The sequence below is a fragment of the Mesocricetus auratus genome, unplaced genomic scaffold, assembly GCF_017639785.1.
Source record: "Mesocricetus auratus isolate SY011 unplaced genomic scaffold, BCM_Maur_2.0 Super-Scaffold_100008, whole genome shotgun sequence".
Taxonomy (NCBI): domain Eukaryota; kingdom Metazoa; phylum Chordata; class Mammalia; order Rodentia; family Cricetidae; genus Mesocricetus; species Mesocricetus auratus.
Window position 1 is genome coordinate 36,675,046 of NW_024429192.1, and position 114,568 is coordinate 36,789,613.

The window sequence follows — 114,568 nt, forward strand, 5'->3', positions numbered from 1 at the left end:
GAAGCTGTCTCCTGTACCAATTCGTTCAAGGGTACCACCCACTTTCTCTTCTAAGAGGTTCAGTGTGGCTGGATTTATGTTGAGGTCTTTGATCCATTTGGACTTAAGTTTTGTGCATGGTGATAAACATGGATCGATCTGCATTCTTCTACATGCCAGCCTCCAGTTATGCCAGCACCATTTGTTGAAGATGCTTTCTTTGTTCCATTGTATATTTTTAGCTTCTTTGTCAAAGATCAGATGTTCGTACGTGTGTGGGTTAATATCCGGGTTTTCAATTCGATTCCATTGGTCTACCTGTCTATTTTTGTGCCAATCCCAAGCTGTTTTCAGGACTATAGCTCTATAATAGAGCTTGAGGTCAGGGATGGTGATGCCTCCGGACGTTGCCTTGTTGAACAGGGTTGTTTTGGCTATCCTGGGTCTTTTGTTTTTCCATACAAAATTGATTATTGTTCTTTCAAGGTCTGTGAAGAATTGTGCTGGGATTTTAATGGGGATTGCATTGAATCTGTAGATTGCTTTTGGCAGGATTGCCATTTTTACTACATTGATCCTACCTATCCAAGAGCATGGGAGATCTTTCCATTTTCTGAGGGCTTCTTTAATTTCTTTTTTAAAAGATTCAAAGTTCTTGTGATACAGGTCTTTCACTTGTTTGGTTAGCGTTACCCCAAGGTATGTTATGTTGTTTGTGGCAATTGTAAAGGGTGATGTTTCTCTGATTTCTTTTTCAGCCCTTTTATCATCTGTATATAGTAGGGCTACTGATTTTCTTGAGTTGATCTTGTAGCCTACCACTTTGCTGAAGGTGTTAATCAGCTGTAAGAATTCCCTGGTAGAGTTCTTTGGGTCAATGATGTAAACTATCATATCATCTGCAAACAGTGAAAGTTTGACCTCTTCCTTCCCAATTTGTATCCCCTTGATACCCCTTTGTTGTCGTATGGCAATAGCTAGAACTTCAAGTACCATTTTGAAAAGGTATGGAGAGAGTGGACAGCCTTGTTTTATTCCTGATTTTAGAGGAATTGCGTTGAGTTTCTGTCCATTTAGTTTGATGTTGGCTGTTGGTTTACTGTATATAGCTTTATTATGTTTAAGTATGTCCCTGTTATCCCACATCTCTCCCAGACCTTTATCATGAAGGGGTGTTGGATTTTGTCAAAAGCTTTTTCAGCATCTAGTGAGATGATCATGTGATTTTTGTTTTTCAGCTTGTTTATATGGTGGATTACGTTGATGGATTTTCATATGTTGAACCATCCCTGCATCCCTGGGATGAAACCTACTTGATCGTGGTGAATGATTGTTTTGATGTGTTCTTGGATCTGATTTGCCAGTATTTTATTGAGTATTTTTGCATCAATGTTCATGAGGGATATTGGTCTGAAGTTCTCTTTCTTAGTTGTATCTTTGTGTGGCTTGGGGAATCAAGGTTATTGAAGCCTCATAGAAAGAGTTTGGCAAAGACCCTTCTGTTCTATTGTGTGGAATACTTTGAGAAGAATTGGTATAAGCTGTTCTTTGAATCTGGTAGAATTCTGCACTGAGGCCATCTGGACCTGGACTTTTTTTGGTTGGGAGACTTTTGATGACTGCTTCTATTTCCATAGGGGTTATAGGTCTATTTAAATTGCTTATCTGTTCTTAGGAGGAGGCATTTGAAGTCGAGACTTCAACATGAACTTGACATACTGCAAGATACCTGGTCTGCTAAGCAGGCAGCTTCTAGGGGAAGCATGAGTTGAGTGATCTTTAGTTAGAAAACTTTTTACTTCTGTCCTTCTTAACAGAAAATCTTGAAAATTACCATAAACACTCATTAATACAGGCAAGGTGTGGGCAGGTAGAATGAGCCTCTGGGTGTAGTAAGTATGACAGCCATTTAAATAGGAGGAGGTTAGGAAGTCCTCATGTGAGGAGACACTGGAATAAATGTGTCAAAGGCTTTCATAGGACAGTTAAATTTAAAGAGACGGAGCACCTTTGTAAGAGTCACACACAGTGGACACCAGAAAAGATGGAAGGAACTCAATATAAGGTGAGGTTTCAGAACTCAACAGAACTAGAAGAGAACCATATACCTCAGGGCTCAGACAGAGAAACAGAAACATAGGGAAATGAGACAGAGCCGATGACAAAGTAGTAGTGATCGACATTTGGTGTTCATTTGTCTGACTTCTGCTTTGGGGCAATAATTATATATAATTAATATATATGTTAATAGTTAACACAAATTATAGCACAATTAGCAATACAAACTATAAAGCTGTGAGATGTTTATCTTTCCAACTATTGTTTTTATTGCAGAAGCCTGTCACCTTCAAAGTTGAAAAGAAACCTCATCGATTTTAAATAATCTTCTCTCGACTGGCTACATTCATTCCTGCACTTGTCTTCTCCAATTCCATCAGCGAAGGGTTAAATCCTTCTACTTGCCTACACTCTTGGCTCTACCTGGCATGAAAGCAGATGACTGTAACTCCAGCAAGGAAGTGGAGGCAAGAGGATCAGAAGTCTAAGGTAATCTTAGTTACAAAGGAAGTTCAAGAAAAGCCAGGCTGTGCAACACTCTCTCAAAAACAGACAATCACCAAAACAAAAACAGTCTTCCCACTGGACTACAGACTGGTAGCAAGGGGTAGCCATGGTTACTTGATCATCAGCTCTCTGACTTGCCCTGGATACAGAAGGATAACAACACTGCATGTACAATCCCCACTTACCCTCCAGATAGTAAGCAATAGCATCAACAGCCATTAGATTTCCTGGAAAGACACTCATACTGTTTCAGGATATAAAAGGAGCCAGTCTAAAACTACTACAAATATAAGCAAATGGACTTTCAACAATTTCTATCCAAAAACGGTTGTGTTCTTGATGCTACTCACAATATCCAGTGCCCTGCCCTTCCTTTCCCACCCAGAGGCAGCCTGAAGGCGTCTGCCCTGTGTCTTCCAGTCAGGCTTTTAGACTTTTACTACATTTATAGTACAAACAACTTGCATAGCTTCAGGGTTAGTTTATGAAAACTCTGTAGAACCAATCATTCCTAAGCCTCTTTCTCTTCCACCCTTCCTTAGGAGACTTCTCCATACACAGATACCTATCCCTCATTTAAGGATTTCTTCTCTATGCAGGGTTCCAAAGATACTCTTCAAGCTGCTGTTTGTTTGATATATACACACACACATATTAGAAAGAGCTGAGTCTTTACAGGCAGTGTCCCTTGGTTTTAGCTACTTCATTTCACATTAGAGTTTTGCTAACATCTCATGTAAAAATTTTATTCACCATCTTGTCTCGATGTTTGGTCCTTTTAATGCTAGTTACTTGATAAACCAGCTCCTTAAAGGTGTAATTAAGCTCAGTACTTAACCAGCCACTAAATGAAGTTTCTGTTTCCCAGACTCTCTGGCCATAGGATTGTAGGCTGGCACTCCCCAGATCTATGTCTAAAATCCATATATGAGAGAGTACATGCCATGTTTCTCTTTTTGTGACTGGGTTACCTCACTCAGGATGGTTTCTTCTAGTGTCATCCATTTGCCTGCGAATCTCATGATTCCATTATTTTTTTCTGCTGAATAGTACTCCATTGTGTAGATGTACCACATTTTCTCTATCCACTCTTCGGGTGAGGGACATCTAGGTTGCTTCCAAGTTCTGGCTATTACAAATAAAGCTGCTATGAACATAGTGGAACAGACATCTTTGTTGTATGAATGGGCATCTTTTGGATATATGCCTAAGAGTGGAGTTGCTGGATCTTGAACTCAAGAAAGCCAGTAACAGAGAGGGAGGACTGATGATCAAAGGGATTAAGACTGGGCTGGTTTACCCCCAGAAACAGCTGACCAGACAAAGGTTAACTCTTAAATCCCAGGCATCAGCCTGGGAATCCAGCATGGGACTGATCAATACCCCCTGAATTTGGGTGTCAGTGAGGAGGCCTAGGGAACCTATTGAGCCTTGGGCAGCAGATCAGTACCCATCCCAAGTATACACACGGACTTTGGACTCCCATAGAACAATGTGAGGTGCACTCTCACCCTGAACTCTTGGGGAAGGGTCTAGGCCCTGCCCTATATGAAATGACAGACTATGGACACCCCCATGGAGGGCCTCACCCTCCCTGGGGGAATGAGGGGATAACGGGGGGGGGGGGATGGGGGAGGGCACGGGAGGAGGGGAGGGAATGGGAGAGGGACCTGGAACTGACTTGTGAAGCAACCTCGTTTCTTATCTAAATTTAAACTGGAAAAAAAAAAGATCATAACAGGGAAACCCACACAGACAGGTGACCTGAGCTTGTGGGAGCTCACAGACTCTGGACTGACAGCTAGGGTACCAGCATGGACAGACCTGGCTCTCTGCATCTGGGTGACAGAGATGTAGCTTGGTTTGTTTGTGGGTCCCCTAGCGGTGGGACCAGGACCTGTCCCTGGCATATGAGCTGGCTCTTTGGAACCTATGGTGGGATGCCTTGCCCAAGCTTGATGCAAGGGGGAGGAGCTTGGACCTGCTTCAACTTAATATGCCATGCTTTGTTGATTCCCATGGGAGGTCTTACTCCTTCTTAATGGAGTGGGGGGGCACAAAAGGGGTGGGGAGGGAATGAGAGGAGTGTAGGAATGGGAAACTTGGGTTTGTATTTAAAATAAATAAACAAACAAACAACAGATACATGAATAAGAAAAAAATAAAAAATAAAAAAATAAAAAAGGTGTAATTAAGCACTGATGATGTCCCCCCCACCCTCCCCATCCCCCACACCAGGCCCTGCCAGCCACTACTGATGTGAACTCAACTCCTTTAGATTCTACATAGCACCCTGAGTATGTGGTGTTTTCTTCCCCATCTGGCTTCCACTACTCAGAATAGTGTCCTCCAGGTTCATTTATGGTTTTGGTTTTGCTTGCAAATTACTTATTGGTGCTATGTAGAAAGCCTAATAGTTGGTATTCTAGCCACCTTCAAAAAAATTTAGATTGCATTTATACACACCTATATACTCACCTTACAAATATCAAAAGGTGTACCCATTTACAACATTTACATATTTTGATATATTCACAAGTAATTGGGTATCCTTATCTTTTTCATATTAACGGGCATTTTCATAAACTTATTTTATTCTTATGTCCATATGTGTTCATATAATAACATTTTAAGGTTCATTGCAAGAATAAATATTGCTGGTGGCCACGTCAGAGGAGCAGCAGGTGTCAGCTGCGCTTCAGGAGTTCGGCTCACCAGAAAGTAGGGCGCTGACCGAGGAATCTGGGATAGGCAAGGCCCCAAGGGCTTCGGCTCCAGAATGCCTCTGGCTACTGCTGTGCCTTTACATGTTTGCCACTGGTGTTTTTCTCTGACATCTGACATGGAGTGAATGGGTATAGAGATCCCCACTGCCTGTAATGTAGTATGATTATCTCATGGAAATGTCCTATTCTACTGGACATTTTCACCTGTGGGTTGTTTTGAAGATGACTTCCTCTTAAGCTGCACTGTTTACCTTAAGTAATGATTTTATATAGTAACAGTGTTGGTTTGAATAGAATTTTGATGCTTAAGGGTTTTTAGAAAATGCAGTAAGGGATTATGACAGAGGTGAGTTTTGTGGGAAAAATTAATATAGGTAAAGGTAGGCTACAGTGTTGCCCCTACCCCTGACAAAACAGGGGCTGCAGAGAAGAGAAAACAGGAGCAAGGCAGTGTCACAGAGCTAAGACTTACGAGTGTCACTTAAGGAAAGCCCATATAGACTATGGTTTAGGTTAATGGTTAAGGAAAACAATAGATTCCTAGGAGGTAGCTCAATTTCTTTTTGATGTTGGGGAATGTGTTTAAAGGTTTCAAAAGTGTTTCAGCGCTAAAAATGAAGCTTTAAATAATGACTTCATGTAACTAAAAAGAATCAAAGAATTGGGTGGTTACTTAAAATAATTGGACAGGATTCTAAGTTATGAAAAATGAAACTAGTAACCAGTTTTTCTGACAACTACAAAAACTATTGCCTATGTAAATGGTTATGGCTAAAAGGTTCCTGATCTGTGAGAAGTCTAAAAGATGAATATTTGAGTGTGGCCTTCTAAGAAAACGCATAAGGATGTGGTTTAGAAATATAATGGGGTTGACCTGTTCTAGAAAAATGTTTTACAGTGATTATATATAACTGTGTAGCTTTTGGTTATGGAAAAAATCCTCTTTGTAATGCAAAAACATACTCCTCATTGCTTTTAGTTTTCTAAGATTTTATGTTGTGGGCAAGCAATGACACATTGTAAACATACTAAAATAGTTTACTTTATCTTTACATACTTGATATCTAAAAATGCCTGTTCCTTAAAGGTATAATAAAACTAGTAATAATACAATGCTATCCCTAGACTCTGACAACCATCATTCTATGAGTTCAATTTCTTTAGTGTCTATATACTAGAAAAAAATAATTTAGTATTTGTCTTTCTGAACCTAGATTACATCACTTAGAATAGTGTGCTCCAGGTTCATCCATGGTGTCAGAAATGGTAGATTTTCCGTATTTATCATGACTGAATAACATTACAAACACACACACACACACACATGCATGCACCCACCCATTTATGAAGGTTCCCTTTCTCTGCATTCTTATCAAGACACCCTGGTGAGTATAAGGTGGTATCCCACTGTCATTTTGATTTGATTTTTCCTAATGACCAGTGATATGGACACATTTTAGGTATCTGTTTGGAACTTATAAGATATTAGGAGAAAATAATCTATTCAAATCAATTACTCAGATTTATATCTATGTTTTACCAATGTGTTTTCCCTACATTTTAGATATTAGCACCTTATCAGATACATGGTCTACAGGCTTATGCTGTTCAATAGATCCAGCAGTGTGGCTGGTTACATCCATTGGTGCACAGAAATATTTTTAAACTCACTTTTGGAGCAGTTATTTCTTCAGACATGCTACCTGAGCCAACAATCATCAGAAGAACTCAGGCAGGAACTTCATGACCTCCACTCTAAAGCCAAACTGTTTGCTCCCTGGGTAGAGCTGTCACCCTGGTTTCCCTTCCTGGGAATTCCTTTATTTCTTTAGGGAATACCCTGGAGATTCTTTGCTTTTTCATCCTCTTATAATTTCATGAGAAAGATGATGATGGAGATAATATTTGACAGCTTCCTGCTTTGGGATTTCATTCTAACCACACTGTACAGAATTCTAGAATTCTGGAACAGAAATCTTCCCATCATAACTTTAAAAGCATTTCTCTAGAAGCTCTTCCAGATTCTAGTGATGCTGGTAAAATTTGCAAGTATCATTCAAAGTTTGATCCCTTCCAAAGAAGAAAGTAGAGTGGATTTGAGGACCATCAGTTCCATGGATTAGTCTGAGTTCCACCAGAGAGAGACTAAATCAACAGGCTGGTGTGTGTGTGTGTGGTATGTGTGTCCATCCTTATCAATAGCATAATAGTTTATTACAAGGAACTGGCTTACAGTCCCTAAATATCTCAGCCTCTGTAGTTGGCATTCTGGAGACACAGGTTTAGAGAGCCACAGCCTGAGTCTAAGTTGAAAGGCGAGAAGAGGTCCTGTTCCAGCTCAAAGACAGGGAGGGAAGGAAGGAAAAAAGAAAAGGGTAAAATGAAAGAGGGAAGAGGGAAAGAGAATGAATCCCCTCTTAACCGTTTCGTTATAGCCAACCCATCAACACACCATACAAAGCCTTCCAGCTTTGTGAGGATAATCCATTTTTTTAGCATACCAAATAAGATGTTAACCATCCAGCCACACCCAGAATGATGTTTCACTAAACACAGTTATCTGTTCCCTCCACATCCCAGTTAAGTGGACCCATCAAATTAACCACCACTGTGGTGGGCTCCCAGCCATAACTTGGTTTCACATTCCCTGGTTGCCACAGCAGTTTACCCATGTCCTGATTCCTTGAACATGTTTCTCTAAGATCAGTTTTTGGATCAAGATAGTCTGAGTTTAAACTAGAAGAACAATTCTAGTTTCCCCGCACATGTGTGTGTCCCTCTAACTGTCATGGAAAACCCCAGACTTTTGGGTCATCTCATCTGTGGCCACATTTGGGTTTCAATTTATTCATTTCTCTCTTCTGAAGTTGTTTTTCTTTTAGTTTACTCTCAGGAGATTCCTACTTATTTATTTATATTTATTTGATCTCCATGTAAAACAATCATAGACCTCAATTTTCCCAAATATTTTATAATCAGGATCTGGGGAGGTACTTTCTCATGTGAGATATAAATATACATAGTTAAATATAAATTTTGCAAATGAGGGACAACATACAATACTTAAATCAGATTTATCATCAGAGAGAGCAAAGAAACAAGCGTGAGACCGTTTCTGTGAACCATGGCCCTGCCTTTTCCTATCATCTGGCATTGGAGAGACTCTCCGGCACACTTGGAGTAGCTCATGTGCCCCGTGACTTGATGCAATGGTCTTTCCAGTGTGATTCTCTGCAGCTGTAGCCAAGGGAGCCTCCAAATTTGCCTGCTCATGGGAATGCCAGAAGAGGAAACACCCTCTGTGCTTTGGTCCCTTCCCTTTTTTGTGATCACATGAAGAAAAAAAATACTTAGTTGCCAATTTTAAAATATCTAAAGTCATATTTCTAAGGCATTCAAAGACTCTGCAGTTAAGAAGGACTCAAACATTTCAGCAAATTATTTTACTTTTATGCTTCATGATTTGTTTCAACTTTGTAGAAAGAATGGAACTTTTCGTTTACTGTCTTAAATGAAAATACTTCAGGAAGGTTAAGCACAGTCATAAAAACACCCTCTCACATAAAGTTATAGTAGGACCTCAAGTTATGGTGGACAGCAATAAAGAATAAATAAAAATAGAACAGTGAAAGTCACTTTAGTACCTCTGCAAGCTGCAGATGTTAGTGACTACACAGTTCATTAACCAACTCTGAGAATTCAGGTGACTCCTTGGACTGTGTATTATTACTACCTAAAGACACTCATACAAGCACTAGCACTATATAGACCCTCTGGCAACTCTCTTTGTTAAATTCAGGGGTAGAATGTTAAACTTGGATTTGTTAGCATACCTTCTGCTAAGTTCTGCCCATGTATAAACTGGGGTTGTTTCTGCCCTTTAAATGAATGCGAAAATTTGTACCACTGTGTGCCAAATGTGGCTAGGTGACTATATTAGGTATCTAAAAGTTTGCGTGGAAAGAGACTCATTGAATCAGCACCATGGAATATATTTATCTGTTGTCATATGCAATGACTTCCAAGTTCATGTTAGAAGCATCAAAGTTCAGGAATGAAGTCAAAGAAGAACAGCAACAAGGAGTCTAGACTTCTAAAAAAGTGAAATCTAAAATCCTGTTTCAAAATTCAGGGCTGCTATCCTCTATTAATTTGATGTATTTAATCTAACTTTAATAGTAACTTCTTAATTTTTTCCCACATCTAACGCCCATTTAGGAAATTGTATTTGGTTAGTTTTTGGGTTTTTTTCCCCCTTAGGACAACAGATGGGAGTAATCATGGATGAAGCTTCCATTCCTTCTTCTCTTTCCGGCCTAATTCTTTCCAAGCACACATCTGGACCTGGAATGGGTCCTTTTATAGTTTTCTCAAGAGCATGTGATTAATTCATTTCATGTGTTTAATTAAAGGTTTTTTTCAGGCATTGTATATAGCAATGACATATATTTCCAAGATCACAGGTCTAAATTCTAACATTGTGAACTGATCAGATCTCACTCTGAAACAAAGTTCATTAAATCAGATTGGTACTTAAGAGTGAAAGGTGGTAGAGGGGATTTATAACCCAGCATAAAATAACGCCACTAGCAAATCCACACGAAGTGATATACAGCTGCTGAAGTCTAAGAGAATGGCTATCCCAACCTCTTTTTATACGTGGGATAAATAACACAAAGAGAGAAGATAGTATGCACCCAGGATGACACGGCTTGCTAAAAGCTAACCTGGGAAGAGCATGTGTCTCCTAATCTGACTGTTTCTCCTCTTATACTCGTATATTCACAGAATTAAATGCCATTTGCAGTTAAGGAAGGCAAACTATGGCATCAGTCACAACGGAGCTTTGTCCACTCTGCAGAAATTCACGGCCAGTCAACGGCAGCCCAGGTTGATGATAGGAAAGGCCTAAGGTTAGTTTTTGCAATGCAAAATTTCTGTTTCTTCCCTGCTATATTCTTTCCATTTTACCCAATCCCATACCTTATAACGTTTTTGCTTAATGCATAAAATACATAGATTGTCCCAAGAAGCCTGGCCAACAGATTAAAAGCTATTACTGTTTAAGAAAATAATAATAAAAGTAATCATTATAGCAGATAATATTACTGAATACTTTCATTGTACCAACATGTAGTAATTGTATTGTGCCTGTTGGTTTGTTCTTACAATAATCTTTGAGGTGGTGCTACTGGCCTACCAGTGTCAATGTGGAGAAAGATTTAAATCATCCTTGAAAACAGTTACCAGTGTTAAAGCCCAGGGCCACCTAACACAAAAGGCCTCTTCTCTTATGGTACCCTTGGGATCCACTACCCTGTCACACCAGAACATTTAAAATACTCATTGACTATAATCCTCCATAATTTCAGGTTGTTGATGCTTATAAAAAAAAAAACTTCTAAGTGGATACTGAATCTTTGGTTCACAGGAATGGCAGAAAGGAAGAGATGGATGTGTTTAGGGTTGTTGCTTTGCAAGGCTGTCGCTGGTAAAAAGAGACCTATAATTGTTTTCAGGGACACACTCCCTTCTGAGTCAGCAAACACTGAAAGACAGGAGGACACCAGCAGAGCCATTATAAACCAGTGATTCATTGACCTTTGAGACCCAGCTAGGAGATGGCCAACAAAAACAAAGCCCTCCCATGTAAAAGACGAGCGATTTTCTCCATGCCCTATTTGAAGACTATAGGGAACACAGCAGATTTCTCTCCTAATTCTTTTTCTTCTTCTTCTTTCTTTTTATATTTAAATTAGAAACAAGCTTGCTTCACAAGTCAATCCCAGCTCCCTCTCCCTCCCCTCCTCCCCAGGCTCCCATTAACCTCCCCAGGCCCCACCCAGGCCCCACTCAGCTCCCCATGGGGGATTTCAGTGCCAGTCTACAATCTCACTGCCAGAGAGTCTGGGAAACAGGGAGGACTCTAAGAGAGATATGCCCTGCCCTGGATGAAAAATAAGCATCTTTTGCATGTCAATCCCAGTTCCCTCTCCCTCCCTCCTTCCCTGCTCTCCACCAACCTCCTATCCCATCCCCTTTCTGCTCCCCAGGGAGGGTGAGGCCTTCTATAAGGGATCTTCAAAGTCTGTCATATCATTTGGAGCAGGGTCTAGGCCCTCCCCTATGTGCCTTGGCTGAGAGAGTATCCCTCTATGTAGAATGGGCTCCCAAAGTCCATTCATATACTAGGGATAAATACTGATCCACTACCAGAGGCCCCATAGATTGCCGAGACCTCCAAACTGACATCCACGTTCAGGGAGTCTGGAACAGTCCTATGCTGGTTTCTCAGGTATCAGTCTGGGGTCCATGAACAACCCCTTGTTCAGGCCAGCTGTTTCTGTGGCTTTCTCCAGCCTGGTCTTGGTCCCTTTACTCATCAATTCTCCCTCTCTGCAACTGGATCTCTCTTAATTCTTAATATCGAACCTGACCAAATTGCTTTCTTTCTTTTTGGATGAATAAAACAGTATTAAGTAACATTAAGAAATGAAGCACTGTTTTAAGAGATAAAGCACATAAAACCATTTACAATAAAAGAGATTTTTTTTTAGAAATTGACATCCTTGTCTTTTTAATAGAAAAGAAGCTTGTTTGAAACACAAGCTCAGTTAAAAAAAACCTGATAAATAGAATAAAGGCTAAAATATGCTGAATTTAAACTGTAGTAAATAGAATAAAGGCAAAAATAGAATTGCGTAAGAAAAAACTTGTGTAAAATTAAGGCGAAAATCTTGTGCTCCAACTATTTCCAATATGCTTGTCAAAAACAATTATCAAAGCTGAATAAAAACAAAGAAAAGGTGTTTGAAGGCTTCCTGGAGGAATTGGAGAGTGGTGAAGGCAACCAGTGAGAGAGAGGCAAAGACTCCAGAGAAGGGGCCTACTCAAAGATGAACTCTTAGCTCTTCCCCTGAGGGGGATTTGAACCACCACTGTTAAGGAGAGAGTGGGACAAACCAAAGATGCAGGAGGGGATGAAGACATTTGCCATTTCTCAGCTTACTCATGTAGACTTCAGAGTTTTAAGAAAAGCAATAGGGGCTGAGGCTATGGCTCAGTGAGTAGAGAGCCTTTTGTGCAAGCATGAAAAAGTGACTTCAGATTCCCAGGACCTATGTAAAAGCCTGTATAATGGCATGCCCTCCAGTCCTAGCACTGGGTCTTAGGAGGAGACAGGTGGATCCCCGAAGCTTCCTGTCCAGTCTGTCTAGTCCATCAAAGAGTTCTAGGTTCAAAGAGACTAACACAGTCAAAACTAGATAAAAACAGTCAGAGCTACTAGGTTTTGCTGAAGTAACAACCATCCCCAAAATCTAAAGTGTTTGTCTTAGTCAATTTTCTATTGCTATAACTGAATAACACAAAGTAAGTAATTTACGAAATATAGGAGTTCTCTTTATCTCATACTTGTCTCAAAGAATAAGATGAAGAAAAAATGGGGACACCAAACACAGACCCTCTGAACTATTGACAGAACGCACATGCATACACACACACACACACACACACACACACACACACACACACACACAGGTGGGGAAGATCATTATCATGTTTTGGAAATGAAAGTCTGTATTTTTTAATTTACAGTTTTTTGTGTCAATAATGCCATAGGTTGTATTTCTTTGTAAGTTTATATTATTCTTTAGACATGACATTGTACTAATTAAGTAATAGTGTGGATAGTGTTGGAAGTATATTTAAAATAATCATTATTGTGAAATTTTGAAATTTCTGGGAATACTGATTTATTATGCTTGAATATCAAGGAGTAACATGCCAGGAATTTGAAAACATGGAGAAATTTGCTTTTTCTCACTGTGTGTTGTAATTTTAAAATGTATCATTGTTGCATAAAAGTAGTTTTAAAAATTAAAGACAATAGGCGTCTTTAGTTTCCCTGTCCTGACCACATGCTCCCAAATAACCAACACAAAGGCTTAATATTACTTGTAAATACTCAGCCAATAGCTCTGGCTTGTTACTAGCAAACTCTTACACTTAAGTTAACCCATATTTTTATCTATGCTTCACCAAATGTCTTATGACTTGTTACCTCATTTTCTACACATCCTGCTTCTTCAGTGGCTGGCTGGTGTCTTTCCTGACTCCACCCTTCTTTATCCCAGTATCCTCAGTTTGATTGGCCTACTTAGGTTTATCCTGCCTTGCTATAAGTCAATCAGCTTCTTTATTAACCATTGAGAATAATATAAATTCACAGTGTACAGAAGGATTATTCCAAAGCAAAAGTAAAAAGTGATAGAGAAGATACCAGAAGTCAGCCTTTGACTTCTGCCTGTATATTCATTTGTACACACACACCTGCACATGTCTGAAACACACATACACACACACACACACACAGGGGTGGGAACCCCAATGGAAATAGTACTGTAATTGAAATGAACACGAGACAGAGTTTACCCTAACTTCCTAGTCTCTCTCCCTTGTACACCACTCTCCATATCGTCTCTCAAATATCTCCCAATACTGAAGCCTATCCTAGTTCATTTTAGAACATAGTTTAAAAAGCACAAATATAGTTATTCTTTTCACAAATATTTGAGACTTTTCTTTTAGGGGCCTAGAGAGTACAGTAACAATGATTTTTTGCTTCAGATGACTGCATGACTACAGGATTTCAAACAATTATTATCTACAAAACCAAGTTTGTTGGAATTTTGCCTTTTAGCAGAAAGTGATCCACTGTTGTTTACAAATGTGGTATTAGAGGATAAAAACGAAAATAACTAAGGCAGGAAGTTTAGTTGATAGAGTATTAGGACAGTGAACCAAACAGAACTTAAGGCAGTTTAAATCCCTGGAAGGAATTCTAACATGACAGAACACTAATCTGATGCTTTTAAGTTGGTTCTTATGACCTATCTCTCTCACACATTAATTCTCTTCCTTATTCTATGCTTTTGGTGCCTGAGACTACCATGGACACTGCAGAGAGCCTTTGGAATACACAGAAGAAAATAACGCACAGAGGTTCCTGTATCAGAGAACTTACTCCCACACTGGAATCCAACTTGTTCATCTCAGGTGGGTCCTAAATAGTGAGACATCACAAGGCTGATTCAAGTAATTAACATGCTGCAATTTATTTTAATATATCAACTTTCCCCAGATGCTTTTTAAAGTCAAATGTTTCACGATCAAACATCACCACCAGTCACCAAGACGCTGCACACAGTTTAGTCCTGATTCTTTAGAAAAAAATTCAGTTTCAGTGGCAGATAGGACACCTATGTACATCTTTCCCTTCTAGTTGTAAGTTCTTTGTAACTGAGAGGACATATGAACTACTGTGGTTCGTTCCAGTGTATAGCCCAGGCTGGGATCCACTCATCTGGGGAATTTCATGTTAACTTTTAAGTACATATTATATCACACTTAATATTGAATGATCTACATGCCCTCTCAGTTACAAGAAATATCCGTGTTTATGGCCAACTATAAATCTCATGGAAGAACACAAATTTTAAGTTAAATAACTAGACCATGAATCTGGCCATTTCAGATAGCCTCAAGGAAAAAGGAAGCTGTTCGTTTAATGTTTATTTCATCTATGCTTCAAACTTCAATATAATTTTATCTATGATTCAGTCTTGATGTAATCATAAGTGAAGTTAAACAATCACATGTATTAAGCATTGCATTAGTGAAAGTCGCCCCTTAGCCATGACTGTAGGATGAAACACCTACCAATATTGGTTACTTTTCTAATTCTGTGGAAACTTATAGAAGAGTTTGTATGGGCTTCCATTTCAGAAAGTTAGGGTTCATAGTGGCAAAGACAGTATGACAGCAGGCAGCATACATGATGACTGCAGTCAGACACTGAGAGCTAAGGGGTGACATCTTGAACCACAAGCAGGGAGCAGGAGAGAGAAAACCAGGAATGGCATGAGGCTTTGAAACCTCCAAGCCCTCCCCCAGTGATACATTCTTCTCCAACACGGCCACACCTTCTCATCCTGCCCAAACGACACCAACTAAGGACCAAGTCCTCAAATGCTGGAGACAACATGTGAAATCTCATTCAAACCACCATACTGCCTAAAGCAAAATGCTGAACTGGTCTTCTATATTTATTTCCATGTTATGGTACTCACAGGACACTACATATGGCCATGGACAAGACTTAGAAGTCAGGCCACCACCCCAAGCACTGCGAATGGAATATAAAATGTCTTATTAATACCAGATGAGCAAAGGAAAGAACAGGGAGACCTGGGTTTGCCAGTTTTCCTCAGTTATTTTCCTTTTTGATATCCCATAGAACAATGTGAGGTGCACTCTCACCCTGAACTCTTGGGGAAGGGTCTAGGCCCTGCCCTATATGAAATGACAGACTATGGACACCCCCATGGAGGGCCTCACCCTCCCTGGGGGAATGAGGGGATAACGGGGGGGTGGGGGGAGGGCACGGGAGGAGGGGAGAGAATGGAAGAGGGACCTGGAACTGACTTGTGAAGCAACCTCGTTTCTTATCTAAATTTAAACTGGAAAAAAAAGAATATCTTGGGCCCTGATATTTGGAAGTTGACCAGCTAACCTCCAAACTCAAGGGCTAACCATCTTGCTCCAATTGAATTCCAATTGCAATGCTCATATGCTTTTTTTAAGCTAAGGAAGATCCTGCCATTTATTTTTGCTCCTCAGTCTTAAGGGTTCTTCTTTGTTTTTCTTCTGGCCATAGGTTTTGTTTCAGACGGTTTTTTAAACAATTTTTATTTAATATTAATATTTCTTATTTTGCATACCAATCCCAGCTCCCTCTCCTTCCTTCCTTCCAGCCCCCCACTTTGCTTTAGTTTTTCCCCAGCAGAGATTCTTGCAGTTGAATTCACAAGTCCATGCTACGAAAACCCTCCTATATTCTATAGTAACTGCTCAGAAATCAAACCATAAGTTTGCAGTAGGGAAGGAGTCTCTATGAAGCAGAAAATACATGGAGGAATTTCTTATAACCCCATGGGTGGGTGAGTTTGGGGAATTAACCTACTTTCTAATTAGGGAATAATTTATAAAATAAAAAACAAAAACAAAGATGCATCATTCTTCAAGGGTTAATTTTACATGCTTGTTTCCAAACATTAAGAAATGGCAGAACGATGGAAACTGATTGAAAAAAATCCTACAGCAACTCCTCATTGCCAGACACCATGTTATGACCAGAGTTTTGCAAGCAGTATGAGAAAAGGTGTGACCTGCCATAGAAGGCAAGGCTATAAAGCAAGTAAGAGCAGACATAAGTAACCTCACAGGGAAAAAGAAGCAGTTAAGAAGTATTATCACTTCAGCATCTTTGGGAGAGTTGTCCCCTTCATGGAGCCCCTCAGTTACCACACAAAATTATATCCCCTCACCAATAATGCTGCTTGAAGTTAAACGTTTACATATTTAAAAGACCAATTTAGCTCCCAATTCTTGCACATCTGCCCTGTTTTCTTTTTCAGGGACTGAGTGAAGACTGTGGTTTCCTATGTATATTCTGTTTTTAACATGGAAATCAAGTCTATCTTAATTAAACAGAGAAGTGATATCACAGTGCGTTAGTATCTTGTGTACATTGGGAAGGCTGAGACATGAAGTCTCACCAATATGACAGCCTAAACAAGACCTGAACAAGGATGATATGGATATATATGCTAAAATGGAATGGAGAAAGATCAGGAGACTTCAACCCTACAAGAAGAAGTATGGGCAGCTAAAGAATGGTGACAGCGATCAGGCCCTGTATCCTAGCCTGCCTTCCAGTGCCTGGGGACTGCCTGGGGACTGCCAGAGAGCCTCCCCTCCCAGCGGGAGCCACCCACACCAGATATCCTGGTTTTGTCTTCCACCAACGGGACCAGGGGACTAAGACCAGTGTCTCCAGACTGCCAGTGGGAACCTATGCACTGAAGATTCCCTGTCTTCTTCTCAACTGACTGACGGGACCAGTACTAAGACCAGGAAGTGGAGAACTACCAGAGTATTGGACTTGCTTGCACCCACCAAAAGGGAACTCTAGTCACCTAACGACCAGACCAGTAAGGGGCTCTTTCTACACCCACTAGAAGAAGGGATGGAAAACAGACAATACAAAAACACACTCGGCAACAGAAAAACAAATATGACACCACCAGATTCTAGAGACTCCACACCAGCAAGACTCCAACATTGCAATGCAAATAAAGCAGAAAAGAATGACCTTAAAAACAACTTCATGAAAATGATAGAGGCCCTAAAAGAGGATATAGGAAAATAACTCAAAGAAATGGAAGAAAAAACAAATCAAAAAATGCAAGAAATGGAAGAAAAATCAAGCCAAAAAATGCAAGAAATGGAAGAAAAATCAAGCCAAAAAATTCAAAAAATGCAACAAATGGATGAAAAGACAAAGCAAAAATTACAAGAAACAATCCAAACAGTGGAAGGCATGAAAACTGAAATAGAGACACAATCTGAAGGAAGTCTGAAAATAGAAAAGCTGGGCAAATGGTCAGGTACTACAGATGTAAGCATAACCAACAGAATACGAGAGATGGAAGAGAGAATCTAGGAGAAACTGATTCATTGACCAAGGAAAATCTTAAGTCCAACAAATCCCTAGCACAAAACATCAAGGAAATAGGGGATACCATGAAAGACCAAACCTAAGAATAATAGGAATAGAAGAAGGTAAAGAAAACCAACTGAAAGGGGCAGAAAATATATTCAACAAAATCATAGAAGGGAAGTTCCCCAACCTAAAGAAAGACATGCCAATGAAGGTGCAAGAAGCTTACAGAACACCAAATAGAGTGGACCACAAAAAAGTCCCCTCGCCACATAATATTCAGGACCCCAAATATACAGAATAAAGAAAGAATATTAAGTAAGCTAAGGAAAAAGGTCAAGTAATATATAAAGGCAAACCTATCAGAATTACACCTACTTCTCCAAAGAAACTCTGAAAGCCAGAGGTCCTGGATAGATATTCTACCAACACTAAGAAACCATGGATGCCAGCCAAGACTATTATACACAGCAAAGCTTTCAATCACTATAGATGGAGAAAACAAGATACTCCATGACAAAACTAGATTCAAGCAATACATATCCACTAACCCAGCCCTACAGAAAGTTCTAGAAGGAAAACTCCAACCCAAGGAAGATAACTACAACCAGAAAAACATAGGCATTAGATAATCCCACCTTACCAATAGCCAAAAGAAAAAAGGGGTGGAATTCCCCACATAATTCTACCAACAACAACCATTCCAAATCAAAGAAGAATGAGCAATCAACGACCATTAATATCCCTCAATATTAATGGTCTTAAATCGCCCATAAAAAGACACAGGTTAACAGAATGGATTCGAAGACAGAACCCATCCTTCTGCTGCATACAAGAAACCCTCACCCTCAAAGACAGACATTACATCAGAGTTAAAGGTTGGGAAAAGATTTTTCCAATTAAATGGACCCAAGAAACAAGCAGGGATAGCAATCCTAATATCTAACAAATTAGACTTTAAAATAAAATCAATCAAAAGAAATGAAGGAGATCATTACATACTCATCACAGGCAAAATCCACCAAGATGAAGTTTAAATTCTGAATATCTATGCCCCAAATACAAAGGCATCCATGTTCATAAAAGAAACATTACTAAAACGCAAATCACATATAAAGCCCCACACACTCATAGTGAGAGATTTCAATACCCCACTCTCACCACTAGAAAAGAATACCAGACAGAAAGTTAACAAAGAAGCAAAGGGGCTAATAGAAGTTATGACCCAATTGGGATTAACAGGCATCTATAGAACATTCCATCCAAGTAAAAAATCCTTCTCAGCACCACATGGAACCTTCTCAAAAATCGACCACTTACTTTGCAACATATCAAACCTCAACAGATACAAAAATATTGGAATAACTCCATGCATCTTATCAGACCACCGTGTGTTAAAATTAGAATTCAACAACAACACAAATTACAAAAATCCTACAAACCCATGGAAATTGAATAATGCACAATTGCATTATTCCTGGGTCAAAGAAGAAATAAAAAAGAAATTAAAGACTTACTAGAATTCAATGAGAATGAAGGCACAACATACCCAAACCAATGGGACACTTTGAAAGCAGTGCTACAAGGGAAGTTCATAGCACATGAAGAAACTCAAGAACAGTTATACTAGAGAATTAACAGCACAGCTGAAAGCTCTAGAACACAATGAAGCAAACTCACCCAGGAGGAGTAGACGCCAGGAAATAATCAAACTGAGGTCTGAAATCAATAAAGTAGAAACCAGGAAAACAATACAAAGAATCAATGCAACGAAGAGTTGGTTCTTTGAGAAAATCAACAAGACAGACAAACGTTTGTCCAAACTTGCCAAACAGCAGAGTGTGAACATGCAAATTAACAAAATCAGAAATGAAAAGGGGGACATAACAACAGACTCTGAGGAAATTCAGGGAATCATCAGGTCATACTTGGAAAACCTGTACTCCACAAAATTTGAAAATTTAAAGGAAATGGAAAATTTCCTGGACAGATATCACTTGCCAAGATTAAATCAAGAACAGATAAGCAATTTCAATAGACCTATAACACCTATGGAAATAGATGCAGTCATCAAAAGTCTCCCAACGAAAAAAAGTCCATGTCCAGAAGGCCTCAGTACAGAATTCTACCAGAAATTCAAAGAACAGCTTATACCGATTCTTCTCAAAGTTTTCCACACAACAGAAGCAGAAGGGTGTTTGTCAAACTCTTTCTATGAGGCTTCAATAACATTGATACCCAAGCTACACAAAGACACAACTAAGAAAGAGAAATTCAGACTAATATCCCTTATAAAATTGATGCAAAAATACTCAATAAAATACTGGCAAATCGGATCCAAGAACACATCAAAACAATCATTCACCACGATCAAGTAGGTTTCATCCCACGGATGCAGGGATGGTTCAACATACGAAAATCCATCAACATAATCCACCATATAAACAAGCTGAAAAACAAAAATCACATGATCATCTCACTAGATGCTGAAAAAGCCTTTGATAAAATCCAACACCCCTTCATGATAAAGGTCTTGGAAAGATTTTGGATAACATGAACACACCTAAACATAATAAAAGCTATATACAGCAAACCAACAGCCAACATCAAACTAAATGGACAAAAACTCAATGCAATTCCCCTAAGATCAGGAACAAGACAAGGCTGTCCACTCTCTCCATACCTTTTTAATATTGTACTTGAAATTCTAGCTAGAGCAATATGACAACAAAAGGAGATCAAGGGGATACAAATTGGAAAGGAAGAGGTCAAACTTGAACTATTTGCAGATTATATGATAGTTTACATAAGTGATCCAAAAAACTCTACCAGGTAACTCCTACAGCTAATAAACACTTTCAGCAATGTGGCAGGATACAAGATCAACTCAAGGAAATCAGTAGCCCTACTATATACAGACGATGAAGGGTCTGAGAAAGAAATCAGAGAAACATCACCCTTTACAATTGCCACAAACAACAGAAAAAACCTTGGGGTAATGCTAACCAAACAAGTGAAAGACCTGTATTGCAAGAACTTTGAGTCTTTAAAGAAAGAAATTAAAGAAGCCCTCAGAAAATGGAAAGATCTCCCATGCTCTTGGATAGGTAGGATCAATGTTGTAAAAATGGAAATCCTGCCAAAAGCAATCTACAGATTCAATGCAATCCCCATTAAATCCCATCACAATTCTTCACAGACCTTGAAAGAACAATAATCAATTTTGTATGGAAAAACAAAGATCCAGGATAGCCAAAACAACCTTATTCAACAAAGCAACATCTTGAGGCATCACCATCTCCGACTTCAAGCTCTATTATAGAGCTGTAGTCCTGAAAACAGTTTGGTATTGGCACAAAAATAGACAGGTAGACCAATGGAATCAAATTGAACACCCTGATATTAACCCTTACATGTATGAACATCTGATCTTCGACAAAGAAGCTAAAAATAAACAATGGAAAAAAAGAAAGCACCTTCAACAAATGGTGCTGGCATGTAGGAGAATGCAGATAGATCCATGTCTATTGCCATGCACAAAACTTAAGTCCAAATGGATCAAAGGCCTCAACATAAATCCAGCCACACTGAAGCATTTAGAAGAGAAAGTGGGTTGTACCCTTGAACGAATTAGTACAGGAGACTGTTGGGGAAGTCCTGTGTCAGTTTACATGTCACCGCCCTCATGGGCAGATAGCTTTGTGGGGTTCACTCCTACAATTCCCCTTTAAGTCTAGAAGATTTAAATTTGATACAAACTCAAACATATACAACATATATACAGCCTGAGGGCTATCTGCACAGCTAGAAGCTAAAAGACTGTGGGTTTTATGAGGAGCCTGCAGGAGAGGTTTCCTTGAATAACCAATGTTAAGTTACTACATCACCTTCAATTCTGAAACTGTACCCCCTGGGACCGCTGATTTAACTTTAAACCTAGAATACTTCTGCATACTACTGACCTGACATTCTATATCTATGGTATGAAACATATGTGCTAAATGTGAATTAACTTGCTGTTGAAATTTTAAATTCAATTCTACTAATTCAAGTGTATATAAATGTACAACATTTTTAAATACCTATAAGGACAAGCATTATTTGAGAGATTAAGTTACTGTTGAAAACTCAGCCATAAATGACACATATTATCATCCTCTTCAAGGAGTGTAGAGAACATTGTAAAAGAGGAGCCAGAAATAATGCAAAGGCCAGAGTAATAGGTGGCATGTTCTAGAATGATGTATTCTAAACATAACATGGCTGTTGCTCTCTTGAACATACAGCAGCTGCCATTACTTGAATAAGACATGCACAAGATTGAGCCTGCCAATGTCCTTCCATGCAGGGGAGAGTGGCTAACAAGGTGCCAACCCTCCCTAAGGCTTTATACAATGTTTGGTAGGATTGAGAGATGTTTTCTTCAATGATATAGATAACCCCTTATCGTGGATGGAGAGATGGTTCCATAGTTAAGAGCATCGACTGCTCTTCCAGAGGACCTAACTGATTTCCAACAACCACATGGTAGGTAATGATGATATGTGACTCCAGTTCTAGGGGACAGATGCTTTCTTTTGGCCTCATTGGACATCAAGCATGAACATGCTACATAGACATGCATGCAGGCAAATTATACATATGCATACATCAAAAGTAAAAAACTTCAAAAGAAACCATTCTAAGTGAGGTAACCCAGTCACAAAAAGAGTAACATGGCATGTACTCTCTCATATATGGATTTTAGACATAGATCTGGGGAGTGCCAGCTTACAATCCCATGGCCAGAGAGTCTAGGAAACAGAACCTTCATTCAGTGGCTGATGGAAGAAGAGGCAGACTCCCACAGCTAAGCACTGAGCTGATCTCAAGAAAGCCAGTAACAGGGAGGACTGATGACCAAAGGGATTAAGACTGGGCTGGTTTAACCCCCAGAAACAGCTGAACTGACAAGGGTTAGCTCTTGAATCCCAGGCTGATGCCTGGTAATCTAGCATGGGACTGATCAAGACCCCCTGAATGTGGGTGTCAGTGAGGAGGCCTAGGTAATCTATTGAGCCTTGGGCAGTAGATAAGTATTTATCCTGTGTATACAAATGGACTTTGGACTCCCATCCAACAATGTGAGATGCACTCTCACCCTGGACTCTTGTGGGAGGGTCTAGGCCCTGCCCTGGATGAAATGACAGACTATGGAAACCCCCTTGGTGGGCCTCACTCTCCCTGGGGAAATGAGAGGATATTGGGGGGGCTGGGAGAAGGGCACAGGAGGAGGGGAGGGAAACGGAGAGGAACCTGGAACTGAATTGTGAAGCAACCTTGTTTCTAATTTAAATTTAAATGTAAAAATAAATAATAAAAAATTTTAAAAACTTCAAAAAAAGACACTTATCCTCCTGTAAGTAACCCCACTGCAGAACTCACATTTTAAGTATTAAAAAAAGAATTAGAAAAAGTGACATTTTTACTATGATCACAAAAGACTAATGAAAAGAATACATGAATATACACCTTAGCATACTTTGAGAATACACACCACATTAAGGACTTGTGAGGATTGAGTTCTCACAGGAGAGTGTCTCCAGTCTGGTATGTCAGCATTGCCTGTGGTGGAAAATGTGCTAAACTCTTCAGATAGAGGGAATAAGAATGACAGAGAGGCTGTACTTCTGGGGTTCACTTAGTCTAGCCACCTAAGCCAATGGCCATGCTATAATACAACTAATAAAATAGGCTGCATGAAGCAAAATTGGTCCTTGAAGGAAGTCAGTAACTGGGGGAGTGGGGTGTGCTTACAAACTTTTATAAGAGGTAGTAGAGGTTAACGATATGTATGTCACTATCCTTCTATAATGCCTTTTTTGTGGAATGGTAACATCAATCATAGGCCAGGGCAAGAAAGTGGGATTGGGTATGGGAACGAAACACATTACTCACACTTGTATAAACACACACCACTTTTCCGGTTTCCTAAGAAAAATACTTTATAGAAACAAAACTGATTCAGCATGACCTGTGTCTGTTATAAAATGATGACTCCATTTCCTTTCCTTTAGCAGCACAAAGTCTAAACCGTAGAGCAGCCTAATATTCTTCCATAAAAATATTGGTCTCCTTCACCAAAATTCCACACAACCATTCAGGTATGCCATACATGTCTAAACATCACACACAGTCAGATAAAGACTCTGACAGTCTTAGAATTAGATAACATAGGAACCACTCAGTCTTCAAACTGGGAAAAAGGACGTAGGCTGTTAAGAGCTGCATGGGTGAGAAAAGTCATGAGCTTCAAGCTGCCCTGTTGTCTTAGTTTGGCTTTACTATTGTTATGAAGAGACACCATGACCATGGCAACTCTTATGGAAACATTTAATTGATCGGGCTCATTTGTACTTCAGAGGTTCAGTCTATCAGGGTGTGGAGCATGGTGGCATGTGGGCAGACATGGTTCTGGCGAAATAGCCAAATGTCCTACATCTTGCAGGCAACAAGAAGTCAACTGACACATTGGGCAGTATCCTGAGTACATGAAACCTCAACTCCCACCCCCACAGTGACACACTTCCTCCAACAAAACCACACCTCCTAATGTTGCCACTCCATATGAGATAATGGGATTATAGGATTGTGGGGGACAATTACATTCAAACTACTATACCTGCTGCTTCCTAATAGAACTAACCCACTGCAGAAATGCCTGGGGGTACTGTGTTGTCTTGGAAGAGACAAGCTGCTGACAATGAGCTCCCCTTTCCAGCCTTCCGATGAAAAACATACCTGCTACATAGCAGATTCCTTAGCATGGCATAACCAGGCCTTGCTTTGGTTTCTTTAAAAGTTGTTCTGAGTAAGCTTGCTGTTGTAATTGCTAACGTTTTTCCAATAACCCATCTATAATTTTAACATGATGATCAGTGGCATCAAAATCTTCTGGCTTTGAGAACACGAAGCTTAAAACAGATGGTTAGAATGGTAAATGGACTAGATAAGATAACACCAGTAATGAAAGTAATGTAGAGCAAATTGGAGTCAAGCCCCTTTTGTTCCCAACTAAGATCAGTAGCATATTTTTCCCGCAAAGGGAAGTTTAGTCAAATATTATAGCATTTGGAAAACAGGTCATTTAATCAAGTTTATTAAGCATCTTTATGCAGAGAAAATGCCATGAGACTTTGTAATTTTATATATATTGGGGCCCCTGCTTTACAATCCAACTGAAGATCTAAGAGAGAAGAAAACTCAACTCTTCAAAGTTCATAAATGTTCACAACATAGAATAAAGATTTCACTGCAGTCTTGCACAGTCTGAAAAACCTTTAATCAGAAACATAAATTCATCCTTGAAATACAGGGAGAACTCAAAGAAGAGAACTGAAGAACATTCCAGATGAGACTGAGACACATAGCTAGAATAAGATCAAGGGAGGAGAAAAGGTCAAGACATGTCTTAAGGAAAATGAACAGGACAGCTTTGCTGAAGCAGAAAGACAGCTGGGAGAATAACTTGGAACAAGAAGGTAATGGGTTAAGTATGAGAGTACAAAGCCTTGAATGCTAACATTAGAGGGCTGAGAGCCACCTCAGCAGTATTTCATTAGAATTTTCTAATAATATAAATAACAGGAAGGACAGATGGAGTTCCTGTGGAGGACATGGCCACCAACTTGTCTAACACAGCACAAGAGAGACCCCAAGTTCTTCTAACATAGTAATTCTATTGATCATTTTGAAATTTCACACAATGCAACCCTGATCACATTTACCTCCCAGTCCTCCTAGGTCCATGACATGCTCTTGAGACTGCCCCTAAAACAAAAGAAGAGGAAAAAAATACCAAGTCCAATTTGTATTGCCCATATACTCACTAGAGCATGGCCAACTCCCAGTGGGCAGCCCCTTAAAGGAAACTGAGTCCTCCCCCCCACCTGTGCCAGAATCATCAACTATAAATAATATATTAAACACAGACATAAGAAAGCTGTGCTGAGTGCCCTGCACCTGGGCTAGATACAGCCTCGGTGACATTCTCAGACCATAGTTAAAATAGGCTTATAGACACTAAAAGCCAATCCACAGCATCCCCTGATATTTATAACTGGTTGTCTCCTAACCTAGCAGGAAAATAAAGCACTACTAGTTATAATTTTAACTCTGTAGTTTATGTAAAAAGTGTTTTGCCAGTTCTCTTCTAAACCTTACTCATTCATTGTGGCTTCTTCCAAAACATGTCATTTGGGAGAAAATATACACATTGTTTTTAAAAAAAGGCTACTTAAAGTCAAATTTTGTCAAAGCCATTGATATGATCATTAAGAATTACATCAAAGAGCTGGAGAGATGGCTCAACCGTTAAAGGCTAGGCTCACAACAAAAAAGGACTAGTTCCAGGACAGCCTCCAAAGCCACAGAGAAACTCTGTGTGTGGGTGTCTGTCTCTCTTTGTGTTTCTCTCTGTGTCTCTCTGTCTGTGTGTGTGAGTGTCTGTCTCTCATTGTGTGTCTCTGTCTCTCTGTCACTATGTGGGGGTGTCTGTCTCTCTGTATCGCTGTCTGTCTGCTCTGTGTGTGTGTGTGTGTGTGTGTGTCTGTCTATATGTATGTATGTCTGTCTCTCTGTCTGTCCATGTGTATGTCTGTCTGTCTCTTTTTGTGTTTATGAGCTCTCAATGATAACAGACTAAGTCTCGGAAGCTGTGAGCAAGACCTCACTTCAGTGCTTTCTTCTATGAATTATCTCTGTCATGGTAACTCTTCAAAGCAATGGAACTGTAACTAAGACAACATATAAATACATGTGTGTTATTTGCTTCTTGGTGACAATGTCAAATCTACTGCCTTGTTGGTCTAAGCTACACCACGTAAAAGTTGCCATGAACCTCCTCCACAGCTGCTGCTGTTTTTTCTATCCAAGCAGACACATGTTTAGAACCCATTCCAGTCTCACTGCTTCACTCATGTTTTCTAACTCCCAACTTATTCTCACAACATTTCAATTTGCTTGTATTTCATCACTCAATCCAAGTGGCCCTTGATAATATAAAGGAAGACACCAAAGTTTCTAAAATCAATATATAGTTTTCAGTGCTCTCCCTATTTCAACTCACAGGCTACCTTCAACAGCTCGAGTCAGTCCCGCAATCTGATAACTTTTTTCTGTTTTAAGATTCTCAGTCTTTGTGTTTCCCTTGGAGGAACATTCTTATCTGGCAGGTTCCAACTAGTATTTCTAAATTGAGACCTAAAAGTCCCAAGAGCCCTCATGCACAAGTTATCTCCTTAATACGTATGCTGAATGATGGGGAACCCCAAACTGATTTAATGATATTTGATTCTGGTTTCTGTGCCAGGGTTTGGAAGCCAGATAAGGGCCAACAGTTTTTTAATTGGGGAGCAGAGTTTTTAAGCTGTCAGCCTATTTCATGTGTGCATATACACACACATACATACAGAATTCTGATTCTACCCATTTCCTCTTCATATGGGTATAAGAATCCTATAGAGAAGGAGACTGAAATTTTTTGTTATCATCTTAACTAAAAGGATGGTCTAGCTAAATATAAAAAGGTAAAGCTAATATTTATAAGGAATAAAAGGTAATATGGAGAACATCTTACAGTGTAAAGGAAACATCAAGAGAAATTATATCAAATAAGAATGAGCACTAATATGAACAATGCAACATCTCCTGGAATGAAATTGTGCTGCTTTAATCTTTCAATACACATTAAAAGCCAATTTTTACAAAGAATACTTTTTCTTGCCTAAAATAATAGAATTATTTTTAGGAACAAAGCCTTTTGGCATCAATATTATGAAACCCTAGTATATTTTTAAAAGTCCAGTGGGAAACAGGAACTTTAAGTTTCATCTCCGGGCAGGAAATATTTCCACACCTACAGAAATTCCTGAAGTGCCAATCAGAAATCCAACGTTTTCAATCCAAACTCAGTGTATTATCATAAAGTATCCATGTAAGTATCTTGGGGCCATGGATTACGCAGAGTATTAATATGAGAAAAGTAATTCTTGCTTGAGCAGAATAACAAACACTGACCTCTCCATTGTTCAACTTATGCTAACACATAATCTCTTTTTCTTTTCTATACAGTCCCAGGCAGCTAGCTGAGCAGTAAGTGACCCCTGCCCAGAATCTGCAAGTTTACAAATCCATTGCTAAAACTCCTTTACTTATAGCTATGCCAATGAACAAAAAAATAAAATAGATGTAGAGGTAGGTGCATATCAGACCTGAACTGACCTGTCCTGATAAATGTGCATGACCTACCCCCAGATACGTACCTTTTAGCCAGAAATAGTCAGATGGTACAACAGAACTGTACTAGGGAAGATGACTAATAGACACAGAGAGATACATGAATATTTACTTATTAATGTTAGTGACTGTTACAATGCTTTTACATTTTCAAATAAAATTTAAAAAAGAGCCGAGATTTCTCATAATGGTATGAAAGTTAAAGGAGATTGTAAAACACCAGTAGCTGAGCCTAATTCTTTCCAAAGGAATAGCATACTTGAAAAATATATGAGGATTGGATATGACAGATCACTGATGTGAAGTGGGGTTAAGGATGAGATTAAATAGAGTTGAAAGCATGAAATCATACCCCGTGCTGTCAGGCAGCTCTGCTCACAAACTTCGGGTTCCCAGGGGTTCTATATTGAGACATACAACTGAAGTTCACGACATTGCGCCAGTAGGAGAAAAGCTGCCATAGCTGATTCATTTCACAAGCTCAGATTCATGTTGCTTACAATAAACTTCAAAGAGGTGTGCGCCAAAGCCTGCTAACTGTCACATAAACAGGGCTTCATGTAAACACTAGTCTGGAACACAACCAACCTGTAGAGCACCCACGTACATTCAGCATTGCCACACAGCACAGGAGTTCACGCCCAAGCCGTTACCAGTGAGAACTCTGCTCTTTGTTCTACTTCAGCAGGGTGGCCATATTTCTACTTCAGACAACAGTAGTTTGCTCCATGGTGTGCACGTCAGTATAGATTTCTACAGCAATGCAAGCCTCAGCGGAGGAATGTTTTCCTATCATGTACATTTGTGAGTGTGCTCTGTATACGTGCTAGTCTCTCAAACATGTGTCGATGATTTACAAATGAGGCAATGAGACATACATTGAAGATGTGATTTTTAATGATAAATGTGCATTAAGCCATTTTACCAATGTGGCCTTATTCCTGTCACTTGGTTTAAATGTAACCTAAGTTGGCTCCCCATAATATTTCTCCTATAAATACCTAAGAAATACTTAAGATTGTAATGCTTAGACAAGCTGGATTTGTTGGAAACTAGTAAAGCATAATCTTTGATCTTCCAATTTAATAATGAGGAGAGAGAGGACAGAGGCAAAGATAAAGGAAAAGAGAAGGTTGCAGTAGAAGGGGAAGGAGGACAGGAGAGGGATAAGGAGGAAAATCTGTTCTGAACTATTTCAAGGAACATTCTGTACTCTTTAGGTCTTGTATATTCAGTTTTGTTTCATTACTTATGGTTTTATAATAAATGGAGGATAGACCACAGAATTTTTATTGGCTGACAAATAAACAACTGTGACAGCAATCGTTTTATACATTAAGGGTCAGAGTCTGAATAATCTATTATGTTTGGCTTTTGTTTCCTTCCCAGATTCTTCCATAAAAAAGAATGTACCACCAGTTTAAATCATCAAGAAATCCAGGAAGTTTCGCAAGTTGAAGAATCAAAATAGTCTAGTAGGTGAGCTACATCAGCAGTTCCTTCAATAGCTTTATCTTGGTTGAGAATGACTTTGAAGTTATCATTTTAGTGAAAGAGGTAGTCCATCATTTGAGCTCATCTTGGACACTATTCTGTAATAATTCAATCTAATATCTAATCACAGGGTGTTAAATACAAAGGAATCAGTAATAGTTTTGCTCCTAGTTTTTTTTAACTTTCTTTTTATTCTAATCCTTCTAGAAACAAGTCAACAGTTTATGGCTAAAAGTTTATAAACTAAACTTTATAATTAAAACCATCTCAACATTTAATTATATATAAATATATTTATTTTGTTTACTATATATTACACTTACTAAATAATAATAATAAATATTATATAGGACCACTTCATGCAAGTATGTGATTCCTTTGAGCATGTCCCCCAGACTCCAGCACCCTCCCTTTCCATCCCTTCCCATTTCCACTTTGCTTGCCACACAGTTTCACTTCTACTTTCAAGTCATGTGTGTGTGTGTCAGTGTGTGTGTGTACATGCGTGCGTGTGTGCGTGTGTGTGTGAGTGTGTGAGTGTGTGTGCGCGCGTGTGTGTGCGTGTGTGTGAGTGTGTGTGTGTGATTTTATATGTCTGCCAAATCTGGGATCTAGAAATGAGAGAAAATATGTGACATTTATCATTTTGAAGGTAACTTAACTCAATATGACCATCTCAAGTTGTATCCATTTTTCTGAAAACTCTGTAACTTTATTCTTTTTTGTGGCTGAAAAAATCCTTCCATTATACACATAAAACACATCTTTCATCTGTTCCACTATTACTGGGCATCTAAGTTGGTTCCAAAATATAACTATTATTGAAGTACTACAATAAATATGGTGGTGTTTTGGTTGGATGGTGACTTGGAGTCTTTTGGTAACAAGCAAGTATTGGTATAGCAGGGTCATGTGGCAGGCTTATTTGGGTTTTTTCCTGTTTGTTGAGGAATCTTCATACTGACTTACAAAGATTACAAAAATATAGAGGGAAATACAGCCTTTTGACAAAACTGAATAGGGACATGGAAAAGAGTGAAACTACATCCCTATCTCTCACCTTCTACAAAAATGAATTTCAAATAAATCAAAGACATTGATGTAAGACCTGACAACTCTTAAAATGACAGGGAAAAGTAGAGGAAACACTGCAAGACATTGGCATAGGCAAGCAATTTCTGAAAAAGATTCTAGTTGTTCAGGAAATAACCACCAAAATTTGACAGATAAAATTTTCCATGAAACCATGTCAACCTTTAATTCTGTAATTTTTCATGGACAAATGGCCTTGCTACTCTTGCCTTTAGAAAATCATGAGATGTCATTCAGAAGACAGTATCTTATACTTATAAGCATTTCTCATGTACAGAGCAGAATTATTCTGACATCCTGAACTCAGATAGACATATAGCATAGTATAGTATAGTATGGTATGGTATGGTATAGTATAGTACGTTATATTATATAATATTACATCAAGGTGGGCTGTAGTTTAAGTATCTGTTCTCTGATCTGCCTCCTTCATTGAACCCTGAGCCTCATGAGAAGGTGCCTCTCAAATATCATCATACCAGTCCGTCAAATCTATCCACTCTGACAATGTTCAATTCTCTTTAAAAAAACTGTTCATGAATCAAGTTTTGTTCAGTCCATACACTCAAGGGTGTCAGAGCAGATGCCAACCCTGTACTTGGGTTATTTATAGATTCCCTTTCCAAATTCTTTTCAAACCTCATTTACCCAACAAAAAGACCTCCTCTTTGTGCTCTTGGCCTTAACGAATGTTGAAAATAGAAAAAGTGATTATCTCCAATAAGCCATAGCCATGAATTCTAGCCACATGAAGTAAGCTAAGGAGGCACCACTTCTTTTAAGGACATTACAAAGTTTCTTTAAATTATTTTCCCTTAAAAAGAGAGTTGCTAACGCATGCCAAGCTTGACAAAATGCATTCAGTGTTAAAAATCCCACTCTCTTTGGCAAACTAAATTTAGTTTCTACATGTCAGTCCTACCCCTTTCCTTCCTCCTACTCCTTTTCCTGTCACTAACTTTCTAAAATAGCACAGAGCTCCTGCTGCTGTAAAATTTAGTACTGACAGCACAAAACACAGTGAGCTGAGGACGTTATAAAAAGATGAAAAAAAGTGAACAGTTGAATGAGCTAAATACACTGAGCTGGAGATACTATTTTAAAAGAAGAAACAAAACTAGCACAACATGCCATTTAGAGTGACAATGACACCATGTGAATTTCTTTCATATATCTTAAGATGTTTCTACAGTAGTAGTTTCCATATGATCCCTCAATGGCCCTTAGGGTTGTCCTTCCCTGTATTCCCTCTCTCACTCCTCTCTTCTCTCTGTCTCCCCATTTAATTTTCCTGTTCCAGTCTCCACCAAATCTCTCATTAACTATATAACAAGAGAGACAATGGCCCAAGTAGACATCTTTCACCACCAAGAAAAATTTCCAGTTCCAGGAATGAGTTACATCTAATTGAGTTATTAGCCAAAAGTGTCCCATGGAAATATCTCCCAAATTCTGGCTATTGCCAAGGCTATAGGTTGCTATAGGTTCCTATTGATTCTTCACCATTGTAGTGTAGTGTTTATGGTACTAGAAGGTACTCTGCATGCTTCCAATGGAGAAAGGCAACCACCAACCCAGCCACAAACCCTTCAGTTTACAAAAGTAACCTGCCTACAGGAAACATTGGTGCAAGCATGGCACAAATACTGTGAGACTAGCCAATCACTCTCTAATTGGATTTAAAGCCCACCCAGATGGCCAAGAGACTAGATAGGCCATGGACCTATGAGAAAACCAAATGCTATTTTTCTGCTAAAGGAACATAGCAATAAAATTGCTCCTAATGATATTCTGCTAGTCTAATAGATCAGTGTCTCACTCAGTCACCATCAGAGAAACATCCTCTTACAGTAGATGGGAAGTAATATAGGAACCCACAGATGGACAATGAGCAAAGAATGAGAGACTTTGGAACACTTAGTCCTAAATAGGATATGTCTGTCAAACCCCTCCTCTCAGGGCTCATGGAACCTCATAGAAGAGGATGCAGAAAGATTATAAGAGTCAGAGTGAATGTCTGACATAATAGATTCAATGCATATATGAACACTGTAGCAGAATGCACAGGTTCAAATCAGATGTGGTCCTAGAGCTGAGAGGGATAAATAAACATGATTCCCTTCCCTAATCAAGAGCCTATCTACAATTCACAACTGCTTACAAAGGAAAAATTAGTCTCACTGGGAGTATAAATTCCAGTCAAGGGTAGGCCTCATGGCTAGCAGTAGATGGACAACATAAAATAAACTGAATGTTATTTTTAGTAGATTTTTTGTCTCATAATGCTTTGTATGAGCATTTTAAATTCTACTGGTCTTTTTCTTGTATGTGTCACGATACTGTGTTTTTGAACTCACTCCTCTCTCTTTTTCTCTCTCTCTCTCTCTCTCTCTCTCTCTCTCTCTCTCTCTCTGTGTGTGTGTGTGTGTGTGTGCATGCACGCACAAGTGCACACATGAATTTCTTGTGCTTTTTATTTGTTCTTTTTATTTGTTTTTTATTCTGGTTTGTTTGGGTTTTTATTTTATTTGCCTGTTTGCTTTCTAGAGAAAATGAAGGCATGGAGTTGGATCTGTGGAGAGGACCTGGGAGGAGATGAGGGAAGGTAAACTGTGATCAGAATATAATGTATGAAAAAAGTTATATTCAATAAAAGTAAATAAAATAAAATGAGAATAAAGTAGGTTTGGGCTTCAGGCCTATAATCCTACCTACTCTAGAGGTGGAATAGGGGAGATCACCAGTTTAGAGCCTGACTAGACTTCAGAATAAGAGCAAGGCTAGCCTGGCTAACTGAGACTCTATCTCAAAATTAAAATCAATACACTTTTTAAAAGACTAAAAATGTAGCTCCATGGTTTAATGCTTACATACTGTGTGCAAACTCTTAGGTTTAAACACCAGCCTACAAAACAAAGAAAATGAAAATAAAAATGAATAACCAAATGTTCATTAATCATCAATCCTAGATGTTTATTCACTTAAAACATAACTTCCAGACAAACTGCTATACAACATACACGTCTAATTCATTTTGGGGAAGCTATTTCTCAAAGCATTAAGTATAAATTATACTATAAGATAAGAAATTAAGTTGACAGACAAAAGAGGCATTTTTAAGAAGTAATTGCCATTACATCAGCAAAACAAGAGAATGGGAGTTTCCAAAGCTCATTCCTATACAAAAATATCAACCTCCATGAGATGAAACCCATATCTAACACCATTCTTAGGTCAATATGCTAATAGAGTAATAAATACATCTCTCAACCCTTATCAGAAGAAGCTTTTACTTGTAATAAATGGTGATTAACATAAAGACTCTCAACTGGCCAGGATGCAAAAAATAAGAGACTGTGGTATGCTTAGCCTTATATGGGACATCTATACCACATCCTTTCCTACCAAGGCTCAAAGAAGAATTGGAAGAAAGAACATAAGAGCAACAGGTAGTTGATAACTACAAGAGTCAGTGTCTTCTGAACAAACAGGACATCTGCGTGTATGAACTCACATTAGTTATCACAGCATGTATAAGATCTATGCAAGATCAAGCCAGACTAAATCTCAGCACGGATAAGGGAGGTAGGCATGAAAATCCACCCCTAGCCAGTGAACTGTCTGCATTTGGTAGCTAATAGGAAATGGAAGGTTAGTTTTTCTCTAAAATTATAGTTTGTGGTAAGTTGACCATGATCTAGTGTTCCCATATCTAAGAGTACTCAGGCAATATAAATTAGACACAATTTAGATTTTTAAAGGACACGAAGCTGGTAGGTAGTGAAGAGTAGTAGAGGATCTGGGGTGTGAATATGATTAAAACACACTATACAAAGTTCCCAAAGAGCTAATAATCTTTAATAATTTATCTACAGAAGATCTAAGGAATTCCAGTAGACATTATAGCATCAGGCCACCAATATCCTCCAACAGTAAGCCCATCACAGTGAAACTGTGCACAAGGCCTATGTTCACAGATTGAAAGAACTGGTATTGATAAAATGACCATATCAAAAGCGATTTACAGATTCAATGTAATTCCCAACAAAATATCATGATATTCTTCATAGAACTAGAAACACAATCTTAAAACTCATTTCCATGTACAATAAATCCAAAAGAGCTTGTTTGAGGCTTTACGATGTTGAATTTCAAGACATACTCTAAAGCAATGGTAGTCAAAAATATAAGAACAGACATGTTCATCCATAAAACAGAACACAGTGCCCAAAGCTAAAACCATATTTGTACAATCACTTGATTGTACAAATACAAAGACACAAAAACATACATGGAAGGACTGATTTTTCAATAAATGATGCTGGTAAGTTGGTATCTATTTGCATAAAAGTGAAACTATGTGAAACTTTAAGGTGGCTATAGGAAAATACTTGGAAACATACATGCATATATATATATGTATATATATATATAATGATTTTTTAAGAATAGGAAACACAAGCAAATTAACAAAAGGGATAATTTTGAGTTCAAAACTTTTGCATAGCAAAGGAAACAGTTGAAAATGAAGAGATAGTCTCAGCAAGGGAGAAGATATTTTTCACCTAATCATCTAATAAATGATTAACATTCAAAATAAATAAGAAACTAAAAGGTTAATAAAAGTGAAATTAATCATACTCTGAACATAACATTTAAAAAGAAACACAAAGGTCAAAAAGTATATGAAAACATGTTCAGTACCTTCAGACACCGGCAAAATGCTAATCAAAGTTAAAATACCTCCTCTCAGAACAGAAATTACATTTTAGTAATTTACTTAGCATAAAAACAATGGACTTTATAGCAACTTCATATATATCATATATAAAACATATTCATCATTTATTATATCTGGTTTTATTTGCCTCCCTCCTTTTCCCCAGAACGGTCTCATTATGCTTTCACTTCATAGATATGTGATATACATCATGTAATACAAATGTGGTGAAATCACACATACAAACAATAGACTAAAATATTTGGATTCTGCACATAGAGAAAATGTATAGCATCTTCAGAATGAAATCTACATGTCTTCTGGGTCTCTTTTCCATAGTTTGTTTTAATAGATGGTACAGGCATGACAAAGGAGGAGGAGCTACTTTCCCCATTTTGTCCAACATGTAAATAATTCCAATTACCCTTATCAATTTCTGTTTCTTAATTTCTTTTGGAATATAAGGAAACTGAGACATTAGGTTTTGGACCTAAATACCCTTGTCCCATGAGAGCAGGATAACTGGCCCTGCCACTCACCAGCTGCAGCACTTGGGAAAAAGGCCCTGCATCTCGCCTGGGCAGGACAGTAGAGCTGACCCTATTGGGGTGGGGGTGAGCCACCCAGAGGACAAGAGCACGTGAGAGCTGGCCTGCAGCACAGACAAGGGAGAGATGCTCCACCCCAACCCCTGCCACCTGTGGTCTGGAACAGAGCTGGTCCCCTGGTGATGAGAGTAAGAGAGCTGACTTACCCCTCACCAACTGCAGCACTCATGAGAGTGGGCCTTTCACCTCACCTAGGCAGCACAATAGAACTGAACCCCTCGGTGGGGGCACGAAGAGCTAGCCCTGAAGATGTAAAAGCAGGAGATGTGGCCCTGCCCCTTGCTGCCTGTTGCATTGGGTGAGCTAGGCCAGGCAGTGCTGGAGAGCTTACATGAGTGGTGAGGACATGGGAAAGCTTTCAGGTTGAGCAACCCAGCTACCACCCAGGTCCAGATCCAGGGCTGTGAGTTGACCCACACTAACACCCACCACATCTATCATCTGCTGAAGCACATGCAGGAACCAGTCCTGAAGATAACAACGCAGAATATCCATGACAGGGCAACAACAGGATATCCAAGAGGAGTCCCAGTGAGGATCCAGTATTGACAAAGTAGCAGAAGCCAGAGGCTTCAAACTAGAGCAATGATTCACTGTAGTGAACATTTGCAAGTAAAGGGTACATACACAGTGCTACTCACTGTGTCACACTACAGCTTCCAAGACAAGATTTTTTTTATTTTATTTTGGAGGGAAGAGGTTGCAAGGGCAAATGATGAGTATAAAGGGACAGGGAGATGAGTGGGATTGAAGTACATGATATGAAATCCACAAAGAATCAACAAAAAGTTTAAAAGAATAAAGACACCCCCATCTCAATCTGTAGAACTGCTGGGTAGGCAAGGACTTAGGAACTTGGGAAAGGACATGGATTCTCGAACAGACAGCTTACAATTTTAAAAGGCTAGTAGCTCAACAAGCAGTTCTCAAACATCAAACAAAAAAAACTAAAACTAAAGAGCAACGTAGCATTGTAGACTGGCCACTTGAGGGTAAATTAGCGACTATAATTACAATTAACTGTGCCTCCCTTTTTAATTAAGGACAACTAAAAGTAAACATTCCTCCTGAGTTTGGGACCATACTGGACAGCCTTTAACTGACTGCAGAGGTCACATACCACATACAGTTCACCCTTTTCTAAGCGTCTTAATCACAACTCAGCTACTACAAGAAGAATCAACCTAAAAATGAGAAAAGGAATTGAATGATTTTCCAAATATTTACTAATACCAATGAGCACATGAGCAGAGACTCAACGTCACTAATTATTAATCAAATACAAGTCAAAACCACAAGAAATACCACTTTACTATTAAAAGACTATTGTAATTCTGGTTCCCATAAAGAAAACAAACTGTTGGGGGAAAATGTAGAGAAATTGGAATTCTTGTGCAAACAGGAACGCAAATTTGCACAATGGCTATGAAAAGAATTTTGTAGTTCAAAAATTTAGACATAGAAAAAAAACACCATAGGATTAACTCATTTCTTTCAGAGTTTACACACACACACATAAAACAAAGACTTCATCAGATAGCTGTCTACCTATGTTCATAGCAGTACTATTCACAATGGCTGAAAAGCAAAAACAACTTAAGTATTTATCAGTAAATGAATAATATACCAGTAAATTGAGAATATATGAGAATAGTCTTAAGACTTAAAAAATAAAACTCTGCTACATGCTATAATCATTAAAGCACAGTGTTGAGTCAAATAAATCAGTCATAAAGGGAAAAAATGTTTTTCAACTTGTATATGGCTCCTACAGAGGTCACATGTACACACAGCAAGAATACAAGCATATGTCATTGTACTACGCTTTACAGATGTTTTGAAGATATTGAAGTTTTTAGAAACTGAAGATTTATGGAAACTCTACACCAAGCAACTTTCTTGCCACCATTTTCCCAACAGCGTGATTTCATTCCATGTGCCCATGTCTCATGAATCTGGCGGAAGCATAATCCTAGAACAGAGCAGAGAACCAAACCATGGAGTTGGCTTGGCCTAGCTACATTGAGAGGCATGTGTCATAGGTTGTTCAGGTTAGAGTCCGTGGATCCTGGGGCACAACGTGCCTTCCAGTTCCTGAGAGACTCAAGCAGAGAAGTGCACAGGCTGTTTGTGTTTCTCTCATGTTTTCTCAAAAGTCAAGGAAGCATGAAGTCTTGACAGGACAATTGGTTTTAGACATTAATTTTGTGTGCCCTGCCTACTTTGCAAACTTTACTATATTCTGGCAACTACAACTGTACTGATCCTGGCAATTACCATTATATTCTGTTTCTGATAAAAGTATAAGAAGTCAGATTGCTCTCAATAAAACTGTCACAGCCTCAGTCATGCTGTGGTCCCTCTGACTGGCCTGATTTAATTTCTCATGGCCACATCAGGTGACTTTGGCCCATAAGTAAGCACAGGTACTTACAGGAGAGAGTTAAAGCAAGGACAAGAGGAATGACATGGAGCAGACATATGAAATTAGTCAGATCCCACACTGTTGAACAAAAGCCTAAAACTGAAGTAGAAATGTTTTAGTTTTGATTTCCTCATGATTTCAATATTCTATTCACAAAACAAAATTATTTTAATAAAGGGAGGCTTAATAGCTCTAGGAGAGGAAATAAAAAAACTATCTTCACAGGATACACTAGCCACCTGTTTCCTTTCTACCCACCACTCCTTTTATCCTTGAAACTGATTTCCACAGAAATTGCCAATGTTATTAACAAATCTGTCAAGTTTTCCCCAAAATAATTGCATTACAGTGTAAACTAATGTAGAGATGCTATGTCTACCTTTATGTTAGAAGACTGATTCATGATGACATAACTGGTTTTATCCCAGTAATGCAAAAAGTATTTCATTAAAGAATTATTAATATATCACATTAGTTGATCAAAGGAAAAATGGTCACCATCTAATTCATGAAATCATTGTTGCCTTTAATAAATCTTCAGAAAGGAATAACACCTTCTTGTGACAGGGATCCTGTCTCAATGAGCACTCACCAGAGTTCGGTGTGTGAGGTTGGCCAGATGTTTGGCAGCTAGAATATGCTGCCCAGCTCTCATGTGCCCAGTTATATAACCAGGAGATGCTGTGGTCAATATCGGCAACATAACACCTGAACGCTCTCCGAGACAATTAGGCAAATGCTGTCTCTCAAGATATAGCCGGGGTAGGGAAATGGTTCTCTATCTTAATTGCACATGACAGTCACCTGGAGGATATTTAAGAGGCTGGCACAAAAAGTACATGACCCATTTCAGAGCCACTTAATTCACCTGAAGTTAGACCTGAGTGTTTTCCTTTTAAGTTTATCATACATAAAAAGATAAAAATTGCACATCTTCATGTAGTACCATGTGATGTTTCAATACATGCTAATGTGTATCACCTCAAATATTTATCATTTAATAGTAAAAACATTCCAAGGCATCTAAAAATATATGGTATATTGTCATTTTCTGGTGAAACTCTAAAGGCATCTCAGTTTCTCAGTCTTACAAAACTGTGGCTCAGTGCACAGATCAGCTTCTCCTAGCAACCAACTATCCCTCCTCTAGTAGCCTACATTTGCTCTTAATTTCTGCGATGGTCAGCTGTTTAAAATTCTAACCACAAATGAGATCATCTGGTGCTTATCTTTCTATGCCTGGATTATTTTACTTAGCATAATCCTGTCCCAAATGGCAGGACTTCATTCTCTCTGTGGATAAACAGTATTCTATCATTTACGTCTATCAAATTGTCTTTGTCCAATTATCAGCTGACATAGACACTTGGGTTATTTTATTTATCGGCTACTGTGAATATTGTTACAACTGATACCCTGACTTCATTTTCTTTGGATGCCTATGATAGCCCCATTAATTGTTAAAGCATGTTCTATACTGTTTACCATAAAGAATACTACCTTACATTTCAATGCTCTCTTTTCTCGATATTATTTCCAGAAACTATTTTCAGCCTCATTTTTAAAGCCATCATTCTTTTTGTTCTCTTTTTTAAAATTAAAATTAGAAACAAGCTTGTTTTACATGTCAATTCAAGTTACCACTACCTCCCTCCTCCCCTGCCCCACCAACCCCCTATCCCATCCCCTTTCTGCTCCCAAGAGAGGGTGAGGCCTTTCAATGGTGGATCTTCAAAGTCTTTCATATCACTTGGAGCAGGGCCTAGGCTGAGAGAATATCCCTCTATGTGTAATGGGCTCCCAAAGTTCATTTGGACACTAGGGATAAATATTGATTAACTACCAGAGGGCACATAGACTGCCCAGTCCTCCTAACTGACACCCACAATCAGGGTTCTGGGTCAGTCCTATGCTGGTTTCCCAGCTATCACTCTGGGTCCCATAAGCTCCCCCTTGTTCAGCTCTTTCTGTGGGTTTCACCAGCCTGGTCTTGAACCCTTGGCACATCACTTCCCCTCTCTGCAAATGGATTCCAGGAGTTCAGCTCAGTGTTTAGCTTTGGATGTCTACTTCTGCTTCCATCAGCTACTGGATGAAGGCTTTAGGATAACATATAAGGTAGTCATCAATCTCATTATCAGGGAAGAGTGTTTAAGGTAGCCTCTCTACTATTGCTTAGATTCTTAGTTGGGGTCACTGGACTTGTAAATCACTGGACATTTCCCTAGTGCCAGATTTCTTTTTAAACTGCAATCCCCATCAAAATACAATTCTTCACAGACCTTGAAGGAATAATATTCAACTTTATATAGAAAAACAAAAGACCCAGGATAGCCAAAACAACTATGTACAATAAAGGAATTTCCAGAGGCATCATCATTGCTGACTTCAGGCTCTATTATAGAGCTATAGTCCTGAAAAAAACAGCTTAATATTGTCACAAAAATAGACAGGTAGACCAATGAAATAGAATTGAAAACCCTAATATTTGGATTTAAGTTTTGTACATGGTGATAGATATGGATCTATATGCAGTCTTCTACATGCCAGCATCCAGTTATGCCAGCACCATTTGCTGAAGATGCTTTCTTTTACCATTGTATAATTTTAGCTTCTTTTTCAAAAATCAAGTGTTCATAGGTATGTGGGTTAATGTTAGTCTACCTGTCTATACTTTGATGGGAATTACATTGAATCTGTATATTGCTTTTGGCAAGATTGCCATTTTTACTATGTTGATCCTATCCTAGAGCATGGAAGATATTTCCATTTTCTGGTATCTAATTTCTTTCTTTAAAGACTCAACATTCTTACTACACAGGTCTTTCACTTGTTTTTGGTTAGCATTATCCCAAGATATTTTATGTTGTTTGTGGCTATTGTAAAGGGTGATGTTTCTCAGATTTCTTTGTCAGTCCATTTATCGTCTGTATATAACAGGGCTATTGATTTCTTTAGCTTATCGTGTATCATATCACTTTGCTGAAGGTGTTTATTAGCTGTAGGAGTCCCCTGGTAGAATTTTTGGTCAATTATGTAAACTATCATATCATCTGCAAATTGTAAAAGTTTAACTTCTTCCTTTCCAAATTGTATCCCCTTGATCTTCTTTTGTTGTCTTATTACTCTAGCTACAACTACAAGTAATATTTTGAAGAGATATGGAGAGAGTGGACAGCCTTGTCTTGTTCCTGATTTTAGAGGAATCGCATTGATTTTCTCTCCATTTAGTTTCATATGGGCTGTTGGTTTGCTGTATATTGCTTTTATTATGTTTATGTATGTTTCTGTTATCCCTGATCTCTCCAAGGACCTTTATCATGAAGGGATGTTGGATTTTGTTGTAGGCTTTTTCAGAATCTAGTGAGATGATCGTGTAATTTTTGTTTCTCAGCTTGCTTATATGGTGGATTACATTGATGGATTTTCATATGTTGAACCATCTCTGCATCCCTGGGATGAGGGCTACTTGATCATGGTGAATGATTTTTCTGATGTGTTCTGAGATTCCATTTGCCAGTATTTTATTGAGTATTTTTGCATCAGTGTTCATGAGCGATATTAGTCTATAGTTCTTCTTAGTTGTGTCTTTTTGTGACTTGGGTACCAATGTAATTGTAGTCTCATCAAAAGAGTTTGGCAATGAACCTTCTGATTCTATTGTGTGGAACAATTCGAGGAGTATTGGTATTAGCTCTTCTTTGAATTTCTGGTAGAATTCTGCACTGAAACCATCTGCCCCTGGTTTTTTTTTTTTTATTGGGAGATGTTGGGTGACTGCTTCTATTTCATTAGGGGTTATAGGCCTATTTAAATTGCTTATCTCTTCTTGATTTAATTTTGGCAAGTGATATCTATCCATAAAATTGTCCATTTCCTTTAGATTTTCAGATTTTGTGGAGTACAGTTTTTCAAATTATGATCTGATGATTCTCTGAATATCCTCAGTGTCAGTTGTTATGTCCCCCTTTTCATTTCTGATTTTGTTAATTTGCATGTTCACACTCTGCTGTTTTGTAAGTTTGGATAGAGGTTTGTCTATCTTGTTGATTTTCTCAAAGAACCAAGTCTTCCTTATATTGATTCTTTGTATTGTTTTCCTGGTTTCTACTTTATTGATTTCAGCCCTCAATTTGATTATTTCCTGGGGTCTACTCCTTCTGGATGAGTTTGCTTCTTTGTGTTCTAGAACTTTCAGTTGTGCTGTTAATTCTCTAGTATAACTATTCTCCAGTTTATTCATGTGGGCACTTAGTGCTATGAGCTTCCCTCATAGCACTGCTTTCAAAGTGTCCTATAGGTTTGTGTATGTTGTGTCTTCATTCTCATTGAATTCTAGGAAGTCTTTAATTTCTTTTTTTATTTCTTCTTTGACCCAGGAATGGTGCAGTTGAGCATTATTCAATTTCCATGAGTTTGTAGGGTTTCTGCAATTCGTGTTGTTGTTGAATTCTAATTTTAACACACGGTGGTCTGATAAGATACAGGAGGTTATTCCTATTTTTTATATCTGTTGAGGTTTGCTATGTTGCCAATTATGTGGTAGATTTTAGAGAAGGTTCCATGTGGTGGTGAGAAGAAGGTATATTCTTTTGTGTTTGAATGGAATGATCTATTTAACCCAATTGTGTCTTAACTTCTGTTAGTTCTTTTGTTTCTTTTTAAAGTTTCTGTCTGGTGGTCCTGTCTAGTGGTGAGAGTTGGGTGTTGAAGTCTCCCACTATAAGTGTGTGGGGTTTAATGTGTGATTTGAGTTTTAGTAATGTTTCTTTTACGAATAAAGGACCCTTTGTATTTGGGACATAGATGTTAAGAATTGAGACTTCATCCTGATGGATTTTTTCTGTGATGAATAAATATGAAATGACCAGTGACATGATCTTTCAGCAGGGTTTTCATTATTTTCCTGGTAATTACTGACAGTTGGCATTTTTTTCATGTGTCTGTTTGCCACTGTTTGTCCTGCTTTTAGGAAATTTCAATTACCTGTTTTAAAAAAGATTGTTTTCAATGTTATTGAGAGGCTTTGTTTTTAACCCCTATATATTTGGAGCATTAACTGTAGGAAGCACAGTTCGAAAAAATTTCCTCCCGTTGTCCAGTTGTTCTCTTCCCTCCTCAGTTTGTCTTCTGTTTCCTTCTGGTTTTATTGTACTTGGGTCAGAAAAGATATTCAAAGTGGCTTCGGTGTTCTTTGTGTTGCTGAGACCTGTTTTGTGGCCTTGAATCTGTTCTCTCCTGAAGAATGTTCCATGAGGCACAGAGGAGGGTGTGTTCATTACACATGTTGGGTGGAGTATTATATAGCTATCTGCTAGGTCAATTTAATCTAGGGAGCAACTTAACTCTGACTTCTTTTTCAGTTTCTATTATATAATATTTCATCATAAAGCCAAAAGGATATGATTTATTCCCGATCAGTAAGAAATCTACACCACGGGCTTGAAAACATATTTACTTTCTCTCTCAAAAAAGCATGTAACCCTCTCACCTCAACCATCTGACTCGAGAATTCCGGAAGCAAAGAAACAGCTTTTTCCAGTAGTTCTGCTTTGTGATTACATTTTCATTTTTAAAATATTCTCTTAGACATCTTCACTTCTAAAAAATCCCCTACACTTGAACATCTGTGCTCTCTGTAATATCATACCTTTACATTTTTATAGCTATTATTGTTCTCTTTAATGAAGAGGGCAAAGCAATGACTTACTAGCTACTACATGCCATATTTGTATTTCTGAAGACGTGAATGAAAGACAAGAACAGACAAGACAAAGGATACACATTCACATTGGCACAAGAGTTCCTGAGTTGTTTTTCCAAGTCAATATTTTGCCAGGTCAAAACAAAATAAAAGTCTTCTATAGAGGCAAGGATCTTTTGGCTGCACCCCTAGATGTTTCATATATAAGCACAAAATATTCTTCATGGTGAGAACATAAACTGCTCAACTCCTCTCTTCTAAAGAGAAAGCATCTTTGAAGTCTGGTGTTTTCTCTAATGAAAGAAATGTGGGTTAAGTACCAAAAGCCTCATTCAGATACTTTCAGCTGCATCTGCGTCCTATAGCACTTTGATCAAAGTAATTATATTCAAAACCTTATCCAAGCACTTTACAATGTTTATCCTAGTTAACCTAGACATTGGAGAAAATAATTCTATCAGTAAAGTGCTTGGTACACAGCAAATGCTCAGTACCCACACAAAATGTCAGACTGTGGAGAGCTGCGACATGCCGTGCCTTAAAGATGGCGCTGGCTTCCGCCTACCACCCTCCCAACGGTGAGCCCTCTCGGAGTAAACAACTCCATATTTGGTCAAGGCTCGGGTCCATGGCTTGCTTCCGTGTGTGTGTGTGTGTGTGTGTGTGTGTGTGTGTGTGTGTGTGTGTGTGTGTGTACCTATCTGCTATGGCCAAGTGGCATGCTAGGGTTGGCTATGCCTAGGTCATATAAGCTGTGGACTGGCTTTCCCCGAAGGAGAAGAAGACTGTTTCAAGGTTCCTGAATAAACCGCTTGGAGAAGAGTTGCCGAGTCGCGTCTTCCTTGCTGGTCGAGGCGGTCGCGACATCAGACACAGTGGTGTAGTGCCTGCAATCCTAGCAGGGGAGAAAGGGGACAGCTGAGTCCCACGGATCTCCCTTGGCCAGCTACTCCTGCCAAGTCAATCATCTCCTGGTTCAGAGAGAGACCTTGTCTCAAAAGACAGTGTGAACTCATTAGTTCTGTGGAAACAAGTCAGTCCAAGACTTTGCCCCACTCAAACCTAGCTCTGATCACATAGTTCATGTATCTGATTTGCCTAAATGCCCCCAGAATCTTGTGTGACACCATGCCTACAAACACAGCTCTCGGCATATTGTTCCTGCACTCCCAAACTTAAGGCAGAATAGATTCCCATAACAGACACACAACCAATAAAAGAAGTTCACATGCCCAGGTCATATTGTAAAAACACAAACAACATGAAAGGCCAAGGCATTATAATCATACCACTTCCCATAAAATCCTCACTAGTCCTACAGAAATATTCTCTAGTGGGAATTACCCAGATGATTCCCAGGACAAAATAATTTAAAAGAACCATCACAAACTTCATCAAAGAACTCAAGGAGCTTAGGGATACAGGAACAAACACCTCAATGAACATAAAGAGGATAACAATAAATACCTGAGTGATGTCCAAGAAAATATAAACATACATGTGGCTGAAAGAAATGGGGGAAACTATTTATGATCTGAAAACTAAAGAGATAAGAATATTGAAGAGAACTCAAGCTGAAATTAAGATGGAACTGAAAACCTCAATAACCCAGTTAAGAAACTGACAGGAGAGCCTTACCATTAAAATGAACAAACAGAAGATAGAATACCAGATAAAGAAGAATTGCACCACTCAAGAAAATAATATTTAAATTCAGTAAGTTTGGGGACACTGTGAAAGGACCAATTCTTCCAATTACAGGCATTTCATGAAAGAGAAGAAATTCATGTCAAAGCCATGACTATATTTCAAAAACAAAATTGTCACTGAGAAATGGAAATTGAGAAGAAAAATGCCTAAAAACCCAGTTAACAACAATTCTAGATGAAAAAATACAGATTCTATAGAATTCCATAAAATTGAGTAAAGGGAGGAAATGAAAAGATCTACACTATATTCTTGGGATATGATAAAAGGATAAATTTTTCTGCAAGTTATAGATAAATTTGATCCAATTTCAGCCAGAAACAACATACTATTACAAGATCATATTGTATTCAGCTTTCATAGACCCTAATGTCCCACCCAGTGTTTTAATTTTGCACATATTAGTCATATTCTTAAGATGCATTGCCTTCATTTCTTTGTTTACTTTCCACAAATTTTCCATCCAGGGGAAGGGTATGCTATAATCTCAAACTCTCAAACATCTTCCTTCCCCTCTATATGTTGGTGTCCATCACAAAACTCTCTTGTGCACTAAGAAAGACCGAGGAGAAATATCTACTCTGCTGTGATTAATGGGAGATGGAGCAAGAAAAAGGGAGTGATAGGAGTGGTAGAAAAATATTTCCCTAAATGTTTCTGACGGTCACTGTACTCCTTACTCTGGAGGCTCCATCATTTGCATGGTAAATGTACATAATAAATAGTTCATCTTACCCTCGTCCATGGATTGTACATCCTTGCCCAAATGGCCTCTTTCTCATTCTTTTGGTTCATGATTGCTTTGTGGTGTGGCAGGATGTGGAGGTATCTCATTTATTTTAAGTGCACAACTTAAATAAAAGCTAGGTAATGGAAAATATGGATATTTGTTGGTCTGGTTGACCCCAGAACTGTTTAGAAAGACTGAATCTCTTTGTAGTCTGACACTACTTCTTCGTACCCAACCCCAGGTTATTCTGAACAGAATTGCTGGAGAATAGTATTAATGCACAATAACAATGTGTTCTTTTATTCTCAGTTAAACTCATGCCATGTTAAGCTCTATTTCCTCTCATGGAAAACATTACTGAAAGTGCAGCTGAATGGATGAAATAGGGGTGGATATGATCATATTTCATTCTAAGCATGTGTGAAATTCTGAAAATAAAAACCAGAATTGAAAAAGAAAATGCATGATGTAGAAAACACAATAAAACAGACAATGGTGAATATTTAAAGCCAAATAGCTGTCTTGAGTATTACTTTCATGTACTTATGAAAATGTTTATATTTAGAAAAACTTGAAATTGTATCCAATAATTTCTCTTTCCCTCACTCTTCTCTTTTCTGTCCTTTCTTCACTATTTCCTTCCATCCCTCTTTCTTGCCTTATTCTTTTCTTTAAGTTGGCAAACAAAAATTGTATATACATATATATTTATAGTGTGTAATGTCATGTGCCAACATATGTATTGTAGATAGCCTGATGAACATAATATATCTTCTATTTCACATACATTTCTTCTAATGAGAATATATAAAACCTACTCTCAACACACCATGGATATGGCAAAGGTTGGAACTATGCAAAGGTAGAGTCATGGTAGGACACCTGTCTGCACAGACAGCCACAACATGTAGCAAAGCTACAGAAGTTGGTAGCATTCTGAAGCTGACTGGATAAGGGCTTCCAGTTGCAAGGGGACACACAGCTCCTGTTGACAGAGGCAGGTAATAGAACTGAGTGTGCTGGCCCTGGAATATGACTGCTATTACAGACAGCAACTGATTCTCAGCAGGGGCAGGGATTGTGGAGTAACACCCCAATCCTATTGTGACTTAGTCTCCTTCTGATCATTGTAGGAATCTCCGTGGAGAGGAAAAAGGTGAGAGAGAGAGAGAGAGAGAGAGAGAGAGAGAGAGAGAGAGAGAGAGAGAGAGAGAGAGAGAGAGAGCCAAGAAACTCACAGTGCCAAAGTCCCAACATAGCAACAACAACAACAAAAAAAATCCAAAAACCAAGATAATGTGTCTTCTCCAAAACTATCCAGCAGGAAGGGCCTCCACTTAGAGTTCTGGCAGGTGCTGCCAGACAGGATGTGCTCTCAGCAGTTTTTAAGTGTCCAGCACATTGTTTTTCCACATTGTGCAATGTATTCCCTGCATTTATTCTTCCTGTTTCATATGCTTCTACCAAGATCCCACCATCTACCCCTCTCCTGAGCACCTGGTAACCACCATTCCATTTTTTGTCTTATGGATAGAGGGTGATTTTGATATTTTTATATTACCCAAAAACGTGAAATGATGACTTCTCAAAAGAAGAAAGTATCAATGTTTCATTTAAAGATTTCACTACATGGAAACTTCTGTTTAAGGCTTCATAGGAGCCATGTGTGTTGCACACACCTATAATCCCAGCACTTGGGATGTTGTGGTAGGAGAAGGGAAAGCTTGACATCTGTCAAGACTATATAGCTAGCTTGGTCCAAAAGTGGGATTGTCTCAAACATAGTAACGCAGAAAAACAACTATTATTTTACTATATCTACCATTTCAACTTCCTAAAATCACAGATTCCATACTCCCCTATACATCTTTCATTTAATTATAGAGCTATGGAAGAGGAAATTTTAGCAGCTTCAAGGGTTTCTGCTGAAAATTAATCCATGAGCTGGACATTGGTGGAACACGCCTTTAATCCCAGCACTCAGAAAGCAGAGGCAGATGGATCTCTGTGAGTTCGAAGCCAACCTGGTCTACAGAAAGAGTTCCTGGACAGGCTCCAAAGCAATACAGAGAAACCCTGTCTCAGAAAAAGAAAGAAAGAAAATTAATTCATGAAAAATCAGCCATGCCCATACAACAACTAGACAATAAGCAGATATCTTAAACTGTTTGATTAGAAAATTCAGCCCTTTATCCCCAAATCCATAACACTCTCCAACTCATTGACAGTAGTATCAATTTTGCTTATCACATTCAAACAGCACCAGCTGATACCACAAAAGTATGGTACTCCTGCCTAGACAGCCCTTCTATTTACTGTATTTGGTAATTGCAACAAAATAAAATGTAGATTAGAAGCATACTTTACTTACTATTGAGACACCAGCAAGAAACATTTTACAAAAATACAAAAGTTATAAGTGGAAACATTTTACATCAGAAACATCAGTGGCTAAAGAGACTCCCTTTACTGCTCAAAACACAATATTTGTCCGTTCTCTCAGCTCCTTCAGATCTCACATTTTTAACTGTGGTCATCAGTAGATGCCTAGAGTATGCTAGGTGCAACATCCTTCCTGAAGGACCTATGTGTCTCATATTTAATGAAGTCTACATTTCTATGTTTAAAAACATTCCGTAATGACAGTTTTACAAGAAATACATTCACCATGGGTATGTTCTTTAAATTAGAGTCTACATTTAAAATCTAATCCCTGGAAGAAAACTCATGTTAAATACATCTGAATAAACTCCTAGACCATGAAAATTCAGATTTCCCTCAGAAGTGGTTGTCTCCTTGAGTCCTGCATTGGAACCAACCCGAAACAAAGTTCAAATCAAGAAAAGAAAATCTTTTGCCATTCCAAAAACAATTTTGAAGCCCCAGAAAATAAAAAAATGGGGTGTGGGTAGTTAGAGTCCGTGGAACATGTCAATAACTTTATCAAAACATGTGTGTTTGCCAGCTTTGGAGGCAGGTTGCTTACCTGTTTCCTGGCTGATTTGCTGTGCCAGCAAGGTTACTGGAAAGGTCAGGATGTTCGATGATGACTCAGGCAATACTGGGAGCATGTAGGCTTGGAGTGGTTTTCTGCTTCTATATGGAGCATCACAGAGAGCCATTGAAACTGTCCAAATCAGGCAGCAACTAAAGGGAAATGAGCCAGGAACACATCAGAGTCACTCACTTCACCCACCACAGCCAATTCAAGCCAGCCTTCATTTTTGTGCTGTCTCGCTACCTCCTTGCAACAAGCAGAGAGCAATTGCCTACAGTTACTTGTCGTAGCTTTTCTGAGTATATGCATATAATATGCTGTCCTGGTGTTCCTAAAGAAATGATGCTACTTTAAAAAATACTGATCTAAGACAAAAACATGTATGTTGGAGAAGTTTAAGAAATGACTGCTGCTTCTTTTCATTAGAAGTTAGACTGTCGTTTAAACCATAAATTAAAGTCACAGGTAAACAGAATTATGGCTATATCCCAGATTATGCCAGAACTTCTTCAACATGACACTCTCCTCACTATGCAGCTGAGTCCTAGAACGATAAAAAGATATCACCAGTCCAAAATTGATTCCAGTATCGAGCTCTTGATTCAGAAAGAGCATTCTTAAAAAGATGACCCCCTTCATTAGTCTTGGAAAAGTCAAAGGCAATCTGCTAGATGGCATTTAACTAGTAATATATTGTGATGGTTAACATTACATGATTATTGGACTGAGGTATGAGATACATAATAAACACTATTTTTGTGCATGTCTATTATGGTGATTCCATGGGAGGTTTTTGTTTAAATTAGTATGCTCAGTAAAGGAGAGTGCCCTCTGCAGTGTGAATATCAACTACTCTATCGAAACATAAATGCAAGTTGAATAAAGGGAATAAATTCATTCTCCTTCCCTGACTGTCTGAACCAGAACAGCAATGTCCTGCTGCCCTTGAATTGGATTTAGTCCCTCATGTGATTCTCAGGCTACACCACTGGCTTTCCTTGTTATCTATGTCATCATGGCAGATTATGAAACTTCTCAGCCACAATCATTGCATGAGCCAAATTTTTTATCAGCTAAGGTTGCAAATATACACTTTATTAATTCCATTTCACTGAAGAGCACTAATAAAAGGACAATGGGATCCAGGCTGGCTTTGGAGAGGAAGGGAAGACCAACAGGGCAACCCTCTGGCCTTTTCCATGATCCGTCCAGCAGTTCCATGGTACTGCCTAAACTTCTTCCATGCAAAACAGGCTGATAAAACTGACACATGGCTCACATCTAAAAACCTATAAAACAAATCTATGGTCTAGCCAAGACTTCCCATGAAGAGATTGTAAACAGAATATGCATTTATGACTGGGATTAGGCCAAGGTTAAGATCCTGGGAAAAGATTAGGCCATGCCTTATACCTGGTTTAATGACAGGTAGACAGTGTGGAAGACCCTGTCCATTAGAACATCAAGCCAGAAGAAAAAGGAAGTCCAGGTAGGGCAGAGAGAAATAGAGTAGACAGAACAGACAAAAAAAGGCATGATTCATGTTTTCCACAAAAGTTGGTGTAAGTAAAAAGGGTCGTGGACCAATCTACACTATCACTACAAAAAGCCATAATGTTGCTGCTGAATCCCTACATTTTAAGACTGGAACAGCTCAAACCAGGAAAGTAAAATGTGTGCCTGGTGTTAAGCTCCTCTACTCATAGTTCAAATATGCAGATTGGGTGAACGATGTGGAACCCCCAACTAGATCAGTGGGTTAACGTCTATAGAAGTCAAGGACTTAACTGGTTTAAACATTATTTTGCTTTTATCATATTCATGGTGAGTGCTATAAATCTATGATAAGTGCTCATCCTATGTTTTAGATACTCTCTAATGTGTTGAAAAAGAAGCTATATCAACTAAAAATAGGATTCCCTAACACTATGTCTAAGGTGTTATCTTCTTCTCGCTGACTCTAAACTCTTGTGCCAGACTTCTTAGACTCTTTAGGACTTGATCTTACTTTAAACATCTGAGAGTGTTTTCTAGCCCCAGCCTTTGCACCAAGCATAAAGGTCTCCTTGCTGTTGTCTAAGTATTGTCAGTGTGCTATATTTCTCATCAGCCTCGTTCATGTCATCCCTCTTAATAGCATGTTTCTGACCTCTGTCTGCAGGATCTATTTCACAAGCTGATCTCTGGATGACTCGAGGTGCTGGAAACTGATACAAATATCTTAGGTAAAAATGAGAATGCACTGCCCCCATAACTATAGTGCAGAAAGTGATGCTGTCTTCAGCCAGAACTGAGTACAGCTCACACGATGACACGAGATCCAATCTCCACTTCCAGTTCTTCCCCATCCTAATTATTCCATTCTCATTTGTGTGACCCCCTCATAAAGGTAGACGAGAGTTATCATCCATAACTTAGACAGTGTCTTTTATCAATCCTATTATCACTCAGTCACCTAAGTTAGGCCACAACAAAATGTGGCCAGAATAGACCCACTGATGGCTTAGTGTTTGGTCTTATAACAGCATGAAGTAAAAAGTTTCCACTATAAAAGGAGACCATGAGTGTTGGGGGCAGCTCAACCATGACCTTCCGCACACATGTTCATCTCAGGGGGCCCAGGAATGTTTTCCTTCTCCAAGAAGTTGCAAGTCAAATGAGTTTTGGGTACAAACTGATAACAAACACCAAGTGATTAGTACAGGTCACTGACGTTTACTAATTAGCTGATGTATTGTGTACCTGCTTCATTTCTGTAACCACACTGGAAAAGACACGTTTCGCCATTTGCATTTTTCTCCCACTGGTGTCTGGTAAGTCACTGGCTTCACCCATGTGGCCAGGACTCCTTAAAATCTCACGGTCCGGACCTGGTTAGAGTGAAATACATATAAAATAAGAAACTAACCTTAAACAAGAACAGCGAGTTCTCTTAGGTTTAATTATCACTACTGCACCTCTTTCCTGTGCCTTTGCAATAGCGTGTCAAAAACGTAACAAAAAACTGAAAAAATAAACACCAGCGATGTGTGTGGACAAGGTGTTTCCAAACACTCTACAGGAAAATGAACCTGAAGTGGCCAAAACGTTAGTAATCCCAGGCCTGCTCTAACTCCTAAATACAGACTAGCCATTGTTAGATGATTGTCTAATACCTACAAGCCACTAACAAACAATCCATTGCATCTGTAGAAACCCAGAGGTCTTGTTTTCTTTTGAAAGCTCTTATTTATTATGTGGCACATGGAGTCAGAGAGTGTCAGAGTGTGCGTGTTGAGGTCAGAGGTCAGCCTTCAGGCATCTGTTCCTTCCTTAAGGGGTGTGTTGTGGGGACTGAACCCAAGTGGTCAGGTAAGTGCAGCAGAAGCTTTCACCCGCTGAGCCATCTCAGCAGCCCCAAACTTGGAAGGCACTGTCTTTTAAATTCTACCTCCATCTTCAAAAGCCCATCTACTGAAGAAGTCATCCAGAAGCCAGCCAGCCTAATTTCTAATTTCTGCCTCTTTCCTCAGAGTTCCCGATCTCATTCCAAACTCTCCCCCCGACAGGGGGCCACAATGCTCACATGCAGAGGAATGGGCTGTATTGACAACTGAATGTGAAACAGAGCCCGACTCCCCGCAAAGCCACTGCTAACCACATTTTCCAGTTGCATGGATTCTGTGTCATTCTATTCCTGCATATTTCTAGTTCCTGGTGTTTCAATTAGAAGGAAAAGAGACTGCTGTGACCAGATTTGCTTTTCTCTCTCCTAAATTATAATGCTTCATTCTAGCTTTTCCAAAATGTTTTTGAAGCAACAGGAACAAAATGTTAAATTGGTAGAAGATGACAAACTGAAATAAAAATTCAAAAATGGTTTAACGACCATAGTATTTGGATGAGGGGTATAATATCTCAAACCTGTTTGTACCTGTTTAATCTCCCCCGGGATCTCAAGAATGCTGCTTCAATATACTAAGCTGTTTTTCTGTGTTAACCACAGAAATTGACTCAAACCACAGGGTAACAAATGAAATATTTGGAGGCTTAAAGATAAGAGTGACCCCTTCTGTTTTCTTTTACACCGCCATTAGTTAGTACTTTAGTTCCTCCTGTATGGTGGACACTGTGCTAAGTGCCAGCTGTGTGCCAAGCACTTAGGATGTGAGATCTTCCCGTGGCAAAAAAAGTTTCTACTGACATGTGTCTAAGCCAGGCTGTGACTTCCTGCTCCTGCTGTGGGTTAGAGCTGGGTCAGATCACTAACCTGTGGCATTTTGGCCAATGCTGACCCTGAAATGCTCACCTATCCTTGAGCCTAAACCCACAAAATGACACTGCTGCAAAGAGGCTCCTCTGAGCCAGAACCAGTGTCACCGACCAAAGTCCTAGCCAACTTTTCAAGATCACAGCTTTGGTTTCAAACCATACAAGGCCATGCCATGAGAACTATCTTAGGAGAGACTCGTTTACCAGATTGCAGCTTTCCTAAGGACTTCTCTCTCTATTTAGTCATATCCGACAAATGTATTATTTCCTTCAGCGTAAAATATAAATGCCAAAATTCCAGGGTGGTTGTTTTCCCCTCGTCTGAACTTTCAATGTTTGCGATGCCTTGTTCACAGTCTTTCCACATGCAGGATGCTGGAATATACCTATTGGTAATCTAAGGAAAGGGAAATGATTAAAAGTTTCGTGTGATTAGTGTTCTTTCATTATATCTGATCTCCCGGGTGGGAGAAGCAAAGCCGCAGCATGTTATCAAGGAGGCCCTGAGGTCCCTGCCAATGGATACACAAAGAGACAATGTCTCAAGTGGGCTTAAATCCCACCCAAGAACACGAACCAAAAGCAAGAAAAGACAAAAAGTAAGCGTTGTATGGTTGGACTTTAATAAGGTACCCAGAGTACTTACTTTAAGGAGACAGTAGAGTGATGGCCATGAAGGCCCATGTGAGGGGGAAATTGGGAGGGGGATAGCTTGATGATGCCATTTTCAGATTTTCAGAATGAAAACTATACACTGTGTCAAAAAGTCCGTACTTTCCCTCCAAAGGTTAGACAGTTTACTCTGACAGAACAAACTAGTAGTTGTCAGATGAACAAAGGAAAAGTTAAACCTTGGCAAATTCATTTGATCATTTTGTGACAAGATTCTTCAGGCTGACTTGAAAGGAATGATTCTAGTTCCTAGTCCTCCCTTAACAAAGAGGAATTCTGCTTTCTGTGGCTTGCCTCTGAGGATAACATGAGATGAGGCAGAAGGAGAGGGGCTAGTCAGAGAAACTTCACTTCTGGGGCCTTCATTCTGGGATGTCATTAGTGGGTCTCCAGATGGTTGCATTACACTCAGCCCTACTGAACTGGATGCTTCAAGCCAGCTCTTATGGTAAATGGTATGTTATATATAATGTATACAACTACAATTATCACTCAGGCATAGTGGATCACATCTGTAATCTCAGCACTTAGGAGGCTGAAGCAGAAGACTATTATGGGTTTGAAGCCAGCATGCCCCTGTAGTGACTTCTATGTCAGCCTGGACTGGATTGAGACTCTTGCCTATCCTTTTCCATTTCTGAAACATAAGAGATGCTGTGGTGGTCAAGATATCTCAATAAAGGTGTGTCTTCAGAACAATGCAAGTCCTGATGACCCAAGTCTGATCCCTGGAATCCATATAAAAGCAGAAGAGAACCAACTCCACAAAGTTGTCCTCTGTCCTCCACTTATGTACTGTGGTATGCACCCCCACACACACACACACAAACTCCTACAAACTGTTTTAATTTAATAAATAAAACACTGGAGAAATGACTCAGCAGTTAAAAGCACTGGTTGCTCTTCCAGTCCCAGTCCCAGCACCAGTGTGACAGATCACAGCCATCTGTAACTGCAGTCCCCAAGGGATCCAATGCCTTCTCTGGCCTCCATGAGCACTGCACACACATGGTACACACACATACATGCAGACAAAACAAAAATAAAAGTAGGCAGGCATAGTGGTGCAAGCCTTCAATTCCAGACCTTGGTGGCAGAGTCAGACACATTTCTGTGAGTTTAAGGCCAGCCTGGTGTATGTAGTGAGTTCCAGGACAGCCAGGACTATGTAGAGAAATCCTGCCTCAAACAAACAGGTAATAGATAGATAGATAGATAGATAGATAGATAGATAGATAGACAGACAGACAGATGTAAAGGGCGCTGTAGATTCATAAAATGAAAAAATCCTTGTATCTCTTTATATATTATACATTTATACACATGTATACACACATATGTGTGTGTGTATATATATATATATATATATATATATATACAGAGAGAGAGAGATCACCTTTTTAAAGGACACTTAATTGAGAGCTAACCAAATTTTAAAGATTAAGAGAAAAATCTAGCTATGGTGCCATAGTGCACACATATAATTCTAGCACTTACAAGTTGAGGCCGAAGGATCAAGAGTTCAAAGTCATCCACTCCTTGGATATATTGTAAGTTTGAGGCCATCCTGGGATGCATAAAACCTTGCCTCAAAAAAGGAAAAAATAAAAAGAGAAGAATCATGGAGTGAAGAACCACTTGATACAACTGTACAGATTTTGTAAATTTTCAAAGTATCTGTTTTACAACACACAGAAGAGACATAAGTGTTGATTAATCAAAAGTGCTTTAGTGTGCATAAAACCAGAAAGCAAAATCCCAAATAATTGAGAACAGAGCAGACACTGCAGTGGCAGACCAGTAGACTGGACTGTTTTCAATATGAGGATTTTATATTCAAAACTTGCTTCTGTTGAGAGTTGATTGTGTAATGCCACCTGGTCATCCAACCTAGAGGTACCCATCACGGTATCCATATAAGAGAGCAGTGGATATTATCATCGAGCACTACAGGTAAGAGACATACCTTAGAGACATGTGGATTGGACCTCTGAATCCAACTTAAAAACAGAGCAAAACTTTTCAAATTGTCCTTAACATCTTGTTCCTTTGGACCTCATCAAACTGGAGAGAGGCCTCAGGAAGAAAAGGATCCCTTCCTTAATGTCCTTCAGGGAGCAGAGAGGAAAAGATTAAGATGACATGGAACAAAGGAATCAAGGGAAAATATTGAGTGTTATATTGTGTCATAAAATTTTTACTACTTGTTTAGAAACTTTGTAATGTTCACAATGTCACAACTTAAAAATAATCTAGACACGGATTTGGAACAATAAAGATGTTTCAAAACTGTAACCCATAGTAGTCCCATCTTCGAAGTGTGTTCTCCAGTCTTCAAACTCAGCATTAGCAGAATTGAATGTACAACAACACAACATGTTGCTCCCTGTGCTTTCCCCCAGCAGTGGCATAAGCACCCTCAGCATCACCAGGTCTGATGCCCTGAAGTCAGAGCTCCTCAGCCCACACTAGTATGGTTGCTAGAATCCTTCCATGGAGACCCATGGTCAACTCTACTGCCTCTACCACTACAGCCCTTAGTATCAGTCTTTTGCTTAGTATATTCCACAAGCTTCCATACTAATCTAAGATTTCACTATGGGTTTCTGTTCCAAATTTTAAATAATCACCTAAATTACAAGCTTATAGTCACTCCTTACATTATTTCAATGACGCCCTGTGTTCATCAGAAAAACAATGCCTCAGGCTCAATGTTGTGTTCCTGGAAAATCTTTTCAAACTTCCCCATAGCCGTCTTTCCTACTGCATTCCCCTAGGCTTTGCATACTAACCAATGACCACTCCTAATGTGCAGGGCACACGATCCAGTCAAGATGAGGCTGAGGGGAAGTCAGATGGGAGAGCCCAGAACTGTTTACAAAAAAAAAAAAGGTGATTGGTTGCCTAGATTGAACCAGATGAGGTCCCTGCATGAACAGCTCTTGTTCACTAGGTAAACATAGGGTGCCTAGGCATGTGGTGATAGGTTGACCTTTAAAACCATTGACTGGCTGCCCCCCACCCCATGCTCTGCTTTTAAAGCATCTTTTTTGCTTTAAAAGATGCTCTATGGACAATAAATGAATTCCATGGACAACAAATGAGTTCCTGCTTGACTAGACTCCCTGCTGTGTCTGATTGTCTCCAGGATCCTGTGAGGCTGGGGAATGGGCGAGCAGCCCACTTACCCTTCCTCAGACCCAGCTCAGCCTCCCATGGTTGGGCTAAGACCCTTCACTAAGGCATACTGAGAAAAATATATGCTCCTGTGTTTCACTCATCCTTTCCTGCTCATCCTTTCCCTGTCCATAACTGTGGAAAAGAGACCTCTATTGCATACAAATCACACAGATATTCTGCTACAATGTTCTGATAAGAATAAGACAGTTTTGTTCATTCACTAATTATATGTGTTGTCTTGGACCTTGAATAGGAAGCTAGGGACACAAGAAAGAGAGTGTAGAGAGTTCTCCCTGGAGGAGATTTGGGGACCTACCTATGACCTACCTACAGAGGAGTGAAAGGTTGAAGAAATGGAAGTCACCATGAGATGATTATGACAATTTCTCACTATACTCATTCCAAAAATATCACTGAGGAAATGTATTCTACTAATGAGCATCACTCTTCCAACACCCACTGTCAACTGAACCATTTTAAAACACTAACAGATGATAGCCACACCAGCAAGGAATAAAAAATGTTTGTAAATGAAAGGTATACAATATAGTGATCTAGAGAACAAAGTCTACGTTGAGATCTTTTCTATATGTCTTAACTATTTGTGAAAATTACTCAGCCTATCTGTGCCTAAGTTTCTTCATCTTTTAGATGTAGATAAATAATAATGCCTACAATGAACTTCCCCAATATTTCAAATGCTGTGTGTGTGTATATGTGTGTGTGTGTGTGTGTGTGTGTGTGTGTGTGTGTGTGTGCGTGAGAGAGAGAGAGAGAGATTTAATTGGGTACACAACTAGACAGGCAGGCAGACATATAGAAAGATGTATGTGTGTGAGTGTAGGTAGATATGTAAATAGACAGACAGACAGACAGACATATATAACTACTTGCTAGAGTGAAACAATAAATATGTTTTATCATAAGCATTAAAATAATTTTAATCGCTACAGAGACACAAAATACATGGTTAAAATCAACTATATAAAGATAACATCATTCATATTTTCTTAGGAATATCTGATACACAATTATGAAGACTCAAAAGGAGTAATAAAATACAGGCCAGGAGTCACTAAATTATTCTAAAATAAGTTCCAGTTGTCTTTACTCATGAACATGAAGATACAGTATTTCTTCACACCATGAAGGAGAACTCGAAATTAATTAATCTAGTATTTTTATAGCCTGGTGTATTCTTCTCCATTTGTTAATGGTAGTTTCTGGGGAAGTGAAGCAGTAGAAGAGAAAGGCAGATTGTCACAACAATAGTGAATAGAGACAAGCAATGCTTCAAATCAGACTAAACACCATAAAAACTGCTACTTAAGCATCATGTTATTTTAAATGTACATTGACTTTGGTTAAAAAAAATGAAGATGGGTTTTAGCTTCCAATTTTCAATAGGCATGGCATAAGTAGAGGTGATCTGAATTTGGAGTAGTTGGTCCTTAAGATTAAATATCTATGTCTAGATGGTAAAATAATCAGCAGGCTCCACAAAATAGTATTATAAGAAGTCATTTAATTTCTAGAAAATAAAAAAAAAGTCTGGCTTCCACAGTAGTAGTGGAAGGTTGTTTTAGAATAAATTTTATTATCCTGAAGACGACAGTGAATGAAATCCCAGCTGTGACTCTGAAATATAGCAATGTGACTATCTTTCTTAGAAATGTTTCTTCTGCTTCATTTTCCAATCCCTCCTCTCGATTGCCCTCCTCCCCTCTGTCCCCTTCTCTCTGTCTCCCTCCCTCACCTCATCCTTCCACAGATTCAATTTTTTTAAATACATTAACTTTCAAGAGTTGAACATGAGGCAAAGGTGGTTAAGTCCTAAAGGAATGAAATGCATACTATGGCAAGTACACATATTAGCACTTTTGTTTTTCCATTTTTGAAATTCATATCAGAAATGAATCTTCTTTTGAAATTATTAAATACAATCAAGAACGCCTGCTGATACTCCAGATGTCTCAGACTCATGGACTCAGCAATGAAACGAACAGTACAATCGATTTGCTTAGAACCCATACACTAACTGGGTGTGGTGGTAATATCTTCATATTGGGAGTTATAGATAAAAAAGCATTCTTTACAAAAAATGCATTAAACCCAACACTTCCGTTTTAAAAATAATTTACTCTTTGAAATTTATATATAGACAATGTTTTTAATTTATTTTTAAAATTTTCATACAATACATTTTCATCATATTATTTCCCCCAACTCCTCCCACATGCTTCCCCATTTGTATACAATGTATTTCAGTCATATTCACCCACAAAAATAGCTGCATTTTTTGATGAATTGTCAAACTTTTGCAATCTCTGCTCTAGAAAGTGACAGGAATCTGAAGAGTCAAGGAAATTGTGTTCCATAATGCCATTACGACTTAGGTGACTTAGGTGAATGCTAATTATATGTTATCTTCATAAGTGTTGAGATGTACATCAGGACATGGGTTCTCTCCATTCCTCCACTATTGGAAAAGATAATCTTCTATGAGTAGTATTCCATTTCCCACAACATCTCCCACTACACAACAGTGGGCTTTGGAGTGATGCCTAACTGTAAGAGAACTTGGAGCTTGCACTGGACTTATTGCTTCATGTGGAAATATCTCTCCTTGTTTCTCACTAAACATATATTACTTTGTTCTACCCAAGCCCACGTGCCATGTACCTGGACAAGACTTTGTTCATTTATATCCCATATCTGTATTCTCCATCGCAACAGTGGAACAAGCAGAACAATGGTCAGCTTCCAGGAGGACCTACTGGCCATGGTGGGCCAACACCCTCCACTAAATATGGTCACGATGTGTGAATAAAGGTCATTCCACCTAGCTCTTGGCTCGGTTCTTTTTCTCAGTGACTACAACACCAGGATGCAGTGGGCAGAAATATTAGACTTCCATTTCTGAGTTACTAGGACAATGCCATTCGCTCACCATACTCATAGTCTGGGTCTTATGCTCACTAATGACATGGGCCTCATTACCTTAGAAGATGTCAGATTCTGGGATTTTAAGTATGAAAAAAATGTATATCTAAAAACAGTGAGAACTAAATGTTCGTGGGTTTGTTTCCTGACTGTGTAAGGCTTAACACCATGGGTATGAGGAATTGGTTTGTTTGGGTGTTTTATTTTTTGTGGATGGAGATACTTGGAAAGATTATAAGAGCTAATAAAGTCATGACACTTGACCTGAGAATGTTATGAATCCTCCCTCTCCCAACACAAAAATTCTATCACATAGACCTCTTCTTAGTTCATTGCACAAAACAATGAAAGATATTTCCAAATGAGTTAACAACTTAGTGTCTGGGACTATCTTCTTAGAAACAAGCAGCTCACATAAAACTACAATAATCTGTGGAGACATCTTTCTTTGTTTCTCAGTAAATACATATATGAGAACTTTGTACATGTGGTACCTGGACAAGCCTTTGTTTATCTATACCTTATATCTTTATTCTGTATCACAGCAGTGAAACGAGCAGAACAGTGGCCAGCTGCTAGAAGGAGCCAAAGCCCTCTACTAAATCTGGTCATGCTCTGTGTGAGTATAACGTCATTCCATCTAGTTCTTGGCTGTGTTCTTTTTCTCAGTGACTCCAATACTAGGAGGAAGTGACTGGCCAAATGACTTTGCTGTTGTTACTTTCGTCAGCAAATCTTCAATGACCTGAGTGTCCATCGCAAATGATCTCCTGGCCCCTTGCTGTTCTAGGACAGGATACACACATATGAAATGTGTCCAGGGCACAACATGGAACAGTCATCCCACGATACAGTGAAGACCATTTACTAAAACATGACGAAGAGAACAGAGAATTCTTGTCTCGAGGTTGTTGACCTTGTTAAAGGGCAAAGCTCCTCTATACTAGAACTTCATGTTCCCTCACAAGCTAAAAGACTCTTAAGATGTGGCAACTGCGCCACAAAGCATAATGTGAAACTTTCCAAGGAAAAGAACTAAAACTATTTCAATAACTCAACAGTTTCAGACACCACTCATAGGAAAAACAATTGGAAAAGTCAAGCCCCACTCCTGCCAGACACAAGAACCTAAGTACTATTTGCTAATGCCAGGGTTATTTATTGAAGCTTCAGAATTAAAATGACACATAATCCATGCTATATGCAATCATGCACAACTCATACATACAACCAAAATTTAAAGGCGCACATTTAAAAACATCCTTTTTTGATGTGTATGTGTGTGTTAATGTACAACCATTGAATTCAACACAGCTCCATATACCATATTTCTGTCCTCAATGAATTTGCTATATTTCTCTTTTGCCAAAATTAAACAACCTAGAAGAGATGCCAAATTCTTGTATGAAAATATCTTTCAGGGAAAGAAATCTCCAGCTTGTAATAAATATTTGTGAATAAATGACTAAAAGCTAAACACTAAAACCTAAAAAACAATAAAAGACAAATCACAAAATAAAATAACTAGATTCTTTATACTGGTAAAACCAGTTCAGAAAGCAAATATTACAACAACCTGCTAATGAATCCCATAACTGCATATCATGGTTTGAATGAGATGGCCCCCATGCTCTCATGGATTTGAATGCTTGGTCCCAGGGAGTGGCACTATTTCAGAGGATTAGAAGGTGTGGCCTTGTTTAAGGAAGCATGTCACTAGGGGTGGGCTTTGAGGTTACAAGAGCCCAAGCTAAGCCCAGAGGCAGTCTCTCTTCCTACCACCTGTAGATCCAGATGTAGAACTCTCAGCTACCGCTCTAGAATCATGTCTACCACCATGCTCCCCACCATGAGAGCAGACTAAACTTCTGAAACTGTAAACAAGCCCCAATTAAATGTCTTCTTTTATAAGAGTTAACTTTGGTCATGGTGCCTCTTGACAGAAATAGAACACTGACTAAGACACTTCCATGATCTCTTTCCAGGGAAGTTTGTACATAAGCAGAGGCAGAAAGCAAGAGGGGACAATCTAGAAAGCCAGTATGAAATCTAAGAAGGGTCCCAGAATTAAGACCCATAGGGTCAATCTCAGAATCTCTAATACTTCTAGAATCTTTAGAATTGTCAAGATGTGCAGCAATGAGCAGTGCCAATTCAATCAGTACCTTGGTTGCCTTTAAAGGGACAAAGTTGAGTTAGCAATTCAAGGATTACCAGTAAGTGCTCACTGTGCAGCACAGCTTCCAGTAATACAGCCATGGACATCATTCCAGGGGAACTTCCAAGGCTGAATGTTCACCTGTTAATCACACAGTATAAACTTGCAGGCTCTGAGGAGCTAATTAAAAGAAAACAGGAGCCAGCCAGATGGCTCCACTGATAAGTGCACTCATCACCAAAACCAACAACCTAAGCTCCATCCCCTGGACTCACATGGTAGAAGGAGAAAACTAACTCCTGTAAGTGGCCTCTAACCTCCTGCACACACCCATGCTGCCACACACACACACACACACACACACTATATATTCTCTCTCTCTCTCTCTCTTTCTCTCTCTCTCTCTCTCTCTCTCTCTCTCTCTCTCTCTCTCTCACACACACACACACACACAGAGTTTTAAAGATTAAAATTCATTTTTAAAAATAATCCTGCAATAGCTTTGACATCATATAAATGTTACTTGGGAGTCTACCAACAAGGCAGATCCAAACCTTAAAAGGGTTCTGATTCCAGCAAAATGTACACATAAAGAAAGAGATCTTAGAGCAAATTCCTTCCAGGAATATTTTTAGATTCTTACTATAACATGCCCTACAGCAAGAATGATAAATTCATCGTAACAGCCACGACTTTTCCAGATTAACTCTTCACAAGGTCTCTCTCTACAGAACATTTGGAAATTCAAGTTTACATTTGTGTGTTTCTCCCCCGTCTCTTCACCTGTGACTCTAACTGGTTCTGTTCCGCTTCTATCAGTTCAGTGATCTTAAGATCATAAAACACAATTGGTAGTTCTAAACACCTAATGAAGGCATCTATTTGTTGTGTTTTCACTTGTTAAGGCAGCTTTCAAACTAAAAATCCTTACCTGTGAGCAGCTGGCTACAGTTTAGTAGCAAATTAACTTGAGTTACAGAGCTACAGTGAAACACTTGGGTATGTTGCTAATACCAGTTACAAGTCATGCAAATTTTAAGAGCAGCAGCCAAAAATCCCAACCATAATCCCAACACTTAGCTATCTACCTCAACACTATGAAATGTAATTTCTACTGTTTTTCTATATAGATGTACATATAATGCAAAACCTTTTTAATTAGCATTTTGTATATGCTTTTCTGCCATGATCTTCTTAAATAATTATGTGATATCTCATTGTATAGATGGTATAGTTGTTATTCAGGTCCTTGGGATTTAGTATCACCTAGGAAATGATCCTCTGGAAGTGTCTGTGAGAGTATTTCTGGGTAATTTGACTGAGGTATAAAAAACTCATGTTAGGTATGGGCAGACCACTCCATGGGCTGAGATTCAAAGTGAATAAATGAAAGAAAAAAAACTAAGCACCAACCTTTGTCTCTCCTTGAAACTATATGACTGAAAACTATAGTGTGAACTGCAGCTTCCTTCCCCATCAAGATGGCTATTCCAACAAATGTGAGCAAACACAAACTCTTGATTCCATAAGTTGATAGTGTTGGGGTTTTTATAACAGTAATATTAACCATTGAACTAGTGTTGCTTGCTTCATTTGTCATTCCCTTGTCCATATATCTTTATTTGCAAGTGTTCATTGCAAAGAGTCATTGCTGTGGTTCAAGGCCTCTGGTTTCTGGTACACTATTGATGCTGGAACTCGTTTTGGATATCCTGTTGTTGCCTGTGTTGTGGAGATCTGACTGCTTTGGGTCTGAAGGTCAGTCTCCTTCACTATGATATTCTTGCTTCCTTTTTAAAAATAGCACTGCATTTAACATCCTTATGTTGGGGATGGAGAAACAGCTCAGCAGTTAAGAGTACTTGCTTTCCAGAGGACCCAAGTTTTGTTCCCAGTACCCATACTGAGGGGACACACAACTACCTATAACTCTAGCTCCAGGAGATCTGACACTTTCTTCAAGCTTCTGAGGGCACTTTCACATGTGCACACAGACACACACAGACATAAATAAATAAATCACTAACATCCTCTGCCCTTGTCACTGTATCATTCCACATAGCCATGATTATTTTTTAGGAAAAAAAATAGTAGAAGAAGATGGGCTGGATCAATAACTACCCAGACTCTGAGCACATTTCACACATATTTCCAAGTTAAAATCCAGAACACACACCAGTAAAGTATCTACTCCAGCTTCATAAGTGGTCCATATACCTGAAAACCTACTTTAAAGTTGTAACTGACACAGTAAACTATGAGTAACTTTGAAGGATCTTGGAAATACTGCTTAAATTGATTCCTACAGTTTTCAATTAATGAAGAGAGAGTGCCTTCAGGTGCATCTTTCAGATACTCTGTCAATCATCCAGGGGATGAAAGGATAATGGGCACAGTGTGTGTGGTAAAGCTTGTGCCACCTCTGAACCTGAACTGCAAGTCTCCTGGACTCGCTCCAGCCTGCCATTCTTACCAACTCACCACAATTATGGGAGCTCCTCAAAATAAATCTCTCTACACATGTGTACCAACAAATAAATAATGAACATACACATATGTACCAACAAATAGATAATGAACAGTGTGTGGCAGTTCAAAGTACATTTCCCTCCAAATTGAAAGAGATTCTCTTTCTAGCAGGCATCTCTCAAGCTTTAGTGCACTGCAAAGCATGGGAAACCCTTGTAAAACATAGGTTATTCTTGCAATTTGAGTTCCAGGGTGATGAGACAGTGCTGGTTATGGACCACACTGAATGATATGGTCTTGATTCTCAGCAATAGACAAACCAATGCACTTCTAGTGTCTCTACAAACACCTACTTCAACAAGATCCAGTTCGCCAAATAAGCAATATAAAATAGTATTTCCAATAGCACTGTATCTGTTTTACAAGGCCAGCTACGTATGTGATGTACCAAAAAAGACAAACCAAAGATCTTAGTAATATCTATTATTATTAAAGTAATGATAGGCTAAATGATAAAACTGGATGAAGTATGGCTTTATCATTGATCCTATTTAGGGATTTCTACAACCACAGTATAGCACACAGAAATCAAAATGGGGTGTGGAGTATGGGTGGAATGCTGTACGTGAGTGTGTATATGTGTGCATGGGTGTGTGTGTGTGCACAGGTGTGTGTGTGTGCGCATTCATTCGTGAGTGTACATCAGGGAGTCAGAATATCAAATTCAATCCTTCAATGCCTTTGCTTGCCAGTTGGCTACACTTAAGAAATTCTGAACACTAGTCCCGCCAGAATTCCACCCCCACAACCTGGCTGACAGCTTTATCAGCAATCTGGAGAGAAAACAGCCCCTGGCTGCCCTTCCCTCTCTGTAGTGCCAATTGTAGCCTGCATGCTTGGGCTTCAGCAGTAAACAGAAGCAGACACAATCTAAATATACAAAGTGAGTATAAAAAATACTTTTACTAATAACAAAAATAAGTAAATAAATAAGGGGGGGATGGTAAAAATGTCAATCAACTTTTAAGACGATGATGGCATAAGCAATTAGTAATTTTGCATCAGTGATAACCTGTTGAATGCTATGCTCAATTACTAACAATCGCATTGGCAGATATGTCACTTTCATCAGGCAAATGTGTCTTTCAGCTATCCAACAGGTGAATCATACCAGAAAGAATAATTAGTAGAGCCATAGATTCTCAAGGCTGATAGGGAAGAACACAAGGAAAGATACATGCGCTCATCATTGCTCCTTAGCTATTTTTATTGAGTGAACTAATATAGTTCCAAATTGTCCAACAAGCTGCTGACCACTTATCAACTTCCCAAAAAGGTTGGATGAAAATGACAACAGGGGAAGCACAGAGCAAAGTCCTCCATGGTGACAGATGAGCTACTACAACCTGGACAAGACTTGAAGTGTGTTAAGTCAAATAAGCCAGACATAGGATAGATGGTGGTACTCATGAGTCTATGGGAGATATCTTTGAAAATCATAGCTAAGTTTAAAGTTTTTTTAACTATGTGTATTGTAGGGAGCAATGGCACATGTGTAAGGGTCCAAGGGCCAGAACTGACCATCATCAGTCCCTTAGATCTGTATTTATAGGCAGTAGTAAGCCACCTCCCATGGGTGCTAGGACAACACTTGAGTACTCTCTGCAAGATGATTAGAAGCTCCTAACCATATCATGTCAGCCATCCCCAGGGCTAAGTTTCAACATGAATGGGTACTTCACAGCCTACAAAGTATTGCCACTAATTTTTGAATTCATAAGAAAAATAGGAAGCAAATGCCACAACTGCAACCTAAAAAGAGCAGAGAAAGACATAACCCTGTGGTGTCTTCACAAAAATTCATGTTCCATAAATTATTCATGTGGGAGTAGAAAATGATTTGACTTTGACCACAGTTTTTCAAGAGCTATTATGCTATCATAATGCCCAGCTTTCAAATAATCATTACATTTCAGACTGTGAAGAAAGTAGATGACTTTCATTTCATTTATATGAAGAAAGTGGAAAGCAACATTTCCATGAACTCTATTGTGGTGATGAATTTAATTATAGCCATGTATCTGATGTGGGCTCTGGACACAAGACAAACCCTCAAAGTTGGAAAGGACAAGGTATGCTCTTGCCAAATCTAGCCCATTATTGTTGACCATATCTCTCCTCCTCCTGAGTGTGCCCTACCAGACTTGTGGGTGGTTTGTGAAACATTTGAAACTTACAGCTGGATTTTCCTGAAGTCAGGCAGTCATGAAATTGTGGAGTAGCAACCAGGTTAGTCATTCCAAAATCAAACATGAAGGAGGAAATCTCATTACTATCAGCTTGACCCTTCCATGTGCAAGCAAAGGAACTGTCAACACGTGAAACATAGCCCTCCCCAAAGACAGAGCATAAAAGGAACCATCTTTGCACTTCAAGAGGAACAGAGAAATGAGTTCTACCCTGCCTGAGCCCAGTTCTCTGTTCAAGCTCTGATTAATTAAGTCACTTTGCACTACATTTCTCTAAATTTTTAATATTGGTAAGAATTTAACAACAATCCTAGCACACACAAAAAAATCTCTTTTCTATTATAGAAACAGTGACTCAAATTCAATAATAATATCTAATCCCTTTGATTTTGAAAATGAGATGCTCTTAGAAGTACAACTGCCATAAAAGATTTCATATTATTTCTACTTATTATCAAGGAAGCATCTGAAAATTAGTTTTCTTTGTAAAGAAGAGAATAAAAACATCAACTCTTCTAATGCTGTGACCCTTTAATACAGTTCCTCATGTGCGACCCCCCCAACCATAAAATTATTTTTGTTGCTACTTCGTAACTGTAATTTTATCACTTTTATGAGTCATTATATAAATATATGATAATTCAGATTGTCTTAAGGCAAGTCCTGTGAAAGGGTCATTCAACCCCCAAAGGGGTCACAGTCCACAGATTGAGAACCACTGATCTATAGCATCAAGTTTTAGATATTGGGTTCCAGTAACCAACACTAAAGGCTGTCTCTGACTTCATGAAACTTTCAGTGTACTGTAACTCCAAAATAATTAGAATACATCTAAGGAGGCACTAACATTTGGATTGATAAAATCGGTACCCTGTATGCATGTTCAACTCAACACATTTCCCCATGTGAGCTTCATCTTGCTTCAGGTGAGTGAATTTCACTTGAGAGATACAGCAAATTCCTACTCATCTTAGATAGAGACCAACAATAGACCAAATGATGACTCCATCAAACTCTGCCTTGACAAACCAATGAGTTTATCAGGCTTACTTACAGAGCATGGGTGATAGATTTTTTTTACAGGAGCAAGAGAATAGGCACACCACAGAAAAAAAGTCACCCCAGCACAGATGACTTCCCCATAGTCGCATGAATAGAGCCCCAGCTTCTGATAACCTTCTGCACTTTACCTCCCAAGACCATAAAACCAAATGCAGCTGGAAGGGAATGTGTAGATGAGAATGACTGGACACTAAGGTGAGGGTCTAATGACCTGTCCCACCCTTCTTCTAAACTGGAACATCCACAAACTTAATCTTGAAGGTCACTTGCAAGTAGTCACAGCTGTTCTGATAAAGATGCTAATGCTCTCTGAGGATAGCATTCTACAATTCCCCCTTCCTAAGGATCCAAACAAGAGAGCAGCATTTCCAGCCACACCAAAAAAGACCGTCATTAATCCCTGAACCTGTGTGGGCCTCATTCTGTTTTCTCGGTACTTTGTGGCCCTGTCTTCCTCGAAATAGAACCTCCATCCAGCAGCATGTGTATGGCCAAGATTCAGCAACCACATCTAAGCTATTCAGCATCCTCGAATCCTTCTTCTTTTGCTACTTCTTCTCACACCTTCTTTGATCTTCATGTTTTCAAACATCCAGGCAAAGCAGGGCTCTCTTGTTCAGTTCACTACATTTGTACTGCTCAGTAGAAAACAAGTCCTTTTGGTGGGTGGTACTACTAATTCTTCAGGCCACCTCTCCATTATTCAGCAATAGAAACTAGTTTCTGGAACATTGCATAATGGTTCCTATAGCTCAAATATGTTTTCCTCTATCTGTCTCTTTAAATGTTTTCTGAAACAAATGTCACCCTTGTAGCTTTTGATACAGTGGGTTTCAGGTGGGATCCAGAGAGTTGTACCATTTTCTAACAACCTAGCTCATTCAGACATGCATCCAGATTTGACAGCATTGTCCAGACCACCAACCATTCAAAGTACTTGGAGCAGCGACCACTATACTCCAACCTTCTTTCACATGTACTGGCACTCACTTCAGCCTTCTTCTGGGCACATCACCTTCTACCCTTATATTCAGCCTAAACATTTACATCCAAGGTAGCAAAATCTCCCAAGTGCTGTCCCTTTTGCATTCCTAAGTGACTTTTGCCTTGGTGCCATTTTTATTTGACTGTTTCCATACTTTGTTTTTAATATTTCTCTATTAGGTTCATGCCAAAATTAAGAGTAACACCATGTCTAGATTACACTTGGCTTCTATGTCATTTAAAATAATAAATAGGGAAAACAACTCGGAAAACAGAATACACTTTGTTAAGTATTATTCTGCTGCCATTACAGTCTCCATTTAATATCTGTTTAGGAGCAGTCTGGGTGTGGGCACAGCCTGTCACTGATGGGCAGGAACAGCAATGGGCCATCTTAGCTTCCTGCAGGAAAGCAGGGTAAGAATAATGTTGTGTGTGAGAGAAACACAGCCATAGATATTAGATAGTCCCCATCTCCTGGCATCAACCTCAGAATCAAACCAACACCAGAGCCACAGGCGTAGCAAGAGCAGGAAAGAGAGACGGTGGTACAGCAAGTGTGGTTCTTGTTGCACATAGCCCAAACACACTGCAAATATGGAGCACAGCTCAACACTGCTTCTTCACGAGGGTCCCATTTGTCACTTATGCTATCAAGGAGTCAGCAAAGGTGGGCAACCAAGCTCAAGCAGAGAGATGAAAGAGCAATGGGCTAGACTTCTGCAGGGCTATGTAATAGAAACAGCCTCATAAAAAGTTCCAATCCTCCATGGTTTGGAGGAAGACTGTCAATGGAGAGGGTCACAAAGGAAGTGATCTATAAATAATTAGAACGTTTGCTCTTGTTCTTGATGAACTCTCCTCTAAAACAGAATATCCTCCTAAGAAAATGAATCCATCGGTACCCCAGGCTTTTACACAGTCCTGCTGACTGTGCTTGCTGTCACGGCTTCCTGGGGCTAGGGAAAGTGCATTGGCTGGTGTGAGAACAGAGAGTAAAGGAGGTGTCACTGAATCCCCAGCTTTCTTGCAGCCAGTGAGCATACTCTACATGGTGAGCCAGCACATACTTCTCTCAGCAGCTGCTCAGAGGCTGAGGGGTGGGAATGCCTCCCGAGCAGGAAGAGTATATAGCCATGCCTGGCCAGATTTAGTAAAAGAATTCAACAAGTATGACACAGATGGGCCAAGTGGATTAAACAGTGTGCTATAATCAAGGCACTCTAGAAGGAAAATTTTTCCACTGACGTTGCTTATAACAGATCTCTGGGACTCAGGATCTCCTTTCATCCAAAATCTACTAAGGCTGACTTCACATTGTCTATCAAACAATGAATAAAAGTGAATGAAATCATTCTGAATTGTCTTGTTGATATCAAAGTTCTCTCTGCAAGAACAGTCATCTCGCTGAGTTGTACATACAGGGACTTTGAATTTGTACTTCAAGGGGAAAAATATGAACAAGTTAAGAAGAAAATTTAAAAGGTAACCTCATACACAACAATGTGAATGCTTTGGTTTGTGTTGCAAGAGCTTTTGTACCAGAAGACTGATGTTTTTGATGAAATCTACTCTTGTTTTGGGTTTTGTTAGATTTCTGTATCCATTTACTTTTTTAAAGGACAAAAAGAAAACAAAGCCATTGACAAATTTTAGTACTGCCACACTGTACTTAGTTTTCACAGACTGAAATTTCCTCCAAGTTCACAAGTCTGAGTAGGTGTCATTGAAGGGAGACAAGGTGTGAGTCATTGTCTGCCTCTAAAGAGGAGAATGCTCTTTCCTATTGCAGGGATTACTGGAGTGCTGAGACTAGCTCCCAGCTCCAGGAGCTGGTTTACTGCGGCTTTGGTAGCCTTGCTTCTTTTCTGATCTTTTTATTGTATTCATTTATTAATGTAATATTTATCTGCAGCCCTTACATACAATTTTCTATTCTCCATTCTACAATTGTTTGAAAGGCATACAAATGCTTGTAAGAGACAGCCTTTACACAGTGAATTTTGATCACCTCAAAACTCACCTTCCTCCCCCTCCTCCTGATTCCACCAAGCCAACAGCCCTGTGTATTGGGAAGTAGTCCATGCTCAGAAACTTATGGACCAATAGGAATACCTAAAGTCCTTCTTCTACTGTAGAATCATTCATCATCAAGTGTGTGGTTTCTTTATAGGACTAAAAGGAATAAGGAGGCAAGTGACAAGCTTGTTGGAGTTCTGTTCCCATCTGGGAAGTAAGAATTAAGTGTGAACAGTGCTAAAAAGATAAAACATGGCCACAAGATAACAACCTAATTGGAAAGACAAAATAAATACACAAAATATTCTATCCAGAAGAATCAGGCATGATGAGGGACAAGGTGTTCTGTCCCCTGACTCAGCACAACAATGGCAGTACATCTGTGACTCAGTTGAACTTGTTTGCTCCTGGGGTTGGCTACACTGGCTCCAAGTCTCTCTTGAGCCTTCTTTTCTGCTTCTTAGGGCAAACTCTTGTTTCTGCTATTTCCAAAGTACCTTTTAATCTACTGTTGATTCCAAATACTCAATCTCCATCTCTATTATGAAACCGCATAGCAGAACTTCCTGCCACCTCAGTTCCCCAGTTGATCTCAACACTACGCTCTTGATGTACATTGTGAACTCTTCTCCCCCAACTATGCATTTCAAGTAGAGCATTAAGTAACCCAAGAAAATAGACTTCACAGACTGTAAGTAACACCTTCAACAAGTACTGATATGGATGACCAAGTGTCAGTGATCTTGCCAGTTACTTCAGGCTCACTGCCTGGGTCTTACCATCATAAATTACAACAAAACAAACAAGGTCCCACCTCATTCCCCTAAGCCACTGCTAAGGCTGAAACTTCACTGCCAAAACTTTGACTGTCACCATATTTATGAAATAAAAGGGAGCCACAGGAATTACACAAATGTTGAGGTAATTGTGATGCTGCCTTTGGGTAAAAGAGATAGCTAATAATAAATGAATATATGTACTCTTGCCATTTGCTCTCGTGGCATCACCAGTGATAGGTCTTAAGTGTGTTGTTCTTACTTTTCCTTCGCCTAGAACATACTTGATACTTGCTATCTTTGTATGTAGCTTCGTATCAAGCCTAAATCTTTTTCTTTAGACTAAAAGTGACTTTGTAGTGAGATATGCACCCCACCCACACCTGTAGCACTGACCACGCATAGTCACAGGTGAGGATGTGAAGGAGGGAAGACCATATCTGGGGTCCCGGACCCCAGAGCTCTCTCTTCCTTATGGTCAGGGCACAGGGAACAGCCTGGGCGGATCCTTGGAGCTGGAACCTGTGGCAGTCACCCACCTCTTGTGTAAATGCATTCTCCCCGAATAAACTTCACTTAACCTGCACCAAGTCTAGTGAATCTTGATTCCCAAACAATAAAGATAGCCTCAAGAAAAAGTCTAAACTATCTTTTATATGAAATATTTTCTCAGAGTCGAATGGCCTTGGATAGATATTTGCAAATTACCTTTCCTTTTCTTCTTTCATTTCAATCAGTGGCATTAGATAAATGTTACCATTTACATATTTTCTTGCCTGTTTAATCTTAGGACTCTTGAGATGAAACCCATGATCTAACGCCTCATAAAATATAAATGACCTAAGGTCTTCCAGGGCATAACTTACCCTGCTGCAGCAGAGGGTCAGATGTCAAAGTTGTCCTTAGGACAAGACACACAGCAGAGGCAGCCTTTCTGGCTACTCTTGTCGGTAGAGCGGGATTTGTACTATGACTAAGTGTGTGGGATTAAGAGGATACCATAGAAGACGCATTACACATGTTTCTGAAACATTAAAATCTTCATGGAAGTTTCCCTCCCTAAGTCATTCTTGAGTCAGTATACTACCTGCCTGCTGTGTTTAATACAATCTCTTAAAATTCTCCAGGCCAACAAATCACTGCTTCCTCTAAGTTACTCTGGAATCCTGAAAAGAATGTACACTAAGTCCTGATGGATATAAGTGGAGACACTCATCCATTTGCACCAAGACTAGCTAAGCAAGGATTCCAAAGCTCCACACTTTCCATAGAAAGAGCTCCACAGTTCTTTTCTTCCTAGTGCCTTCTTCTCGTCTGCCAGAACCAATGACACCAAAGAAAGGTACAGGACCTCATTTGATTCCGCACTCCTGGAGGGCATGCTTCTGCAAAGTGAATTTATTCCTGTTTTTATACTTGGTCACAATAAGTTTGCAGAATTAAGTCTCAAAAGACTCCTTTGTTCTTGCTTACTCACTGACACAAGTATTCACAAACATACTGTCTGTTTGGGAACAGAGTAACACTCATTTGGTAAGTTATCAAGCTTTGAGAACCATTCCTAGGATAGAGGGGGAAACAAACAGAGTGCTGGCCTTCCTGTATATAGATACATGGGATGTGTAAAGTCCTGTTGCTGCATCTGAGAGTCAGGCAGTGTGCATCAGCGGGGCTGATGAGATGGTTGGGCACAGGGCTTCCTAGCAGCACCACCTCCCTAGATCTCCCAAGCATCTTTGCAAGCCATCCCTCAAAGACCTGCAGGGCTGTTCTTGTCGTTTTTGGGTTTTTGTTTTGTTTGGGGTTTTTGTTTTTGTTTGTTTGTTTTTCTATATTGCCAACATTCCAGGTCTGCAAACAGTTTTGCACATCCTAAAATACTAGCTCACAAATTACAAAACACTTTAATCACTTGGAGACTTTCCTTTCAAACCTGAGGCCTGGAATCCCCTTCCTACCAGCCTTTCCCAAGATTCTAGTTTAATTGTCTGGGGAGTCAAGTCTCCCAGGCACTATAAAATGTGGCATAGATGGAGGCAACCTGGATGGAAGGGCTGATGCCCCTTCTCAAAAGGTACAGCCCTATGTAAACCCCTATTTCCAAATGCATTGGGGAAGAATTTGGGACACTAATTCCTCACTATATCTAACCACTAATTCATTCACTTATTATAATTATTTACCTTTCAACTTCAACCCAAAACACACTGAGACTTTTTGTGATAAACATGGTTTTTCTCCATTTACTGCTTTGGTGAGAAGATGAATGCCAACGCAGTCAATAGAGAAAGATACCACCCTGGCCGGGCAGTGGTGGCGCACGCCTTTAATCCCAGCACTCAGGAGGCAGAGGCAGGCGGATCTCTGTGAGTTCAAGGCCGGGCTGGACCGATAGCCTCCGAAACAATACAGAGAAACCCTGTCTCGTAAAACCAAAAAAAAAAAAAAAAAAAGATACCACCCTGTAAAACCAGAACACGCTCATTATAACCTTATCCTTAATTCATTCTCTTTTTCCAAAACCCAAAATAAGTATCCTAGCTTGCTAACCTTGTGCAGCCTCCAGTTATTATAACTATAAAAAGTATAGTTAGCTGAAAAGTTTTTGTCCTATTAAAAGAAATAAGTATATAATTTCTCCTAAAAATATTAGTGAATAACACCCTGACGTGACACATTGCCATAACCCTGCTCCAAGTGAGGACAAGGCCATTTTATCAGATTTTCCTCTGCCTCATAAAACATTGCTTCAGAGCCTATGATTTAATTACAGAAACCATAAACTATGCCACAGGGTGCAGAAGGAAGAATCCACCATCATCTTTATTTATGAGTGTTCTAGACAGAGAGGCTGGCAAACATGCATACAGCCAAGGTCTGCCTGGGCACACCAACCAGAGGGTAAAAACAGTGTTACTATGTATCACAGGCAGAATTTGCTGGTCTCCTTCCCAACCCCCCCTGTCAGAACTCTAGTCCCCTTAGATATACTCAGAGAATTTTCGGAGCCCCCAAATGTTCAGAGCCTTGCCTGGATTTGCTCCTGCAGCTCCAGAGCACAGACAAAATAGTGCTTGCTGCAGAAGAATCCAGGCTATGGGCTAGACCCACTCTGGACCCAAAGCTAGAGTTTATACGGACACTCTCTGTAACATGGAAGACGGCACAAAGCCCACTTCCCCAGAGCAGGGCGGCTATTTCTGGGAGACTTTTTCTCTCGACGACGATCCCTCACTGGAAGTCCACAGAGTCGAGGCTGAACAGCACATCTGAAAAGCATTTGTGCTTTATAAAAAGTATTACCTCTTTTCATTATTTTTTCATTCTGGTGAGGTCTGCCAAAATCAGGCAATTTTTTCTGCATTTTCTCTGATGAAAAAATGTTACTGAAGTCTTAAAATTCATCTATTCTCATGGTCCCTGGGCTACTAAATGTATCCACTCATTCATTCATGAACCTTGCTAGATATTGAGACATCCTAGGCCAACACAGGCCTCTTGTCACAGAGCAAGGGGAAGTTGAGGATGCTGTGGAGAGACAAGGCAAGAGGGAGAGAGGGCTGGAGGAATGTGCAAATCCACACATAGTGAGAGCTCAGGAGTTAGGAGGAGCCACCTCTATCCACAATAAACACTCCCATCAAAGGTGTTAGCTTTCCACACCAACAACTTGTAGTCATGAAGAGTTAGGCTTGAATGTCTTAATCCTTGCTCTCCTGAGTTTTTAAGACAATGGGAAGTCCATAGATACAGGCTCTGACGGCAGAAGGCTGGATGTATGCAGTGTTATCAGAATTTAGATAACGAATGATAACCATATAGCATGACTATGTCTCCAGTATTGCACAGGATATACTTATACTAAAACTTTTTTGCTATTTATCTGGAATTCTAATTTAACTGGGTGTACTGTATTTTTATTTGCTAAATCTGGCAGCCCTACAACATGAATATGACCACAAACTTGATCACTCTTGCTGGAAAATCAACTGGAAAAAGTAGAGATAAGATTACAAAAGCAGACATCAATGGTAAAAGCATAAAAATGCAGCTCACAGGGAACAAAAAAAAAAAGAAGAAGGCTACAACAGGCCTCTCCAAGTCTCCTGTCTGAATTCTCGATAATTAAAACCCACAGAGAAGCCTTGGTAACAACAACTAGAAAGTTCAGGATGACAGAGTAAGGGTCCCTAACCCTGAGGCCCTGTGGGGCTTGTGTCCCTCTGATTGGATGATGATCCTGACAGCAAGAGAAGAGCCCAGCAGCCATGGGGCCTCACTCAAGGCCACCATTCCTGAACTCACACACGGTGAAGCTGCTCACCACGTCTCAGTTCTGGAAATTCTATAGGGAACGAAGAAGCATGCAAGCACGCGCACCTCAGCACTCCCCTACTCAGCCACAGGACAGTGCTGCGCTCTTGTTTCCTAGACCAACCCTATCTGATAAGGAAGTGAGTGAGGCCAGTGCATTAGCTGAGATATGGAAAGTAATCTTGACAACAATAGGTGCTGATGAAGAAATTAAGGAGAGGATTTATAATTTGAATTTCTAGACAAGGCTGTAGCTAATCCAAGTCATTAATCTTGCCCCAAGATTGGCTTTAAGTGTGTGTGTGTGTGTGTGTGTGTGTGTGTGTGTGTGTGTGTGTGTGTGTGTGTGTGTGATGAGAGGGCTTGAAGAAGGAGAAAACCTAAGAGGTCAATATTGTAGACAAAGGCAAAAGATTAAGGAAAGAATAGTTTTATTCTGTTGCAAAATGCCATAAATTATTGACCTTAAGTAGAAACACACTAAACTTGAGAGCAGATGAAAATAAAACCAATAAATTACCCAGGACTGTAGTGAATGCCAGATGTTCCACAAACTAGTCATCTGCTTTCATCTTCAAGAGAAGAAAGTTGTATACAAAATACAAAACACAAAAACAAGAAACACCAGAGACAAAGACACCTTCCTTGCATTCAAGTCTCCAGACACAGACCTTGGGGCATCCACAGCTACCCACTGGTCTAAGTTCTTTGCATTCAGTCCAAACCACTTTGTTGCAGAATGAATGCATAGCCACCTACTAAATATTATGCTAAAATGTATACTTTTACAGATTTGAATATATAGTCATTTCTCCCTTTTTATAGTTGAATATCTATAAATGAATACCCACAGATCAAAAGCATAGTGAGGAAGGGATAGGGAGATGATTCAGTGGTAAGGCACTTGCCACAGGGGTGAAAAGACTGGAGTTCAGGTCCCTAGCATCCACATAAATACCAGGCAGACATGCAGATCCACCAGTAATCCCAGGATTATGGAGGTGGATATAAAGAGTTTCAGAGCTGGACAGCTAGACACTGCTTAGCCAGACAAAATCATCAAGCTCTGGGTTCAAGTGAGATATATATATATACTACCTGAGTCAATATATAAGTGAGATATTATATAATACCCACCTCAATTTAGAAGGTGGAAAGGGATTGAGAAAGACACATGACAGACATCAACCTCTTGGCCTCTCCTTATGCACATGAACATACTCACACACAAACACACACACAGTCACCTGCACACACACACACACTTGTATACCTATCATACACATATACATACAATATATATAATTACTTAGGTCTGTCTACACGAAGTTTTCTACGTACTGAACTTGTACAAGTTTTTTTTTCTATTCTAGTTTTATTTCCTAAGCAATACAGTATGTTTACATATAATCTAAATTATATAAGGTATTATAAATAATACAGAGATTATTTAAAATAAGGAAGAATTGTGCAGGCTATATATAAATATTACAATACCATACATAAATACTACCATACCATATATAAGGAACTTACATGTAGTGGATTCTGGAACACTTGTATCCTAGAGCCAATCTTTTGTAGATAGTAAGGTACAGCTCTACATTTTTTTTTTAGTTAAAAGTAATATTTTTTACAGAGAAAATGTAATCAAGAAAAAGGAAAGTGAAAGCTTCATCCCTACCAACTAGCTTTTATAGTGTTGGAAGTAGTGTTATGCACATTACTGGAGAAAAAAAGTCACCAACAATCTTACACAGTTGTGAACCATGCAAGCTACAGTAGTGCCTACCTAGCAAGATATGCCCATTGGGGCAATAGTGGCATGAATGTTGGAGGAGAAACCAATTGCTACCAAGGCCTGGTACTGTTAACTGAGCCAAAAACCTATGGCCAGGCAAGTCATGGGCCCTAGGGGAGTATCAAACTATACCTAAGCACTTTCCTGTATAACCATAGATTAATGAAGGTATGAACTTTAATCAGAGAAGCTTCTTTTTATATTAGGTGGAATTAATAGACTCCCAACTTAACAAAGAGCAGAGGATAAGTGATGGAAGTAGTCCTATAGAACATCTATGGCACATCCCCTCCCAATAAGGGATCACAGGGTCACCACAGGGGTCATCACAGAAGAGGGGCAGGAAGACTTCTGGAAGTAGAAGTAGAAGACTGCTTCAAAACAGTGTTTCACACTCATCACAGAGACACTGTGTGCACGAACTCACAGTGGCTGTGACTGCACTTACAGAACCTGTACAAGATGAAGTCAACAATGATCCCAACACAGATGGGTCAGGAGCTCATCAAGCTTCATCCCTAACTGAGAGCTAATGAGTGAGGGAGACTTTAAGCTTTCTTGGGATGAGGATCCTAACAGACTGCCCCCAAGCTCCAGATGATGGTCTTACAACTGTTCATTCATTGGCAACACTAAATTGACTTGATGGGTTTTAAAAATCTCTAGAGATATGGCTTAGTGGTTAAAAGATGGCTCACGGCCATCTGCAGCCCCAGTTCAAGGAGAGTTAATGGCCTCTTCTAGTCTCTGTGGACACACACACACACACAAGGCATACACACAGGCACACACACACATAAATAAAAAGCAGAATTAGGTCTTTCAAGAGAGAAAACACACATGGAGTTGGAAGGGAAAATGGAGGGAGAGGATAGGGGAGAAGTTAAGAGGATAGAGTAGGAGGTGGATTTGATTAAAGCACATTATATTCACATATGAGATTCTCAAACAATAAAATAAACAAGGATGGTTGTTTTGCTTGCATAAAGTGCTACAGAATTGACTGAGTTTAAGGTTATCTCAGGTTAGTACCACAATGGACTGTGTTAACCACCCAGGGTGATGTGTGCTTTCAGCCACATCGCATGTTACAAAGCTTACATGATGTTTACAACAGGTAATCTTATATTTTTTTAAATATAGTGCCTTACTATGTATCTCAGTCAGGCCTGGAACTCATTACACAGCCCACACCAGCCCTGAACCTGCAGTGTCACTATCTGTGCATCCTAAATACTAGAATTATAAGAACGGACCATCTTGCCTGGCTTATACCAAAAACTTGAGAAGTCTAAACCAGGTGCAGTGGCACATGCCTTTAAACTCAGCGTCTAAGAGACTGAGAGAGGTGATCTTTGTGAATTTGAGGCAAACCTGTTCTACACAATGAGCTCCAGGCCAGCCAGGGCTACACAATAAGACCCTGTCTCAAAAGAAAAGTTTTGGAAAAAAACAAAATTTACATCATTCGTAATCCTATCATTGAGTACTAACCATTGTTAATTAACATGTCGCTTAATCACCTCCCTTTATTGTATATCAGCATAATTTTATCCAGAAAATGAACTTAGCCTGTTTATTGTTTTAAAACAAGTTCATCAATAAATAATATGCAGACATCACTGTCACATCATTAAATAATTTTCTAACACGGGTAATTTTTAAGTTCCACAAAACATTTCATCATTGATCTAAAATGAAAAGCTAAAGCTGAGGTCAGATGAGAACAATAAGGCAGTCTTCTTTAATGAGTGTGCCTTAAGGCAGTGGTTTTCAACCTCTAGGTCATGACCTTTTGGGGGTCGCTTATCAGATATCCTACAAATCATATATTTACATATGATTCATAACAGTAGCAAAATTACAGTTATGAAGTAGCAATGAAATATTTTTATGGCTGAGGATCACCACAGAATGATGAACTTCATTAAAGGGTCACAGCATTAGGAAGGTTTTGAACCACTGGCTTAATGTGCGTAGTCAAATTTCTTCCTGCATTATTCTGCTCTCTCTCACCTCCCTTGCTCCCTTCCCATGTCATCATAAGCAATACAAAACATAACACCCTTGAAGCTAAATATGTTTCTCCTCTAGTTGTTTCCTTTATGTTAACTTCTAGAAGTGTGATTTGGGGATGAGAAGGAGTACACTGTGGAATTTTTTTTAAATCCAGTGTTACTGTTTTACTTCTAGAAATATCCAGGTATCAGCCAAAACTCTGCAGAGGCCTTCCTAGCAGTGCATTCTCTCCCCTGTTTGCAATGACTATTTCAATCTACCAGGTAACAGAGTCAGTTCATTTCTAAAATCAGAGTCATTGTAACTTCTTATGCTGACTGCTCTGGTTATTCCCACTTCACAAAAATTATATAGCAAAATCAAGCCAATTCATAATGACAACCTACAGAGTAAGTCAAAAGGAGAACTAAGTTTTATTCCAAGTTATACAGAGTACCCTGCCATCGCCTCTGAAGGCAAGGAGTTGCAGGTATGGACTACACCGTGAATGGATTTCACAGGCATTATGCTAAGCAGGAAGAAGCCCAAGCTAAGGTGTAGGGAGAGATTTTTAGATACCTGTGCCACCTGTACCCATGTCCAGAGTGGGCGTGGTCTTATCCCACTTCTGGCACCAGATGTCACTGTAATTTAAATATAGGTGACTATTTATAGTGGAAAGTACTTACAAGAGAAACCAGCAACCCAAGTTGGTCTCAGTGACTTCTGAGACCCAACTCGAACCCCGAAAAGAGAGCAAGCGGCTGCCCTGCACCACCCATTATTACCACATCTGTAAGCACCTGTAGCCATGTCCAAAGCAGGTGTGGTCAGCAGCACAGGTATCTAAAATTTCTCCCTACACTAAGGGCAATGTGATTATGATACCATTTATGTACAACTCAAGAACAAGATGCACTAATAGAGAAGAATACAACAGCGGTTACCTACAGGGTCAGGGAAGTAGCACCCACTGGGAATCAGCCTGAGAGATTTCTGGGAGAGACACTAAGCCAAGTAAGCCAGACTCAAAAAGATGAATATCACATATTTATACTCATTGGTGGATCATATATATCATCTAAATGTGTAAGATTGTGTATGTATGTATATATGACATAAAACTAGGAGCAAATCTGACTAGGAGAATGTGTGAGACTCTTAGCTAGAATGGGTAAAAATGAAAAGGGGAGGGCATAGGAGTATAAAAACTCATGTTCAAAGTATGTTCTGGAAAAGCCTTTGTAAAAGCCAGCATTATGTGCAATGAACAGTCATTAGTAGAAAAACTGGTAATGCATAATGGAAACAGCTATGACTTACGGTTTAGTTTTCTGGGGCTGCCATTAAAATGCACCTTAAAATATGTGTTTTAAAATACTGGGAATTTTTCTGGAGACTAGAAATCCAAAACTAAAGTGTCATCCAGGCCAGGCCTCTAAGGAAGTCTTCCTCACTCAATGCTCGCCTTTTGTGATTTGCTAACCGATTGATTTGTGGTGGGTAATAGTTGCATCATTGAAACCTCAGTCTTCATGTGGCCTCTCCCATGAGGACTCCACTCACATGGTGTTAGGCGCTGTTATTTCCACAGGACCTCACCTAATTCTGTGTGCAGCAATAAGGTCACAGGTAGTTAGAGATTCTCCATGTACTTTGGGAGAACAGACAACCTATAATATTTTATAATCATGTTTCTAAGCTTTTCCCTCAAAACTTAGAGTGGTATAAAGGAGACCAGAAAACAAATGCCACTTTTTTTCCTAGACTTTAATAAACAGGGCATGGAAGTAGAAAACGTCTGTTTGGGAAACAGGAAAGGGGCCAGCTGAAGTGAGGAAGGGAGAGAGGGGAAAACTGGAACTGAATATAATCAAAGCAAGTCTATGAAAATCTCGTCACAAAACTCATCTTGTACAATAAATGCATGCTAGTAAAGGGTTTTTAAAGAACACAAAAGACAAGAAAGTGGTGTCTGGTAGACTTTCCATCAGGGTCAACACATAAGGGATTATATTTGCAAGCATTACCTTCAAGACTACAGACTTGTTCCTAGTTTCCAGAAAGAAAAGAGGAAGAAAGACACTCAGAAAAACTTACACAGTGGATATCTTAATCTACCAATGGATAGCTCGCTCAAGTGGCAAGGTGGCGAGTGGCTTCTCAGACACTCAGCTTCCTGTTTAACCAGGGGCCAGGTGGGAAAGCTTTTGACAGGTCAGAAAATAGAACTAAAAAATGATCTGCCTGAATTTTGTGTTCCAGAGTGGGAAAATGAGGGACATAGCCCCAAATGCCTTGGGCAAAAATTTTGAAGGAGACTATTACCTCTGCTTTATTAAATGTAAGATGGAGTCTTTTGGACATCGATGATTGGAACAAGAAAGAGGGCCTCCCTTCTAATCTACAGCAGAGCTGCATGGGTAAGGGCAATAATTGGAGCAGAAGGGAACACGGACAGTCTCGTGAGTGTTTCTGTGTCAAAGACAGGAGTGGCATGTGGCCATGCAGAGCAGGAGATGCTGCAGAGCCCACAGGAGCCATGTGGACAGGCAAGGGTCACCTAAGCAGAAACCCACAAAAAGCACGACCCATGAGCTCCTTACTCAGCTCAAAAACCTAAGAAAATACTATGACTCATTAAACTGATAATCTAATCTTAAAATTTTTGTCCCATTTATAAGGTATTTTAAATAAATAAATGCACAAATCAAAAAATAGCCCTTATCAAAAAATTAGAAGGTCTTTTCTGATGACAGCTATTTTTTAATTTTTATATATTAATATATATGTATATATGATGATAACAAATATACATAACAAAAACAGGAAAATTATCAATAGTTAAGGGCATCAATGTGATCATATCTTAATTCATTTTGTGTTGTCATAAGATGTCTGAAGCTGGATACTTCACAATGAAAAAGGACTGATTAGCTCAGGGGTATGGAGATCAAAAATTCAATATGGAGCACATCTAACAAAAATTAGATGATGCAGACATGTATGAACAACACTTACACAAACTAATACTTTCCTTTGGAAACAGGATTTCCCTGTAGCCATTTGTTTGGTTTGCCATTAGTAGTTCTGCACCATTAAACGCTTCTGTCTCTCATCAGGCTTTTCAGAGTTGTTATCCAAATGCTAAGAAATATGAAATCTGACCATGACAAAGAAGGCTTTTCCCTGGTGCGTGAACATAATAATTTCTATGATATATGTTGAGAATGCACATAATGAAGACCAATGTGTTATATTTCTCTACAGTTTCCATTCCACTGAGATGAACAGAATTGGGCACAGTCTATAAACTACAGGACATACAGTCATCAGAGGAGGTGAAGGAGGTTTTGGCAAGCCAGGAGCAGCAGTCATCTGGAAACTGTCCTTACTTCTGGCAACACAGGAATCTGCTTCAGGAAAGTTGATTTTGTGCGAGTGCAGGTCCACCATGAGCCAAGGAAGACCTCACTCATCTACTGATGATGAGAAGAGCGATTCCCGGGGCTGAAGAGGAGCACTTAGTGGGATCCAGTCTCCTTTAGCTGCCTTTCTGACAGCCTGCTTGGCTGTCAGAAGTCCCTGTATTCTTTGTGTGGCCCTCCCTGTTCTAAGCACACTTGTGCTGTCCCTTGGATGTCAACTTTAATTCCAATGGACAACCTTTTTATTTTCATGTTTGTCATTCCATTAGTTCTATCTTGTGCTTTGCATCTTAAATTAATTCATCAACAGACAAGCATCCTGGCCAGAGTAAGAAACAGAATATTCTATTTCTAAATAGCAGGAAATCATTACAAAGAAATAACTTGATTTCCATTTGCTGGTGACACTACAACCATGCTCCCAGTACATTTAAACTTCCCACCCCACCACGCATTCAGTTTTTAAAATGGAAAATAAGTAAGCTGCTATCTTAGTTGAGAGTAGATGAGTGGCCCTCATAGCTTTAGTTGAAGGTAAATCACAAAAAAAACAATAAAAATGTATTCTTTCAAAGTTCATACAGGCAATCTGACAGCATCTAACAAGCTATGAATGTAGAAGAATAGGGGGTGAATCATATTCGTGTATGAAATTCTCAAGGAATAAAAATATTATGCTTTTAATAAATTGCCTGTGGAGTCAAATTCCACTTTTCACAAAGACCACCATGGTTTGGGGTGTGGCATAGGTTGAACAGTGTCTCCTCCCAAGTTCATATGTTGAAACCCTTAGTGTGACTATATTTGGAAACAGGGTTTTGGACAGATAAATAAATAAACAAATAAATAAATAAAGCTAAATGAGACTATAAGGCCCTAGCCCTATAATCACAATGAAGATAACAGCCTATGAGCTAATAATGGCCTGACCAGAACCTGTAATTGTTGACACATTGATTCTGAACTCCCAGACTCCAGAAATGGGTGAGAAAAAAATATCCATTGTTAAAGACTTCACATCCACGGTATTTTATTATGTCAGTCCTATCAAACACAAGGTAGTATTTAACTCATGCTAAAAGGAGACCTGGCAATTCTCTTGGAGAACAATTATCTTGTAAATTCTTGAACTCCACTATAAAATTCAGAGCCTTCGACCTAGATATTCAGAGACCCAAACCGATTAAAAAAAAAAAAGGTGTTCTGTACCCATAAGACACAACACCTCTACAACCAATGCTGCTACCATCACCCACTGTCTCAGTGTCACCACCTACTGCCTTCTAATACAACAAGTCAACTGGAGGAGAGATTTTTCTGAAGTCTGACTCAGCCTGTAATGAATGATTTAGCTTCTACCTCTTCAAGAGAGGGAAAATATCTTGAGACAAGTTTGTAAAATGCAGATTTACCCTGTCATATTGTAGTCTTTATGCTGTGGTCTGTGGCATCAAAACACTTTTCAGCAGTTCTGAAAATCAAAACTAGTTCCTTATGAGCCTTAAGGCATCATTTGTCTTCTGACTGCACTGTTATTTGTATTGAGGGAAGGAACCAACAGAGAATGAAACTTCCATGCCTGGTCACAAATCAAGGCATTAGCATCAAACTTACTAATAGTCACAGTGTTTCTCATGGCCACACTTACTGGCAAGGGGGGTAAGGTACCAAAGAATGCCCTTTATGAAATAGAATTAGAAAAAATAGTTAATTTTGTTTAATCTTATTAATCTTTAATCTATATTTCTAAAAATTGGTCTTGAGGAAATATATATGAAGCCCATATAAAGCACATGTGCTGTTTTGTAGTAAATACCATGTTGCTATCAGAAAAAGAATTTTATGCTTGGGTTTTGATGGGAGAAGCTATTTTCAAGAACTAACGTGTCCCTTTTTCATTAGCATTATAACAAACCAATGCAAACATGATGGCTCATAGCAAAAAGGATATTTTAAATATCTAATGGTCACAAATCCAACGTGAGTCTCATTAGGCTAAAATTTAGCAGGGCTGTGTTCTCTGAAGACCTTTGGAATTTATCCCTTTGTTTTTTCACATTTAGGAACCTGCCTGCATTTCCTTGACTCCTGATTATTTACTCTGTCTCTAAAGGTATAACATCCTCAATTCCCCTGCCTCCTTGTTTTACTTATAAGAACCCCAGTGATTGCAATGGGCCAACCAACCCCTTTAAATCATGATAATCTCATGCTCTTCAAATCCTTAGCTGACATATATATCTGCCATGTCCCTTTTGATGTGTGAGGAAATACACATCTAGCTAGGACAGAGCCATAAACACCATCTTTTCTTGAGAGAATGAGTAACAGACAAAAAAAATGACTATTCAGATGTGGGGTGTTGGCAGACGTTTTCTCAAAATCAACAACACTGTAGAGAATCAGATCATAAATTTTGTTGTGAAAGATAAAATTCAAGTTCTGAAGTGAAAATTAAAATGTCGGAAAACTTGTGTCACCATGATGAAGTTGAGAGTTTTCTCACCCTTAGAGACCTTTCCGATAAGACTGTGGTGTGAAATTTACAAATCATCGTGGAAGAATGAGATGTGTTCACATTCAGAGGATCTGAGCAACTAAATGAACCAACACTTTCTGATAATGTGTGATGTTACAAAATCAGGCTTGGGTAGAAGATGACACAAGACCTAAGATGAGTGAATGAGTTTTAATACAATTATGCAAAGCTCAGGATATGGTTTTACATTCTATACCAACTGTTAGAAACTATCTTTTGTTCACCAGGTATGGTAGAAAATACCTATAATCCCTGAATTCAGGAGGCTAAAGTGGGAGGGTGGGAAGTTTGGAGTCATTGTGAGTCACACAGAAAGTTAGAGATGTTAGGAAATCGGTGTCAACTTTCTGTTGTTTTCCCTTTCTGCTCTTTATCCTGAAAGGTAGACTAAAACAATTGTTTGTGGGAAGTAGAGAATGAAATATGGTGAGCACTGGAAGGCTCATTCAAGCAGATGTCTTAGGAACCAAGCTACTTCTTAATAACCGATCTAATTTTTCTTAATAGTGTCCAAAACCTCTGGGATTTCTCACTAACTATGCAGAAATATCTTCTCTAGAGATGATGATTTAGTAGTCTCTGCCTAGAGGACCACACTGGGGATTCTGGAGCTGTACTATGGTTCTTCAGAAGGGTGTGGTATGAGAGCTCTCCTTGCCTCTTAACTGGCTCTTGGTAAACTCTTTCCTGTGATGCATTACCTGGCCCTGCCTCAACATAAGGGGAGGAGCTAGGTCCTGCCTTGACTTGATGTGCCATGCTTTGTTCAAGCCCATGGGAGGCCTGTCCTTTCTGAATGGAGATGGAGGAGGGGTGGATGGGGAGGAGGGTAGATAGGAAAGGGGAGGGGACAGGCAGAGAGGAGGGAAGGGAAACAGGTTGGTATGGTATGTAAAATAAATTTTAAAATAATGTTATTAAAATTAAAAATGCAAAAAAGTTAGACAGAGGAAGAAGGGAAGGAAGGAAGGAAGGAAGGAAAGAAGGAAGAAAGGAAGGAAGGAAAGAAGGAAAGAAGGAAGGAAGAGTAACCAACCCATCAGGAAGGTCAGTTACGGCTTTAGGAGGGAAAACTCCTAAAGTTTCAGTCTTCCTGTCTCCCACTTGTTCTAATCTTATCCTTTGACCTCAGCCCAGATGCTGTTCTTAGGGAAAGCTGAACCACTTAAGACCTTCAAACTAAAGACCTCAACCCTTCATTTTTGTCTCATTCAATGGCAATCCATAAATCTCACCTAAAATTCTATCTGTGTGTGTGTGTGTGTGTCTGTGTCTGTGTCTGTGTCTGTGTGTACATATGCTGAATGCAGGTAAACATGCATGTGTATGTTTATGTATCAGGAAGCCAGAGTCATTTCTCAAATGCCATCTACCTTTTATTTTCTTTTATAAGACAGAGTCTCTCACTGGTCTAGGATGTATTGACTAGCAAATTGAGTCCCAAGGACCAATACCTGTCTCTATCTTCTCACCACTGGCATTTATAAGGGCATGCCAACATTCTTGGTGGTGGTGGCAGTGGTTCCCTATATGAGGTATGTGATACAAACTCAGATCCTTGTGTTACACAGATTAATAGAAATAGGTTAACAATTAAAAAAGAGCTAGCCAATAAAAAGGCCTAAGAAAATGGCCAAACAATTATAAATAGATATTAAGTCTCAGAGTAACTATTTCATAGTGGCTGTGGGATTGAGGAGAGAGAAACCAGTCCAATGGGACTGAAACTAGATGGAAAAACATCTCGCAACAAGGCATCACACAACATCTAGGCGTTTTTGCCCCTCTGCTTTCCACCATGTCCTTCAGAGGACACAGAGAGAAAATGCCATCTTGGTACAGAGGGCAGCTCTCACCAGACAGCAAAGCCGCTGCCATCTCTATTTTAGACTTTCCATCCCACAGAACTATGGGGAAATGAATGTCTATTATCTTTAAGCTATACACTCTTGAGAATATTGTTAGATCATTAGAAACAGACTAAGACAATGTTCTGGAAATTGGCACATCTTTTAAAGCTTTAGGCTCCACCTTTTACCAGTTCAAGTCCACAGGGTCATTGCCTAATTCCTTTCCTAATATCAGTGACACATTTCACATCTAAATGCTTAGAGGTAAAAACCATGCATTATACAGCAGGCAAATACAATCACAAGCATGACGTAGCATATGTCAACAAATATGCTCTATACCAAAGCCAAATTCAAGGGATGCCAATTCTTAGTGGGTAGCATGTGCTATATCTAACATATGATAAAACACTGCATATTTCTAGCTATGTCTCACCTCCTAAGTTATGTGAGATTAATCTTCAATATTTGATGAGTGGCCTTCTGAAATGAGGTAATTAATCCTTAACATATGACATGTGAGAAGCTGGGCCAATATAAACCTAAAACATAAAGCATCCTTTTACTCAGCTTTGGCAGATGACATTCCATAAGCAAAGTAACTGCATAAACAAATCATCTTAGTTAATTTTCCTGTTGATTCAATAAAATACCCTGACAAAAGCAACTTATGGAAGGGTTTATTTTGGCTCTTGGTTCCAAAGCATGCCTATTATAATGGGGAAGTCAAGGTAATGGGAGCTTGAAGCAGCTGGTTGTGTTACATCCACAATTGGAAAATATGAAGGCAAAAGTTATACTCACGTAAGAGGAGAGTACAATGGCATATAGAAAATCTGCTTCTAGCTCTTGACCCTAGATGCCAGGGTTGACTTCACCCACTTTCTTGTGCTATCACCTAAAGTGGCCAAGTCAGCCTTCTGGTGAGGGAGAGGAAGAGTAGGGAGAGACAATGTCAATACTTACCAGGTCAGGCCAGGCAGAAATGTAAGACAGTGTAAGTCTTCCAGCGAAAACTCTCTTTCTTTCGGCCCCTCTATTACGCCACTACTCCCCACCATTGGTGACTAATGTCACTTATCAGTGACTGAGTATTTCTTGCTTATTAATGTGACACACTGATGTGAGGGCCATCAAATAAAGCAGTATGACATAGTATCACACACAACAGAATTGCTTGTCCTGTTATTTTGGAAGCAGAAGTCCAAAGCTGAGTATTAGCACAATTGGTTCTTCTAGAACTATGAAGGAACCTGTCTCAACGCCTCTCCCCTGCTCTGATGGTTTGCCAGCCAAGACCTAGCACTCCTTAGTTTGCACATGTAACTCAGACATTTGCCTTTGCTTCGTCTTCACATGGCTTTCTCCTTGTGTGTGTCTGTCCAAAATATCCTTTTTATAAGGATACCAGCCAAACTACATTAACCTTATTGGTGTCACTCAATTTGATCACGTGAGAGACCCTATTCCCAAATAACCTTATTTAACTAAAATGTACACAACTTTGTGCATGGGGGAAGTGACAAAATAAAAGAAATAAGGAAACACAATATGTCGTTCCAAACTGGATCCCTGGGTGCTTTTGTTACAAGTTATCTATAGGTCAATTGCCTGAAATTAATGAGTCCATGTTGTCAGTGACATTTTTTATTCTAATGATGATGCTGCCCTTATGTTAGGAGAATACATTGTTGTATCAAAGATGTACACAGAAATATCAACAGTGGCAGGGCCCCCAGCCAACAACCTGCATTATGTATTGTACACACATCTCTACTATGAAGTTTGTGATTGTTTCAATTTCTTAAAAGTCCTTCTCTAGAGAACTTTGATTTCTACTTCCCTGTTACGTATGACTCCTGTTTTTTTATGTTTTAGTTAGGAAGTCCTTGTAGGCAGATGATCTTTGTACACACATCTCTACTATGAAGTTTGTGATTATTTCAATTTCTTAAAAATCCTTCTCTTGGGAACTTTGATTTCTACTTCCCTGTTATGTATGACTCCTGTTTTTTGATGTTTTAGTTAAGAAGTCCTTGTAGGCAGATAACCTCCTTGTATCTTCTATACCTAAGGAGAGTGGCATGCAGATAGTTAATACCAAACACATACTTGCTGATTTAACCAATGTAAGAATCATTAGTTCATTTTAGTAAGTTAGTGAACTTTGATGGGCAAAGACATCTACCCAACTGACTAAACTGTCTAAGGTACCACAGTTATTGGTCCATCTTTATGACTGTGGTTGTATGCAGACTACTGACTTCATTTTAACCTTAGTAGTAGTTCCACTTGCTTTGGCTACTAGAAATTGTATTGTGGTCATTGGATTGCATTTTATCCTTCTCAGGAAACCTGTGAGATAAGTAAGATAGATGTCTTGCCTGTCTTGTAAATAAAGACACTGGCACTCAGTCAAGAGATTCATCAGAAGCCACCTAGTTAGAAGGTGGTAGAGCAGAGACCTGAACTCAGTTCTCCCAATTTCAGACTTCACACACGCACACACACACACATCTTTGAGCCTGGAAAAGAGGTAGGAATGGGGTGTGTCTGTAAGGGGATTCACTTGGAACGTGTGTCAAAGAGATGTAAGATGTAAGTCAACAGCATCATCCCCATGTATCTAGGGCCCTGTATCCACATCATATATAACCACTATGCACTAAATGACAAAACCTGACACAGATTTTGGCTATCAACAACACAGATTTAATAGTCTCTAGGATAATATGGGTAAGGGTAATTTTGTATATATCTTCACTATAAATATTTCTGGACATCAAAAACTCAAATCTGATTAGTGAAATCTGGAGGAACTTAAAGGCTTTTGCCAATAAATGTTTTGTAAATTAAAGGGGAACAGATCAAGAAACACAAACATTGTATACTTGATAGTGAAATGTCGTGGCTACAGCAACTGCACTCTTAGGCATATATCCAAAAGATGCCCATTCATATAACAAAGATGTCTGTTCCACTATGTTCATAGCAGCTTTATTTGTAATAGCCAGAACTTGGAAGCAACCTAGATGTCCCTCACCCGAAGAATGGATAGAGAAAATGTGGTACATCTACACAATGGAGTACTATTCAGCAGAAAAAAATAATGGAATCATGAGATTCGCAGGCAAATGGATGACACTAGAAGAAACCATCCTGAGTGAGGTAACCCAGTCACAAAAAGAGAAACATGGCATGTACTCTCTCATATATGGATTTTAGACATAGATCTGGGGAGTGCCAGCCTACAATCCTATTGCCAGAGAGTCTGGGAAACAGAAACTTCATTTACTGGCTGGTTAAGTACTGAGCTGAACTCAAGAAAGCCAGTATCAGAGAGGGAGGACTGATGATCAAAGGGATTAAGACTGGGCTGGTTGAACCCCCAGAAACAGCTGACCAGACAAAGGTTAACTCTTGAATCCCAGGCATCAGCCTGGGAATCCAGCATGGGACTGATCAAGACCCCCTGAATCTGGGTGTCAGTGAGGAGGCCTAGGTAATCTATTGAGCCTTGGACAGCAGATCAGTACCCATCCCAAGTATACACACGGTCTCTGGACTCCCATAGAACAATGTGAGGTGCACTCTCACCCTGAACTCTTGGGGAAGGGTCTAGGCCCTGCCCTATATGAAATGACAGACTATGGACACCCCCATGGAGGGCCTCACCCTCCCTGGGGGAATGAGGGATAACGGGGGGGATGGGGGGTGGGCACAGGAGGAGGGGAGGGAAAGGGAGAGGGACCTCGTACTGACTTGTGAAGCAACCTTGTTTCTTATCTAAATTTAAAATGGAAAATAAAAAAAATATTAATATAAAAAAAAAAAAAAAAAAGAATGATGGATGTTAGAAAGGTGATGGACATGATAGCTAGCTAGCTAGATAATAAACAAGCATTATATATAGATGGGTGATAGACATTGAGCATATGGATAAGTGGATGGATTAATGGATTTATGGGTGGGTAGATGTGTAGATTAGATAAATGGTAGATTATGGATAAAAAAAAAAAAAAAAAAAAAAAAAGAAATGTCGTGGCTATATAAATGTTTACATTTTGTTTAAAAAAGCATTCATGAATATAAATATTTAGACTAAATTAGATCCTGTTTACATTTCGTGTGCTCTACAAAGTTTCACAATGAGCATCTTCTATTTAACTAATTGCTTTGTCACAGATGTCTTCCCCACAGTAATTGGGTTACCAGGAATTCTAGATTCATTTCTGTTGTTATGATTTGAAAAAAATACCTTGACAAAGAGCAACTTGGGAGAGAAGGGGTTTAATCTTATCTCACCATTCCAGATTATAGCCCATCATTGCCAGGAAGTCAAGGCATCGAGTCACATCCACGGCCAACACAACACGCAGTGAGAATAAATGCTTGCACATTTACTTCTGCTCAGCCCCTTCTCTACACATACACAATCCAGAACCCAGGCTGTGGGAACAGTGCTTCCCACAATGGGCAGTTCTTCTCACTTTAGTTAAAGCAATGAAGACAATCCCCCACACGGGCCAACCTGATCTCGACAACTCCTCATTAAAATTATCTTCCCAAAAATTAAAACCAAAATAAAAACCACAACAACAACAAAGATATTCTCTTCCCAGGGAATTCTATATTGTATCAAACTGACAGTTAAAACTAACCATCACGCCAAGTAAACATTTAAGTTAGTAAACCAATAAGTAATTTCAAAATAGAACAGACTAAAAATGTATAGTCTATGTATGACACCATGTTTTTATTTCACACACTTTCTTCATTTTCAGGTTGAAAATCAATATTGGTTCAGACTATGACATTCTAAGAAGAAATAGCAAAATTATTAAAGTTGTTATATTAATATTTAATATAACATTGAACACATTTACTCAAATTTTAAAAGTAGTAAATAAAAAATATGGTTAGTCATGCTAATAAATTCACGTAGATCTCCAAATGTAAACTCAGGAGGGGGCATCTACACACTGCCCTCACCCTACTTCCTATTCTTTCCAGTGAAATTAAGATCATTTCCAAGAACATGTCAGGTTGAATCTAGACTGATGTGTTATGCAACCTGCACAGATCTTCCATCCCACAGTATTAAATCTGAAGGTAGGAGAAGGAGCACTGAAGAAGAGTATTGTTTCCCATTGAGGTATATCTAAGCAACAGAAGAAATTTCAAAATCAGTCTGCTAGTTGCATTGGAAGCCAGAGTTTAGTTCCGTAAGGCTCTGAATAAAGGAGAGCAGCCACAAGTACAGCCAAAACCAAGTCAAGAAACAGGGAAAAGTGCAACCCCATAAAACAAGTCCTATGTCAAAAACAAAGATAATCACCAAGTCATGGAGCCTGGGATCTGGAAAGAGCCACAATGACAGTCTGCACTCGACACCATGTGCATTTACCTGGAGCTAGGATGGTTGCTAGCTGTGCTCAAGAAAGGACAATTCGCTACCAGGGACAAATAAAATAGTTACCAGACTCCCAATCCAGACTCTATTTCCATATAGTTTCCAAATTTTAATTTCAAATGCAGATGTGCTATAGAGTAAGAGTATGGGCATAAATCTTTTGAGTTCTATTCCCAGGACCCACATGGCAGTAAGGAAGACTCAAGTCCTGCAAGTTGTCCTCTGACTTCCATGTGTATATCATGGTACACATACAAATAAATAAATGCAATTATAAAAACTATTTTTAAAATGTTTTATAAAAGCATGCAGCAGATCTGACCTGGCATACATACATACACACACACGCACACACGCACGCACACACGCACACACGGTCTACAGATGCAGCATTGTGTCTCCTTGAACTTTTCAATCATTGTCTTCAGTTTCATCCTTCAGGCTGTGGAAGTGGAAGAAAGGGGTAGTTTTTACCCATGTTCCTTAAGATCATATAAAAATCAGAAACCCCTCTCCAATTAATGTAGTAAAGCACTGAACTCACAATTACAGTCTCTCTCTCCCCCTCTCTCCCTCTCCCCCTCCCTCCCTCTCCCCCTCCCTCCGCCTCTCCCTCTCTCTCCCCCTCCCCCTCTCTCCCCTCCCTCTCTCCTCCTTCCTCTCCCCCCCCAAAGGGAGAGAGAGTGGAGACAGATTATGGGGAAACATCCTGTCTATCAACCTTTCTTCCACATTTAATGAACAAGCTCCCATCATTATTAACCTTTCTTCTTTGCTGGTATTGGGCACTCACTGACTACCTGTAAATCTCTGCTGCTCTCTGGTGGCAACATGAAGCTGGCAGAAGACAGGCCTGTAAGTTCAGTACAGAGGAAATCAGAGTCTAGATTTCCAAAATCTTTAGGCTATGAAAAGAACTAAGAGAGGGCAAGAGTGTTTTCAGATTTAATGGACAGAATCATGAGACGCGACCCCTAAAATGTTTCTAGAAATGGCTTCGTACCACACCAGGATCCTTTCTCTCTCTAGCAGACACAAGCTTTAGTTTTCTACACACACCAAAGCAGAAACACTATAATTGATGGCCAGTGCCTCGGAGGAGGCATTATTTCTTCCAGAGCTCTGGCACAAAAGGTGAAACAGAGTCGACAGAGATTAAGTGTCTGCCTGGCAGCAGGCTGACAGCAAAGGAATGCTTGATGAAGATTACAATTCCATGTGGTGTGTGTGACCAGAACACCATCGGACCTTATGTCTCTTCAGTGGGAAGAGTTTCCTCTTCCTAATGTTCCAATCTCAAAGATGCAGAGAGCTTCAATTTGTTTTTTGTTTTTTGTTTTTGTTTTTTTTCCATCACTGAAACAGCCCTTCAGGGAAGGACTGTTGTTTCAACGAGGAGGCAATGTCAGACCGCTGTTTTCATATTGGTAGGTTTGTCCTTGATGCACACCAGACAAGGATGGATGAGAGATTGCAGAAACCAGAGGAAAGGAAGAGAGGGAACTAATTATACAGCATGAGCCCTCAGCCCAGGAGCCTTCTGCACGGCGATTAATTTCTCCCAGCTCCTTGCACAGAGGCCAGTCCCTTGTAGGAACTCACTGCAAGATTGAGAAAACATAAGTTAGATATTTGTGCTTCTGAGAGATTTGTGAACTATACAGGACTCTAAAAACGGCCATTAATTCCTACTGGGAGTAGTGAAGAGGTCGACTTCAAATCAAAAGAGAATGGAAGGGAACAGCATGTCTAACATGGAAAGAGGTCTTTCCAAACTTAAAATTCCATATCCTTTTCCCCCAGGATCGCATCATCAGGTTGAGAGGTCTGTAGTGTTTTCCTATCTATGCATCCAGTAACTCAGAATTCTTCAATATCTGCTGTAGGGTAGTCACCAACCTCTAGTCACACAACTCCAGAGTCAGAATTAAATGTCTGAGGAGACATTTGTACTTTTAGGGGGAAAGAAGGTGCATATAAAAGTAGAAAAATGAGACTACTGAATGGCTCTGCTCTGTGGGTGACCACTAAGCTGCCCACGGCTTTGACCATTTGAGCTGTAGTTAGTCCTCATTGAGATGGACTATGACTTTGAAGGCAATTCAAGAAGAAAGGGGGCTGGAAATAGTGATTTTTATGATGATTACATGACAAAATCTTAACATATCCATTGAGCTAAGTAAAACATAACTGAAATTGATAATACCTGTTTCTTTTCATCTTTTTATTATGGTTACTTGAATACATATATATATGTATACATACATATATATATGTGTGTGTGTGTGTGTGTGTGTGTGTGTGTACTTATATATTAGACCATCACTGTAGAGCAAACCTGTAATACTAGCACTTAGACAACTGAGAAAGGTGGATCATGAATTTGAGGTCAGCCTAGGCTGGTAAGTTCCAGACCAGCCTTGGACACATGACAAGACTCTGTCCAAAATCAAAACAAAACACACAATAATAAAACAAACATTTAAACAATCATGTGTTGTGTGTAATTTCACATTTTCTTCCTACAGAAAAGCTTTTGTATAAGAAACATGGTTTTTTGTTTGTTTTTCCTTCCCTCGATTTATCGAATCAAATTCAATGTCTTTAGAAGAAACTGACTTAGGAACTCTGGTCCACATTTGGGATGGAAATAAAAATTCTTTATTATTGAATACGTCTATTCTTTCATGATGTCTGTGTCTCTCTCTGTGTCCCTGGCTACTAAACGAAACTAATATTTTCTTCTCTCCCATACCAGAAAGCCAAAGGCTCATTATAAATCTCTCATAATAACAATTGTTGTTGTCCTGGAAATGGTAAATACACAAGGATAGCTCTTTAGGCTCGGAGTGGTCAAATTGTTTGGATGCTAACCCCAAACAGCAGGCAACCCCTACAACATAGGCTGCCTATAACAATCACAAGCAACACATTCTTGAGTTGGAAGCACCTAGGCTATTTGGGACAAGAATATTATGTAGGTGACAGTGACAATTCCACTCTTAAAAATCCATCTGAGCATCACTTGTCATTGTATCTGTGCTTGAAAAGTCTGAGCCTTTTTAACTATTTATTAAACAATCTTTTTAAAGATCTTTTTATGTATTTATTATGAATACAACATCCTGCCTCCATGTCTGTCTGCAAGCCAGAAGAGGACACCAGATCTCATTATAGATGGCTGTGAGCCACCATGTGGTTGCTGGGAATTGAACTCAGGATCTCTGGAAGAGCAGTCAGTGCTCTTAACTTCTGAGCTATCTCTCCAGCCCTAAACAATGTTTTCAAAATAATTTTTACTGTTTGACGGTTTCATATATTTACACAATAAAATTTATCCCTCTCTTCCCTTTTCTCATCCCCATTGCTCTCCCACTAAAACCCCTCTTCCTAACAAGTCCCCATATAACTTTCATGTCTCCTTTATGGGTGACCCACTGACTTTTATTGGAGTTTCTTGCCTGAGTGTGGATGGGAGGTTACTTATTGCAGCAAAGGCAACTGACTTGTAGTGACATCACTGATAAAAACAACAGAGATCTCAGCCGGGTGGTGGTGGCACACGCCTTTAATCCCAGCACTCGGGAGGCAGAGGCAGGCGGATCTCTGTGAGTTCGAGGCCGGGCTGGACCGACAGCCTCCAAAACAATACAGAGAAACCCTGTCTCGTTAAAAAAAAAAAAACAGATCTCTGGGCACTTGTCATGTTAAAAATGGAGGTTTCTCTCAGTTCTTTTGCATAAGAATTCAAACACACTGTATCTAGTTATTCCACAGGCCTGAAAATAACGTAGTTCAGTGGTTCTCCAGCTTAGCCAGCATTGCAATTACCTGAATATGTTAAAATATGAAGTATTTGAGTGCATATCCTAGTTTCCAGCCCTCAAGCCTGGAGTGAGATCTGAGGCTATGCATTTCTGGTGTCCACCTGGATGCTGCTGCTGCTGCTGATAATGATGGTGATGATGATGATGGTGATGATGATGATGGAAGAACCACAAGTGGAAAAGCCCTGATCTAGATGCATATTGTTCTAATAGAGATAAATACAAGCAAGAGCTGTTCTTTCCAAATTCAGGTTGACTTCTCTCTAAAAATCTGTCCAATTTTTTTGAGGAAATATGATCATATCTACACTTTTCTCCCTCTTAACCTCCCCATGGGCTTCCAAAAGTGTTCCCTCCCAACTTCATGTCTGTTTTTATTTTGTTTTGTAGTCTGCTTAGTTCAGTTAGAGCTGCTCATACATTCTTGAGTGTGGGGTCATCTACTAAAGCATAAAAAAAAATTACCAGTGGGCATTTCCTCAATAAGAATGATTCTCCATCCCCTGGCAACTATCCGCTGCCATTAGCTCCTCAGCAGGGGGTAGAGCCTGGAGATCATTTTCCCCATCTATACCAGGATTCCAGCTGGCTTGATCGTGTGCAGTTATTGTTCAAGTACCCACAGCTGCTGAGTTCATGAGCATGGTAGCCATGTCATGTCCACGGCACGGCTCCCCTCCTCCAGCATCTTTTTCCTTTCTATCTCCTGTTCTTCAATGTTCCCTGAGCCTGGGTGAGAGGGACTCATTGCCCGAAAATCTTTTCAAACCACTTAATGAGGTTATTTTGCAATAACCTAAACATATGACTTGGGTTCAAAATGTCTCAGAAAGATGAGGTTTCTGTGTCTAAATAATTGTGAAGAGCAATATTTGAAATGTAGGCATTATCCTGGCGATCATTCCAGCTAGGAAAGTCCTCAAAACCTAATCAGTGTAAAAACTAATTAGTCACCTAGTACTTCTTTTTCTTCTCCTAATACATTGTAGCCTTAGATACACTTATCTCTAAGCAACTATAATAATTTTAGAGTAATGTCAAATACACCTAGGATTTATATTTAAAGTCAGGTTAACCTTAAAATCCAATAGTTTATTCTAAATTTTGCAGTGATACTGGGGACCAGGGTTTGAAACATTTGTAAGACTGTGAACTTAGGGCTTATATTGCTATGACTTTTACTAGACTTGGAAATAAAGTTTTCAAAATGTCAACCTGTAAAGTATTTACACAGCATAAAGTTGAACTTTCTAATGTCATCGAATAAGGCTCTAATTAGGAAATAAGTAATCTTGTTAAAATGATATTTATAATGCAGCTTTCATGGCACAGAACCAAGGTCTTCTATCAGCAAAACATGATCCAACATCCTTGATGTTCTGTCCAGGAAAGTTCTGTCAACTAGAACACAATGAGATGTCCTTCCTGGCCTCAGATGACCTAATGTCAGGTACTCTCTTGATGTCTGCTGTTTGATTTCTCAGCACCTACATAGTGCCTCACAATCATCCCATTCCAAGGGATCCAAACTACTCTTCTGGCCTCCACAGGCACTGCACACACACGGTGGTGCACAGGCATATGTACAGGCAAAACACCCACACACATAAATTAAAAATGAATACAATCTCGGAAAAAGAAAGAATATATTCCTGATCACATCTCCTATGAGGTATTACTTAATATTCATGTTTGTTAAGCACATTCCCCAAAACAGCTGTAACTAAGGACAAAATCCTAAAGATGTAAAACAGACCTGCGAACTTCATTGACAACAAACTAAGTGAGCCAAGAGAGTAACTCAAATATGCTAAATATCTGAAATTTCTGGCGGTCTTAGGTAACTCTTGTGGAAGGGTCAGTTGACTCAGGGGTTGCAAGCCACGGGTTGAGAATCACTGCTGTAAGTGAACTAGGTAGCCAATATGACCCTTCAAACTGGAAAGCTTCCAGTCTTGTTAGCCAGTACTTTATTTTCTCTTTCTCCTGCATACAATATTTTGTACCACAATTGCAGGATTTGTCACACTTTTTCATCCTTATTTATGAATGTATCAGTCAAACGATAGCTCATCAGTATTTGTTCCCCATGAATTTGCCCAGTGCCTGTAGCAGGCATCCCATAAACACTTAACAAGTGGCTGAAGATGCCTGGGCTCTTAGTTGCTTCTCAGGTTAATGAAGGTTTAGGATGTTTGCAGTTATGTTGAGAATACTGCTTTATGTGTATCCATTTCAGGTTAAGCAATAGTCCAGCTTTACAGTGTCAACTGCATCGTGAATTTGGGCAGTTTGATCAAATTTGTGATGCCCAGTATGTAAACACCCCTCCTCAGCACAGGCCATGCCATGGAGTTGCAGTACACACATTCCACAGTACTGTCCTCCAGGGAAATCTGTCTGTACCAGAAGCTTTTAGATGTGCAAGAGGCATCTCCAGGTCCAGCCGTAGTATTCAAATCCAATAAGACACCTGCTCTTCCACCAGAAAAAAAAATATGCTTGCCTAATGACCAACCCCAGTTCTTCCTATGTCTAAGTTCTTTCCTGGATAAAACTAAGGCATCTTTCAAATCCCCAGACCTATTAACCTTTAATATGTTTGCTCAAGTACTTACCAAAATGTGACTGCTCCCTTGGTCATTCAATAAATACTTGATGAGTAACTACAGAATATCCCACTGACATAGTGGAGGTAGACAGCTTTCAGTATTCCTTAAATTATGCCTATGAAGTAGTCAGTGCATTTAGAGAAATGACTTGACTAAAATTCAGTGCAGAAAAAATCCTTTAATTCTTTGTGCCCTAAGTTGAATCCACTTTCTCAGAACTGAACTCTTTGAAGTAGGAAAAAGTTAGAATGGAATTTGAGTCAAAGCAACAGTGACACGCCAATCCTGGTGAGCACAGTGTGCTGCCTTGTGACTCTAAACACACAGATAGAAGGTCTGTTCTGCACCAAGTGCCTCTTGGATGAAGTGGAGGAAACATCAGAAAAGAGCCAGTCTTGGCAGAAACCTGCTGGTGCTTTCGCATATCCCAAACATGACAGGGTTGCGAGCACTCAAGTCCTGGACTCTAGGTTTGACTAAATTTGACTTTTGCATACTTCAGAGCAACACCTCCCCTTCTGCTTCCGGCAGTACACCCAGCACTGAGAGCACAGAACCTACCTGAACTGCAAAAACAAGAAAGCACATGTTTTTCATCAGTATCAGTTTCCTCAGCAGTAGCCTGAGATTCTTATGATATTCTTAAAGAACTCTGTCCCATGAACAATGCATAGGACTTTGAGAAAGGAGAATAAAGTATGCTTTTTGTCTTTGATAGCAGTGCTAAGAGGAAAGTTCATAGTACTAAGTGTCCACATGAAGAAACTGGAGAATAGTCATACTAGAGACTTAACATCACAACTGAAAGCTCTAGAACAAAAAAAAGCAAACTCACTCAAGAGGAGTAGACGCCTCAAATTGAGGGCTGAACTCAATAAAGTAGAAACTAGGAAAAGGATACAAAGAATCAATGTAACGAAGAGTTGGTTCTTCCAGAAAATCAACAAGATAGACAAACTGTTATCCAAACTCACCAAACTGCAGAATGTAAACATACAAAATAACAAAATCAGAAATAAAAAGGGGGACATAACAATAGACACTGAGGAAATCCAGAGAATCATCAGGTCATACTTTGGAAATATGAACACCACAAAATTCGAAAATTTAAAGGAAATGGACAATTTTCTGCATAGATATCACCTGCCAAAATTAAGTCAAGAACAGAGAAGCAATTTAAATAGACCTATAAACCCTATGGAAATAGAAGCAGTCATCAAAAGTCTCCCAACCCAAAAAAAAAAAAAAAGCCCAGGTCCAGATGGCCTCAGTGCAGAATTCTACCAGAAATTCAAAGATCAGCTTATAACAATTATCCTCAAAGTATTCCACGCAATAGAAGCAGAAGGGTCTTTGCCAAACTCTTTCTACGAGGCTTCAATAACCTTGATAGCCAAGCCACACAAAGACACAACTAAGAAAGACAACTTCAGACCAATATCCCTCATGAACATTGATGCAAAAATACTCAATAAAATACTGGCAAATCGGATCCAAGAACACATCAGAAAACTCATCCACCATGATCGAGCAGGCTTCATCCCAGGCATGCAGGGTTGGTTCAACATACGAAAATCCATCAGTGTAATCCACCATATAAACAAGCTGAGAAACAAAAATCACATGATCATCTCACTGGATGCTGAAAAATCCTTTGACAAAATCCAGCACCCCTTCATGATAAAGGTCTTGGAGAGATCAAGGATAACAGAAACATACATAACATGATAAAAGCTTTATACAGCTAGCCAACATTAAACTAAATGGAGAGAAACTCAAAGCAATTCCTCTAAAATCAGGAACAAGACAAGGCTGTCCACTCTCTTCATACCTCTTCAGTATTGTTCTTGAAGTTCTAGCCAGAGCAACATGACAACAAAAGGAGATCAAGGGAATACAAATTGGAAAGGAAGAGGTCAAACTTTCACTATTTGCAGATGATAGGATAGTTTACATAAGTGACCGAAAAAACTGTATCAGGGAACTCCTACAGCTGATAAATACTTTCAGCAAGGTGGCAGGATACAAGATCAACTCAAGAAAATCAGTAGCCCTACTATATACAGATGAAGTGGCTGAGAAAGAAATCAGAGAAACATCACCCTTTACAATTGCCACACACAACATAAAATGCCTTGGGGTAACCCTAACCAAACAAGTGAAAGACCTGCATTGCAAGAACTTTGAGTCTTTACAGAAAGAAATTAAAGAAGACACCAGAAATGGAGAGATCTCCCATGCTCTTGGATAGATAGGATCAACATATTAAAAATGGCAATCTTGCTAAAAGCAATCTACAGATTCAATGCAGTCCCCATTAAAATCCCAGCACAATTCTTCACAAACCTTGAAAGAACAATTCTCAACTTTATATGGAAAAACAAAAGACCCAGGATAGCCAAAATAACCCTGTTCAACAAGGAAACGTCCAGAGGCATCACCATCCCTGACTTCAAGCTCTATTATAAAGCAATAGTCCTGAAAACAGCTTGCTATTGGCACAAAAATAGACAGGTAGACCAATGAATCGAATAGAAAACACTGATATTAACCCACACACATATGAACACTTGAATGTAGCTAAACAAACTACCTGGTAAGACAGTGGGTTTGTACCAGCACTTATAAATGCCCAGGATAAAACAGAAGTCACTGCAGTGGTGGCAAAACCACATTAATACAGCCAACTTTCACAAAGGCCCCATCAGAAGACCCTGTACCTCCAGGAGTTCAAAGCTCTCAATGTTCACATGCCCAGAACCAGGGGTGTTACTACACAGTACAGCTTCCCCCGAAGGAGAATACATCTTTTTTTCTCAATATATGTTTTTATTTAAATTAGAAACATGCATGCTTCACATGTCAATCCCAGCTCCCTCTCTCCCACCCCTCCCCCTTGTCCCTCCACCAGTCCTCCTTCAGCCCCCCACCCAATCCCCATATCACTCCCCAGGGAGGGTGAGGTCCTCCTTCTGGGGGAGGGAATCTCTAAAGTGTGTCATTTCATCCAGGGCAGGACCTAGGCCCTCCCCCATGTGTCCAGGCCAAGAGAGCACCCCTCTATATAGAACAGGTTCCCAAAGTTCATTCGTACGCCATGGTAAACACTGATCTACTACCCAAGGCCCCAGAGATTTCTGAGGCCTCCTCACTGACACTACATTCATGGAGTCTGGATCAGTCCCCTGTTGGCCTCTCAGCCATCAGTCTGGGGTTCAAGGGCTCCCTGGTGGATGCATCTTAAGGGTGCCTTTCCTGATGAGAAATGGTTGTGAAATGCTATGTAGATACTGATGGAGTCACTTATCACTGGTAAGAATGGTAATTAATTTCCCAAAGCATTCTAGGAGGAAATCCACACACTTAAAAGAAAGAAAGGAAATGGCAGGGTGGTGTATACATGTCTTAGCAGCTACTGGGAGGCTGGAGCCAAAGGATCACTGAGCCCATGAGTTCAAGATCAACCTGGAAAACATAGTGAGGTCAGGAAACAACAACAACAAATATATATATATATGCATATATATACACATATATATACTTATTACATATGTTTATATTATAATATTATATGGAATGAGTATAAATAATGTATTATCTTGTAAATGATATAAAATAATTTTATATATTTATTATATATATATACTTCATGGATATATACTGGAGAAAGTTGTCAGCCTGCTTTCTCTTCAACTTACTAGTTTTCTTTAAAAGAACAACAAAAACATCCTTAACAAAGCCTAAACATCGTTTTTGTGTAGTTGAAGCTCACACTGGCCATGCTGTCAACAAATAGATAGTAAACAACACTGAGGAATGAGGTGCCCTGCAGGAGGGAGCCCCCTAGGTGCCCTGCAGGAGGGAGCCCCCTAGGTGCCCTGCAGGAGGAGCCCCCTAGGTGCCCTGCAGGAGGAGCCCCCTAGGTGCCCTTCAGGAGGAGCCCCCTAGGTGCCCTGTAGGAGGGAGCCCCCTAGGTGCCCTGCAGGAGGGAGCCCCCTAGGTACCCTGCAGGAGGGAGCCCCCTAGGTGCCCTGCAGGAGGGAGCCCCCTAGGTGCCCTGCTGAGGGAGTGAGCCCCTAAGGTAGGGTATGTTCTCCAATGCAGCAAATCTAGATTGTTCATCTCAGGGTCTCTGCAGAGCCTAACCATGCCACTCAGATAACATACAAAGGGTGCTGTGTTGAGAAAACAGATCGTCCTTATTTATGAACAGTGTTCTCAGTTGAGAAATGCTCCCTGGGAAATTAATTTCCCCTTTGAAAGCTCATTGCTTTATACAACATTATTTGTCGGATTCCAGATCTACTAGTGAATAACAAGTACTAATATACCATACTTGCAGGTTACACAGGCAAGGATGGCACCATTATTCCCATTAATAATGAAGACACGGAGATTCGGAGAGGTAAATTATCTTCACCAGCATAACACAGTCTATGAAGAAACTAGGATTTGAATTCACATATTTTAGACTCCTGTGGCCTTTTCTTTTACACTACATTGTTCTCAATGATAAGATATGGGGCACTAGAGGGAGGACTCTGTGGTTAAGAGCACTGACTCCTCTTCCAGCAGACTGAGATTCGGTTCCCAGCATTCACATGGCAGCTCACAATCGTCTCTAATTCTAGTACCAAGGGATCCAATGTCCTTTTCTGGCTTCCATGGGTACCAGGCATGCAGGCATGCATGACATGCACTTGTGGCATACAAATACACACAGTCAAAAAACAAAAAAACAAAACAATACACATAAAATAAAAATAAAGTAAAAACTTAAAAGATTTGTAAAGTATTTTTAAAGCAAGCTAAAAATAGGCATAGAATTTTTTAATGCATTAAAAGACCACAACTCAGATAGCTGTACTCATTACATGAGATAAATCAATAGTTTCTAGGCTTCTTGCTTTATTTTTACATGTTCTCTTCACAAACAGTAGTTATAGTCAGTCCCTATACCTAATGGGAAAAGCTAGACCCAGCAGGTCTGTGCCTGAGGACAACTTCCAACATGTCAGGTGACTTATTTTTAATTCAAATTCTGCACTAGTATTCTCAGAATGAAAGTAAGTATCTATGTCTTACCACTGCCATTTTATCTAATAACACTGGAGTTGAGCTCAGCCACAAAATTCCAGCTGTCGTGAGCATCTCTCAGTTACTACTACTGCAATCAGATTGACAAAGACGTTTCTGTGGTTGCCATGGAAAGCAAGAACTTCCCAACATCCCAGTGTCAAATCTTGACAGTACTCTCATCCAGCCATTGGTAAACTTTTTAAATAAACAATCATCCATTTCTGCCACTTTTGGTACCTTCTAGACTGTGCTGGAACTTTCTGCTCACAAACCGTGATTTTTTTTCCTTTTTTGCTTGTGTATAAATCCAGAATGTCAGAACTCCTTGCTGCTGCCAACCATGTTGTCATATAAAGCAGTCTTGGAAGTGCAGACTTAAGAGCCATTTACAAATTGATCCTGACTGACCATCTCACTCTGAAACCAAGTCTGGTTGGAGGACTACAGTAGAATCCGAGGCAGAGACTTAAGGTTTTACGAGTAGGAACCACAACTCACCTGTCTCTTAGAGGGAGATTCCTGTGGGAAAATGCTACATTGTTATCTAAAAGCACTGCTGCTGGCTGCGGTAGGATTGTTCATGCAGATATATGTCATTCATATTATATGTGGAGACCTGACATTTATATACAAAAAGATTCCAAATCACTAGCAAACATGAAGTCCCTCACTATATTCTATAAGATAGCCCACATAAGTTGGCAAAGGGCACACATTCAAGAATGTGCTACTGGTTTTAAAACTCCTCCCAGAGTAAAAAAATTTTGTTGCTAAGTTTCCTAAAACCAACTTGAAATAATCCTAGCTTAATCTTGCAGAACTACAGAACATATCACAGGATTCTGGAGTAAATGTGACTTCAGCTCAACCTCTTTAAGTGAACAGAAAGGTGATGTATTTTATTTTTGTAGGTGTCCCTTTGTAAGTTCTTGGATAATTTTAAACATATTCAAGATGGTGAAGTGAGCACCATAAACTTTTGTGTGAGCCCATGCATCCCAATTGAATTCCCTTATTTCCCAAAAGGAATTCACAATTCAGAAAAGTAACCTAGCCATGATTAGTTGGGTTATTTTAGTCTGATTCATGCCTCTGCAGCTGAAAGTTTATTCTTAACTGCTCACTTTTCTCAAATAGCTCTTTTCTGTTCTGTCTCATGGCGTTCAGGAACTTTATTCAATCTGACACTATTGCACAGCTCCATCATCTGAGGGGCTATTATGAATAAATGTGCAAAAGACAGAATATCCTGACCGGAGACTGCTCTGCAAGAAAGTCATTCCAAACCCGTCTCCACGCTCAGCAGCAGAAGGCAACTCTGCAGATGTGCAGAAGGCCCTTAGCTGTCTTCTAAAGATGTGTAACAAGGACCAAAATGCATATTTAATGCATGTTTTGGTTGGATTTTGGGTTTTGCTACTTTTTAGAAAAGGAAATAAAGCAGTTTCACTAATGATTTAGGGCGCTTTTTTGGTTTTGGTTTATTACATCAAACTAAACTAGGCGATGCAGAATTCTTCAGTCAGCAGTCAAAAGCAAGTCACAGCCACTCCTACTCTGAAACCTGGAGTCCTTTTGCTTTACTCCAAACTGTATCCTTGTTCCATTCTTAGTTCAGGCCAGTTCTCAATCTATATCTTAATATTTGTACTCTGTGTAGTGGCAGGTTTGCCACTTTGATATCTTTGTTGTTGAAGATACAAGCTCCTAGAAGCTTCTTCCTAGTCAGCTAGCTTTCATAATTCCAGAAGTGGTATGCAGGAAGCTAAAGGGGAAAAAGTTAATGGCTTTAGACTTTGCATGCTATAATACCAAATTTCCAGAGAAGATAAGCCTACTGGCATAATAGTGGTATGACTGTTATTGGGATAGCCAACTGATTGGTTCTGAGTGAAGCCTTCTCTACGAGAGGGAGTTAATGCTAAGTACTGAGGACCTGGTCAAAGCCCATGGCTAGGGAGGTCAGAGACACCAAAGGGAATCACTACTTTGACTTTGTTAAATGAAGGTGTTGTCAAATAGCCTCCTAAAAAATTATGTCCATAGACTAGTGCTGCCCTCAACTTTAATCAGTGAAAGTTCTCATTGAAGCGAATGGAAACAACGAAGAGACACATGGTGTATTGAGATGCTGAAAATAAGTGACTGTTTTCGATTTTAAATACTACACCTATATTACCCCCGCCAGGATCCAGGGAACATTTCAGAGGAAAGGTGTAAAGAATGCAAAAGCCATACCATGAAGAGAGCTGTAAAACACTGTGCCGTGCATATAACTCATCCGTTGTCGTACCTACATAGGTTTGCACAAGACCTGAGCTCATACATTTGCATAGACAGAGAAGGGACTCACAGGTCCCAGCCCTCCCTAGGGACTTATTGGCAGTCTCAGACTGCTGGAGAAATGAAGTCATTGTCCTCAGCGATGTAGCCACTGGTGATTTACTCATTCTCCAGTGCCACACCCATGCCCATCCAGGCAGCCCTAGTTAAACAATAAATCACAAAGCAAAACAAACCAACAGACATGGAAGTGGCATGGAGGTAGAGGGCAAGAAAGGAGTTAGTGGATGTTAGAGAGAACAAGAAGATGAAAAATGTGTGTGACCAGTTGCATTATTAACATGCATGAAAACATCAAAGAATAAAGGAAGTAAAATAGGTGTTTTTATCTTCAAAGAAATAGATAAGTGTCATCTCGCCCCAACCATCAGGCCTGACTCCCCCATTTGCTTGGCATTTGTCTGGATCCCAAACCCTCCCAGAGAGGGACTTAGGAATACATTTCACATGGTCAAGGCTGCAGACAGGCAGTGTGTGGCAGTGCCAAGTTTATAAGCTGTGAAGTCATTATTCCCTCCCAGGGAAACTTGGCTGCCATTGCTGTTTAATGATGTGTTTATACTTAGGCTAACCAAGAGCTTGCCTGTCCATAAAAGAGAAGAAAGCTGTCTTTCTTTTCCCATTTTACAATTGTTGAAAGCAATAAAGACATTGACTCCTACACTCAATGATAAATGAGGAACAGCCTTGAAATGGATTCCAACATGCTAATTAGTAAAAACTGTTCCTGTTATTCACCAAGAAATTAAAAATTAATGGTTTTGTCCCTCTTAAGTATATGCAATAATATGCTATTATGGTTTAAAGCAATACTGTCCATAGTAATGACAACAATAAAAGGATTGTTTACACTTGCTTCCACAACTACACCCGGTTTTTAAACATTAAGACACATGAATTTAATTTATTTTCAGTCATTTTTTATCCTGTCTTTGACATTTATTTGTAAAGACTGCATTAGTCAATTAAGAAACAATAAACAACCTAAAAAGATAAACTAATCCATTATGGTCTCAGGGCTCTAGAGGCATGTCTTACAGGCTTTAGTGTGCTTGCACACATGTGAATATTTTAGAATCATACATTGATTTTTCTTATCCTTTCTCTCTTAAATTCCCAGTCGCTGGCCCCACCTAAACCAAGAACTTGAGTTTGTAGACTGATGAGCTCTCAACTAAAAGCAAAGTCTTTTGCCAAGGAACAGAGTAGGATAACTAATCCAGAATTAAACAAAAGGGAATCAAAACCACAGTCTTTCTTTTAGTGACAGCACTCTAACCAGCTAGCTAACTGGGCCAGAACTTAAGTGGTTCGTTAATCTTAAAACCTGATGTCCTTTGAAACTAAACCAGCAGCCCACCATTCAGCTCTCATCTCACTCACAAATCCCGTCATCTAGTATTTATGTATCAAGAAAATCAGCTGGAACAGGAGAAATGGCTCCGCGGTTGACAGCGCTTGCTGCTGCTCCAAACACAAACACACACACATGCATACACAAACACATACAAACACAAATGCAAATAAAAAATTGACTCTAAGCCTGTTTAAAATAAAGCAAAATTAAAACCAAGGAAAGAAGGGACCATGAAAAAGCAGAAATCTCTTCTAAAGCGAAACATATAACACTTTCCTCCATAAGTTGATGCCCAAGATGGGTTCCATTTCTTGCTAAAGACTCTTTTGAGATCTTTTAGTGTCTGTAATTTGAGCTATTTATCTTTCTATTCCATTACTTCTATCTAATTGTCTTCAAATTTTGTCATCTTTCCTCATAAAATTCCCTAAATGCATTCATTTCACTAAAATCTTATATTTGCATATCTTTAGCATAACATGCCTTGAGCTATGACAACATTAACTGGTCTCCTTAGCTCCATCTCTTATGTATTCCAATACTACATGTCACAGTACCTGGAAGGAAAAACAGACAATTTAAGTTCTGCCATTAGCAGGTTTCTCACCAGCAAAAGCTTGTCCTTACCTATCAGAGGAAGTTGAAAATGCTATCTTATGAACATAGAAATGCAAGTATTTGGGGACAGCAAGAGAGCCAGGGGGAAGAGGGGGAATGAGAGAGCAAGGGGGGGTTAACAAAGTACATGATATGCACATGTGAAGATATTATAATTAGTATCTCTTATGCTAATATATAGAGAGGGCTTTCTCTATGCAGTCCTGGCTGTCCTGTAACTCACTATGTAGATCAGACTAACTTCAAACTCAGAGATAAAACTGCCTTTGCCTCCCAGTGCTGAGATTAAAGGCATGCAACACCACTTCAGGCATTTACAGTAATTTAAAATTAAATAAAAACAAAAATGCTCTATTGCTCCTCATCTGACAGCCACATCTGCTCCTCCCCGATAAACTAATCCCTCCCGCCACATTCCACCCTGTGAAGTAAACACTCAGTTACCTACTGCAAAGAATCTTTCCCTCTGACTCATCTACAATGCCCATTAAAACCTAAGTCAAGGACCAGATGTAAAACTAGCCTTCTCGTTCAACCTATTGACTAGAGCATGAGGGGTAGTATATAGCCCTCTTGTTCAACCTGTTGACTCCGGAGCATGAGGATTCTTCTATAGTCTTCTCGTTCAACCTGTTGACTCTCCCAGGGTCTATTCCCCTGATCTCGTACTTAATTTTAGTACTTATTGGAGTAGTTTCACATATTGGACCCTTAATCCCAACTAGATTATGAAGTCCTATTTTATTTTTATGTTTGTATGCTTGTGCATGAACATATGATGGGGTAGGAACATGCATGCTACTGCATGCACAGGGTGGTGAGAGAGCAACTGTGTGAAGTTGTTTCTCTCTTCCACCTTTATGTGGGCCCCTGGGATCAAACCTAGGGCACAAGGCTTGCACAACAAGGACTTTGCCCACAGAGTCATCTCATCCGCCCTGAACTGCAAACTCTTAAGGAGCAAGAATTTTGTTTCACCCATCTTGGACTTTCAACAAGATGCTGTGTTCTTTATAAACAACTGTATTTAATATTATCTTCTCAGAGCAATGAGTTGCATGAAAGTTCTAAAGAAACAGAAGACTAAGATATGATCCAAAGTAACAATGACAGAAGCTGGGGGTGACTCTTCTAATCAAATACATTTACAGAACTATGTTGAACATTTCCTTTTCCATAGTGTTTACAAATGTCTGTTCAACGAGGAACTAACTCAAATTTTAAAAGGTTTTTCTAAGCTTTACAACACCATCATACACTGGAACAAAACCTTAAATAAAAACTAAGGATATTTTTAAATAATTGAACTAAAATTCATTTTGAAATGACATATATACAAGTAAAGAGTGAATAAATGTACAAAATCATTTGTTCTAGCTTAATTTGATTTTAAATTAGTAAATTAAAGAAAAATTAGGCTTCTTAAGACACTGCCAAGAGGCCTTCAGTGTCAGGCAGGTCAGAAGCCCACCTGGTTGTCACCTTGCTGACATAAGCAGACTGGCCAGATAGAAAGAACATTTTGAAGTGAAATTCAAAACATAAGAAAAAGAAACTCAACTACAATAAACCTATTTATACACATTTCCTAATAAACATTCAGAAATGCTATGGCACTTGCAACAATATTCATTGCCAATTAAAATTTTGAATTAATATGATTCATGATAAGGGAATAGCTATTATCACTTTCAGTACATCTCTCCAATAACTACCAAAAAGTAATCCACAAGGACCAGACCTATCACCTAGATACATGAAGTGGACTAGGTAACATGAAGTCTCATTTTAAAATACTGGCTGATGGGGAATGTCTTTCTGTATGCTGTGAATATATGCTTCTCTTATTGGTGCATGAATAAAGCTGTTTTGACCAATGGACAGGCAGGATGTAGACAGGCAGGAAGTATAGGCAGGGCTACCAGACTGGGAGAATTCTGGAAAGAGGAACACAGAGAGTGAGTCACGAGAGAGATGCCAAGTAGCTGCTGAGGAAGAAAGGGGCTCAGGCATCACCAGTAAGCCAAGACTATGTGGCAATACACAGATTAATAGACATGGGTTAATAATTAAGAGAGAACTAGCCAATAAGAAGCCTGAACCATCGACCAAACAGTTTATAATTAATATAAGCCTCTGTGTGTTTATTTGGGACTAAACAGCTGCAGGACCATGTGGGACAGAAACTTCAGTCTACAACTGGCAACTAATTCAAATATTTCACAGTATTTCAAAGGCCCAACAAAATATGGCTACTGTCAGGATTTGGCCAACTTTCTCCCTTGCTCTATCAACAAAATGTTTTGAAAACTTACCAAATAATTATGAAAATGCTCTTTGGTTAGTGTTAGGATAAAATGAGTATAATTCTAATTTCTTATGTCTATGTGTATTTTGGCTTTCAATATAAACCAAATTCACAACTCTTCCATCTCCTCTATCTATGCTTCACCAGTCTGGTTGAGGGAAACTGCACCTTGACTCTCTCAGGGATGACCAAGCCCCTAACAGCTGGCTGCTCACAAAGCAATAGCAACATGTTTTGCTAAGGGGGAAAGCTTAGATACTAGCCAGACTTTTTTGCAGATTTTTAATATTCTTTGTTTTGTGTGTAGGTGACACTGCTTGGACACTTATTGGGGGATGGAGTGAGAAGACATAGCACCAACAATACAGCACTGGGAGTCAGCAAGTGGCAGAGCATGCTGCAGACTCATTTATTAAGGAAGTTAGGCCTGCCTTTATACCCCCTCCCAAGATCCCATTGGCTCAGGCGACTGACTGCTGCATTGTCCTTTCCTCATTGGTGTCTCCGGCCAGGTGTCTCTTCATCAGCAGTCTCTGGGCATAGAGGCAGGCTTGGTTCAGGGAGGAAGTGCCTGCCATGCATGCTCGTGGCTGGTGTGGGCACCTGGGCAGGGTGACTGCCGACTGCGTAGGCTGGCCTGCAGTTTCTCCTACATAGCCACCTTTTTTTTTTTAATGTGGTTTAGCAGGAGTTGAAGGATCTTCAAGCCTCATTGTCCCTGCCTCAGAGAGCATCCAGCATAATAGACCGTGCCTGTCTTAGGTTATCCTGCCTCACAGGTCCTTACCCATCACTGACTACCAGCCCTCGAAGGATGGCATCTCTGGAAGCACTGACCCGGCAAGAGGAATGTCTGTCAAACTTATGCCTCAGGAATTTCTGTGAGTCAGGCCTAAGAAACCAAGGAGGGCCACATTTTGGGTCTTGAAATACCATGAGAGCCTGGAGTGTGGAAATACACTGTAGGAAACACTTAAAGAGAATCATTAGTAATAATACAATATCCCCAATCAGAGCATAGGAAAAAGGGGATCAAACACAGGTCCAGGGTGTCACATTAGCAATTTGTGCAACATTAGCCATTAGGCCTCTGGTCCATTATCCTGAAGTATTGGTAGGTAGCAGGATGTCTTTCAACAACGGCTTGTCCCTGAGGCTGTAGCAGGATGGGGACAAAGGAAACAGAGGGGGTCACTTCTGAGCCGACCTCACACTTTCAAGCAAGAAAGAGCACACTCATCCAGAGGTCAGGCTCCCTCCTGTTTTTGGGAGAAATCCAAGGAGCCAACACCACGGCCTCATCCCACAAATCCTCCAGATCAGCAGTCTTAACCTTAAGGCACCTGGCAACCAATACTGATTTTAATGCCCTCACCTGAGGCTCCTTACGGTGGGATGGTAAGTTCCCCATTCTCTTAAATGCAGGATACATAGACAAGAACAAAGTCTAAAACAGACGAAGACAGACTCGAGCAAACACAGCAAGTGTGTCGGACCTAAGTGTAGTAGACGTTCCTACCTCATACACCAGGGCTACCAGACAGACACAAAGGAAAAGACAGAAAAGAAAGAGGGTCCCCGTGCTCACCTTCGAGAGGACCAAGGACATGAAACATGCAGGAGCCAACTCACCGGGCAAGTCACCAAAGAAGGGGCAGCAAAACGCGTCTAGAGCATGAAGAGGAGTCCAAATGGGTACTGACAGAGAAAGCAAAAGTGTACCAATGTAGGAGCCACTGATGCACCGCCTGCAACAAAAGGCAAAGACCAGGGCCAAAAGAACAGCCTCGGCAATGGAAAAAAGAGTACACCCTGATTCAAGCAGGGCCAAGACTCATGCCAGCACGGGATCCATGAGCCCCTTGTCTAGGCAGCGGATGTTGCAGGTTACCCTTCTCGGACACCCCTTGGGAGAGGGGGTGAGAAGACACAGCACCAAGGACTCAGGCACTGGGAGTCAGTGAGTAGCAGAGCGTGCTGCAAACTCATTTATTAAGGAAGTCAGACCTGCCTTTATACCCTCTCCCAAGATCCGATTGGCTCAGGCGGCTGACTCTGCTGTGTTGTCCTTTCCTCATTGGTGTCTGTGGGTCCGGTGTCTTTTTGTCAGCAGTCTCTGGGCATAGAGGCAGGCTTGGCTCAGGGAGGCATGCTCATGGCTGGCCTGGGCACCTGGGCAGGGTGACGGCAACCAATATTGATTTTAAGGCCCTCACCTGAGGCTCATTACAGTAGAATGGTAATCTGGCCTTTGAGTATCTCAATGATGATCAAGCCCCTAACTGTTGGCTGCTCACAAAGCAAAGGCACCATGTGATACCAAGGGCCACTTTTTGGGGAAAGGTTAAATCCTAGCCAGACTTTTTTTTGCAGATTTTTAATATTCTTTGTTTTGTTCTGTCTTGTGGTTCCAGGGATCTAGCCCAGAGCCCTGCACATGTTAGATGGGGTCTCTGCCATCTTGCCACATCCCCAGCTACTGACCAGATGGGTGTAAAGTGACTGTATATCACAGATTATTTCCTCTCTTTTCTTTTGCTCAAAGTTCATTAATTGATTCCAGTTTTATTCTTTTAGTCTACACTATTCCAGAACTCTTTCAAGATTCTGGAAAGTTAGGGGATACGTGCTGCAAGAATTAAATAAATGACATATTAAATAAACCTGAGGTAATTGAATGATCTTTTTTAAATGAGTCAAGTTTGCTCATACACACTTTTATGTTTTAATTGA

The 114,568-nt window shown here is 39.5% G+C and overlaps 1 long non-coding RNA gene across 2 annotated transcripts; it reads right to left on the minus strand.

The window, feature by feature from the left end:
• Window positions 1-43,835: 43,835 nt before the first annotated feature.
• LOC110342147 lies at window positions 43,836-113,816 on the minus strand. Of its 2 annotated transcripts, none has more exons than XR_005878897.1 (4): window positions 113,468-113,816; window positions 52,328-52,455; window positions 49,574-49,734; window positions 43,836-45,045 (listed from the first exon to the last, which is right to left on the minus strand). It is a non-coding gene; the product is annotated as an uncharacterized LOC110342147 (long non-coding RNA). The 2 variants fall into 2 exon arrangements; XR_005878898.1 differs by lacking the exon at window positions 43,836-45,045 and adding an exon at window positions 47,772-48,663.
• Window positions 113,817-114,568: the final 752 nt, after the last annotated feature.